Genomic DNA, 144179 nt, shown 5'->3' on the forward strand with positions numbered 1-144179 from the left:
CGGAGCCAGCATTGGCGCCCGGGACCGGCCGGAGCCGCAGCACCAGGACCAGTGCTGGCGCCACGGGGCCCGAGCCGGGCAGGAGCCGCAACCGCGGGGGCCGGGCTGGAGCCATGGGGCACGGGCCCAGCACCGGCACCCAGGACCGGCCGAGCCAGAGCCAGCACCGGCGCCTGGCTGGGCCAGAGCCGGCGCCCGGGACCGGCCGGGCCGGAGCCAGCACTAGCACCCGGGACTGTCCGGAGCCACAGCGCCAGGACCAGCACCAGCGCCGCGGGGCCTGAGCCGGGCTGGAAACGGAACCGGAACCGGCTCCGCGGGGGCCGGGCTGGAGCTGTGCAGCCGAAGCTGGGGGCGCTTGGCGGGGGCCGGGACCGGGCTGGGGCGCTCGGCCGGGGAGTGCCAGGCTGGAGGGAGCCGCGCTCCGGGACCAGGAGCTGTGCTTGAGGGAGCTGCTGAGCCAGCCGCACCTCCCCTCCCCTTCACGCCCCAGTTTACCTACCTGTCTGCCTGCTCCTTGTTCAGGCTTCCCGCAAACATCTGATTCATCGGAAGCGGGGGAGGAGAAGGGGGGTGGAGCAGGAGAGGAGGGGGAAAGTGAGCTTTGGCCGGAGCTTTTGTTAAATAAAGCAGTGGTGAGCTTGAACCGGTTTGCAGGGGTTCCCACGAACCGGTTGTTAACTTTAGCAGCTGGAACAACCTAAAAGGGCTGCTAAAGTTAACACCCGGTTCCTGCCAACCCCTGTGAACCGGCTCAAGCTCACCACTGCTTGGAAGGTACATTTGTAACAAAAGCATTATCAGCCCTCCAATGTCGCCCCCTCCCCCTTGCACCTCGTGTAGTCATTACACGTCTGCGGAGTAAAATGCTGCCATTGTGACACCCACCTGGAGAAAATGACAAAGACTGTAAGGGCCAGGGCAGTGGCGAATCAGACCCCCAGACCCCGAGCAGTCCGGGCGGAGGGGGAATGATGAGAGCGTGGCTGGCGCCGAAAGGGAAGCGCGAAAGGGAAGTTGAGGGAGGTCTGTTTCATTCAAGGCTCCTCAGTACACGCTGAGCTCTTATTAGCAGCTTTTAGTCTCCGTCGCCTTCTTTCACGCCCCTGGCCTCTCGGACACACACAAAGCCTCCCCTTGTTATTGGCACAGGAGTCTTGGCAGGCAGCGGCGGCTCTAGCTCTTTGGCCGCCCCACGCACAGCAGCCTTCGGCGGAGCGCCTGCGGGAGATCCGCGGTCCCGAAGCTTCGGTGCGCCGGAGCCTGGAGCCGCCGCTGCGGGCAGCCCTCCTCGCCCTTGTTTCCGCTATGCCGGGGGAGCGGATCCGCACTACGCTGCTGGCCTTGCCCTCCCAGCCCGCAGTGTTGCGGGGCAGGGGATGGGCGGGGGAGACGGAGCCCCGCGCACAGCACGGAGGCGGTAGGTCAGGGCTCAGGCTGCAGCTGGGCGGTGGACTTGCGGCGGGGCAGGCGGCGCTGGGCTCTGTGGCGAGGGGGTCGGAACGAGCAGCACACGCCGGCGGGCGCGCGGGCTCCCCTGCTCCGCCCGCGCCCGGCTCTCTAGGCGCGCTGCGTGCGGCGGCTCACACAAAGGCTGCAGAGCCCCGCGGCCCGTCTCTCCGGCTGGGGGGAAGTCGGCCGGGGCTCGGCGGCTGGCGGGGCGCTGGCTCCCCGGGGTCGTTGGGACTCGCTCTGATTTCGGCGGCCGGCCCACGGGGGGCGGGGAGGGACACACGTGGGGGCTCTGCCGCCGCCAGCCCCCTACTGGGGGCCGTCGTGCCCCTCCGCACGGGGAGGGGGAGCCGGAGCCGGGGCTGCAGGGAGGGCAGTGCCCGGGAGCGGCCGCGGAGCGGGCAAAGGTGGGGCACCTCTCCCCGCACCAGGTAGGCTCAGCGCCGCCGCCCCCCCCCCCCCGGGACTCGCGGGGCCGCTGTACAGCAACCTGGCCTCCGAGTTTCGTATAACATCCTCCTCCCCCTGGGCCGGGCTGTCGGCTTGGGTTTGATCTCGTCTCCTCTCCCGGGCCCCCCACCCCTCACTGGCAAACAACCGGCGAGGACTGTGGCTTGTGAATAGCTGCGAAGTAGCCGGGCGGTAACAAAGGGACCCCGGAGACCAGCGGCTGAGCTGCCCGGGCCGTGCTTAGCGCAGCAGCTGCAACCCCAAGTGAGTAGCACCAGCAACTTCTGGGTCTGCTGCAGGCGTGTGGTTGGCACACCCGAGGGAACCCGACCTGGACTCGGGGGTATTGGGGCTGGAAAGAGAGTGGGCACTTCTCTGGGCACAATGGCATGAGTCTGATTCTGGGCTGTTTCCTCTCTGCAGAGGTGGAGGGAGGGCACTGAAATTGCTAGGGGATTTATTATTTTTTTTAAGCAAAAATTTAATTGCGCTTCAAGTTCAACTCTGGATACTGCATTGTTCTCTCCCCCACCCCCAAAAGCTCACGCAGTTCCCTAGAGAGAAATCCTAGTTGTTATCAAGTACTTTTAAAATAAAATGTTGCTATAAATAAATTAAATAAGTCCATTCTATCAGGAGTTCACTGCAACAGAGTCTAAAAAAGGAATGATTAATCACCTGTTGCTTCTCCAAAAAACCAGCAGTTATTTTCGGTGTAGATTTTAGTGGCAGAAGTCTGCACTTTTAAAAAATAATGTAATTCTTTTATTTTTTAAAGACGAAGAATTAAAAGAAAACAAAAGAAACGGAAGATGCCCTTTGTTGTACAGTTGCAAGTTTCCACTTGGAAACTAATAAAGGGCTCACTGTAAATAATCTTCAAGAGTTGAGATAGACATTTCAACTTACACATCCAGAGAAAGTGGTTTCTTATGAATTTTTGCTGTGAAAGCCTGATCTTTCCGGATCTGTATGTTGTTTGATTTTGAATCTTTAAACTTTGCTCAAAACACTTCCTAAATAAAGGGGTTTGGTATTTATCTATGGGTCCTTTCTTGTATGCTAACACCTGTTCCTGTTGCAAAAACTCCTGTGAAATTTGATGTGCTGAATAAGTTGGCAAATGTTGACTATCAGTTCAATATGTAGAAAGAGCAACCCACTGAGATAATGTAACAATCAATACTGCATTTCTATAAGCTCCATGTAATTTTCCCCTTTTGAATATAAATGTGTTCTCTCTCTCTTTCTCTCTGAAGAACATTTTAATGGTTATGTACTGCTGTTAGTACTGGAGTAGTTTCCTTTAAAAAATACGCTCTGTGTGTGTGTTACTTTAAAGAAGACCAATAGAGATTCTTAATTTTTATATTGTATGCATTGCTAGCAGGTCTCAGCTACCAAGCTTGTACATACAGTTTTGGATTTTGTTTGCAGATTTCAGTTAGTAGAATGCTATATACAAATACTTCACTTCACAAGTATACTCCAGATATTTTGTTTTGAAACTGACAGATTGAACATTTGATGTTGCCAGACAGCAGGTGGACTGAATTTTTAAATTTGTTGAACTTGAGGGTTTAAATACGCTACTGCTTGTAGATCTTTGAAAGTATTCACCTCTGGACCAAATTCTGCCATCGTTGGTTAAGCAAGAGTCCCATGGGCTTTCTGCTCAAGTGAGGAGCACAGACTTTGGCCCTGGTTTAAATTGCTGCCATAACATTAATGAAAAGAACGGTTGGGTTAAACTGTACTCTATAATGTGAAGGTGATGATGTTGTTTTGATGGCAAAAATCACCAGAAGAACCGTGTGACTGTACTAGACAGAGATGTTAGTCTGATCTTGAAGTGTTTTATCTCAGTTTCAGAAAAGAATATTTTCAATTAATTTTATATATTAAATTTTCTCCATCCCCACCCCCCCCCCCCGGTAAAAGCATAAACATGAAGGGGCAGAATGTCAGCTTGTAAATGAAGCTATGCTTATGTATTCCTGTGGCTTTGCTACCTCTTTCTTGCCCTCCCCCCATCTTCTGTATATGCCCATTTGTAATGTTCCACCCTTTGCATCACTACCACAACCTCTAACACTACCTTTTTTATTCTTCTTTTTGTATTATTTTTGGGAGAGCAACAGCAGGGGAGGATTGGGGGCCTCTGGCAGTGCCATATGTTGAGTCCATTTTCCCCTGATGATGAATGGAGCCCAAACTGGTAATTGCCACAACCTGCCAAAACATCTTTGCACACAAGTCTCATCTATTGATGTCAATGCTACTCTGGGAATAGAGTTTTAGTTAGGTGCTGCAGAACCAGTAGAGGAAGGATTAACCTGTGTGGCTCTTTATTTTTGCATTTAGCAAAGGAGTAGATAATCTAGGATTTTTTCCACCCTCCAGAATTATAGTAGTATTAAAGAAGGTCAAATGAGGGGCCTGGAAGTGTGTTTGGTTCTTTGTTCTCTTCCACACCTTCCTAGAAGCATAATTTGTTTTCAGCTGAAGCCACTCGTTTGAGTTAATTATGTATTTTATTATTTAATTCCTAGTATAGTTCAATTTGCAGTAGCCTGTAGATACTTCATTGTTAGACAATTTTTTTATATGTTTATTTTAAAAATCAGACTAGAGTTAGGAGAAATGTCAGTTTACCCATTTAAAACATTTAAAAAAAATCTTCTCCGTTCTTTGTCACTTTTTGGGGGCGGGCCAAATCCAGTTCACATTACTCACATCCCTATTTTAAGGGAAGTCACAACAGAATACAAATTAGGAAAATGAAAGATGAATTACTGGAATTAGTGGTTTCATTAGAGGGAGTGTTTTTGATAATCTCACATAACTGTTTCCTGTAAACTGATATAATCACTGCTAGCATTAAAAACAAAACATCTGATAAGGACAAGTGTCAGAAAAATCCCATAGCTGTTGACCATAATAGAGTAAAGATTGTTTCTGAGCTCTGGGTGAAAAAGAGGATTTCAAAAGGTCTTATTGTTAAATGTTGTGAAAAGCCTTCCTGCCTGTTGAAATAAGATTTTCTAGCATAAGGTGCAAGCCCTCCATTTTATAAGTATCCTTGCATAAACTGTGTATTTTCATAATTTAAGACACATTTAAGCAGCAGCTTAAATCTTTGCTTGTTTAAATAATTCAGCACCATGTCATCTTGTCCAAAAATAGCAGTGGAGTTTCACGGGCATTACTCAAGGGTGGAAGATGCAGATTACAGAAAATGAGTTCGGATAGCTGAAAAATAGATATAACTTCTAGTGCACATATTCCTTTTCTGTCCTTCCATGTGTTACGCTCATGGCTAAAAGAGGGTTAAATAAGGTGAGTTACTCACTCTCTTATCTGTGCTGTAATGCGCATATCACAAGCCAGTTTACAAAAAGATTGCACCCAACTTTCCCATTTTGCTGGACCTGCACTAAATATTTGGGAGTATTATGCTCTACACCTGATATACTCTCTAGTTTCCCCTCAAACATTTCCCTTTTGCTTAGCACAGTAGAAGAGGACGTTAGTCAATGAAAGGAATCCCTCATAAATTGAGGAGGAAGCATGGATATTGATGATTTTATACAATTATTATATAATTATTATTTTTCCAAAAATATAGTTTTTTTTCTGTCCCTAACACTTTTTCCCGTCCCCTTCCACATTTTTCAGATTATTGTCTATCTTTGTGCAGGGTAGGCCAAAGGCTAAGTGAAAATTATTACAATGGAGCAAATGCAACGAGAAACTGGCTATTTCCAGTGCTCAAGCTTAACGAGGAAGGGGGACATCTAAGTATGGTGACCATATTTTCTCCAAGGGAAAATGGGACACCACCCGGGGTCAGCCCGAGGCCTCCGCATGCCCCCCAAATCCTCCATGCCTCTTGCCCGTGGGGCTGGCCCAAGGCCCCCTTGCTCCGCTAGCCCTCCCATGCACAGAGCTGGCCCAAGCTCCCCAACGCCTGCCTGCGTGGGGCTGGCCCGACCCCCTTTCTCTCCCCTTGCCCACAGGGCTGGCCCAGCCTGAGCTGCTCTCCTGAGCCCTCCCTCCAATGCAGAGCTGGTGTTGCTGCTTGAACCCCACTTTTTTTGGAAAACTGTGCATTTGTCCAGTTTGCTCTTTTTCAGCTGATCAGTTGGCAAGAACAAATGAGACAAATGCCCAGTGTGATGGTTTCCCCCTGGAGTGCCACCTGGAACTGGGGTAGTACTGAGCCCCCCTGACCCACCAGCCTGGGCTTCTTTTACACTGTACTGCTGTATAGCCTTCACTTTACCAGCATACATACAGGTAAGGACACATACAGATGCTGTGATCAGCTCAGTATAGGGAGGCACAGCTAGGGCACCTCCCAGTTCCTAAGGCATGCATCATTATAAGAGATGATTATAAGAGATAGCAAATGCATCAAAGCAGATTACCTAGCAAATAAAACATGCAAACTAAGCTTAATATACTACATAGATCAGATATGAATAGAAAATTCTCATTCAAAATATGATGCAAGCATGCAGCAGGCTCTTAAGGGGCAGGTTGCACTAACTTACAGCTTGGAATCCCCAGGTGTTTCATTCACAGGCTAAAAAAATCCCTTTAACCTGGGTCCAGCACTTCCCCCCAGTTCAGTCTTTGTTCCTCAGTTGTTTCCAGGAGTCTCTTTGGGTGGAGAATCAGTGAAGAACCCTGATGATGTCACTCCCCTGCCTTATATAGCTTTTGCATATGATGGGAACCCTTTGTTTCAAAGCTTGGTTCCCATGCCAGTCTGTGGAAAAACACTGGTATTCCAAGATGGAGACCTAGTCACATGTGCCTGTAATGTCATGGCAGCCATGAGTCAGAGGCTGTTTGTAGCATCCTCAGGATCCCTCGGCCCCCTGCGAGATAAACTTCTTCTAAGGCCTATTTTTTTCTCTAATGGCCCTTTAACCTGAAGTTTCCTTTCCCAGCCAGCCATCTAGACTGAGTGCATTCTATCTGGTAGGTGTTCCCCAGGTATAAACTGATTTATAATATGGATATATAGTCAATATTTTTAACTTCAGATACAAAAATGATACATGCATATAAGTAGGACAATCATATTCAGTAAATCATAACCTTTCCAATGATACCTCACATGACTTATCTTGCATTAGGTACATTATGATTATGTCATATTCATGTAATAATATCTCTGAAGAATAGGGGGTGCAGTGTCACTCCCAGTTTTGCCAAAAAAGTCAGAACAGCCAGGACAGGGCTTAAAGAAAGGACTGTCCTGGCCAAAATGGGATGTATGGTCACCCTACCTCTAAGGCTATGTCTACACTACAGCTTATGTCTGCAGCACTTATGTTGCTCAGGAATATGAATAAACCAAGCTCCCAAGTGACATAAGTTACACTGACATAAGTGCTGGTGTGGACAGCGCTATGTTGGTGGGAGAACTTCTCCTGCCGACATAGCTTCTGCTTCTCGCAGAGGGGGTTTATTATGCCCATGGGCGCCAACTTATATGGGCTCTTGGAGCTAAAGCCCCAGGAATATTCATAATCAGGGGCTCTGCTCCACCAATATTTGGAGCTAGATTTTTCCCCCTCCCCGGAGCTTCCCTGCCTGAATGTAAAGAGAGCGCACAGCGCGTCTCTCTCTCCTTTGCTGCTGCTGCCGTAGCCTAAGGGCTGCAGCATTAGCATAAGAGGAATGCTAACTGCTGCTGAAGCACTCAGGAGGGGGAGGGGAGGGGAGGGGGCCTCCCCTCCCCTCCCCTCTCCTCTCCTGCCCCTACCTGGAGGAGACACAAACCGGCCAGGAGACAGACATCACTCACCTTAGCAGCTGCTGGGGCTTCCGTGAGTGTTTGACCCTATGATTTTTTATTATGTTTGAGTGTTTGACCCTATGATTCCCCCCCTGCCCCAGCCCCAGTCCCAGCCCCTACTCCTACCCCCAGTGAGGCACAGCAGGCTGCACAGGGGAGGCAGGAAGCCACATGTGAAGGCAATGCCCCCTCCCCCAGCACCCACCAACCCACCCGCCACAGGAGGGATGGGAGAGGGAGGCTTCCTAGACCTGAGCAGCTGGGGCTTGGGTGAATTTTATGACACCCTGCTCCCCCGTCCCATAGCCAGCCACCACCCTGCCTACCCCACGTCTGCCCCATTCTGGGCAAGGGGCAGCCCCATCCACAGTGAAGTTATGGTGAGGGGCAGCAACATGGAAGGCCACCTGTGCCGCCCCCCCCCCCCAGTACCCATCATAGGGGAGGGGAGTGAGCTTTCTGGACCTGAGAGGGGCCCTAGGAGCATGTGCAGAGTGTGTGTGCCGTGGATGGCAGGAGGGGTCCCTCCCCTGGAGCTTGCTGCTGCCAGTGGTGGTGATGGGGAGTCCTCTCTGGCCCTAACCCTGGGGCAGCCTGTCTGCACCCCAAGTTCCTCATCCTCAGCCCTGCCTCACCCCAAAGCCTGCACCCCCAGCACCGAGCACACTCCTGCACTGTGAACCCCTCAGCCAGTCAGGACTCTGGGGGAGCCTTCTCTCTGAGCATACTGTCTCCAGGGCAAGAAGTTTACACCTTCCTGGGTCTGACGTCGGAGCATTCAGCATGCCCTTCCACACCATGCACTTTCCGCAGCGAGTCTGCCCAGGCAGGTCCTGGGGCAACCAGAGGTCCCTGCACCTCAACTCTGCAGTCAGATGTGACTCTCAGCCAGACAGTAAAACAGAAGGTTTATTAGAAGACAGTGCAATACTTATCAGTGCAATACTGAAGGCCTGTTTGTATCTGGCTTAGAGCGGGGGGGGGGGGGGGAGCAAAGTAATAAATTCAAAAGTAAACCAAGCTAACAGCCTTGAAAGAGGCATAGAGCCTGTTTACCACATACGCCTAGCACTGTATGTGTAGATGTTGCCAGCACAGAATGCTCGAGGACAGCAACAGTGGTTCGTTGCCCGGTGTGCTTCGCTTCACAATTTATCTCGTTAGTAACTTTTCAAGGCTGTTAGCTTGGTTTACTTTTGAATTTATTACTTTGCTCCCCCCCCCCTAAGCCAGATACAAACAGGCCTTCAGTATTGCACTGATAAGGAGCAATTACACATTCCATTCTTAATTCTGGCTAGTGAGGTCGATCAGAGTCCAACATGGAAGTGGTTTGGGCAAACATAGCACCAACCTGGGCTCATTCAGGCCTGGCACAGAAAGGCCTCATTAACACTGTGGTTTTCCACCCTCCTGAGTTACCTAGGGCTATGCCTAATGACAACAATTCCCCCCTTTGAGAATACTCAACAAACTTTTGGCTGAGTTTTCTCATACTTTGAAGACAAAAAAACAATTAAGCTCTAGGGAGCTGGGGTTAGTAATGAGGGGGTATTCAGTTCCACATTTATCCTCCCCATGGATCCGGTAGGATTTGGTATGTGGGAGCCCACACCCACCCTAACCGGTCCATATACTTGGAAGGAGCACTGTGAATGTTCACACTTCCATCCAGAAAGTGTCCAAGTATGTTATCATGACCACAGATTATATGGTTCCTGATGCATCTGTAAGGGCAGTGGACCAAGTCTGGTGCTCAAGACCAATCTAAACCTACCAGATTCCACTGCAATGCCTTCCCAGTCTCAGTGATTTTTAATACCATCTCTGTCAGCAACTTCTGGGTCATAGAACGAAGGATGGAAATGACATGTAACTCACCAACTCCAGCCTGTACTTGGGATAGCTGAGCTTTAAAAATAAGGCTAGTGGCCTTTTCTAGTTGGCCCAATTTCTTACCATGTTCTCAGCTTTTAAGAATATTTCAAATGGCTGCTGCATTATTGGCCCTAGTCCACAGCGATCTGGTCAATTCCCTCTTCTTGCAGAGGAAATAACCCAGGCTTTCTGTTGTGCTAATCTAATGGCAGCCCCTTGTGAGGAATATATGCTGAAGGATTCATCCAAAACCACAGGGCGCAGCCTGTAGAATAAACCCCAAAATCCAATCAATACCACATTCCCAAACAAGGGTCCCACAAATTTCTTCCTGCCAGTGTATAATTCTTTGTTTCTTCACCAGGGTCAGTTCTTAATGTCCTTTTTGGTCAGGAAATCCTGGATTCTGGCACTTCACAACGCTGTTGGTGGTCAGCAGGACTTAATAAGGGTCTTTCCAGCGTAGAGCCAAAGCAGTCTTTCGCTGGTGGACCTTTACATCGATCCAGTTTCCTGGTTCCAAGGAGTGGCAGGGCTTCTAGGGTCTTTGTGTAGTGCGTCTTTACCTGTGAAAAAAAGAAACCTAACACATTTCATTAGTGCCTGTCAGCAATTTGTAGACTTTACAGCTGTGTGGGCACATTCAAGCCCCCCTTGTCTTGGTTGTTAGCTAAGTCTTAGCTGAGAGCAGTGTCCTTGAATGGGGCCAATGCCCTATCCTTAAACTGAGCATGTTAGTTATTTTTCCTCAGTTAACTCGTTCTTCTTCCTTTTTCCTTTTTGGCTTCTTTTAACCTACAAAGGAAACTTAGTCTTCACTTATACACCTTTTTAAATAATGAACACATATACATTGCCTTTATACAGTACATTAGTCTTATTATTTAAAGTTTGTCACATATATCCTTTTACTGAAATAACTTTTTTCAGAGCTTTGGGACAACAAGCTAGGACAAGCACACCCACTTTGATGAGTTTATTTCATACAACCTCTAGTCCAATAGTTTCCCACCATCCCCAGCCCTTTGGCTAGAAATCTGAGGTAGCCAGAAGGATTCCATGTACAATATGGGGAGTGGGTTAACTTTCCATGTTCCTGCTTCCAAAGACTGTTGGTATGCAAGTTTTAATAACAAATTTCAATTAAAAGATTTGGCCAATAAAGTTTCTCTTTCTCTTACTTAAGGAAATGTATTAGACTTTAGTATATCATATTTTTCCTAATTTATCCAAACACTTTGTATTCCAAGTTGAACAAAACAAGTATCTGCATTCCAATCCAGACTATCCCATAAAAATATTAAACAAAACAATTCTGGCCACGAGACAAACACCATAAGACAGAACATAGAACACAAAACATAATTTTTACTGTGCCATCAAATGCATGGTATGTTAAATGCTGTTCAGCTAGCATCAGTTTTCTCTGATTATCTGAAAGACAAAAACAGAAGTCTACCCTTTCTGGGCAGTCAATCATCACTGAAAATATACAAGTACCTTCGTTAATTTCAGGCAAAACAGGGGAATTACCCCATATTTTCTTATATATGTTTTATAGGCAGCTTAAGTTTCAGTGACTTTTATCTTATTAGTTAGATAACTTGCATTAATACAGATGCTTTCTGGCTTGCTTTTTACTTTTAACTCCTGCTTTTAAACACCGAAAGAAAACATCACCACTTATAGTGCCTTTAGAACCTAATAAGATTTCAATTACGTAGCACTATATACATTCTTTAGATAATTCAACTAAATGGGTCATAGCCAAATGATTGCAATCTAATAATTCCTTTGCCTGAATTTATTTACAAACATTTCAAAGACACCAAGATTTTTTCTCTTTAGCATTTTTACAAAGTTCAACTGCTGTTCCCTCCAGCAACTACGGAGTTAACTTTTCACTCTGCCTTAAATCACTCGCTTGTTCTCCAACAACCACTTTTATCAACTTAAATCACCATTCCAAGTATCCTCCTGGGTATTTGAAATCCCCATGTTTATACCTATTTACTCCTTTCTTCCACTAGACCCTCAAAAGTTTCCAACCTGTTTTCTAATCTCTCAGTCTGTTGCCTGCTCGCCTGGGCCCGATCCTTCTTTTCTAGCTGAACCGTTCCTTCCATAGGCACCAATTTGCTCCATTACCAGTTTTAACTAGGAGGGTGGGCTTCTCAACTAGCCCCCACCCTTCTGGTCTTTTCCCTAAAACATTTTTACTCACAAGACTACCCGAGTCCTCCCTTGTGAGGCTTGCCACCTGGGCAAAACGCATGGCCCACTGGTGTTTAATTATTTAATTTCCTCTTGTAGCAAACACACTGCTGTTACGGCGTATGCTGAGCACAAATAGTTAAATTTTGGCAAGTCCCTGAAGGACTGGTACTTGCTTAGCCAGGGCTTCCTTTTCTAACTGGAAATCCTGTCTCAAGGCCTGCAACTTGCCCTGGGCGCAGGTTTGAGTTGCTGCCTAGGTCATGATCTATGCTCTTAATTGCTCAATTCTAGTTATCAAGTACATATTTATTCCTTTTCTCCAACTACTCTATTGCCCAGTCCTGCTACAACTGGGGGTAGATCCACTTGACACCCTTGCCGGTCAACCAGGGTGGAGAGAGGAATGCTAAACCCCTTTCCAGTTCTCAGACTTACTGCAGCTGAGAGTGGGCTTACCTTTAATCATGCAATCCTCAACATATAACACCAACAGTACCAAAAAAACCCATAAAGTAACAAGGGTAAAACAAATGGATGGTGTAAATTCTACAGGGTTCCCCCATTCTCAATTGCTCACCAAACTGTGACAAATCTGTTACCAATTTATCTACTGCAGGACGTTGGGGGAGGATAAAACACACCATATAACCAAATTTTAAAGCTTCATTAAAAACAATAAAACAACAATGGAGAGTATTGGGAACGCTCCCACATCTCTCAAAAAAATATAAATGCCCCAAGTCTTAAGCCACTTTTCACACATATCCAGACTGGCCACATCTGTATATAACATTCAGAGAAGGGGAATAGGTGGACGGGAGATTATCCTGTATACAGCTTGTCCAGAATTTCCAACATGCTTCCACTCTTGGGAGGGCTGTTTTTTTTTTTTTTGTTTTTTTTTTTACACCCTGGAATCTCCTGCAGTGTTTCTTTCAGAGATTCCAGTTCAGGTCACCAAGCCATACCAGCTCTGGGATTGCAAAGACTGTTAAATCTCACTGAACAGTTAAGCTTTGCAAGTGCAATCTCAGTTTTATAACTTATATTGCCTTCAGTTTACCTCTGTCTATATTTTCCCACGGCCAGCTGGGGCCAAAAGCAGTTTTTCTTTGTACTTAGCATAGTTTGCGTTGATTCTTGACCTTGTACTCAGAGCAGCTTTCTCTTTATCTCTGGGCTTAGCCGAGTTTCAAATTAACCCATTCCTAGACAAATTGCTCACACTGTGTCAGAGGCTTTTCTTTGGTGATTAAAAGCTCCTCTGAGATATATGATCTTATCTAGATTGAAGGTACCTTCTAATGGGCATTGTTTAGATGGATTTTCACGCGTGTAAAGATTCCAATTCTCTAAATACCTGCAGGTTTTAGGACCATAATGTATGTACATATAATATGCTGGGGTACCCTTATGGAGTGAGGTGGAATGTTTAGACTGTCCCTTACCCATTGTCCACTTACACACACACACACACACACACACACACACACACACACACACACACACACACACACAAAGGGTGCCCTGTCTGCGCTAGCAGCTCATAAACTAAGGATCTCTCCCTACAGGGGACTCACACAGGAGAGACTAACAAGAATGACCATGACTCTCCTACACCTCCCTTCAGCAAAGAGCGTCGGCTAGTCTCTGGGAGACAGCGCCGCTTACTCTGATTGCATCCAGTGAGATGATCAGACTGTCAGTAGCCCACACGGAAAGAAAGGGGGGAGGGAAGATGGGTTCACACACTCCTAGACCCAGGTAGCTTCCTCGCCGGACGATGCCAGGCAGAGTCAGCCCACCATGGGTCGGATCTCCTAAAGATCCACTAGTTACCGGGCTTGCGTTAGAGTAGTCCTGATCATGAGTTTTCACTTCACAGGGTATTCTGGGCGTCTTCCGGTAACAATCACTCACGCTGATATATACACACACACACACACACCCCAAGGCCATATTTCCTATTACCACGATGCATCTTATCTTGCTGCACAGTCAATAAATTCAGATGGCGTGAGCCCAACAGAGACAGACATCCCCACGGGCAGTTCTCCTCCCAGTGCAGCTCTGGGGCATATGATGGGGGATTTTTACAAGAGCTCTCCATACAAACAGCTTCAGAAGCTACCTGTTTGCTGACAAAACAGAAGTAATTGAAGGATCAAGTTATAATTAAGTGATCCATCCAGTGGCCACCTTTCCTGGCTCTCTAGCTGATATTGAGGCCAGTCAACTGTACAGAACCTCTTTCCAGTTTACTCTTAGTCATTGGATCCAAACCAAACACTTTCCAATTTGCTAGAATGCATTCTAGGGGCATACACCATGCCCTGCCTGTACTCTATCCCTGCCCCATACCTATGGGAAGACACTGGGCGTCCCCAGGTCTTAACAGGCAAACAAAAGGTTAACAGCACTGGACTGTTCCTACCTTATCCACAGGACTGGTTCCTCACCGTCACCCGCAGCTGCTTCTCCACTATCTGAGTGCGTTGCACCGTTGTGCCTTCCAAGGTCGGCCTGACACGTCTCTGCCGAGGCCCCCGGTAAAGGCACCGGTGCGCGCTGGGCGTCGGCTGTGACTGTCGTCCACCGGCCATTGGAGGAGTCCGGGCAAGGCACAATTTTGCCTCGAGCCCACCCAGGGACGCCAAAACTGTTGCCAGCACAGAATGCTCGAGGACAGCAACAGTGGTTCGTTGCCTGGTGTGCTTCGCTCCAATAAACACACCAAGGTGGAGAAGCAGTTAAAGTTTATTTGAGCCCAAATAAGGTGCAAGGGAGACATAGCAATCTCAAATTCTGCACACAGATGCAAGCTGTGTTTCTCCTCTTATACATGATTTTAGCTAGGCATTTTCATTACCACCCACTATTCTCCCCCCCTCCCTTTACTCCCCTCCTATATAGTAGACACATTGTATAGCTAGCAATTACACTAAGCAAATTAAATCATTCTTGCAAACAATTTATCTCATTAGTAACTTTTCAAGGCTGTTAGCTTGGTTTACTTTTGAATTTATTACTTTGCTCCCCCCCCCCCGCCCTAAGCCAGATACAAACAGGCCTTCAGTATTGCACTGATAAGGAGCAGTTACACATTCCATTCTTAATTCTGGCTAGTGAGGTCGATCAGAGTCCAACATGGAAGTGGTTTGGGCAAACATAGCACCAACCTGGGCTCATTCAGGCCTGGCACAGAAAGGCTTCATTAACACTGTGGTTTTCCACCCTCCTGAGTTACCTAGGGCTATGCCTAATGACACCAACATAGACATGCCTAAAATGTGGTGGGGGCTTAATTCCTTTAACTGCTACTGGGTCCCAATGGATTGGGATTCATCTGTTCTAGTCCAGGAAGAAATAAAACACCATTGTTACAGTGCTACAGCAGTTCTTAATACAGTAGCCTTTTGCAGAAACTATAGTATTTCCAAGGTCTTTGTCATAAGTAGTTAGTTAAGGGTTAAGTTCTACCTGTAAAGGGTTAACCCAGACCTGGTGAAACACCTGACCAAAGGACCAATCAGGGAAGAGAATTTGAAAATCCCAGAGAGCGGGAACTTGGGTCTCTGTGTTCTTTGTTCTGTGTTCTTAGCCGTCTGGAACTACACCAGCCCAGATGTTTAACCAAGTCTGCTCATCTTTCTGAACTAATTTCTTCTATTCAAGCTAGTGAGTATTAGAAGTACAGGGTAATTTCATATAAGAATCCTGTGTCTGCAATTCGGTGTGTTTGTATTGATTATTCGTAATTTTGCCTGTATTGTTTGTACTGAGGAAAAGGGAGAAATTTCTCCAGGGATTAATAAGATTAGACCCTATGAATGTCTATCTTGGATTCATAGAGATTGTGTATTTTTTCTCTTCTTTTTTTTATTCTTTTAATAAACTCTTTTAAGTTCAGGACTTGGTTAAGTTCCTTACCTGTGGATTCAGGGGAAGGAAGCTAGGCGCCACTCTGTGGAGACAAGGGTTGTCTCCAAGCAGAGAAAGCAGGGAAGGGAGAGGGAAGGAAAGGAATCTTCCTCCCTCTGTGCTTTGATCTGTGCTTCCCCGGGAAAGTCTCTGGAAGGAGGAGAGGGAGGGGGGAAGTGGGCTGCTTCCCTGTGTGTAGAGATTCAAGGAGTTGGAATCAAGGTATCTCTCTCTCCAGAGCAGGCTGGAGAGAGGGAAGAGAAGGGAGGGGGAAGGTTCCTCCTCTGTGAGTGGATCTGTGTTCCCAGGGAGTGTCTTTGAAGGGAGACAGGGGGGGACAGAGGGGTGTCTCGATTCACCGAAATAATCGAGTGGTGGCAGCGAGAAGGAACCCTACCCTAAGGGTTAGGGTGGTGGCAGAATACCTGCGGGTCCCCATCTTTGAACCCACAAGCTCAAAGTGGGGGTGAGATCCCAGGACAGTCTTAAATAACAGAGGTAAGGAATTCTTAAAGACATGGGGTCATTTTGTATCCTCCCAAGGAAATATTTGGGAGAATGGCCCATGAAATTCTTCGGAGGTGAACTTCCTTTTCCCTCAGAAGCGGGAGGGTTTATGGGACTGTGGAGTGGGTTTTTATCTCCTTACCCTGCAGACTTTGGGAATAAACAGAAAAGGGAAGCTCCAATCTTGGAGGAGCAGCCCTCTGCTATTCCCCTGGGTTCTCCTCCTCACTGGCAACACAGCTACTTGGCTCATCAGAAGCTGCTGCTTTGCGGGAGACACATATGCTGAGCCTAAGTTAAATAACCTATTTCCTTTTATTTATGTAGCACTCCTAAAGTGTTGGCAGGAACATATCCTTGGCCTGTGGAGGCCAGCATGTTGCAGAGAATGGCACTTTCCTGGCATCAGCCCCTCATAGCCCTGAAAATCTGGGGTGGACTAACCAAGAAGATCTCCAACAGAGAGGCTTCTTGGGGTGGGTCCCAGAGGGAGGGACAGTGTCACAGAAATGGTGCTCCCCCGTTTTGTGTCTCCCAAGCTAGATCTGTCCACTCTGACTCTTCTCCCCTTATGGAAGTGGAGGAGATAACCATAGCCATATTTTTGTTTATCTTCACGGTACCTCCTTTCTAATAGACAAAATACTCCCAATCTTACTGAGAAAAGAATTCAGTTTCAGGCAGTGGACGCAAGGGATTGAGGCTTTTATTTACAGGCCTTTATGACACATTGTTCCCACTAGGTACCTCTCTGGCTAAATAGGAAAGTGAGTTTAAAATTGTTCCTTTTACTAAGAAGAGCCATTCTCTCTTTGGACATGTACCAAATTCCCTGTAATGTCTGTTAGGAACTCTCAGACATCACCTAACATTTTCTTGAGTTGGCCTTATGTTCCTATAAGACAGAAAGTCCTGTGCAACCAAAGTTTGTGACAAGGCTGTAGCAACAAGGATGCTTTTTATAATAACGAGGTTACTGTTCCTTTGGAAACTTGTTTTAACTTGGTTAAGTCAAACCTTGGAACAGTGCATAGATTTAAACCTGGACTTGTTTACTGAGACTTGAAGTTGTATCGGGACAAATGATAGAAATGCCTGAATTTTAGCAAAGCGCTTGTAGCTGTAACTGACTAAATTGCATGATGTAATTTGGAAATGTGTGTGAGGAAAGTAGGGTTCCCAATTTGAGACAGAGATGGATTACGTCTAGTCATTGACAAAGTGCAGATTTATGAGATCTGGTTTACTTAGTCTCCAGCCATATATAAGTCATCATCACCAAGTGTATATTTAAAAGTTATGTCACTTGACTGGCATCATTTAGCTCCAATGCCAGTAGTAAAGGGTATGTGATTGTTTCTGAACTTGCCTTTTACGTAAATTCAGATGTGCCAGTTTAAAAACTAGAATGTGAAAGGGATGCTGTCAAGAACGGTAGGTCCAAAATTTTCATTGACTTCAAGGCCAAAAGGGATCATTGATCAAATAGTCTGATCTCCTGCATAACACAGACTATAGAATTCCCCAGTGATTCATATGTGTAGCCCATCAAATTTCAGGTGAACTAGAATGTCTTTTAGAAGAACATTGATTTAAAGACTCTAAGAAGTAATCGAGAGTCCACTACTTCCTTTGATAATCTGCTCCAGTGGTTTATTGCCCTCACTGTTAAAAATGCACATCTTATTTAGTTTGAAACTTGTTGACTTCAACTTCTAGTCTTTGGCTCTTGTAACATCTTTGTCTGCTAGATTAAAAAGCATCACATCTTCTCCCCCTGTAGGTAATTACAGATTGTGATCAAGGCATCTCTTAACTTTCTCGTTAGCACCTTTGGCTTTCATTGTACGAAGTGATTTCCAGACCTCTAGCCATTCTCATTGCCCTACTCTGATCCTACTTCTCTCAATATTTCACTTTAGAAACTCTGTGATTCTGTGTCTCTTTAAACCGGTTATTTAAAGCTGTTTTTCTTAAGACGAAACACTACACATTTCAACACTCAATAACAAACCATCAGTGTAAACAGCACCATCTTCCAGTGCCATGCAGAGGACAGCAGCTGGATGAAGAGAAGCAGGCCAAAGCTCAAGGGAGCAAGATAGAGGTGATACTGATAGGAAGCACATTGAGGAACTCTCCTCTGTTGCGGGCACCTGTTCATTGGTTATAATGTTGCTTACTTTTGGATTTTTCAATGCTATTCAGTATGCAAGTATCCAAGGTCCCTTGCCTGATATTCGTTGGATTGAGCACTCCATTGGGTTGGGTCAGCTGAGACATACAGGAATACGTGAGCACTGGAGATAGTCAGAACTTCAGTGGGAGCTGGACCTAGACTAAGGAATCCACTCCTACAAGAAATAAAAATGTCACTGACTTCAGTGGAATCTAATGCAATCCCCGTTTCTTCAGGTAGCTTTTCCTTGTTGGCCCATCTGTGAATCTCATGTGCACAAGCTTGCATGTGCATGCACAGTCACCCATCTGTGTATGTGTGTGTGTGTGTATATATATATATATAGTATGTGTAAATAATACTGAAAAAAGTCCACTACCTATCCAAATTTTCCCCTACAGCTGGCAAAGCAAGAGTTTATTTTTGTATTTGTTTTTCTTAGCTACTTAGGCAGGGCTTTAGGATACCATTGCAAAGAAAGCCATATAAGTACATAGATAGCTATACAGACAGCTGTCTCCACTTGTTTATAGCAGCAATAAATGTGTGGACACTCTCCTAATGTTACTAACCCCACAAGGTGTTAACTTCAGAGCTGAGTTGGGACCATTTAAAAGCTAACAGTATGAGGATCTAAATATCTTAATACCATCTCCTTATGCTTTTATTGTCCTCCCTCAGGATAGGCTGTTAGCCTAATTCAGAGCAGAATGGACTTTGTTATGCTGCCCCAGTGAAAGGAGATTAGGTGGTTTCTGCCCCTTCAATCTTAGATTTTTACCTTTTAATGTCTCACTCTCCTGTAGAAAGTGCAATGGAGAATGAGCTGTTGGCTACTAGGTACTGTACATATCACCTGGGAAAGTGGCTTCTATGCAGGAGTGACAGTAACATAGAAGACTTACCTGTGCGGTTTCCAGGTACCTCGGGTGGAAGGGACAGGGTGGGACTTGGGGGGTCAGCCTCCCTGAGCCAGCCCATCCATGCTGCCTGACCCGCACTGTCCAGGGCTCTGGCGGCGATTTAAAAGGGCCTGAGGCTCCAGCCACTGCTGCAGTAGGGGCATCGGCGGCTGGGAGCCCTGGGCCCTTTTAAATAACTGGCCCTCAGGGAAGCTGCCCCTTTTGCCCCGCAGTCAGCGTCCCTGCCGGTAGAGTCGCTGATGTGTGTGTGTGTGTGGAAAGGGACAGCGATGTTAAAGCGCTTAATGTCGGCTGCGTATGGGCCAGTACCGGCAGCCACTTCTTACTGGTACACCGTACCGGCCAACTTTCACCCCTGCTTCTGTGGATTCATGGCAAGGTCTGCATCTTACCCTGGGGAGCTCAGCAGATACTTGAATAATGTGCAGTCTGTTTTAGATCATGGGAGAGGAAGGCTGATTATCAAGTGGAATTCTCTGTCTGCTCTAGTTAGGCAGAATCCCCTGGTTTTTTGTCTGAACTCCTTGTGCTTACTTACAAGAACAGTGACTTAATTTTCAGGGGTTCTCACAGCAGATTTGTTGGTTGCCACTCTGACAGTTTTTCCTGAAATACTTGTCTAACTTTAGGGAAAACAAATATGCACATTTACACATGCAAATCATGGTAATTTATTTATGTGGTGGTTTGTTTTTTTGGAGACTCAATAATAAAAATAATGTACAGTTGCCTCTATTCTTTACTGCCTCTAAACACAATAGAAACACAAATAAGGTGCTTTGCATGTTCTTGCGTATTCACCCACGAAAGCTCATGCTCCAAAACGTCAGTTAGTCTATAAGGTGCCACAAGACTCTTAGCTGCTTTTACAGATCCAGACTAACACGGCTACCCCTCTGATACTTGCATGTTCTTGTCTTTTTTGTTGTTTTTTTTGCTTTTTTGGTAAAAGGTGGATGTCTGTACAACAATTCTGAACTAAATTTAAAAATGCTTTTACATAATAAAAGTCTAAATAATAATGAAAAACATATCTGCAAATGTGTCAAAATTTCTTTCTTGTTCACAGATTTAAAAAAAATCAGTCCAATCCAGTAATAACAATGATAATACTGTAGTAACTAAAAACATATCGCTGTTTTATTGTACTTTACTAATACAGTGTGATAATGAAATTAAGTTCTGGGTTTTAACACATCCATTGTGTGGATCAGACTACTTGCAAAAATTCAGGAGCTCTTTGAATGGAAAGTCTGCAGGATCTTGGGTCTCCTGTGAAACTAGAAGAGAAGCTTCCAGGTTAGCATCAGTGAGGCAGTTTTGGTATTTGTTCTTCAGAAAATGCAGTGCACATAGCACAGTAGAAGAAAAGAGGGACAAGAAAAGAAAAGCAACTTTAGGTAGGGGCTTGTAGGTGTCCTCAAACAGATACACATTACTACAGAACTCCTGTACCGTAATACTGGGCTAATTGAAATATATTTTCATTCTTCCATCACTGCACATTTACAGAATGAGGCATTTGAGACTGCTTAAATCTGAAGAGTCAAAGGAAGCTAATCTGTTTTGTAAGGCAGTTAGTTTGTTTGGTGCCAAAAAGCCTCACCCAGAATTGGTGAATGGGTCGGTCACGAACGAGTACTGACTGAAAAAGTTTCTCTCACTTAAATGATTTTCAAGATCCTTCAAGAGGATACTCAGGTATTCAGTTTCAGTGAAATAGACCTGTCGCTGCACATTCTTATCCTGACAGCTGAGAAACTGACTAAGCTCCTAAAAAACTGAAAAGTCTCTTTTCTCAAGTAGGGGTTGGACGATGTCAATGATTGTCTTCCTGAATGTATTAATTACTTCAATGCTGTCAGATATAGTTAGCTGAGGTTTCTGAAGCTCCAGGTTTACGGAAGCAAGTGTGGGTAAAGACTCTTTCAAAAAGAACAAACAGCCATGTACTTCTGGATCTTGTAGCTTTTGGGACAGTTCCAGCAAAACTGTGTTCAGAACCTCAACGAGCGCTTCCTGGAGCTCAAACAGCCTCTGTTCACTGTCGTTAAAACTAAGCCAGTGGACTGGGTTGTAATTCAGCAGCACCTTATGTGTCTCGCAGCCCGTTTCACACAACGTTGCCGATCTCCCTTCATTGACATCCCTGGCATTGAGAGCAGTGATGCACTTTTTTACTATGGAATCAACCTCATCCATGTTTTAAATTGAAGCTTCTTGATGGGGAAAACAGTGAAACAAAAAAAAGCTTCAGAGTGCAGCTTTCTTGGAAGCAGTTCAGCACCCGCCTTGTGCACTTACATAGCTGCTGTCCTGTCCACTATCAAGCTGCACAGATTGTCAAAGCTAACACGGCACTCCTCCATTCTTGCCTGAACCCATTGAAAAAATGTGTTTGCCTGTTTGCCAGTTGGCCTATCACTCAGGCTCACCTGACGTAAAATACCTTCAGAAGAACAATGGTGGTCACAGTCCAAAAAGTTAACACATATGATGACCTTGGGATTCCTCATGACATCAAGGCTCTCATCCAAGCACAGGCTGTAGAAAGGGCTCACTATGACTTTTTCAGCTGTTCTGATTTGTAGAAAATTTGCCAGATCTCATGTGTTCCTCTGTAACATGTCATTGCTCAGTGGTATATCTCTGAGAAGTGTATTTTCTGGTTGTACAGCCAGAACAGTTTTCTTCATGAATGCTGCTTTCCCGAATGGTTTTCTTGCTTTCCCCAAAAGTAGTTCAACTTTAAAAGTAGCCACCTGTATCTGATCCATTTTATTAAAAAAAAAAAAATCTCTGAACTGTCACTGTTTTTCAAGCTTGTTTTTTGCATTGTTTAACAGCATGTGCCTCTGAAATTCACTGTGGTAATTCTGTTCAACTTCCCCTGCACGAATGCTATAGTGACATTGCATTGCAGACATTTTAATTTGATGCATTTCTTTTGTACAAACAGCGCACACTGCAACTTGCTCAGAAATGGAATCAGATGTCTTCAGAAACACAAAATTGCATTTCCCACTGGCCCTGAAATGTTCGTTTTTCTTCCTTCTGTGTTCTCCTTTTCTTAGCAGCAGGTGGCTCTCTGGGGACCATCTCTGTATCACATTTAAGGTCATTTTCTCAAACTGATTTTTAAAAAAACTTTCTGATATCCATTGGCATTTTTAACTCTTCCACCTTCTGTCAAGAATGCTCTCAACCTACCCAAACACCACACAGTGATCTTCCCAACAGTGATGTTGGCCAATAGCCGTTTACAGAGCTACGGTAGCGCGAGATGTAAACATAGTGATTAGCCAATGAATATGCTTTGTGACTTGAAAAAAACCCCATGTCTTTGTAGTTCAGCTCTGTCTGTACTGAACTGTAATATTTAGAAGGGAATCAGTGCGCATTATGATTTATTTTGTTTACAAAGTGACATTAATAAGTAACAGCTCAGTGATTGTTGCTGCACTTTGGAGGCTGTCATAAAAATCTGCAGGTGACTGGAAGCAGCCACAGTGCATTTAAGGAAACACCGATATAGGTTATAGAGCTAATGAGCAAGACCAACACAACATGCCTCAAACCCTTCATCACAGCTTTCTGGTCAGCTTTCTCTCTGCTGCAGTTTGTGAAAGCTGTGAACTGTTACAAGTGCTGCAGCTGTTAGCCTACAGATTTGAGAAGACAGCACTGCTTTGATCTACACTCCTTTATATTCTGAAGTTTAGCATTGCAACAAAAAGGCTAGGACCGTAGCTTTTCAAAAGGCCCAGATTCTGCAGAAGCTGATAGGATTGGCTTCCCCACTCACTAGGGAAATGTTCGACAGTAGGCAACTAGTTTTCTTTCAAGTCCCGCTGGATACATCTTTCAGTGCCCGTCAATATATTTTTTTGTGTCTGTAAAGTGCCATGCAAACCTATGGGTCTATATCAGTGTATTGTTTTCAGACAGCAGATGAGTCCGTTACTGTTTTTTATTATTATTAACAGTGCTTTCAGACACCTTCAGGATCCATCTGAAGGCTCTGCTCCATATACTTGATAAAGGGACACCTCCCACCTCTTGTTTAAAGGTCAGATTAAAAAAAAAAAGATGTTTGTGCTCACAGACAGATGTGTGAATTTGCACACTCACCACAGTTGCATCCATGACTTGTACATTTATGTGTGCAAATAGGTACTTGGATACCTGCATGCTGGATATATGTGTGCAGTTGTGGTAGGTAGTTGCCCTTGCAAATGTAGGTGTGCAAACGTGCATTTTTGTCTGCAGATCTCAGACATTAAATATAATTTGGCTCTGTGAGCTCTAGGAAGCCCATTCTCAAAAGAAACAATTGAGTTTGCAGATTCATTTTCTTCATATAATTCAGTGACTTGTGGTTTGATTCTTTGTAGCTTCTAAATGGCTTGTTTTCTTTAATCAGGTTTGCCATCACCTCTCCAGTATCTGCCTCTTGCATGATAAGCCGCTGCAGAGGCCTGGATGTCTCCCAAGTTTATAACTCTGTCAGCAAGTTTATCAAGTTTTGAATTTAATTCTCTGCTGCAATTTATTCTTTTCTGTTTCATTAGTAAAGTCTGCACAGAAACCAGTGAGGGTTCCAGGCAAGATGGTACCTTGTTTACTCATATTGCCCACTGGCTTTTCAAACATTCCTTTAGTGTCTCCAGGGCCGGCTCCAGACCCCAGCGCGCCAAGCGCGTGCTTGGGGCGGCGTGCCGCGGGAGGACGGCAGGCGGCTCCGGTGGACCTCCCGCAGGCACGCCTGCGGATGCTCCACCGGAGCCGCAGGACCAGTGGACCCTCCGCAGGCATGTCTGCAGGAGGTCCACCGGAGCCGCAGGACCGGCGACCGCCAGAGCGCCCCCCGTGGCGTGCCGCACTGCTTGGGGCGGCGCAATTCCTAGAGCTGCCCCTGAGTGTCTCTCAGCTTTTTATCTAATAGAAGCTGGCAGTGCAGGATGGCACCACTGCTCCCCCACTGAGGCAGCGCGGGGAAAGGAGATAACCTTTCTGTTTCTCTCCTCCACAGGCAGTGAGCACTTGTCTCGGTACAGTGGAAATATGCAAATACAGAAATACATTGCTCTATGTTGTGCTCTGCCAAAATTATGCTGGCAACATTTATTTCTTTTAGGAACCTGCAGCTGCCAAATAGCTAGTAACTAAAATATGCCTGTAAGCTACTGCGACAACCGCAGGACATAAATCTAACTATAGAGCTGGTGTTACCTCTGCAGGGCTTTTAAAAACCATCCTCTCTATAACCCCCATAGAGATAACTGTTCTTGTTATTTGAATGCAGTTATCCTGGTGAAAGTGTACTCTGGATCATGGGTATAAAAAGACATCGTAGGTGCTGATTCAGTGCTAGATTGTGGCTGGCATTGTGCTGGTGAACAAGAGGTCAGATGGCCTTGTCCACCTGCGTAGGTGCCAACCAGAGTCTTATTCTTTGCGCTCTTTGAGCACCGGAGTCTGATCCAATGGAAGGACTTCTCATTGACTTCAGTGGGCTTTGGTGCAGACCCAGGAAAGTGAATCCGTAACAGTAGTGGTGCTGGACTTCCCAGAGTGGGTAGGGGTGAGCACCTCTTTCTGCATCAACCAGTGGTGTCAGGCCAGTGCTGTGTGAGGTACACTCAGTTATAGGGTTGTGTGGGTGCTGCTCTGTCATACTCCCTTTCCCCAAGGTACAGAGTTATTCTGAGGTCTACCCATAACCCCCCACAGTATAGCCCTTAAGTCTGCAGTGCCAAGAATACCTAGACAATGGGAAACTCTGCTTTTCTTTTATAATTTGACTTTTCCCATTTTTTCTCCTTAGGAACAGAGAGAGGGAGTCTGATCTACAGATTTCATAACTGGGTGGATGCTTTGGTGACATCAGTCTTGTCTGTAATCTTTTGTCACTTAACAGAAAGGGTCTCCAGTCAGGAGGGAACAAGTGAGTCTATATTCCACCATACTCTGCCACACACAATGGGGCAGTGAAGATGGGAGGAAGGGTAAACAGTTTATTGGCTGAGGTACTGAGTTTGAGGTGAGCACTAGGTCTACATATACAATCCTTAGTTGGCAGTTTTCCTAATATTAACCCAAGTTAACACTTATGTTGTAAATCATTCATCAGTAGGGCTGAAATTCCCTCCCCCCAAATTAGTGAAGGAGCTATTATTTCCCAACTATACTCTAATATGTTACAGAAGAATAAAAGTAGCAGGCAGCCGTCAATAACATTTTATATGCAGTACTATATTTTAATGTTTGCCTTTTGTAACTATTACAGTGTATTACTATACACTGAATGGAATGCGGAGGTAATTCCCAGCAGTCTGATTGGACAGTGTACAAGACATTAATTCTCTAGAAATGCACTGCACCTTTCAGATTTGCTTTACATCTCTGAGTTTTGGAATATATTATCCAGAAGGAGTAAATGTTTAGCCCCTTACTGATTGGGTTTCTGTTCTGAACATAGAGCTGTCCTGTTTTATGCTTTCTGTTGTCAGTAGATGAAGGTTTTGTGGTTGTTCCTTTTTATGGTTTTACAGAAGTGATCAGTCTCGTGTTATCGAACTTGGGACCTTATCCTCTTTCAGGAGGAAGTAAGTGTAGTTCCATATAATTTGAATGAAAAGAGATGTTGTTTTGTTCCTGACATGAGTAGTTGATGGGTTAATGTTTGACTCTCTTTTATACCCAGTGGTGCAAGTAGAAATCATTTCTTGCCGGTATTGTACTCATGGGAGGGCCACAAGGGGAGCACGTGACCTCCCCACATGACCCTCCATGTGACCCTGCCCCCAGCTTGGGGCCCCCATGCTCTACCCGTCCCCTCTGATACCTCCCTTTGTATATACAAACATCAACATGCTTAACTACTCACTTTCTCCCCACATATGTAGTATTCAATCTGTTTATATGGAATATGGGAGTTGGGTGAGGAGCCATTTAAGAATAAGTATGACTTATTAAAAGACAAATTTTAAGTAGAACTGTATCCTAAACTGCTTTATGGTGTTGTACCCAAACATTGCATTTCAATGGAGGATTCAACTTCCTTTATAGGAACAGACTCCTGAAACTCTTACCAGTTCACAAAAGTGGTCCATAGTCATACAAATAATCCCATGGTCTTCAATGGGATTGATCAAATGATTAAGGGTTTATACAATTAGGTTCCAAGTTTGTAAATTGTTCTGGATGAAACTGACAATGCCTGAGCTATCAGATCAGAAGGAGCGTCATTCGAATAAAGGTGGGCAGATGTGTGATAAGTCTTAGCTCCGTTGCTAAGATGAGGAACATATTTTCAGCAAACTTCTTGGCAGATTCCTGAGGTGGCTGGTTTAAGGCCGTCAGCGTCTGGCATTATAATCTTCACTTATAGTACTCTCACCCACAAAGCATGGGGCATTTGTTTTCTTTGTTTTGATGCTCCAGTTCCAGTTAACAAAATGCATGTTAGACTAGTTTGGCTGCAAAGAAGAATTCTATGTTTACACTGGGGACAACACCTGATTCCCGTCAGGCTGCAGAACTGGGCTGATATCAGAATCCAAACATCCTCTGGTCAGTGCAAGCAGAGGCATTCCTCTAATGATTTGGACTTGATGTGATGCAGTATGGATATCAAATATAATTCAGACCAATGGGGAGAAACAGAATAAAAAACACTGTTTAAACACCTTTAATCCCCCTCCCTCCCCTCTTGAGGACTCCTGACCAACATAACAGCACAATACGTATGCTAACAAACTTAAAAACAAAGCCATTTAAAGAATGAATGCCCTCCCTAGCCATGTTCTGCTCTTTTAAGGAGCAGAGCACAGCCCCATTCCCCCCACTCTCTGTAGCGGGGAGCTAGCCCCAAGTCTTTCCGATATCCCATACTTGTTAAAAATCTCTTGCCGGTACTGTGTATTGGCGGGTACCCCCTACTTGCACTCCTGTTTATATGTGATCCTGTAACCAAAAAATGTGGACCTACTCCTGGTGCCTGCAAGGACTCTTATTGCAATCAGTGGGGCTGTTTGTGTGGGGGTTTGCCGCAGGGATAGGATTGTCAGGCTCAGGGGTCTATTTTGTATTTGTTAGTCTGCAACTTTTTTTTCCCCAGTAGAGACTCAGGATGACATAGACATCAAGGGGTTCTGCAAGTCAGAACTGAGGTGCATTGCCAGAGGCTGAGCTGTCTGGAGAAACTTATATAATGCCTACACTGTGCCTGGCTCCTTATGATGTTAGTTTTCCCAGCAGGATATCTGGTTGGTGTTTGATGGGTCTTGCATACTTATGTTGGATTCATTTTGGGGAGTCCTGCTTTAAACCTTGAAATCCATGCCTGGGTTTAATAGTGCAGGATTGTTCGAAATGTTCGGCAACCTTTGCATCTTTTTTTAATTTTAAAGAATCAATTCTTCATCCCTGATCATTAAGCTTTAATATATCTGAGGAAGTGTTAATGAAGAGCAGCCTGAATACCACAAACCACATATTATTATTATTATTGGTTGGATCTGGTGCAAGACTTCCTAACTGAATGGCAAAACTAGTGGTCAAGGTACTGGACTAGGATGGGACTTGGGAGATCTGGTATTCTTTCCTGGCTGTTCCAGAGACTTGCTTTGTGACCTTGGCAAGTTGCTTAAAGAGACACTGTCAACTTGTACAGTCACTTTTGAGACTTTGATAATCAAAGTATTCATATAAAAATAACCTAACATTCTCTAGAATGACTTCCCACTAACTTACAGCTTATTGGCAGAATTTTCCCTTGAAATTTCTTTTTCAGTTGGCACAATGCAGTATTATCTCTCTTCTTGGCACCCTCACCACTGTGGGGAAAAAGAAAGGTGTTTCATATTATGTTATATGCATTTTTTTGCCCCAGTTGCTTGGATGCAGGAGGAGAGAAGGAAGCCAAATCTATTTTACTAGAGCCAAGCAAATTATTTACAGAGAATAATTTTAATGAACTTAGCCTCCTCATTTTTGCCTGTGGAATGTGCATAAGGCAGGGGCCGTAGTGAGAAATGAGGGAATGGCAACTCAGAGGAGGAGAAAGAGCTGTGTTTGAAGAACACCACTTTTAAGAGTGATGCATGGGTGAGTGGGGGCTGACTACATAGACTGCTCAGAACAATATGTCACTGAAGATGAGCTGATTACTGTGAGAACCTTCACTCTGGAATTTCCTGACTCTTAGGGTTTAAATTCCTAAACTTCATGTGTTAAAGTTTTTGTTTTGCTTTGTGTTTTGTTTGGTTTTTGTTTTGCTTTTTGTCTCTTCCCCCTCTCCCCAGAGAATAAGTAGCTTGGACTCTGGCAGGCTGAGTAGTGCATCTATTGCTCAGGTAGCCTGAAAGATGTAGATTGATATTTGGCTTCCAGTAATGAAATGAAAAGTGTTTTACTTATGAACCTCAGCAGTATGCCTCATACAGCCAAGTATCAATTGAGTCAGTTTATATGAATTTATGCTTTATCATGGACTTCATTCACAGGAGCCAGGAGCTCAAAAATCAGGGTGAGTCTTAGTGGAAGGTCAGTCATTTTAGGATGCTTCTAATCTTTCCAACCCTAGACAGGATCAGAAGGGGAAATACTGAAATACTGTGACTTGCAGTGACTCTGGTCTTTCTGTCACTTGTCCTAGTGAAATGTACAGGCCAGTTTTTAGTTCAGAGTCCTTGAGTATCCGGTGCTTTTGAGGGTCACATTTCTCTAATTTACATTGAGTCCAGTTGTTAGCACACTAGCCTGGGACTTGGGAGACCTGGGTGCAGTTCCTACCTCACCACAGACTTCCTGTATGACTGTGCTTAGCCTCTGTGTGCCTCAGCTCTCCATCTGTACAATGGGGATAATAGCACTGACCTCCCTCACAGGGTGTTGTAAGAATAAATACATTAAAGATGGTGAGGTGCTCCGATAACGATGGTAATGGGGGCCCGATGTGCATCTTAGATAGATAATTAGAGAAAATATCATATGCTTAATGCTTAGAACTCATGAAATTTGTTCAGATAGAAAATAAATGGCAAGCTTCACTATTTCTTTTCCTTCACAGCATCTTGGATTTTACATTTTATGATAGTGAGTAATGATAACTTTTATCAAAGGCCCTGACTGGTCCTGCAAAGACTCATGTGTGTAATTTGCTTTACACATGGGAGTATCCCATTGTCTTTAGTGGGACTTACCCATATGCATAAAGGTAAGCATGTGCATAATTCTTTGCAGGATGCCTTAAGCTGGTAGTTCTGGCCAAACTCTGTTGTCATATATGAAATGGGCAGCTTCTGTTAAAGTTAGTACAAGTCATGGATGTGATTCTGAGAGTAGAAGTTGGCATAAGGGTAAAAGTGCAACTGCATGCAGAACATCTTTGATTACTCTTGGAGAACCTGCCTCCACAATCCCTTCAGTAAATTAAATTGACTGGATTTCAGTAACCACAGGCTTTTTAATCTAACCTTGTTTGTGCATCTTTCATTGCAATCGTCCTCAGCATCTGGTTGCATAACTAAGATTTGTTAGTTTTCAGTTTGTGCATACAGGCGTACTGGGGCAGTTTTTTGACTGCCCTCAATTTAAGAATAATCCACTGACTACAAAGCATTGAAATAGTATGCATCGCAATCTTGAAGCGTTGCTTAGATCATCCACCTTAGGGGCATCCTGCATTGGCTTGGTACTCTGGCTACATCTTTCAACCCCTACAGCCTTTTTTCTTGGCCCAATGGCAGTGTGTCCCCTTGTTCAAAGAATATCCCTCCGTTTGTACTGTCCTTCTTAGCTTTATGGGCCCACTTGCCCCACATGTCTCCCTATGGATTCCACACTCTTGGGCTCCTCTCAGCTCAAGTAGTGGTCCTTTCCCATGCAGAGGCTAAGCATCAAACTTGGAGAATACTGGGCTCTGTGCACTTCGGACCCCCATTCCTACATGTTTGTATTAATGTGATACAACAATATATAAACAGACTGAAGGGAGTTGTACTCCTCTCCTCCTCTCTGAACATGGGAGTCTGAGCTGAAGCCTGTCTTGTATCCCTGCAGTGGTTGATCATCAGGGGAAGTGCATGGTCATCATCAACAATCCCCAGAGAATGGAATCTCAACCCCTGTATTTTACAGCAATGTAGACTGGGATGAGGTCCCTAGCAGTAGCCCAATTCACCTCCTTTGCATCCACACTAGGTTCTTGGCGCCCAAAGCACTAGACACAGACACCTTTGGATGGCTTGGAACTGGGCTACCTCCCCTTACCTAATACCTAGAATGCTAAAAAGTCAGAGTTGATATTGCTAGATCCCTGACATCCATTACTCTGATGGGCTGTTTATTTGGAAGCGATGAGTCTAATACTGGGGTTCCCCCTTTGAACTTCTCTTCCATTTGGCTCTACTGGCCCAGGGAACAATTCTGGTCTCCTGCAACGTACTGTTTAGGTAAGCAGCGTAAAGACTGACTGGGGCTGCTTCACAGGAGATTTTTCTGATGTTGTGAAATTCTTCCTACCTTTGTTCATTGGGGTACTGTAGTGCTGGAGTGGTTGTCCCTCCCCCTCTGTGTTGGAGAGAGGCCACACTGCCTCACTTCGCCGTCGGGGCCTCTGCCTAATAGCAGGGGAATTAGCATAGGTGTTAGCTTCCTGACCGGTCTAATGGGCTGGGCAGCCAACCATCAAGGGCCCTGGGACTCTTCAAGCAGGGGCTGCACCCACCTTAGTCTATGGCCTCAGGGCCCTTGTGGCAGGGGTCTGGGCCAACACAGACATAAGTAGCTCCAAGCTCTTCAGCCCAAGGCAGAGCACCCTGAGTAGCCAATTGGCTCCGGCCTCTGGAGACAGAAGCGGCGCAAATCCTGTAGTCAGTTAGCCCCCGATTCTTGCTTCAGAGGCTGGGCACGTCCAATATTCAATGAGCTCTGTGCTCTTGTTGCAGAGCCGGAGCAAACCCAGCAGTCAATTAGTCCTGGGCTCTTGTAGCAGAGCCAGAGAAAACCCAGCAGGTAATGAGCTCTGGTTTCTAGTGGCAGAGATGGAACGAACCCCAGGGGTGAGCATCCTAGCTCCAGCGGACAACCGACAAGCACAGGCACTGGGCCTGATGAGGAGAGGCTTCCACCCCAGGGGTGGAGTGGCAGGTGGGGTCTAGGCCCACCCGACTCCACTAGACACTGACCCAGAGCCCTAACAGTGACAGAGTAGTCCGCCACTGGTCAGTGGGGATCTCAACCGCAACATGCTGGCCGTGCTTCAGGCAAAGCTGCAGCCAGACTAAGGTCAGCTGCCCCTCTGGGTAGGTGGCCTGTGGCAGTCCCAGCAGGTCTGTGGCAGAAGCAGGCTCCACAGCAGGCAGGGCGTCACTGGGTTCAGCAGCAGGGTCAGTGGCAGGGAGTGAGCAGAGTCCGTCTGCCTCCTTCGGGGTCGCCGTTCCAACTGAGCGGGAGGCTCTGCCCATTATACTTCCTGTCCTGGTGACATCCTTCCGGCAGGAGGAGTGAGGCAGGCCTCGCTCCGCCCACTTGGGCATGGAGGGTGGTTCCTCCCCCTCTGACTCAGAGGGAGGCCACACTGCCTCACTACAGGTCAGGGCCGCCCATGGGGGGAAGAGGGGGACAAGTGGGGCAATTTGCCCCGGGCCCCGCAGGGGCCCCCACGAGTTTTTTGGGGCCTTCTTCCGCTCCAGGTCTTAGGTGGCAATTCAGCAGCGGGGGGGTCCTTCCGCTCTGGGACCTGCCGCCGAAGTGCCGGGTCTTCAGCAGCAATTCGGCAGCGGGGGCCCCCAGCCGCCGGAGACCCCAGGCCCTCTGAATCCTGTGGACGACCCTGCTTCAGATACCAAGGGTATGTCTACACTACAAGACTATTTCGAATCAACTTAATTCGAATTTGTGGAATCGACCTTATGAAGTCGAAGTTGTGTATCCACACTAAATACACTAATTCGACTGTGTGAGTCCACAGTAACGGGGCCAGCATCGACTTTTGAAGCGGTGCACTGTGGGAAGCTATCCCACAGTTCCCGCACTCCCCGCTGCCCATTGTAATTCTGGAATTTCCCCCCAATGCATGCTGGGGGAAAAAATGTGTCGAGGGTGGTTTTGGGTAACTGTCATCATTGAACCGTCAATCATGCCCTCTCTCCCTCCCCGAAAGCACCTGCGGGCAATCTGTTCGTGCACTTTTCTGCTCAGTGACAGCGCGGGCGCCACAGCACTGCGAGCACGGAGCCCACTGCAGTTATGGCCGTTGTCAACTCCTCACACCTATCGTCCACCTCTTCCACAGTCAGCTGCTGAGAAATAGGGCTACTTTTCAATGGTGCTGCGAGCACTGGTGGACCATGGGGGACGTTTTACCAACATCAACGTCCAGTGGCCAGGCAAAGTTCATGACGCGCGTGTTTTCAGGAACTCTGCTCTGTTTAGACGCCTGCAGGAAGTTAGTTTCTTCCCGGACCACAAAATAACTCTTGGGGATGTGCAGATGCCTATAGTGATCGTCGGGGACCCAGCCTACCCGCTAATGCCCTGGCTCGTGAAGCCCTATGCAGGCGCCTTGCACAGCGACAAGGAACTCTTTAAGTACCAGCGAGCAGCGGGCAGCGTGACCTGTGACTGTTCAGTTTCTTTACAGAGAAGCTGAACCTGCCCCTGTTTCTTTACCAAGTTACAGTTGACTAGCATCTGCAGTTACATATCCCGTCCACCCCGCTTCCCCCACTTCCAACACACGTTTAAAAATAAAATACATGTTCCACTGTAACTTTACAAAGGTTTCTTTATTGATGACTTTGCGTTACAGGGTTGAAACTGGGACGCGGACTGTGCTGGGTAGGGTGTGCGGTGATGTAAAGACCGCCTCTAAACTCGAGGAATGACAGGCTCCTGCTCCCTGAGCGGTCTGCAGTGCCGGACTGGTTGTTTCAACGGAGCCTGCCATCCCTCCTTTTTGGGACTCTGTGTGCGGGGGCTATGTGGCCTTTTGGCGAGGGAGGACGGATACAGATTCCTCTGCTGCATGGCTCTGTGGTCCAGGACAGGGACCGTTGCATGAGATCTGTAACCCCCCTCCCCCGCTACAAAGTCACGTACCCTCCCACCCACACAGAACCTGCAAACCACCTCCCATACCGACCAGGGTGCCTACTGACTGCACTGTGTGTGTGACCTGCTGATCCTGCCCCCGTGTCTGTACCCTGGTAAAGGTGATTGTCCTGTCCAATTACCAACCCCCTTCCCCCCCTTCAAACACAGTCTCCTCTAAAAGAACATGACGGAAACAGTAATTAACAGAAAAGTATTTTTTATTATCAACTAGACAGTTAGGAGATGAAACTGGGACGGGGGCTTGGGTGAGGCGGGAAGGAAAGGACTTCTCAAAATTTAGGGTATGAGAGTTTTTGGGTACTTGAGCACTCTGCTGGGGTGCAGTGACAGTTTTCACGGCCCCTGGTGCCCCTCCTTCTGGTTATTTTGGGTGAGGGGGGTATGGGACTTTGTGGCGGGGGAGGGCGGTTGCAGATACACTGCAGGGGGGCTCTGTCCTCCTGCCTGCGGTCCTGCAGAACATTTACAAGGCGCCGGAGTGTGTCCGTTTGCTCCCTCATTAGTCCAAGCAGCGTTTGAGTCGCCTGTTTGTCTTCCTCATGCCACCTCTCCTCCCATTCGCTGTGTGAGCGCTGGTACAGAGAGAGGGTCTCCCTCCACTGGCTCTGCTGGTCCGCCTCGTCTCGGGAGCAGCCCATAAGTTCAGCGAACATCTCGTCCCGTGTCTTTTTCTTTCACCGCCTAATCTTTGCCAGCCTCTGTGAGGGGGATGCTGTGGCAGGTCTGGAGACAGTCGAAGCTGTGTGATGGGAAAAAGGGAGTGAATTCCTTGCAAAGATACATTTTTGCGAACAATGAACACAGTCTAGTCTGTGTCTGTGAACAAGAGCATGCACAGCACCTATCTCGTGCGCACTCCTGCTGCAGGCAATCCGGAAAGCATAAACTCTGCCCCTGTTCCACCCCATCGCAGTGTCCCCCGACCCTTGGAATTCCGGGTTGAGATCCCAGTGCCTGATGGTGCAAATTTCATTGTCGCGGGTGGTTCTGGGTACATGTAGTCACTCATTCCTTCCTCCGGGAAAGCAACGCCAGACAATCATTTCGAGCCCGTTTGGCGTCTGCCAGGGCAATCCAGGGAATAGCGTGGCAACCATGGAGCCTGTTTTGCCTCTTGTCACTGTCACCGTATGTGTACTAGATGCCGCAGACTGAGGCGATTCAGCAGCGCTACACAGCAGCATTCATTTGCTTTTGCATGACAGCACAGATGGTTATCAGCCATATTGTAGCATCTACCATGCCATTGTAAATTGGCAAGGTGATGATGTTTACCAGCCGTATTGTATTATACCTTCTGCTGCTGTCATAGGTGCCCCTGGCCGAGATCAGCCGGGGGCGCAAAAGACAAAACTGGGAATTTCAGAGTAGCAGCCGTGTTAGTCTGTATCCGCAAAAAAAACAGGAGTACTTGTGGCACCTTAAAGACTAACAAATTTATTGTAGCATGAGCTTTCGTGAGCTAAAGCTCACTTCTTCGGATGCATAGAATGGAACACACAGACAGGAGATATTTATACATACAGAGAACATGAAAAGGTGGAAGTATGCATACCAACAGGCAGAGTCTAATCAATTGAGATGAGCTATCGTTAGCAGGAGGAAAAAAAACTTTTTGAAGTGATAATTAAGATGGCCCATAGAAGGTGTGAGGAGAACTTAACATAGGGAAATAGATTCAATTGGTGTAATGACCCAACCATTCCCAGTCTTTATTAAGACCACAGTTAATGGTATCTAGTTTGCATATTAATTCAAGTTCAGCAGTCTCTCTTTGGAGTCTGTTTTTGAAGTTTTTTTGTTGCAAAATTGCCACCTTCAAGTCTGTCACTGAGTGGTTAGGAAGGTTGAAGTGTTCTCCCACTGGTTTTTGAATGTTATGATTCCTGATGTCAGGAGTCAATCCCCGAGTCAATCCCCGAGTCAATCCCTCCTTTATGGTATCTAAAAATAGAATAATTCCTGCATAGAAGATGGGGCTAGTGTAGTAGAGATCCAGTGTGTCAGAGAACCAGAGAGCACAGCCGCTTCGTGTCAGATTATGCAGGAATGATGAGCTGCATGGCATTCACAGGGGGTGCTCCTGCAACAACCCCACCTGTTGCTTCCCTCCTCCCCCAGCCTTCCCGGGCTACCGTTGCAGTGTCCCCTGATTTGTGTGCTAAAGTAATAAAGAATGCAGGAATAAGAAACAGTGACTTGTTACTGAAATGAAATGAGGGGAAGGCAGCCTCCAGCTGCTATGATTGTCCAGACAGGACATTAAGCAGTGTGGTGGGAGAGGAAAACAGCATCCTGCTGCTATGACAGTCCAGGCAGTACAGAATCTTTTCTTTACACATGAAGGGCGAGGGCTGATGGAGCTCAGCCCCCTGTTGCTATGATGAAGACGGTTAGCAGGCCGTCTACTTATGGGCTGATGATGAGGACGGGTACCAGTCGTATTGCACTACACCATCTACAGCAAGGCTGATGATGATGATGACGACGGATATCAGTCTTATTGCACCATCAGCCACCCATGAGGCGGGGGGGGCGGAAAGGATGCTACAGTACAGTGCCGCAGCATCGCATCTACCAGCAGCATTCAGTACACATAGGGTGACATTTAAAAGAGTCAAGAGACGATTTTTTTCCTTTTCCTTCTGGGGGTGGGGGAGGGGGGTACATTGACGAGCTATGCCCTGAACCGCCACGGACAATGTGTTTGACCGTACAGGTATTGGGAGATCAGCCAAGAATGCAAATGCTTTTCGGAGACTGCAGGAACTGTGGGATACCTTGCATCCTCAGTCCCCCCTCCCTCCATGAGCGTCCATTTGATTCTTTGGCTTTCCGTTACGCTTGTCACGCAGCAGCGTGCTGAGTCTCTGCTATGCCGTCTGTCCGGAGATTTTTTAAAAATACTTTGGACCAGGCGTAACATTACAGTAATTCCCCTAATTAGATGCAGGAGTCGCCGAGCGAGATCGCCCTGAGGAGGGTCACTGAAGGAGATAGAGAGCGCATGCTGCATGAAAGCCAGCACAAACCAGGGCCCTATGCAGCCGTGCTCGGGGAGGCAATGCTCCCTGAGTACCTCATGAAAGCCTGGCGCGGAAAAGTGTGCTACCATGGAGCACCCAATAAGGCAGCTCTCCCCAGGAACCTCCTGCGGAGGCTTTTCGATTACCTGCAGGAGAGCTTCGTGGAGATCTCCCAGGAGGATTTCTGTTCTATCCCCATATATAGAGAGACCTCCTTTTCACATACTTCAGCTTCCTGTTATATTAAGAATAAAAGTTTACATGTTTAAAGCACTTACCGACTGCTCCTTCCCCTGATTCAGGGTCCGTGGTAACGGCTGCGGAGGGTTGGTAGGGGATCTCCGTGACGGTGATGAAGAGATCCTGGCTGTTGGGGAAACCAGCGTTGTAAGCGCTGTCGCCTGCCTCGTCCTCCACAAACCCTTCCTCATCTTCCCCGTCCGTGAACATCGCCGAGGAACTGTCTGTCGACACTGTCCCATCGTCAGAGTCCATGGTCACTGGTGGGGCAGTGGTGGCAGGCTCCGTAGCGTCCGTTTGCCGCTTTGATTTTTTGGTAGCCTTGTCTGGGGTCTTTGATTTTCATGTGGCACTGCGTTGCATCCCGCCTGTATCATCTGTCTCTCATGGCTTTGGAGACCTTCTCGTAGGTCTTTGCATTCCGTTTTTTGGAGCGCAGCTCCGAAAGCACAGACTCCTCGCCCCGCACACCGATCAGATCCAAGACTTCCCGGTCAGTCTATGCTGGGTCCCTCTTTCTATTCAGAGATTACATGAACTCCTCTGCTGGAGAGCTCTGCATTGCTGCCGGTGCTGCTGAGCTCGCCCCGATGTCCAACCACAAAATGAGATTCAAACTGTCCAGACAGGAAAAGGAATTTAAATTTTCCCGGGGCTTTTCCTGTGTGGCTGGTCAGAACATCGAAGCTCGGACTGCTGTCCAGAGCGTCAACAGAGTGGTGCACTGTGGGATAGCTCCCGGAGCTACTAAGTTCGATTTGCATCCACACCTAGCCTAATTCGACATAGCCATGTCGAATTTAGCGCTACTCCCCTCGTCGGGGAGGAGTACAGAATTCGAACTAAAGAGCCCTCTATGTCGAATTAAATGGCTTCCTGGTGTGGACGGGTGCGCGGTTAATTCGATTTAACGCTGCTAAATTCGAATTAAAGTCCTAGTGTAGACCAGGCCCAAGAGAAACATCTTCACCCATGCTGGTTCCCTTCACGATGGCTTTCACTTCCCCCTTGCAGGCTTCATGTATGATTTTAGTCATTGCCCTCAGAGCTAATTTTAATCCGCTGTTTGTGGGTTTGTTGCTGGCAGAGATAGATCATAGGTTTGTTTCAGGAGACTCTCTCACTTCTTACTGCAGTGATACTGATCCAGTTCAGTTGTTCGTCAGTGGAATCTCTCTTGATATTGCTGGGCTTGTGGCTCCTGCATATGAGCCACTGGAAGGAACCCCTCTTAAACTCATGAGTTGGCCTCTTTGGTCATGATAACTTTTGCTATATAGGTGGGTGAGTGGAATTTTCTTGTCATAACCCCTGTATGGTCAGTTTTCTCCTAAGGAGATGGCCTTTTGGCTGTCACCTGACTTATTCCTTCAGTGAACATCACGGGCCTGATTCTAATTTTCCTAACACAGGTGTAACTCCATTGAGTTCAATGTAGGCCTACTTGAATTAAACATCATGTAAAATAATTGCTGCTACCTCCTTTGTTGTTTCAGCTCCACTAGTGATAAAGTGGTAGTGACAGTGGGAAACTTTAGCCAACACAGCCTAGTATATTTACAGCTAAGGTGTTTATTTTATGGGCTGATGACCAAGATGATGGTCAGCAAACAGCTCCAGCTCCATAACCACTTGTCCTGGGCTCTTTCCATGTCATGGACAATGAGGACAGAAGCCTCCACATCTCATGTGTGCAGGCTTGGTCATCTCCCAGGACTTGCATATGAGACCATCAGCTGGATGTGTTTTGCCTCCTTTGGTTGTAAAGTCCTACAGGCTACATGCTAAGGTAAGACCTCCCTTTGCTACACCCTTTGTCAGTTATCAAATGTTTTTGTTCATATGATGGAAGAGGGATGTATGACAAGGGAAAATTACTCACCTGTAATTCCTTTTGTCATCTCTCTCTCATTCTTTCCTGACATCATACATTCTGCTCTCTTTCCATCTGCATTCTTCTCTCCTGTATTTTCTCTATACTCCTTTCTTCCTATCACTCTGGATGTTTTCTAACTGCTAGGAAGACAGTGGGCTGGGGCCTTGTACACAGTGCTTGACTGGCAGATATTCTGCCTGCTTGATGCTGGTAGGTGGAGCCATGATACTTGAATGTCTCTGTTCAGAGGATGGGGAGACAAAGGGTACAGAGCAAGGAATTAGCAGTAAGTAAGATTGTCTTGCTTGTCACAGCAGATTGAACACTTATCTATAGTGTACTGTGGAGCATGCTGGTTGTATTTTAATCTAATTTTAAGCCTCTTTTCCACTTGAAGGGGAGCAGGGAACCCTTCAGTTTCTCCTAAGCTTGTTAGGTTTATTAGTCTTATCTGCATATACTGCCATCCAGCACTGTTGCATATGCTGTTCTCCATAAGGGTAGAATGCTATAGGGCTCGCTGCTGTTTCACTAAAAACTAGTGCTCTTGAAGAATGCGTCCTTTTAGTCCTTTCATATTCATAGAATGGCATTCAGATTTCTAAGGTTTTTGCATCATATTCCGCTGAAATGGTTTTATTTCCGCAAAATTACTTATTTTGGATGTTGATAGCATCTTTTGTGCAAGGATAAGCTACATGAGAGAGATTCCACTGGAATGAATTACAGCAGTCTGAAACATTTCTTATTCTGTCCTAGCAGTTGTCTTAATGAAGGGGGAAGAGTTTCCTTGATGGTCTTTATTATTTGCTACAGTGCCTGGTGTCTGCAGACCCCTTTCCCTGCAGTCTTTTTTTTTTTTTTTTTGAGACAATCAGAAGTAATGAAGGTGTACATCTGAACCGTGTGGAGGATTTAAAAAAAATACATAAAATGTGAACACAGTCCATGGAGTATGCTTGCTTAAAGACAGGCCCAGTCTACTCTACATATACCACAATATCAGGAGATCTGATTATAACAAGGTTCCATTTTGTAGCACAGGCAGCACCGTAACAATGTTAACTGTATTAGTGTCTGGTTAAAACTAAGAATTTAAATACCTGCATGCACACACAAAAGGAAATGCAAAGGTTAATCTTCTCCTAGTGATGGTATCATATCCACAGTACATAGCTGTGTGTTATTAGTTGAGCTATTTAAATTTATACTTTAATTATTCACAAATGCTTCCTGCGGTAAAAGAACATAAGGGTTGCAAAATCAAACACTCAAAAGTTAATAAATGCCAGAATTCAGATTGCCTGCGCAGCCTTAGTTTTGGTCCCCTTGTGCATAGGCACTATAACATTCTTTAATTACATGATCACTTGCTATTTCTTTTCACAAAACTCCTCCCTGACTCAGGGCACATAACGGATGGTGCTCTCTTAAGGAGAAGCTTTTAAATAATATTTTATCCTCACTGTTCAATATGTGGCCGTAGGTCTTATTTACCGGTCTCTATTCAAACCTTGCTCTGAAGGCAGAAATATTAATTTCTTCCGGGGCTTTTCTATGGCACTCATCATTATACTATCTGACAGCTTCACAAACACTGGTGAATTTATTTTCCCAAAACCCCTGTAAGTGTAGGGGGTGGGGTGTTATCCCTTTTTGTGGATGGGAGCCAAGGCACAGAGAAATGGAGGTAAAAAATATCCACCAATTTTGGGTGCCCAGTTTGAGGTGCCTAAGACCTGATTTTTCAGGGTACTTTGCATTATATAGCAATTTATATGTTCAAAGCACAGCTTCCTTTGTCTTCAGTTGCAGCTGTGAGTGCTCGGCACTTCTGCAGATCAGATCCCAGGGGCTGAAGTCGGGCATGTAGAAAATGAGGAACACAGTTAAAAATTTGGTTTAAGTAGCTTGCCCGGCATCACATAGGAATTCTACGGCGAGGCAGGGGTAGAATCCAGTTTCCCAGGGCAGCATTCAACTGCCTTAAACATGAAACCATCCTTCCCCTTTCTGCAATCCCTTGCCTCATTCATGACACATTTTCCAACTTCTGCCAAAAATGAAGCAGGGATTCTACAGACAACTGTTGTCTTCACTACACAGCTTTGAGTCATCTCCAGTGTGGGCCCATTCAGCATATTAATCTGGCAGGGGTCCTGTGGAAAAAATTGTATATGCCCACGTAATTATAGATGGTATGATAATACATACAAAAGGGGGCCATTGTAAGGTTGCGCAGATAAACTTAATTAAATGTGCTAGGCACTTTACGAACAGAGAACTAAAAGTCGGTCCCTGCCCCAGAGAGTTTACAATCCAAGTGACTAATGTTATTCTTCAGTTTTCAAATTTATAAATCTTAGAGTGTCAAAAAATTTGTGAAAAAAAACAAAAACAAAAAACGAGTAGCATGGCTACCACTAAAAAAATTGTGCATTCGCTGCTGGTGTGAAGGATGGCTTGAAACCATCTCCAGTTTTCTTAACAAGTAGGAGTTTATATCCAGAAGGCTCCATTCAGAACAAGTTGTGCAAATAGGCACTCACTGCAGTTGGTTACAAATCAAGACGTGTGTGTGTGGAGGAAGTAGGGGAAGGGTCAAGGAACTCTTCCCACTAGCTCTTTATTGATCCAGGCTCCTCTCCTCTCTGCACAAGAGCCTTTTCTGGCGGCCTACAGCGCTGGGGCAGCAGGAATCCTTGCAGACCTGTGTGATGGTTCCCAATGGCAGCTTCACCTTCCAAACACTAGTGCTTTTGGGTGGGGCTGCAGGGGCTTGGCAGCTGTCTTCCCACCTCAGTGGCCTGATGAGGGGTGGAAGGCTCTTCGGGCTGATGGGCCCTATTCATAGCGGATTGCTCTGGAGCCTGGTGGTAGGGAGAAGGACTATTATGCTGCCTTCCCTGCTGTCCTTTATGCTAGGAGACCCCACATACCAAATGAGACTTTGAGGCAGGCCCCACTTCCCTCAGCTGTTGTTCCATGAGGACCCCACTGATACATATGGCTGTGTGTGTATGGAGTCTGGGGCCTGGTCTACACTGGGGGGGGGGGTCGAACTAAGGTACGCAAGTTCAGCTACGTGAATAGCGTAGCTGAACTCGAACTACCTTAGTTCGAACTACTAACCCATCCAGACACCGCGGGATCGAAGTCCGCGGCTCCCCCGTTGACTCCACCACCGCCATTCAGCCATTCTTGAATGTGAGGAGATGAAAAAACCCACACTTTTCTATTGTGGAAACATTCTTGCAACCTGGACCTGTGAGCAAAGTAGAAGGTAGCTGAACATTGGAACATTGGAACAAAACTCACAAAATGGCTCTTTGTTCCAGAGGAAATTGGGTTTGAGTGAGTTTTATGAGTCTTTGAAAATCATATATTGAGCATGGGCAGTGGATTTATTTATTTATTAAAATTACTGTTACTGAAGGAGTTTCAAGAAGAAGATAATCTCTATTATTATAATTGTTTACTGTGTATGGTCTGTTTTTCAGCATAGCTAGTCAGTTTCACATTTTTTAGCTTGTTAACTATGTTGAAAGAGGTAGAGAAAACAAACTCCCAGATAGGAAATACGTTTTTTAAAAACTACCCAGTTTTGACACACTCTTTAACTTTGACCCCATCCCCATGCCAAATACTGTATATTAAAAAATAATATTTTGGAGATCCACTTTCTTTTAATAAGGAACTGATACAAGTGTTCTTGAATGTATCAATAATGTTTAAAAACGCAATTTCTGCTGCTTGCACTTCAGAAAGCTCAGCAGCCTGCTCAATTTGCCAAAAAAAGTAATTTTTTTAATCAGAAAAAAGTTTTAGTTTTGGGATGTTATCCCTGTGTTGTTTTAAATCAGGGGTTCTCAACTTGAGAGTCTTGACCACTTTGTGCATATGTTGCTAAATGGGAGGGAAGCAGATCTGGTCAAAAATTTGTTTTTGTTTTGTTTTTTTGTTTTGTTTTTCCCAAGATAAAACTTCAAATTTTTTTTCTAGTGGAATTTCGAATATTGAAAAATTCAATCTAAAAATGGAAATGCCACCTTGGTGCATCATGGGAGTTGCCATTTGGGTGCTTTATGTTCCAGTTCTCCTCTGTGGGCTGGGGTTCCTGGTTGTACGACATCTCTGATCATGGTTTCCCTTCTTGGAGAGGGGAGGTGGTTTAGCATTGAAGTCCCTGGCCATGGTACATCATGAGAGATGTAGTCCATCAGGGGAGCCTGGCTTGGAGAGAAGAACTGGAACATAAAGCACCCAAACTACAACTCTTATGAGATACTATGATGGGGTTGACTAGGCTCAGAGGCTACCTGTTAGAGGCCTCAGGGTCCTGCCACACCCCGTCACAGAGAGGAGCAGAAGAGAGGTTCTTCAAGTGGCCTAGAATGGCTGAGGGGGAAGCAGCCAATCAGGGTCCAGTATGGCCATATAAAAAGGAGATGCAGAGCCAAAGACAGTCAGTTGTTGTTTGGAGCTGGAGGAGAGAGGACTGTGTTCCTGGCTGGCTGAAAGAGCAGCAGGACCATGGACAGCTCAGTGCGAGCAGGGACCGGGGGAGCAAGATAGTGCTACTGGCTGGCTGCTGGGACTGAGCCCAAGACAGTTGCTGGCAGGGACTGGAGGAGTGAGAGAGAGCTCTTGGCTGACTGTTGGAACTGAGTAAGGACTGAGCCATGGGATGACTGAAAGAAAATAGTGTCTCCAAGGAGAAAGCCCTGGAGGTATGGGGACTAATTAAAGACTGGGCCCATGGAGGGCTACAGAGATACGAACAGAGGGTACGGGATAGGCCCCTATTGGATTGTATACCCTGAAAGGGGTCTGTTTTGTCTCACATACAGACTGTGTTTGGGGCTGAGCTGGAGGGCTGAGTCACTGAAAACCTGCCTGAGAAACCACTGACAGGGGTCACCATAAACTGAAAGACTGCAGGCGCATGCATTCAGCCAGAAGGTGCTCGTGAGAGGTGGTTGCCAGCCCATTACACCTACCCTGACAGCATTTGCACATTGAAATATTTTGTGGGTTGTTCCCCACCCCTGACTCCAGAATAAAGCATTTTTCCATGAAAAATAGACATGTCTCACAAAAAACTTAGTCTAGTCAAAAAATGGTTGAAAAAGAAAAACTTCTGACCAGCCCTACAGGGGAGTTCCAGTTCGGTCCTGGCTAGATGGGAGGGCAGAGTATCAGGGAGCTCCCAGTAGGAAAACGGGGCTAATGTTGGAGAAAGATTGAGAGCCACCGTCAGATCTGAGTCACTGATTAAGATTCCATGGATTGGTCTGTATGCCATGCAGAAAAATCCACAGATCACCAGACCTACCTTCATATATCCAGTAACCATCCCAGACTCACAAAGAAGTTTATCTACAGCCAGACACTCAGATACCATAGAATATGCTCTGCAGAGAAAGTTCAGGATATGCACCTTAACAGACTCAAAACGGCCCTTACCAAACAAGGACGCTCCACCAGAGAAGTAGATCACATCATGGATTGGGCCACCCTGAGAGAACTTTCTTTAAAGCAGAAATAACCTCCCTTCTACTGCACACCCCTAATTGTCACCTACCACCCCACACTGGAACCCATGTAGGGTATCATCAAACAACTATAACCCACTTTAGGCCTTCAAACAACCCCCCAGTCTCTCCAGTGGCACCTGACCAGAACAATCAATGCAAAATATGCAGACATATCTCCACTGCTACAATGATCAACACCTCCCACAACATAGCTGTCAAGATCCATGAGTCTTACACGTGCCTATCACAACGTGATATACATCATCCAGTGCACTAAATGCACCACTAACTAAGTGAGTGAAACCAGACAATCACTGCACTTTTGAATGAACTCACAAAGGAAAAATATACAAGACAAAAACACACTATCACCTGTGGTGAACACCTTTCACAGAGTGATCACTGTATCAGACCTATCAGTCCTCACCCCGAAAGGAAACCTGACCACTTTCAAAAGATGAGCCTGGGAGCTTAAATTCATAACTCTGCTAGACAGTAAAAATAATCGACTGAACAGAAACACTGTATTTATGACTTATTTTCAACAATCTGTAACCCACTAACCCCTCCGCTCCTTATGTCCTATAACTGCAGAGGGTTAACAGGCCATTTCACCTTGAATGGTCCCTTAGAATATGTACTAACTACTTATGCTAAACAATCTGTTCCATCTTGCATTTAACTATGGTGCTCCAGTAACTTTCCCAGACCTGAAGAAGGGCTCTGTATGGCTGGATAGTTTGTCTCTCTCACCAACAGAAGTTGGTCCAATAAAAGATATTACCACAGCCGTCTCATCTCTGTCATGCAGCAATACAAACAGTTGTTTGTTAATCCTAAAAAAGTAGCTGAGTTAAAAAACAAATAAAAAAACCACAGCTGTCCGTACTTGGGCAACAAAGAGGCCCTAATTTCACATCTCAGCTAAGTGATAGTGGAATCATGCTTTCCTTTTAACTATGCTGGGTCAACAAAGCAATGGGCAAATCCATTTGAATTAAATAAAATGACCTTCACCCAAAACTTGAACCGTACCAAAATTCAGCTTTGTTTAAAGTAGACTGATGTTTAAATGCATAGTAGCTAGCATGGCACTTTGCACTCACTGGTATTGTCTAGAAGCTGTGATTTACAAGAGAAGCTTTTAGTAGTGAAACCTGCAAGTGTTGGAAATGGCCTGTGATATATACAGCCCTGTTTATGAGATACATTTTATTCCGTATTTTTTAGGCTAGAAAAGAAAAACATCCAGCCCAAGCCATCAAACTTTTTTTGGTCACGCATCTGTAGTCTGCTGTGCCACAGTAAGCTATCACTGGCAATTTAGGTTTCGATTCAGCAATGCTCTTTTGCATGTGACTTAGAATCATAGACTATCAGGGTTGGAAGGGACCTCAGGAGATCATGTAGTCCAATCCCCTGCTCAAAGCAGGGCAAATTCCTAGACAGTTTTTGTTTTGTTTTTTAACCCCAGTTCCCTAAATGGCCCCCTCAAGGGTTGACTTCAGTGGGACTTAGGCACATGCTTAAATGCTTTTCGAAATCTGGACCTCAGTTTCTTTTGAATGTATGTTTATAGCCACAGCAGAAATGTTCAGACATAGGTGTGTCATTGTAATAACTAGAAATGTTAAGAAGCATCATGCACAGGTCCAAAGAATGATATCAAAGGGGACTGTAAATATTTACATTACTCCTTGCTTGAAACTTCTTTTAGCTTTTGTCTCCCTATCAAGTCCCCCCCCCCCCCCAGTGCTCTCACACATTGATTTGTGAATGCAGGGGCTCATTGAAAGCTGAGCTGTTGGCATGCAGACTCTCTCTCCTCTTCTCCCCCCACCCCCATGAAAAAGATAATTGAAGTATTTGTTCTTGTTTGGGGAGATGCTTATTAGGAATTACTTGGACTTTGCACATAGGTGTTTGAATAGACTCAGATTGCAAGGACAGAAGGGACCATTGTCATAGTCTGACTTCCTGTATAACACAGGCCATAGAACTTCCCCAAAATGGTTCCTTTTCCTTTAATTTATGTCTTATTCAGTTTGACTTTGTCTAACTTCAACTTCCAGCCATTGGAAAGTGTTATACCTTTCTCTGATAGATCGAAGAGCTCATCATTATATATTTATTCCCCATGTGGACACTTACAGACTGTGATCATCACCTGTTAACCTTCTCTTTGTCTGTTAAATATTTAAGATCAAATTTGGAATCTACCATTATGTAATTGTGGCGTATGCATTTGACATTTGTGCAAAAAAAGGTGATGCTGCTACTTTATGGTGATTCCAGACTAATATAACTGGAAAATAAAGCAGACCTTATGTGTTAGAGGAAAGAATAACTGCCTAATTGTTTCAGTGACTTTTGGACACTTGAGTCACTGGGGCCTGGTCTACACTACGCGTTTAAACCAAATTTAGCAATGTTAAACCGATTTAACCCTGCACCCGTCCACACAACAAGGCCCTTTATATCGATATAAAGGGCTCTTTAAACCAATTTTTGTACTCCTCCCTGATGAGAGGAGTAGCGCTGAAATAGGTATTGCCATGTCGGATTAGGGTTAGTGTGGCCACAAATCGACAGTATTGGCCTCCAGGCTGTATCCCACAGTGCACCATTGTGACTGCTCTGGAAAGCAATCTGAACTCAGATGCACTGGCCAGGTAGACAGGAAAAGCCCCGCGAACTTTTGAATTTCATTTCCTGTTTGCCCAGCGTGGAGCTCTGATCAGCACGGGTGGCGATGCAGTCCCAAATCCAAAAAGAGCTCCAGCATGGACCGTACGGGAGATACTGGATCTGATTGCTGTATGGGGAGACAAATCTGTTCTATCAGAGCTCCGTTACAGAAGATGAAATGACAAAGCATTTGACAAAATCTCCAGGCTATGATAGACAGAGGCCACAGCACAGTGCTGTGTGACAAGCGTAACGGAAAGCCAATGAATCAAATGGACGCTCATGGAGGGAGGGAGGGAGGGGGTACTGAGGACTCCGGCTATCCCACAGTCCCCGCAGTCTCCGAAAAGCATTTACATTCTTGGCTGAGCTCCCAATGCCTGAAGGGTCAAAAACATTTTCCCGGGTGTTTCAGGGTATATGTCGTCAATTTACACCCTTCCCCCTGCCCCCGAAAGAAAAGGGAAAAAAAACGTTTCTCGCCTTTTTTCAATGTCACCCTGTGTCTACTGCATGCTGCTGGTAGACGAGGTGCTGCAGCGCTGAACACCAGCATCCCCTTCCCGGTGGCAGATGGTACAGTATGACTGCTATCCATCGTCATCATCAGCCCGTGAGTGCTCCTGGCTGGCCTCAGTGAGGTCGGCCGGGGGCGCCTGGTGAAAATGGGAATAACTCCTGGTCATTCCCGGCAGATGGTACAGAACGGCTGGTAACCGTCTTCATCATAGCAACTGGAGGCTGAGCTCCATCAGTCTCCCCCCTTTCATGTCTAAAGAAAAGATTCTGTACTGCCTGGACTATCATAGCAGCGGGAGGCTGGGCTCCTCGCCCCCCCACCCTTTAATGTCCTGCCTGGACTATTATAGCAGCTGGAGGCTTCCTCCTCCTCATTTTATCTCACTAAAAAGTCTGTGTTTCTTATTCCTGCATTCTTTATTACTTCATCACACAAATGGGGGGATAACTGCCATGGTAGCCCAGGAGGGTTGGGGAGGAGGGAAGCAACAGGTGGGGTTGTTGCAGGGGCACCTCCTAGAATGGCATGCAGCTCATCATTTCTGCGGGATCTCTGGGGCTCTGACACAGAGCGGCTGTGCTCTCTGGTTCTCTAGTACACTTGCCCCATATTCTAGGCAGGACTGACTCTATTTTTAGACAAAACATAAAGAAGGGAATGACCCGGGGAGTCATTCCCATTTTTGTCCATGCGCCCCCGGCCGACCTCAGCGAGGCCAGCCAGGAGCACCCATGACAGCAGCAGATGGTACAGAATGACTGATAACTGTCATCTCATCGCCAATTTACAATGGCATGGCAGACGGTGCAATAGGGATGGTAACCGACTCTGCTACCTTGCAAAGGCAAATGAATGCTGCTGTGTAGCACTGCAGTACCGCGTCTGTCAGCAGCATCCAGTACACATACGGTGACAGTGACAAAAGGCAAAACGGGCTCCATGGTTGCCATGCTATGGCTTCTGCCAGGGCAATCCAGGGAAAAAGGGCGCGAAATGATTGTCTGCCGTTGCTTTCACGGAGGAAGGATTGAGTGACGACATTTACCCAGAATCACCCGCGACACTGTTTTTGGATTGGGATCTCAACCCAGAATTCCAATGGGCGGGGGAAACTGCAAGAGCTATGGGATAGCTACGGGATAGCTACCCACAGTGCAACACTCCGGAAATCAATGCTAGTCTCAGTACATGGACGCACACCGCTGAATTAATGTGCTTAGTGTGGCTGCGTGCACTCGACTTTATACAATCTGTTTTACAAAACCGGTTTATGTAAAATTGGAATAATCCCATAGTGTAGACATACCCCATGTGATTTCATGCCTCTAAGCTCTGTAAACATGTAAAATGTTCATGTCAAGGTTTATTAGACTAATAGTTTCTGAACGTCATAGCTAGTGAATGTGAGAGAAGGAAATGAATTGGCCTGTATTTAGTTTGATGTTGCCTCTGTTAAGAGTTTCTAATGACTGATGTTAATTTGGCTGGTAACTAGGCAGCATAGAATCTGGCTCACATCAGGGCTCGATGTACTTTATTACAGCAAAGGAGGCAGGCTCTCATGACCTAGGAAATCTTTCTTACTTTCTGTTTTGCAATTTGATGGTGCAACATGTTTTGTTGAACTTCCATTTACACTGTACCCCTGGGAAGAGAGTGGAGTCTGCCTTGGCAAGTGCTTGAAATTAAAGGGTATATGCTTTCTGTTTCCTTGCCCAAAACTGATGAAAAATTGAAAAACAGTAATGTGCTCACCATTCTCACTTCACTGTCAGGTCTGGCAACTAGAGCTGATTCAAAAACAATTTTAAGGAAAATCTCAAATTATCAAAAAATGTCCCCTTGCTCTGCTGGCTGCTGCCTTCCTTGGAACTATCCCTGTCTTTGGAGCTTAGTCTTGGCAGCAGCCCTAGCTCTCTGGGGTCCCCCTTCCCTTGCCTCTAGTCCTTCCACCTAGATCTGCTCAAATCTTTGCAGACCTTGAGATAATGTTTCATAAATTTTGAGAAGAAAAAAAAACTTGCAAAGTTTTTCTTGTCCACCAGCTTTACTCCCCCAGAGCAAGGGGGAGGCTGGGAGGAAGTGGCTGGGAGGAAGTGGCGAGCAGCTGACTGCTTCCCCTTCTCTCCCTGACTCACTCGTATCTCTCAGCTGCACTTGGCAAGAAGCTCACATCCTTTTTGGTTGGTGTTAGGCCTTGTCTGTGACTTCCTACCTGGAGGCTGGATTATTACAACACAGTCCCCTTGTGGGCCATGCTTTCAATCCGTCAAGAAACTGCAGCTAGTACAGAAAGTAGCAGCCCATGTATTTATTATCAGAGGGGTAGCCGTGTTAGTCTGGTTCTGTAGAAGCAGCAAAGAATCCTGTGGCACCTTATAGACTAACAGACGTTTTGCAGCATGAGCTTTCGTGGGTGAATACCCACTTCTTCGGATGCAAGCAGTGGAAATTTCCAGGGGCAGGTGTGTATATATAAGCAAGCTAGAGATAACGAGGTTAGATCAATCAGGGAGGATGAGGCCCTGTTCCAGCAGCTGAGGTGTGAAAACCAAGGGAGGAGAAACTGGTTCTGTAATTGGCAAGCCATTCACAGTCTTTGTTTAGTCCTAAGCTGATGGTGTTAAATTTGCAGATGAACTGGAGCTGAAGCTGAAGCTCCAGTTCATCTGCAAATTTAACACCATCAGTTTAGGACTAAACAAAGACTGTGAATGGCTTGCCAATTACAGAACCAGTTTCTCCTCCCTTGGTTTTCACACCTCAGCTGCTGGAACAGGGCCTCATCCTCCCTGATTGATCTAACCTCATTATCTCTAGCTTGCTTATATATACACACCTCCCCCTGGAAATTTCCACTGCTTGCATCTGAAGAAGTGGGTATTCACCCACGAAAGCTCATGCTGCAAAACGTCTGTTAGTCTATAAGGTGCCACAGGATTCTTTGCTGTATTTATTAAGCAGTATTTCACAGAGGTCCCATCACACTGGTGCTCTGTGCTGGCTACCAGTCAATTTCAGGATGCAGTTGAATGTTAACTTTGACATATAAAACCCTAATGATTTTGGTCCCACATACCAGAGAGATCTCAGTCCTCCCTGCGCAGTACTGTTGCTGGTCCAAGGCACTGGCATTCAGGTACTGAGCAATTCAAAACTCCGAGTTCTAGTGCCCACTAAAGTCAGTCTCCTTTGACTCCAGTGGGTGGCAGACAGGGATTTACTGAGGATGGAGCTGCTGGTAAGGAGTTCCCCAGTCCCACTCTCTTGAACGTGCTACCTTTTTTGATTCATTAGGGCCCAGACTTGGGTTTTGGAGACACTGTTCATTAGACCTGTTCTCCCAGGAAGTGAGTGGTGATGGCAAAGGGGTTATGTTGGGGATTTGCTGATGCTTAAGAAGTTTTCACTGACAGATTTTAAAATGTAAGACTTTTCAGAACTGTTTTGTATGTTTCAAGCTGTTTTTGTGGTGCTTAATGTGCTGAGGGTTTTAGGTAGGTGGATAAAATAGAAATTAAATAAATAAGTAAATAGCTTAGTCCAGTCTTTTATGCCTCTTTCTGGGTTTCTTGGGACTCATGTTGAGTCAAAACATGACTCAGTGGGTAAGATCTTCAGCTGGTGTAAACTAGTGTAGTGCCATTGGTTGGAGCTAACCCAGTTTACAGCAGCTGAGAAACTGGCCCAGCAGGGATTTGTGATCATTCTCTGTTAACTGTTCAGATGCCTGTTGATGTCTGTCTGCCTTTGCAGTGCCAGGCAAGGTCATTTTCCAGCAACTCCCTTAGGGGCTTATTGACCAGAGATAGATTTGGAATGGATTTACAAAATAGTTTGGCATGACCTTAAATCTTTGTGGATCTGATTTAAGAGTGGGCATTTAAACTGTTCCATTAATGTATCTGGGTCAGCAAGTAAGCCATATCTGTTCAATTTATGTCTAATATGGATAGCTTCTGTAAGGCCAATTTTAGCCTTTTTAAGTTCAGTGCTAGGGTTTCTCTTTCTGCAAAATCTTGCTTAAATCTTTCACTGTGTTTTTTAAGGTTTCTAAATGCAAATTAAAGCATCATTTGTTATAACTTCAGCATCCTGTAATGTCTTTGAAAGGCCTGGGAGTAGAAGTAATGTGGAACAATATTTGCTTAAATCTATTGTCATGTCCAATTGTGTGAAGACACTGCATTAGAGTTTGACTCAACTAACATTACTTGCCAAAATGCACGTACAGTGTCTGCTACTGAAATTATTTTGGTTTCCAAGAGCCTGGCTGCCAGTTCAAGTGTTCATTGCTGAGTGGATCGATTTCAGTCAAGGTGATCTTTAAATCAAGACGATTTAAATCATGGTTTAAATTACCAAGTGGAAAGCCTCAATTCAAATAATCAATTTTAATCAACTTTTCTATTTGTTCTTCAGTTATTTTCTAAAGAAAAGGGCATTTTCATTGGTTGATATAACCATTAAAATATATTGATTTAAAGCTAAATAGAGCTTTTAGACTAGATTTGGTACATCTTTTTGTTAGCCAAGAGGGTACACTATAACAATATACATTTATTTAAGAAACTGTAGAGGTTAATATTTTCAGATTCTTATTAATTATGCATTTTAGTATGTTAGAAAATTGTGAATAATATATTGCTTATTAACTGCATATTTAACTTTTTGCTTATGATTTGTGTCAAGCTGCATTAGGATAGCAACAGAAATGTAATTACCGGTAAACACAACATAACACACAAAATATATTTTTATTAAAGAAAACAAACTTAAAAGTTTTGGATAATGTTTGTAAAAATATGTTTCACATTTGCAACTAAACAATTTATTAAACAGGGATCAACTGGAGTCAGTGTATTAAACTGATTATTTCAGGTCGCCTGTGAAAATGACTGGAGCTTTAAGTTTCTACTTGAAAATGAGACAGCGGTTTCCTAAGTTGACTGTCCTTCAGACTTTTTCAACAAAGTCTGGTTCCAGGTGCTTAGCTAGTGACTTCCATCAGTTCAGTGGTGCTACTTTCTTTAAAATATCATCAACAAACATGTACAGCTCTGAAATTTATTATGGTTGGAAGGACTGAATTAGATGCCCATGTCATAACAGTATCTTCTTCTTCAACAGTTAGGCAACTAATCTTATACTTTGGATTGAGAATGTGGCAAGAAAATGAGGTGGAGTAAGCAATTGGTTCATCCACTTCTTTACTGTCTGCCATTTAACTTTGTTATTGGGTATTTCTTCCTTCAATGTCTCTTGAAGTTCTTTTCAGATTTCAACAGCAGCAGCAATACAGTGGCAATCTGTCTGCAGTTTGTCTCAGGCTATTGAAATAGGTTTCAGTGTATTCAGCATATCTTATACATTTCTCTTTAGTCTGCTGTTGATTTGTTCCATGTATTTTGTCACAATTTTCTTCCAAAATTATCATCAGAAATGTCCAGTTCTTAATAAATAGATCACAACGGTCAACTACTGAGTTCCATCTTACATTGTGGGGGAGAAGTAATTTGGATTCTCCTCTCTTTGGTGAAACTAAAGCAAAGTGGTAGTCACAGAAATATTTTGCAATTTAGTAATATGTTCCTTATTTCCTGGAGTTGTACTTAAGTCGTTGGCTAAAAGATATATCAAATGAGCACTGAATCCATGTGTTATAAGCGTCAGGTTCCCTCCATTGTTTTCCGCTAGATTTCTTCTCATCTTGTCAGCATTGTCTGTGACAAAGCTACTTACTTGACACTGACATTTTTTATTCACAGTTTTTTAATAACTTTTACGGCTGCTTCTTTTAAGTATTCTGCTGTAGGGGCATTTCCTGAGGTATCAGTTGTTTCTGTGAGATAATCTCATTTTCTGTTGTCACACAAGCACATATCACTGGATCACTGTGTGCATTGCTTTACCATCAAATCTCAGATTAGCAAATTTCCTATAAATGTTTTTTGCACAGTCAATTTTCTTCTCATATACTGCATCCAGGAACCTTCCAACAGTGTCTGCTCTGTTGCATGGAGTGCAGTCTGGTCATAATGATTGAACCATGTCAATGAAATGTTCATTCTGAACAAGATGAAAGGGAGAATTTGTTGCATAAATGAACCAAGTAATCTTTTAATCTGTGAAGTCTTGCTGGCATTTGCTAATCCTGATTATGAACTCATCCATGGGTTTATTGGAAAAAGAAAAAAGCTCCTTTTTTTTTTTTGGATATAGGTAATTTACTGTCTGACGTATGTTTAGTTGCAAACTGCTGGTGGTACCAACAGATGACTGAAGTTGTAGACATTGCAGATGACGGATGTTCATAACCCCTTATGACTAGACTGGACCCTGAAACAAAATGATATAAAAAGTCACTCTCACTGAATATTACTGAGTGCACTGCTTTAGAAAAAATGAGATTGTAAATGGAAGATTATTCCTACAGCTGTTTGTACCATTGTCTAAATCATATAATTTATTTTAAACCCAGTTTATAGGGGAAAAAATTAATAAATCATAAGGATTATCTAAATCTGTGTAAATCCTTATTTCTGACAATATACCAAACAGCTTGAAAAAATTACATGTTAAAATTCACAAATGCCTATTAAAACTAGACTTTTAAACAGGAAATCTTCACCTAGGATGTTTGCATCTTGGCAGGGGGTTATACTAGATGACCCTTGCAGTCCCTCCTAACCCTGTGGTTCTATGATTCCATGCTTCCATGGTTATATTGAGCAATAAAAACAAATCATTTTGGAAATCCAACAGTAACTCTAAAAAAGTAATTGATAAATACTCCCACAACAAACTAATATGTCAATTATATTTTGAACACAAACATTTTGAAATTCCAAAGAAAGTACCCACCCAAAACATAAATGTATGGCAATAATCTAAATAATCATTTACTAGCATAATAAGACATGGTAGGCAGTCTATAAAAATGTTGCAAAAGTAAGTTTAATCACCAGTTCATCCATGTTTACACTTGGCACATGTTCATGTTTTTACCCAGAGTACAGGAATTTCTTGAAAAAGTTCCCAAATAGGGTCTTTTTTATTACTTGTTTTCTCTAGTTCCTAGATGTTGAGATCAACACTAGAAGGCTGCTCTCTAAAGAGTGTTGCTCCTTCTTCCTACAGTGTCCTCTTGCTTTGACACCAGTGTTGCTTCTTTTTGGTTGCACACCGTGGGCGGCACGTGAACCACCAGCTGGGGGAGGCCAGCCCCCAGACCTTCCCCTTCTGTGACGCCCCCACCCCGCTGGAGCCTGAAGGCCCCCACCACCATGTCGATCAGCCCCCACCCCAGGCTAGCCTCCCCCAGAGCACCGGGAGGGTGGGCAGGCAGCGTGGCCCCAGCCCCGGAGCGCTGCAAGGACGAGTAGCACAACCCCAGCCTTGGAGCACCAAGAGGGCAGGTTGAAACCCCAGAACATCAGGAGGTGGGCGGAGCACAGCTGCAGTCTCCCCAGACCTGTATCAATGGGAGAATGGGTGGTGCACGGCAGGCAGAGTGGGAAGCAGGAGGTGGGGCTCTGGGAGCGGAGCATGAGCAGGACCACGCCTGGCTGTTTGGGGAGGCACAGCTTCCCACAGCCTATGGTACCTGCTGCCCATGTTGCACACTGCTCCTTCTCCCTTGTTACTTAACTCCCCCATTCCTCCACACACAAAAACTCCAACGTTTCTGCTGTAACCCACATGCATTTTGCACTGTAGTATTTTATTTGTTTAGCGACAGAGAGGGAAGCGGTTGAGAAAGTGATGGATTTTTGTTTTTATCTGTGCGCACATGGAAGAACACAGGCCATTTATTTGAAGTTCCCAGAACCATCCAGAAGCATGGGCTGGTAGTTATTGGGCAGATCAGTATTTTTCCATGAGCCAAAAAGTTATTTTCCATGGTGAGTGAAGTCATAAATATTCATAATTTGAGAACTGAGCCAATCAGTGCTCAGGCAGAGAGATGCTATAGAATAGGAATGAGATCACCCAGGTGGGCTGAGTGGATGATCCTGATGAGATACACCCTATTCATTGACTAATGTTCCCATGTATGGCTTTATTTAATATGGATCCATGCATATCTACTTCATTTGGTTTTTCAGTTACAATCCTATATGTAATTCACCTTGTTGTTGCTCAGGAATTTTTTGTACAGTAACTCCCAACTTTCACATATTATTCACTTCAATTTTTATTTTACCAGTTAGGGCAAATGGTGTATGGCCCATAGGAGGTACTGATTTGTCTGCCCTACTATATATTATGTTCAGACATACTGGGGTTTGGAAGACATCTCAACATATTTCATATTATTATACTTCATTTTTTCTCCTTTTTTGTATTGAAAAGGATAAGATATAACTAATTATTAAATATGTTATCTTCTGTTCTCTTTTTTCTTCTCTTCAGTGACTGACTTCTTGTCCAGATAAGATGTAGTAGCGTATGTATGGTTAAGCTATTGATATTTTAGGCTGAAAATTGTTTAACACTAGCTGTAATGTGTTTTCAACAAGTCCTTCTCATGACTATCTAGCACAGTGTTTCTCAGACTGGGGTTGCCGCTTGTGTAGGGAAAGCCCCTGGCGGGCCAGGCCAGTTTGTTTACCTGCCCCGTCCTCAGGTCCGGCCAATCACAGCTCCCACTGGCCGCGGTTCGCCGCTGCAGGCCAATGGGAGCTGCTGGAAGCGGTGGCCAGTATGTTCCTAGCTCCGCGCCACTTCCAGCAGCTCATATTGGCCCAGAGCGGCGAACTGCGGCCAGTGGGAGCCACGATCGGCCGGACCTGTGGACAGGGCAGGTAAACAAACTGACCTGGCCCACAAGGGGGTTTCCCTACACAAGCAGTGACCCCAGTTTGAGAAACACTGATCTAGCACATATCCATACCAACCCTTCTTTAATATAAAAACACCTTCACAATGATATTATTTGCTTGGTTCATTTTTTCCTGTTTGCTTAGTCTGGGTGTGCTGAACATCTCATGATGTAATGATTCCCCTTATTTTCTAAACCAGTGGATTAGAGAGAAGAAGATTGCTTCTTCCCCTACTTTTTAACAAATAGAAGTGAAAGTTATATTAAGGCTTTTTAGGGAATAAACACTTGAAAAGACATGCCTAAATGAAGACACAGTCCTTTATTTACAGGAGTGTTTTAATAAAAAAGAGCAGGCAGAAGCACCCCAGGTTTAAAACCCCAGGTTTTTAGTAACAGACAGTTTATATACCCCTTATTTTGTAAACCAGTGGATCAGAGAGAAGAAGTTTTTTCTTCCCCCACTTTTTAACAAATAGAGGTGAAAGGCTTGTAAAGGAATAAACACTTCCGTGCTCAGCCGCTCGCACAATTGTCTCTGTGCAGGCTTGATCCAAAAGGCTCTAGCCAACCGAGCATCGGTCCCTGCCAAACCACCCCTTTGAACTTTCTTATTACATACAACGTACCTGTGCCTCGTCTCTGTACAGACCGGAGTCTCAAACAAATCATGGCCCAGCGCTCTGGCCTCGTGTTTCTCCACTGTGTTGTTCCTGCGGGTACAGGCATCGTTAGCTATTCCTGTCTCCCCGCACCCATGACCCATCTCAAACACTGTTTGCCACAACAGCATGTTTGTTTCTTCAGGGCCCATAGCAGCAACTGTATAACATCTCTTCATGAGAAGCTTGACTGCTGGTGTTGGCCAGGGCCTTCGAGGTGCAGCCATCTTTAATCATCAGACCCGTTTAAATAGATGCTCCTCCTTACTTAAGGAGGGAGGGTGCATGATACTCTTAGCCAATAGTTTAGGGCTGTCATTGTAAGGAGTTTCTAATCATAAAACCATGATGCGTGCAATTGTGCGTGCGACTGTGCATGGAATCATCAAGCACTGCCTGAGAGAGAAACAAAATGAGAATTGTCCTGGGTGCACCATAGATGCCCCTGGTCAGAGGCATCATGCCTGCGTGTACTGGTCTTTAGATGATGTGAATTGTAAAATTAAAGAAATTAGTGGTAGTTTGTGTATGGAGAGTGTGTTAAATATCATCATCTCACTGGGATACGTGCTGCAGTGCCTCTGTTTAACCCAGGAACATTTAGCTCTAGGGGCAGAATTGGTGGACAAAGTGACAGAGGCCGAGAACGCAAATAGCATTTTAGATGAAATCATCAAACCGACAGATAAATGTTTAATGCAAAATGTTAAACATCTTCGTTCAGCAAATTACAAAATCTTGCTAAGAAAAAACACTATCAGTTAGAGCGTGTTTTGAAAACAAAACAGGCCGTGTTGTAAAATAAAATATCGTTTGAAAATAACTGTGTAAAGCATGTTTTTATGGAGTTCAAAGGGTGTGGGGTTTGTCAAAAGGGCGGTAGGTTGCCCCCGTAGTATACGTGCAGTTAGGTTACAGTTTTTCAACAACAACGAAAGGTATATGAACGGCCTGTTCCTCTAACAAAGGCCCAACCACCTCACCCAGCCCTGGTGTTTGTACATGAGGGTTATAGGCTCCCTATGGACCATTGCAAAGCAGCCCCAGAACCCCTCTTAAATCATACCATCTTTCGCTTCGGCTGTACGTTTTCATTTTCCACCCCAAGGCCCTCTGCATTAGGACTTAATCATAGCCCCTCTGATTTCAACAATGTCTCAGGTCTCTCATCTACTGTTTCATATTATTTAATGCTGTACATCAGTTAGGGTTACAGTTTGCATAAAAGTGTTTTATAAAACCAAACAAAATATATTCTCTAGGGGCTTAGACAAGGTAATAATCAACAATATTGTAACTATTGCTGTGCAGTCCTTGCTACAATGCATCTTTTAGCTTGTTTTTGTTAATATTTCTGATAGACCGTAAGATGGGGGAGATAATACCTCATAAAGAAGTGCTTTCAAATAATAAATGCTTGCCCATGCTAAAGCATAACAACTTACACAGACAGGCTGCCTAAAAAAACGTTTCACTAAAAGAGTTATCAACATGACCCCTAAAATTCAGGACAGTTTTCTTACCCCCATGGCCTGATCTCTGTGGCTCTGGCTTTTTTTTAAAAAAAATTGTCCCTGGTTTAGATTATAAAAAACATTAAAAAAAGAAGAAGAAAAAAGGGGAAGGGTGGGAGGAGAAAAGTGTGTGTGTGTGGAGAGTGGGGGTGAGGAAGGCTCCATATCTCTGGTAAAAAAACAGCTAACTTTTTTTACATAAGCTATTTTTTCTTGTGTTTTTTGTATGAATCCAAACTTTAAAAAGCAATCTTGTTTTTTTTTTTATTAAAACACATATGTAAACTCCCCTCAGTTGCCAGTTTTCTTATTCTTACCCAGTTGTTGTTTTGGTACTTTAAAAACACAATTTTTACAAGAACAGACTAGTATCTTAAGCCTTTTTAATTCACTAAACTTCTACAAAATATCCTTAAGAGGGGCCTTGCTTTGTTACAGCTCAGGCAATACTGCTTTTTCATAATAAACTTTAAAAAAAACATAATACTTCAGATATATGGGGAGGAAAATAAACTTCTCTCTAATCCCCTGGATTACAAAATAAGGGGGGTATAAACTAGTTGTTACTAAGGTTCTGTGGTTTTCACTCTGGTGTGTTTTCTGCATGCTCTCTTTTTTAATTGAAACACGCATGTTTGCTGCAAAAGCCTGCTGTCCTTACTAAAATATGACCAGTGCTAGCCTAAACCTAGGGAAAAACTTTTATAAACAGGCTTTCTGTGTTTTTAAGCCTGGGTTGCTTCTGCGGACTTGCATGTTATTGAAACACCTATGCCTAAAGGGCTAAATGAAGGTGCTTGTCTTTTCAAGTGTTTATTCCTTTCCAAGCCTTTCACCTCTCTTTGTTAAAAAGTGGGAAAAGACACAAACTTCTTCTCTCTAATCCAATGGTTAACTTTAACATGTGTTTGTTAAAAAGCAGGTAAAGAAGCAAACTCCTTCTCTGTGATCCACTGACTCACAGAGGCTGCTTTGCTAACAGGAGTTTTGCTGCAGCTTCACATTGTGCTTACTAAAAAATAACCCATGTTAGTCTAAAACCTACGGGGAAAACTTTTAAAAATTGTATGTTACTAAAAGCTTATGGTTTTAACTTTTATAAAAACTCCTCTGTAAAAGGGCTACATGCGGCCAGTGGGAGCCGCGATATCTTTTTCCTTTTATGAATAAACCTTTAGATTTTAGATTCTAAAGGATTGGCAACAGCGTGATTTGTGGGTAAGATCTGGTTTGTATATTGACCTGGGTCTGGGGCTTGATTCTTTGGGATCGAGATAACCTTTTTCTTTTATTGGGGTGTTGGTTTTCATAACCATTCATCCCCAGGATGAGTGGCACTGGTGGTGAGACTGGGAAACTGGAGTGTCTAAGGGAATTGTTTGTGTGACTTGTGATTAGCCAGTGAGGTGAGACCAAAGTCCTCTTTGTCTGGCAGGTTTGGTTTGCCTTAGAGGTGGAAGAACCCCAGCATTGGGCTGTAACTGCCCTGTTTAAGCAATTTATCCTGAATTGGCACTCTCAGTTGGGTCCCGCCAGAACCGCATCATCACACCTACACTGGTATTGAGTACTATTATACACATGTATTTAATGCATAAGCAAAGTAATATAGAAAACGGTTATACAAACTTTTTTTTTTATTTTACAATACATCTTAATCAATATTTTTTTTGAGCCTTTAGGATCAGGAGCTGGCATGTAAAAAGTTTTATAATCCATTTTACGAACCTTGCTACACAGCGATTGGCCAATATTGGCTGCCACCTCGTTTGACAGGCCTACCAGCAAGGCCACCGGGTCAAATGTCTCTGCAACCTCCCTAATCATTTTAACAACTTCGGTTATAGTTTCAGTGGTTATGTTAAGCTTTTTCAGTTTGTAGCTTTCGGCTATAATTATATTTAGAAGCTGGACCACATTCAAGAAATACATGTTTGCTGATGATGTTTTAAAGAAAGTCACACCAGTGAACTGGTGGAAGTCACTTAAGCACTTGGATTCAGAGACTGTTGAAGTGATAATCTCACTTTTAACAGCAGTAGCTTCTTCTGCCGGTGTAGAAAGAATATTTTCTTCCTTTGGACTAACTCAATCCAAATTGAGAAATCGTTTGGGACCTGAAAAAGCAGGAAAGCTTGTTTTTCTTTTCTGGATTATGAATAAACAGGAAAATGAAGGTGAAGATACTGACTTGCAGAAGCCAATATTTTAAGTTTCTCGTGTTGACCTGGCTGTCAATTTATTTTTATTTTTTTTAAATATTTCATTTAACTATTTTAGTTAAAAGCAATTTTAACAAAAACAAACCTGATTTGAAAAAACTTGAATGTTTAACTAAATTCAAAAATTCATATGCTTGTTTTGTTAAAATATTATATGTTTGCTATTGAAGAAAAAAATCCAGAATACATAACGTTGTTGTTTTAGCTAAATAAAACTACTTAAATATCTGTCTAGTGATGTTCTCCTCCTAATACAGCATGGCAAGACAGTCCTCCAAATATTAATGATTAACCTGTTGAACTGGAGATAATTCACCTCCCAGTGACTTCATAAATATCTGCTTCAATTACCTTTGGTAAATGAAATAACCAAACAATCATTCATTTTCTGATATAGCTGTAAAACTAATCTGAAAAGTTTTCAAAATAAATCACTTAAAAATGTATAGTGTGTACTGTCTAAAAATGAAAGCTATATCTATCTCTGAGTTGTGAAGAATATGTATTAAGGTTATAACAGTCAATGACAATGGGGAGAGATAGCTTAGTGGTTTAAGCATTGGCCTTTTAAACCCAGGGTTGTGAGCTCAATCCTTGAGGAGGCAATTTAGGGATCTGGGGCAAAAATCAGTACTTGGTCACTGCTAGTGAAGGCAGGGAGCTGGACTCAATGATATTTCAAGGTCCCTTCCAGTTCTAGGAGATAGGTATATCTGTTGTTATTGTTATTACTTTTATGTAGAAATCCATGATAAAATCAATTCTTCCTGACTAGCAATTTAAATCAATTTGATTTAAATCAAATCCACTCTGCATGTGTGCATGCATCGAAAGACATAATCTGGCTCAAGTTTTCTGAACAGATCCATACCTAGCATCAAAGTAGTGTTCATCAAGTTGACTTTTGTGTCAATTTCTATTGTTCCATTTCATTATTTTAGCTGAAACAGAGGGAATTAGATTTTTCTCCCAGTTCGTATAAGGCAAGAATAACAACTCTTAAATCAACCCTGAAAGCTTCCACACGAATGATCTGTAAAAGTCTGGATACTGAAATATGGAAATATTGTTGTCGTGTGCAGATTAATGACAATTGGCACAAGATTTATTGATAACACCTCATAATTGGACAGGCGCTGAGGGGCGATAGAATATTATTTAATGTTTGTGTACTGCCTTCCATTACAAAGTGGCTTTTAAACAAGGCAGAAAAAAAAATCTCCTATGGGAGTACAAGCAGCATGCGGAATTTGAGGTGGATTGAATTTGAGTTTGGCAAAGAGATGGTGGTATTAAAACAAAAGCAAAGCATGACTACCCAAGTGGGTAGTTTGCCAGTGTGCTGAGGCTAACAAACACCAGTTTTGTGAAAAATGCCATGGGATCACTAATGATCACAACCAGTTAGGACCTCTGTTTTATGCCTCATCTGTAAGACAGAAGTGTGAGTAGCACAATGTCCCTCACAAAATCTATGGGCATTGGTTCAGAGCTGATTGGGAGGAAAGAACATCCCTTATTGAATTACCAATGCCCAGTCCTGCTGTATCTGAGAGTTTTTGTTTTGTTTTGTTGTACAAGTACTTAGTAGGCCTGAATCTGATTAGTTTTTGAGATCTGATAAAATCACAGCCTGGGATGGTGTAACTGTAGGCTATTTGCACACTTTGCATCAAACTTGCATTAGTCTTTCCTAATTTTATTTTCAGTCTCTCTGGGGACATCAGTTTGTATGTGCAAGTGGAGGTTTTTGCTTACACAAATAGATGTATCTACAAATAGAGTTTGTACAGTTAGAGAGGCCAAATGAAAACACAGCTCACTTTGGGCCAAATCTTCAGCTAGTGTATATCAACTTAGCTCCATTGACTTCATGTGTTCCTTTGAACCTGAAGTGGTTGTAAAGAAGGAACTAGCTATCCTTTGGAAACCATGGACCTGATTCTCTTCTCAACTAGTCTCCAATCCTGAAAAAGACTTGAGCATGTGTTTAACTTCAAGCACCTAAGTAGTTGGGCAAGAAGTAGCACAGCTTATTAGTCTGGATAAAACCTGACCATTACCACCAAGCAGACTTGAGCTCCTGGTTACAGCCATGTTTAACCTGTCCAGGTGGGATATTGTGCAGGTGGCTGATGTCAAATGCTTAGAAAGATTTATAGACTGTTCTGGAGGATCCTCAAAATATATGGCCGCTTGTATAGCAGTAGCTGCTGCCATGTTTTGGGTCTTTCAGTGGCATTTCTGGAAATGTTGTCACATCAAGTTTGCTACAAAGCTGTGGATCTATAGAACCACACTTATGCCTACTCAATTGTATGGCAGTGAAACATGGTCACCGAGGAAGGCTGAAGAACACCAGTTCGTTGTTTCTGATAAGGGCTGCCCAGAGGATTCAGGAGGCCTGGGGTCATAGAATCATAGAATCTCAGGGTTGGAAGGGACCTCAGGAGGTCATCTAGTCCAACCCCCTGCTCAAAGCAGGACCAAACCCAACTAAATCATCCCAGCCAGGGCTTTGTCAAGCCTGACCTTAAAAACCTCTAAGGAAGGAGATTCCACTACCTCCCAAGGTAACCCATTCCAGTTCTTCACCACCCTACTAGTGAAAAAGTTTTTCCTAATATCCAACCTAAACCTCCCCCTCTGCAACTTGAGACCATTACTCCTTGTTCTGTCATCTTCTACCACTGAGAACAGTCTAGATCCATCGTCTTTGGAACCCCCTTTCAGGTAGTTGAAAGCAGCTATCAAATCTCCCCTCATTCTTCTCTTCTGCAGACTAAACAATCCCAGTTCCCTCAGCCTCTCCTCATAAGTCATGTGCTCCAGCCCCCTAATCATTTTTGTTGCCCTCCGCTGGACTCTCTCCAATTTATCCACATCCTTCTTGTAGTGTGGGGCCCAAAACTGGACACAGTACTCCAAATGAGGCCTCGCCAGTGCTGAGTAGAGGGGAATGATCACATCCCTTGATCTGCTGGAAATGCCCCTACTTATACAACTCAAAATGCCATTAGCCTTCTTGGCAACAAGGGCCCACTGTTGACTCATATTCAGCTTTTCGTCCACCGTAACCCCTAGGTCCTTTTCTGCAGAACTGCTGCCCAGCCATTCGGTCCCTAGTCTGTAGCAGTGCATGGGATTCTTCCGTCCTAAGTGCAGGACTCTGCACTTGTCCTTGTTGAACCTCATCATATTTCTTTTGGCCCAATCCTCTAATTTGTCTAGGTCCCTCTGTATCCTATCCCTACCCTCCAGCATATCAACCACTCCTCCCAGTTTAGTGTCATCTGCAAACTTGCTAAGGGTGCAGTCCACACCATCCTCCAGATCGTTAATGAAGATATTGAACAAAACCGGCCCCAGCACCGACCCTTGGGGCACTCCACTTGATACCGGCTGCCAACTAGACATGGAACCATTGATCACTACCCGTTGAGCCCGACCATCTAGCCAGTTTTCTATCCACCTTACCGTCCATTCATCCAACCCAGACTTCTTTAACTTGCTGGCAAGAATACTGTGGGAGACTGTATCAAAAGCTTTGCTAAAGTCCAGAAATAGTACATCCACTGCTTTCCCCTCATCCACAGCGCCGGTTATCTCGTCATAGAAGGCAATTAGGTTAGTCAGGCATGACTTGCCCTTGGTGAATCCATGCTGACTGTTCCTGATCACTTTCCCCTCCTTTAAGTGGTTCAGGATTGATTCCTTGAGGACCTGTTCCATGATTTTTCCAGGGACTGAGGTGAGACTGACTGGCCTGTAGTTCCCTGGATCTTCCTTCTTCCCTTTTTTAAAGATGGGCACTACATTAGCTTTTTTCCAGTCATCCGGGACCTCCCCCGATCACCATGAGTTTTCAAAGATAATGGCCAATGGCTCTGCAATCTCATCGGCCAACTCCTTTAGCACCCTCGGATGCAGCGCATCCGGCCCCATGGACTTGTGCTCGTCCAGCTTTCCTAAATAGCCCCGAACTACTTCTTTCTCCACAGAGAGCTGGTCACCTCCTCCCCATACCGTGTTGCAGAGTGCAGGGTCTTCGGCGGTGGGGGGCCCCTGCCACCGAATTGCCGTCAAAGACCTGGCACTTCAGCGGCGGGTCCCAGGGCGGAAGGACCCCCCGCTGCCGAATTGCCGCCAAAGACCCGGAGCGGAAGAAGCTCCGGGGGCCCGGGCCCTGCAAGAGTTTTCCGGGGCCCCTGGAGCGAGTGAAGGACCCCGCTCCAGGGGCCCTGGAAAACTCTCGTGGGGGCCCTTGCAGGGCCCAAGGTCTGGGGCAAATTGCCCCACTTGCTTTCCCCCCCACCCCCGCCCCGGGCGGCCCTGTTTCTGATTCCCATAGTCTGTCAGCTGCTCCATATTAAGTGGCAGGCCAAGGTCAACAATGAAGATATTTGAAGTAGAAACCAGTAATTGCCTCCACCAGCACTGGTTCAGTTTCCAACTTTCTTGACATGGGCATATTATAAGAATGGATGACCAATGAATTCCGAAGAATGTTTACCAAGGAATGTCACTACATGGCTGGCAATCATGTGGTTACCAAAAGCTGCAGTGGTATGATAAGATCACCAGTGATAGTCTGGCTGAATATTCGATTTAAGGAACAATGTAAGGCCCCTAGCTAAGGTATACTTTGTGTAAAACTGTTGTGAGAAGAGAACTGGGTTCCTCCTTTCAGTGTAGTAGTTCTGAAGGGACATGCCTGTGACTGTTTACCAGGGACATATTGATGCAGCTACTGTTCCATCTTTTCTTTACATTAATGCATTGTGTTAAGAGTGTGTGACATGGCAGTTACTTTGGCTGTTGCCATGACACTTGTTGGTAAATCGTATAGTCAATTGCTTGACCCCAGTTTGTTTCATTTTTTGCAAAGTAATAACCAATGTCAGTCAGACTGCCTGCTAAAAGGCAATAATAGTACAGTACAGGAAAAAATGGGTTCAGTAGAATACCAATTTCCAGAGAGCAATCTCATGCAGTGTTGTTGAATTCACCTTAGGAAGAAGGCTTGTTTCAAAGTTATACCCTTAAAGCTATCCTTTTTATACCCAACCAGTTTAAAAGTAATAAAGTACTGTATGGACCATCTGAAGCTAGATTTATCCAATAATCTTTCTGGCTTGTTTTTCTGGTACCATGATGTGCCCCTTATCTCTTTGTTTTGAACACATACATTCCAGATACTGTGGTCATGAAGGCACTTCCTAGGCTTGTAAATAAGAACATAAGAATGGCCATGCGGGTTCAGACCAATAGTCCATCTAGCCCAGTATCCTGTTTTCCAACAATGACCAATGCCAGGTGCTTCAGAGGGAATGAATAGAACAGGTAATCATCAATTGATCCATCCCCTGTCACTCATTCCCAAACAGAAGGTAGGGACACTTCAGAGCATGGTTCTTTTTTGAACCATGTTATAGTCTTGGCCTTCACAACATCCTTTGGCAAAGAGTTCCACAAGTTGACTGTGTGTTGTGTAAAGAAATAATTCCTTTAGTTTGTTTTAAAGCTGCTGCTTATTAATTTCATTTGGTGACCCTTAGTTCTTGTGTTATGAGAAGGAGACATAGCATGGCCTATTAGACTGAGCACATGACTGAAAGTCAGGTATTCTTGAGCCTCGATTATTTAGGTGATGCTTGGCAAGTCTCTCCACTTTTCTTTCTCAATTTCCTGTATGTATGTATGTTTGAAAGCAGGTTTCTGGCTGGATAAGAATAGAGACAGGAATCTCAAGTTCCTCTTTTGGAAAACTGTGTCTAGTCTGCAGACATAGACTAGTACTATTGGACAAATGATCTTTTATTTTCTTCCACTAGTTGCTATTAGCATGTACTGTAGCTATTAATTGAACTCATTTCCCAATCCTGCATCTTGGAATTGATTCTGCATTAAACACACATTTCTTTATTTCAGTAACGCTAATGCAAACCAATTAAATTCAGAATGTTTAAAATTAATGCCTATGCTTAATTGTAAATGAAAATGCAGGATTTATACATTTGGGACTAGATCTTCAGATGGTGTATGCTGTTCATTGTCTTTACACAGCTATCCTGATTTACAGCGGCTGAGGATCTGGGCCATAAGTAGGAAATTGGGTGCACTTTGTGGTCACTTTTTGAAATTAAGACTCCTCACAGATATCTGACACAGCTTGTTACAGATGTTAGTTGAATGTTTACAAAGAGCAAAAGCAAAACTCTTGCTTTTAAAGTTTGGCAAATAAAAAAGGGGTGGGAGGTGAGGGGTAAAGCTGATATATTGAATGCAAAGTTCCCTTCCAGAGCACCCATGTACTGTTGATGTAAACTTCTGAGAATAGCGCGGAGGAAGTGCTGACACAACTTCCATTAACTCTTTCAAGCAACTAATTTATAAAAAAAACCCTAGTTTAATGTACAACTGTCAATAAAGGCAAATCCAATTATGTCCTATTGAAGCACATTATAACAAACACTTGTGATTAAAATTTCCTTAATTAAAGTGGGGACATGTTTGAATTTTAACAACTGATTCTGTGGAATGCATGTGTGTTATAAATCTGCCTATTTGCCCTCTCTTTTGATGTTATCTGACTGTTGACACTAAAAGAAGTTTTAATAATTTAGACTCCTATCCTGCAAACAATTACAAGTGTACCTCATTCATGTGCATAGTTTTGCTGACTTCAGTGTTAACGTAAAGTTAAGCATGTGTGTAACTTTTTGCAGGGTCATAATGGTTGGTAAAGTCTCCCCCTCTCTCTCACTGCATCTCCTTCCATCACTTGACTTATAATGGTTTCCTTCCTCCAAATCCTTTTTGAAAACAGGAAATAATCTATTTTAGGCTAGTGTTTGCGTAGCACTCAGTGCCATGGGCCCCTCGTCTAATGGGGCCTCTGGATGATACTTGAATGCAAAATACTGTAGTGCTATTGTGAAAAGCAATACTAAGCCTGTCCAGCAGATAAAACTCTTCATGTGTGTTTGGTGGTGTGGCTTTTGTGCTGAAGGAATAAGACAAGAAGAACACTTTATTTTGCAGAACCTATGGTAAGATATTTGCAGAGCAAAAAGTGACTAGTCAGAAGACAGAGCATCTAAGACTCAGGAGAAACTCACAAAGACGCTGTTTAACTAGATGATTCTAAAAATAACATCAGGTATTCACTTTAAATTTGCCAAAAACATACTGCTCTCTAAGGGATTAAAATAACACCAGGGGGCACTGTAATATTGTTGCTAGCCAGGCTGCAGACAGAACATGCAAACTGCTAGGTGGCTCTAAATTTTGGTGTGAGACTCTCTAGGTTTTTTTTAAGCCGAGAAAGATGTTTTGCTTTGTCACAGGCAAAGTTTGAACAATTCCTGCTCATTTCAATAGACGTTTGAGCTCTTGGAAGGGTTTTACTTGATTAACATTTTTTTGCTGCTGGCGGTAGCCAGGTCTGGCTATCAGAATTCTCTCTGCAAGACTCCAACACATACCTAAGAAAATCCTTGTTGGTGCCCTGTGCCATTTGGTATTTCTCTAATAAAGTTCTCTTTTTTTGCAGGTGGCTTGTGACCTTTATTAGAAATCTGCTCATCACTGACATGTTGGAATTGTAAGAGAACACAGCTTCTCACCCTCTGATAACCTGCAGATACTTAAAAATGAGCAGCGGTTGCTCTAACTCAAGTATTAGACAACAACAGGTAACAAATACATTAGCAGTTCAAATGCTACAGAGGAGACTTTGTGTTGAAGTCTAATAATAGATTTCATTGTCTTTATTGGGATAACAATCCTTTAGTCGGTCAACATTTGGACAGTGCTTTGAGGATGTAGAGTGCTAGACAGTGGTTAAGTGTTAAGTTCCTGTTGATTTTAGTGGATCCCAGGATCAGCTCTATATGAACTTGAGTAGTCTTCACTCACATGAGGCCTGCTGACTTCAATGGGACTGCTCCTGTTGCTGGGGCTATGTCTACACTAGAAATGCTATAGCAGCAGAGCTGCAGCAGTGTAGTGTAGACACTTACTAGAGTAACAGAAGGGATTCTTCTGTCACTGTCAGGGCCGGCTCTAGACCCCAGCGTGCCAGGCGCGCGCTTGGGGCGGCATGCCGCCGGGAGGGCGGCAGGCGGCTCTGGTGGACCTTCCGCAGGCGTGCCTGCGAAGGGTCCGGTCATCTGGCGGCTCCGGTGAACCTGCTGCAGGCATGCCTGCGGAGGGTCCGCTGGTCCCGCGGCTCGGGTGGACCTCCCGCAGGCACGCCTGCAGATGCTCCACCGGAGCCGCGGGAGCAGCGGACCCTCCACAGGCACGTCTGCAGGAGGTCCACTTGAGCCGCGGGACTGGCGACCACGAGAGTGCCCCCCGCGGCGCGCCACCCTGCTTGGGGCGGCGCAATTGCTAGAGCCGCCCCTGGTCACTGTAGTAAACTCCACCTCTCCAAGAGGCGGTAGCTAGGCCTGCAGAAGAATTCTTCCATTGACCTAGTGATGTCTACACCAGCGCTTAAGTCATCTTAATTACATTGCACAGGGTGTGAAAACCCTAAAGGATGTAGTTAAGCCACCTAACTCTGAAAGGTAGACCAGCCCTAAAACAAACACAAGGAAATGTTTGCATATTTGGGCCCTAGTTTTTCATGGCTCAGTCTGTACCATCACCTGCCTTTTAAGTGGCTCTATTTCTTTCTCTGAGAGTTCATGGATGGGGATGATAGAAATAGAAGACAAAGGGTACTTTATATGGTCAGACATCTGTGCTTATGAATGAATGGCTGGAACTTGAGGATACTGGGTTTGTTCAGTCAGAAGTATAAGACTGGCTCCAAGAGGTCAAAATTCGATTGCCTGTATTTCAGGTGCTGAACCTATTCACACTAGCGTAGATGGAGCCTGTACCCTATACCCTGTACCTTGCTGGTGTGCACTAAAGGTTCTCTAGTGTGCTTTATTGTAGTACTGTTTCAAACAATACTATGTTAAAGTGCATTAAGAAGAGAGTATTCATTATAATATATACTACTGTAATAAGTAATATAGCTCATTATGATGTATACAAAACTAATTACAGTAAACCCTGAACTCCACCTGATTTTGGACATTTACATAGAACTCAAAAATTGCTAAAAATAAACCCTGAACAATTAAATTAACACATCCCAAAGAACAGAAGCTCTGCCTATGGCTCTGGGCCAGAAAAATTACTTCCAGCACCGATCCCAAATAACAGGTACTGTGCCTATGATTGCTAGTTCCCCACCAACTCCTGTGCACTTCTGGAGTGGGAAACCATTCCCCTGTGTTGGATTGCAAGGTGGCCAAACTACTCTCCTCACCCTGGGAGACAGATAGTCAGATACAAACATGTAGGGTGCGGGGAGCCAGTGTCCAGCTCCTCTGCACAGCAGTTCCAATTCCCTGTTCTTGGCCCCATCATACTACTCGAGCATCTGCCCTCTCTTTGCCGCTCTCATATCCTGAGGGCAGGTGTACACTAAAAAGTTAATTTGACCTGCCTATGTCGCTCAGAGGTGTGAAAAACCTACACCCCTGAGTGACATACTTAAGCTGACCTAACCCTAGTGTAGACAGCATTAGGTCGATGGACAAATTCTTCCATCAACTTTGCTATCACCTCTTGGGGAGGTGGATAGATTAATGTGATAGGAGAAGCCCTCCTGTCCAGACACGATGCACTGCTGTAAATGCCACAGCTACTTTTAGACTGCCAGCATATCTTCGTTTACACCTGTCCCATTGTGTTCCCCTGGGCTTTGAACAGAGATTGAATAATGAACTGACCTCTGTGCTTTCCTGCTCTTGATTTTCTGCCTCTGCATCACAACACTCTAGCAGTCTTTCCCCTAAACAACAAACTCTCCATCTCCTCCATGCAGCTGCTGAAATTATTTTCTGCTGTAGGTGCGGTGTTCTGCATTTGTTGGAGCGTTGTGCTGCAGAAAGCTTCTTCGCTTCCCCCAGATATTCTGTATTGTACCCTAAATTAATATCAAACCAAGAGCATTTTGAGAATAAAACAATTAAAAAAACAAAACACTAATGTAGACTCATTGGCTCCAGACAGCTGTTTAATGACATTACACGTTGGGAGTGCAGTCAGTCACTTACAGATTTGCAGAAGTTTCCTATGAGCTCACTAAGGTTTCAGTGTAGCTATTTTGAAACTCACATGATGTTTATAAAATTTGCATTTTCCACAGTGTCCTTTAAACAAGCTTTGTTACTGAAACAGTAGTTTCAGACCACAGGCAAGAACCAGGGACAGATTCAGGCAGGGAGCCTTGACCTGGTGATGTTGTTTCAGACATTAAATATCTATTAAAAAAATAGCAAAGTGGGGATTTTCACCCAAACTGGCATGAAAGTTCTGCACCCATACACTCTGGAGAAGGAAAAATATAGAATTGGGGCTGAGGGAGGTCGCCCATATAACCAAATAAGGAGCATGGGCCTGGGTTGATATTGAATTTAGGACCTCATCCAAGCCCAGTAAAGTCTTTCCATTGATGCTAGTGGCTTTAGATCAGGCCTTTTAGATGGATGAGAAGTCTGGAAAAAATTTCTAGTTCCCCCACTGCTTCTTTTGATTAGTTGTTTCTTGCCCTCTTTTTCAGGCCCAGTATCGTTAATCACCTCATCCTGATGCACCATACATTATGGTTCACATCAATCTATTTAAAAAATTGATGTGTGGAATCTTGTTATTGTTTGTGGTTCTGACTGTTTGTTTGTGGAGGGAAACAAGAAAAGGCTACTACATTCCCTTCAAAACAGAAAGCAAAAGTTTTCAGAATCCCAGAGCTCTGGGAAAAGGAGATGTACTTACATCCCGTCTTCTTTCAAGCAAAGCTGTCAATGAGAAGGGCCAGTTATCTGCTGCTTTGCTGGTCAAACTGGATAAAGTAAATGGCATCATCTCTTCAACCCCTCCAGGAAACAATGCAGTGGCAAAGTCCAAGAAATCATTGCTCTCTGTGAATGTCTGGAATGAGGACAGTTCATCAAAGAATCTCATACCCAGGCTGCAAAAGGTCAAAAACAATTACCTGTCCATGAACAAGTACAATGTGACTTACAAAGGGCAAAGGAATACGGCCAAACTCAGTCCAGAGAAACTGCTGTGCCAGCTCCGGGACAGAGTGAATGTGACAATGATCCATGGGTCAGACGGTCCATTCAATACCTCTGAATGGCAGCTGTATCTACCAAGAAAAAACCTCAGCCAAGAAGTCGGCCACTTCCGTCAATGCGCTGTCGTGTCCTCAGCAGGATCTCTGAAGTCCTCGCATCTGGGACCAGAGATAGGTTAGTGTTACTCTGTTAGGATAAAATGATATCATCTGGTTTTGTAACTCTGAGGTTGGAACAATCCACCATCGCACTTGATTTATCCATAGGACTTTCTCCATTTAAAATTAATCTGAGAATTCACAAAGACACTTGCACCAACGTGAAATATTCAGTTAAGATTCTTATTGATTGCAGGTGTGTGTGGTGGAGAGCAGAGAGAATAAGTTGGTACCCTTAGTGTGTACCCTTAGTACACATTTCAAATGTGTACATTAATCTTTAACACTTGAAAACACAATTGGTTTAATTGAACTAAGTGTGGGCCAGGATTAGTGCAAGATCCATGCTGATTTCTGCACCCATACAATATGATGGAGATCCCCTGTGGTAGAATTCCCACTGCAAGGGAAGGGTTACAGTGGTACGAAGCAGCTGCAGTCTCCACTCTGGGGACCTCTAGGGAGCCGGAGTCCCCTAAAGAGAGAGGGTAGGGCAGGCTAGGAACAGGAGATGGCCATGGCAGCTGCAGGAAGCACTATAGTGATACTGATATAACTCCCCAGGTGAACACTCAGATTTCCATTTGAGTGCCTTTGTTTGGTTTAACTTATGTCACTTTGGAAGGAGTTTAAGCTAAACTGGTGGTGTGGGGTGGAAAGCCACTCTTAAATGGGAATGTTTATCCATATGGGGTAGTTACGCTGGTATCACTGTATCAGTTTAACTGTACTGATAGGATTATACCAGTATAACTGATAAAACTTTCCCATATAGACAAGCACTTTGGCTCTGGAGAAGGAAGGAGGAGAGGAGGAGGCAGTGTTTCCTAGTGGGTAGATCACTGGCCTATCACTCAGGAGCCCTGATTTCTATTCCTGGCTCTAATATTGGCCTGCCAGGTTACTTTGGGCATGTCACTTTGCTGCTCTGTGCCTCAGTTTCCCATCTGTAAAATAGGAGTAATGACACAGTTTTCCTTTTTAAAGTGCTTTTAGATCTACTGATGAAAAAATCTATAGAAGAGTTTAGGTGGTATTATTATTTATTTTATTATTCATTATTTAACGTATCCATTCTCTGTAACAGCAGAACCTCTGGCCTAGCTCAGCCTTGCTGGAGTTGGGGCTCTTAAGCACTACTGCAATCCAAATACATAATAATAGTGATCATAGAATCATAGAATATTAGAGTTGGAAGAGACCTCAGGAGGTCATCTAGTCCAATCTCCTGCTCAAAGCAGGACCAGTCTCCAACTAAATCATCCCAGCCAAGGCTTTGTCAAGCTGGGCCTTAAAAACCTCTAAGGATGGAGATTCCACCACTTCTCTAGGTAACCCATTCCAGTGCTTCACCACCCTCCTAGTGAAATAATGTTTCCTAATATCCAACCTAGACCTCCCCCACTGCAACTTGAGACCATTGCTCCTTGTTCTGTCATCTGCCACCACTGAGAACAGCCTAGCTCCATCCTCTTTGGAACCCCACTTCAGGTAGTTGAAGGCTGCTATCAAATCCCCCCTCACTTTTCTCTTCTGCAGACTAAATAATCCCAGTTCCCTCAGCCTCTCCTGTAAATCATGTGCCCCAACCCCCTAATAATTTTTATTGCCCTCCACTGGACTCTCTCCAATTTGTCCACAGCCCTTCTGTAGTGGAGAGACAAAACTGGACGCAATACTCCAGATGTGGCATCACCAGTGCCAAATAGAGGGGAATAATCACTTCCCTTGATCTGCTGGCAATGCTCCTACTAATACAGCCCAATATGCCATTGGCTTTCTTGGTAATGAAAGCATGCTGCTGACTCATATCCAGCTTCTCATCCACTGTAATCCCCAGGTCCTTTTCTGCAGAACTGCTGCTTAGCCAATAATAGGGAGGAGAGAATATGAAGGAAGACACAGAAACAAAACTCAGGAAAAGCTATGCTGTCATCTGTTATAGGAAAGAAAAGAGAGTGAAGCCATGAAGGGAAAGTATAACACTACTAAGAGTACAGTAAGTTACATTTGGCAAAGTACCTATAAACATTACACAGCTGTTGTATTCCTTTAAAGTGCAGGAGGTGTCATGTTGAGCAGTGAGGTAGCATAGTTATTTTTCACCCTAGCCACTAGGCTCAGTCCACAGGCTATTGAGCATCAGGTTTTTCAGGCCCTGAGAAATAAAGGACATTCCTCTTCATTATTTCCCAGTCACTGGTTTGTAACAAATCACAAGGAGAATTATTTACCCAAGCATGTTTTGGGGACCTGTACTGAGCAGGTTTCTTGGATGTCAATTGTGCTCTCTACATGTGTGCTGAGTGTTTACAATAAAATACATACAGCTGGAAATGGTTAGTTTCATTTAAACCAAATTAGGAGACAGAGAAAACAGCACACACAGTAATCATTTAAATGCCAGCATGAAAAGAATCAACCTTTTTAATACTTCTGATGAATCCAGCTCTGTATCGCTAACAAACAGCTATTATGAGGAAAATTCTGCATTGATTATATACCTGACATATTTTTAACATACCCGAGTTACATGGTTTTCCCCAACTCACACATAATAGCCATTGGTTAACTTTTAATAACTCTTCCCTCTTTACTGCTTTCAGACGCCCACGATGCAGTTTTGAGATTTAATGGGGCTCCTACCATAGGGTTTCAGAATGATGTAGGAGAAAAGACAACAGTTCGCCTTGTTAATTCCCAGGTAAGTCTGCCTGGCATGTGTGCTACACAACAGAGAGTGAAAATGTATTGAGTACATGACTGAGGGCCCAATTCAGCTCTCTTATTGTGCAGTCTCTCCTTCACTGCAAGGATTGAGGTAGGAATAGCACCAACAGCAGAGTGATTAATGGTGAGTGGCAGCTTTTCTTACGGTATTTATGGAAGAATAGAGCCACATCTTTGGCTATGAACATGAAAACTCTACCTCACGGTCTTGGGACCTTTATGTAGCAGCATCTTGAGGTGTCATTTCTAGAGCAGGGGTGGGCAAACTTTTTGGCCCGAGGGCCTTATATGGGTATGGAAATTGTATGATGGGCCATGAATGCTCACGAAATTGGGAGCTGGGGTGTGGGAGGGGGTGAGGGCTCTGGGGTGGGGCCAGAAATGAGGAGTTCAGTGTGCAGGAGGTTGGACTGAGGCAGGGAGTTGGGGTGCAGGGCGGGTGAGAGCTGAGGTTGCAGGCTCTGGGGTGGGGGCTGAGGATGAGGGGTTTGGAGTGCAGGAGGTTGCTCCAAGCTGGGACAGATGGGTTCGAAGTGGGGGAGGGGGATCGGGGCTGGGGCAGGGGTTGGGGCACAGGGGGCGTCAGGGGTGAAGGCTCCTGGCAGCGGGTACCTAAAACAGCTCCCAGAAGCAGCAACATGTCCCCTCTCTGGCTCCTATGCAGAGGTGCGGCTAAGCGCCCCCCCCCCAATAGGATTTTAATAGTTGTGCTGTATTATTTCATGCTGTATTTCAAATACAGCTTTTTATTTATGGTGTATTCATCTGCACAGAACACCCATCACAGAATATATCCTGCTCATTATCTCATCAGAGACAGCTTTGCACATCCGCATTGTGACACAGATGTGACTTCAGCTCCCTGCCTCACGCTCCTTTGAGAACTAAGCCACTGAGACTTTCTGCTTTCTACATCTTATTTCTCAGGCCTTTCTCCTGCAGCCTTTCTTCCCACTTGGCCTGTGGAGCTCTTGTCAGATGGAGAATGCAAAGCAGGGCTGTAGCATCATGTGTTTTGAAGCACTTGCCCTTTCTAAACTTTCCAAGCCCAGAAAATCCTGCAAAAAAGCTAAAAACTCCAAAAAGTTCAAGACAGATGTTTCTTCCTTTTAGTGTGTCCATGTCTTGTCTCCTCTCCTCTGCCTCAGTTGGATGACAGGCAGATTTCATGGGAAACTGACCGCATTTGTTGACAAAGTTACGCAAGCCCTTGATAAACAGGAGGAGGAAAAGGTCACTCTATCAAGGATTCCCTTCAAATTAAGAAGTCAGAGGGGATTATGGTTTCCTATCATAGAAGCTGGGGTGGGGAGAAATGAGAGTGAATTATTCCACCCTAAAAAGAAAAGGACTGTTGGCAGAGTTTCCCGTAAGCCATATTAAGTTCAAAAAGAAAGAGAAGTCCCCTCCGTCCCAAGGATGGATGTGTTTGTTTATATGCTGACTTTTTAAAAATCATTGTCTTTGCTGAGCATGCTGTGGACAGCACATCGATCAGAGCTATATAAACAATTGTCAAAACCTTGGCCTGTCCCAGGGGATGTAAGTAAGATGGGTATGAGCTCCACAGCATCTAAATGGGAGACTTCTTGAGCCATTGTGGAGATGAGTGATGAACAAGGAGTGAGGTACCCAGTGTTTTCTTTTGTGTAACTAAGGTTTTTACCCAGGGGAACATCCTCTGTGTTTTGAATCTGTTGTCTGTGAGAGTAGCTTGCATGCTAATCTCTCAGCGGTATTTCTTTTACCCCTTTTCCTTCATTAAAAATCATCTTTTTAAGAACCTGATTGATTTTTTCCTTGTTTTAAGTCCAAGGGGTTTGGATCGGTGTTCACAAGGAAATTGGCGGAGAAGTCTCTCAAGGTTACACAGGGAAGGGTTACAGTACTTGGGAGGGAGAGATTTGGGCGGGGGGGGAGAAGACAGAGTTTCCCAAATGACTCATAAACAGCTGTTTTAAACGATTTGGGTGGTGGCAGCAGCCAGATCTAAGCTGGTAATTAAGATTAGGGGTTCTCATGCAGGTCCCCACATCTGTACCCTAAAGTTCAGAGTGAGGGTGAAACCTATGATAGCTCGTCTATACATGGAGTTATTCCAGAATAGCTACTCAGGAACAGCTGTTCCTGAATAACTTGGCACTTGGATAATTTACTCAGAATAAGAGTCTTTTTCCAGATTAGCTTAATCCACTTTGGCTAGAATAAGTGTGTTCACAAATTTAGTTATTCTGAACTAGCTGTTGCGCTTTACATTCACACCCTGTCTCATTCTGGAATAACTTTCATGTGTAGACAAGCGCTAAGAGACACAAGAGACAACCTGTAATTTTGGTATAATGTCATGAAATACATGAAGGGATAGACTTGCATCACTAAGATCTAAAAACTGTTTTGGGAGGGTTTTTAGCCCTAGCAGATAACTAGAGGTAATATTTTCTTTACTTTTAGATTTAAGCAATGGATTCAACTTAATTCGCCTTACATTTAAGACTTCAAAATTAAAAGTGAAACACTGCCCAACAGGGAACGACTGATGAGTTGGGGCCAGGAGCCAGACATTAACCTGTAGGGGTTGATGGTCACTATTGGATACAAGAGCAACTGAAAAATTGGAAAAACAAGGCCAGTTTAAAATTGGGACTGGAATATAGTCAATCACCTTCTTCCCTTGTAGGGCATGTCTACACTGCACTTTTAACACCCACAGCTGGCCTGTGTCAGCTGACTCGCCCTTGCAGGGCTTGGATTATAGGGCTGTTTAATTGTGGTGTAGATGTTCAGGCTCAAGCCCAAGCCCAAATGCCTACACCATAGTTAAGCAGCCCCATAGCCCAAGCCCCGCAAGCTCGAGTCAGCTGACATGGACGAGCCGCAGGTGTTTAATTGCAGGGTAGACATACCCTCTGAGCGGTGTAGGTAAAGTGACCCAGCATGTCATCACCACCTCTACTATTAATAACTCTGAGCATGAGTCTGTCCAAAATCACTAAGACTTTCCAGCCCATTGAATTCATTATCTTTCGTATTTCTTGAGGGGAGAGCAAGCAGCCTGTCACTGAATGTACTATGACAGGTTTCAGAGTAGCAGCCGTGTTAGTCTGTATCCACAAAAAGAACAGGAATGTGGCACCTTAGAGACTAACAAATTTATTTGAGCGTTAATAAATGTGTTATTCTCTAAGGTGCCACAATTACTCCTGTTCTTTTTTTGAATGTACTATGTGATCAATTTTTATCTTCAGCACCCAATGGCACATTAAACTCACTAAAAGAATAAAATTTGCTACTGGATAATTATCAGTCTCTGAGTAAGAGATTCTAGCTCTGCCAATAAATTTGCATTGTAATAACAGGATCCTGAGGAAGGCAAATAAGCATTCAAAGAAACTAAAATATTATCTGGGGAAATGATACTGTAAGACTGAAAAAAGGATTACCTGGAAGTAATACATTAACTAGAGCATTTAATTTGATTGGAATAAAATGGACCAGTTCACTGACTGGTCTGCCCTTCTTGAGAACCTTCAAAACAAAATTCTTAGCCTGGGAGATGAAAAGATTCATCTTTGGTAAGCCAGGTTTCTTGTAAAAGAATAAATCAAATTGTGCTAAATAATTCTTAAATTCCAAATCATGGACTTTACTTCTGAGGCCATTGATGGTCTATGATACTGTTTTAATAAAAACTGCATAAGGGATGCGGAAAGCATCCTTTAGTCAAGTCAGTTCCTTATCAGTTCACTCAATTAGTAAGTTGTCAGAACAAATCATGCAATTAGGTTTATGTTTATGTTTAGATCTTCTGAGTCTTTCCTCTTCAGTCCTTTGACTACCTGTTAACTCCTGTGTATTAAAATCTAGGACCAACCCAACTGGATGTACCCATACCACAGGGTAAAGGCCAACAGAATTTTTGGGTCCTTACTAGGGCTGTCAAGCAATTAAAAAAATTAACACCAGGGGAGGATTTTATCCCTGTGGGATGATTTAAGAAGAATATTGATTGGTGGGCCCCTGTTTTGGCTAAACTTTTCTCCAATATAAATAATACAGGGATTTTTCCCTCAGGGTGGGCTACCAATATTATTATTTCTCTCTATAAAAAAGGGAATAGGAAAGACCCAGGGAATTAGCACCCAATCCTCTTATTGAATGCTCTCTTAAAATTTATATGAGATATCTTCTGGGGAGACTAGAGGATCTGGCAGAAAATAGAAAATAAAAGAATTTGCTGGTTTTCAGAATGGCTTCTCCACTACAGATTATGGTTTTATTCTTTCTTATTTGATCTACAAATGTTTGCATCTCTGAAAGGGGAAAAATTGTATTCAGCCTTTGCTGATCTAAATGGGCATTTGATTCTATTGATAGACAGCTTCTGTGGGACAAATTTGAGATAGATCCCCTGTTAATTTATTCTGTTAAGAGCTCTTCCCAGGCAAAAAGAGGCCAAGATTAGGATAGGCCTGGATAGGCAACTAACTGATTCCATCCTGATAACAAAGGGGGATTGACAGGGCTGTCAGCTTTTTTAACTTTTATATTACTGATGTTATTTTGGCATTAAAAGGGAATCAGTATTTTCCCCCATCAAATCATGGATTACCTTTGTCTATCTTATTCTATACAGGTGATAGGATTCTATTGTCACAAATATCAGTGGGACTGAAGCATTCATTAAATGTGTTTGGTTTATACTATCAACAGGAGAGCCTTTTGATAAATTATTCCAAAACTAAAGTAATAGTTTTTAGTCAAAGGCGGAGGTTGCATAAATGGAGGATTGATGGGCAATATATTGAACAAGTTAATTCTTTCCCTTCTCTGGGTGTCTGGTTCTCATAAAATGGGTTGTGGGATAAACATGTTCAGGTGACCAAAGAGAAGGCCTCAAATTCAATGCAAGCTGTGTTATGTTTCACCTGGATTCATGGGAGCAATTTAATTGCGCTAGCCCTAAGAGTGTGTGAGGCTAAGGTATGCACTCAGATTTTGTATGGTGTGGAAACATGGAGGTGGAATGATCAAACGGGAGTAGAAATGTTTCAAAATTAATTCCTTAGGGTGATTTTTGATGTCCCAAATGGAACTGCAGCTGCTCTTCTTTCCCAAAGTGCAATACTAACATTAACTTTTTGAAAAAGAACGAGGAGTACTTGTGGCACCTTAGAGACTAACAAATGTATTTGGGCATAAGCCTTTGTGGGCTAAAACCCACTTCATCAGATGCATGCAGTGGAAAATACAGTAGGAAGATGTATACCGAGAACATGAAAAAATGTGGGTTGCCAGACCAATTCTAACGAGACTACTCAATTAAGGTGGGCTATTATCAGCAGGAGAAAAAAAAAATTGTAGTGATAATCAGGATGGCCCATTTCAAACAGTTGACAAGAAGGTGTGAGTAACAATAGAGGGAAAATTAGCATGGGGAAATAGTTTTTAGTTTGTGTAAAGACCCATCCACTCCCAGTCTTTATTCAAGCCTAATTTAATGGTGTCTTGTTTGCAAATTAATGGCTGAACTTTGTGACTTGGTCCTCACCCACAACTATTTCACATGTGGGGACAATTTATACCTTCAAGTCAGTGGCACTGCTATGGGTACCCGCATGGCCCCACAGTATACTAACATTTTTATGGCAGACTAGAACAATGCTTCCTCAGCTCTCGTCCCCTAACGCCCCTACTCTACTTGTGCTACATTGATGACATCTTCATCATCTGGACCCATGGAAAAGAAGCCCTTGAGGAATTCCACCATGATTTCAACAATTTCCATCCCACCATCAACCTCAGTCTGGACCAGTCCACACAAGAGATCCACTTCCTGGATACTACACTGCTAGTAAGTGATTGTCACATAAACACCACCCTATACCAGAAACCTACTGACCGCTATTCTTACTACATGCCTCCAGCTTTCATCCAGACCACATCACATGATCCATTCTCTACAGCCAAGCTCTAAGATACAACCGCATTTGCTCCAATCCCTCAGATGGAGACAAACACCTACAACATCTCTATCAAGTGTTCCTAAAACTACAATACCCACCTGGTGAAGTGAAGAAACAGATTGACAGAGCCAGAAGAGTACTCAGAAGTCATCTACTACAGGACAGGCCCAACAAAGAACGTAACAGAACGCCACTAGCCATCACCTTCAACCCTCAACTAAAACTTCTTCAGTGCATCATCAAGGATCTACAACCTATCCTGAAGGACGATCCCTCACTCTCACAGATCTTGGGAGACAAGCCAGTCCTCGCCTACAGACAGCCCCCCAACCTGAAGCAAATCCTCACCAGCAACCAAGCACAACACAACAAAAACACTAATCGAGGAATTTATCCTTGCAACAAAGCCCATTGCCAACTCTGTCCACATATCTATTCAAGGGACACCATCATAGGACCTAATCACATCAGCCACACCATCAAGGGCTCATTCATCTGCAACCAGACAGTCTCTATGCAAAAGAATAAATGGACACAAATCAGATGTCAAGAATTGTAACATTCAAAAACCAGTCGGAGAACACTTCAACCTCCCTGGACACTCAGTTACAGACCTAAAAGTCACAATTCTTCAACAAAAACAACTTCAAAAACAGACTCCAACAAGAAACTGTAGAACTGAAATAAATTTGCAAACTGGACACTATTAAATTAGGCTTGAATAAAGACTGGGAGTGGATGGATCATTACACAAACTATGCTATTTTCCCCCTACTGTTACTCACACCTTCTTGTCAACTGTTTGAAATGGACCATCCTGATTATCACTTCAAAAGTTTTTTTTTCTCCTGCTGATAGTAGCCCACCTTAATTGATTAGTCTCGTTAGGGTTGGTATGGCAACCCCCATTTTTTCATGTTTTCGGTATGTATCTTCCTACTGTATTTTCCACTACATGCATCTGATGAAGTGGGTTTTAGCCCATGAAAGCATATGCCCAAATACATTTGTTAGTCTCTAAGGTGCCACAAAAACTACTTGTTCTTTTTGCTGATACAGAGTAACGCGGCTACCACTTTGAAACATATTAACTTTTGGCTTTGCATTCGTTGTATGTACACACAATGTTTGCCAAGGCTGTGCTTAGAGTAACAGCTCAGTTGGGCTTTGTCATGTACATTTCCTTGATGAGAGTACAGTATATTCAAAATTCTTTGCATTCTCTAGGCTTCCTAGAATTCAAAAGGATTAGATTTGTTTAAATATGTGAAATCCCTAATCAAGTTGAGATTAGAGGATATTAATAAGCAACTAAACAAGGCTCTTGTTTCCATTACAACTATGTCACCTTGGTTCTCCCTTATTAAAAAGACTCATGGATATCTAGAAAGTTTGTCTAATAACAAGTTAAGGAGGGCCTTAACAGCTCTCAGTTTTCAGTCTATGCAGACATCTTAAATCAGAAGGCTGATATACTGGCACTGAGAAACGTAACCACCTCTGTCCATGCAACACTGGGCAGGCGGAAGGCCTACCCTATTATTTATTATACTGTAATTTGTATTGCCCCTGAAGGTCAGAATGGCTTTCCATGCTTTTTTTGTCCTGGATGCCTTTTTCTACAATCTGTCAGAGAACAGAATATTTATTAGGGACTAACAGTATATCTGTGATCCGAGTGGTTGCCCTATTTGCATGGCCAGCAGCTAAAATCAGGAAAAGACAAATGGCATGGTGATTATATGTTTTAATTGATTTATGTTCTTTTAAATTTGTACTTATATGTATTGTAATATTTTAAAATCCTGGATTTACTTTTAAGTTTTATTGTAATATGTTTTGGTTTTGGTGCATTGGCTTACGGCTAAGTTGCTATTAATAAATTTGACTTGACAACAGACAACAAGAAATTACAATGGGCAGACAAGGGGAGTACAATTAAATAGTGAGAGAGTGGTGAAATAAGCAATGGTCACAGCACCCCAGCTATCCATCCAGTAAATGTTTTGAAGCCATCACTACTTAGCTGGGTTAATCAGGAAGAGCTTATTACAATCTAGTGAAAGGGGTACGGGTTGAAACCACCCAAATAGGACAAAAAACACAGTTTCATACTCCAGAACAGGCCAGTTCACTACCTGCTCACCTCTTCATTCTGTCTCCTTGCTCTATGGGATTGAAGTTCAGTTATCTGCTCTCAGAGAATGAAGGCTTGTCTACACTGGTACCTTACAGCCCTGCAACTTTCTCGCTCAGGGGTGTGAAAAAACACCCCCCTGAGTGCAGCAAGTTTCAGCACTGTAAAGCGCCAGTGTAGACAGTGTTCCAGCGCTGAGAGCTACGCACCTCATAGAGGTTGTTTCTTTAGGGCTCCTAGCGCTCTGCCGGGACCACACAAGCCATGTTAAAGCACTGCTGCAGCAGCACTTTAGCGTTGCCAGTGTAGACTAGCCCTGAGTCTTCCGGGTTGCTGCTTTGGAATAAGAGTTGACTTTTTTCAAAGAAGTACAGAGGGTTTAGCTACATGTATTCTATTAAAATTCATGGGTAAATCCTCTGTACTGCCTTGGAAATTGCAACCAAATTCTCTAATCCATGTTTGTTCCTCTTCCTTTACATTAATTTTTGTTGCTCATAAATCTTATCTATCTTCCTCATCAGAATTCTCCTCTCCCATGATTTGTGTTATCTTGCTGCCTGCTGCGTCCCAGTGGTCTCTGCTTCCTGACTAGTGGATGCAACATAAATTAAGAATTGGACTTTGTCCCTTTGTAAACTGATCTTCCCATAGCAGACATGTTTAGCAATCTAGAGGCAATCTATGTCCTTACTCGTCTGTGTGTAATTGTGTTACTGGGTCAATAGTATGTTCTCCACTTTGGAAGCTATCTCCTGGGGCCACGTATCCAGTGCCAGCCTAGCTATGATATGCAAACAGTGCCAGTGAAAACATTTGTCCTGCTACTGCGACTATATATATATAATTATGCAGCTGTAGTTATGTCAATACAACTCCCCATGTGGGCACGTGTTCTGGGATAATAAGTGTTAAAAGGAAGGGAAGATGGATGATGGAGAAGTAGAGAGGAAGACAATGACACAACAAAGTAGGAGGTAGGAGGCTGGGGTAGGTAAAGGGATACCATTCTTAGGGTACACATCCGCAAATGTGGTCTAAAAGGCTGTAATCAAACGAGTTAATTAATCCAAAAGAGATTACATAGAATCTATACCTTGCTAATTCACCTTGCTAATTCACCATATAACTTGCTAGTACATTTATCATCTATGTCATAGATGATAAATGTACTAGCAAGTTATATGGTGAATTAGCAAGGTAATCAGGAAACAATGAAATCAGCTAGGTAAGAACAGAACAAATAGGCAATAATCAATGCCTTAGGCAATTAATTAGGAGCAAAACAGCTGGGCAAGACAAGTAAGTGTGGTAGCAATTAAATGACAGTTGAGTGGAAAGAATCAATCAATTGATTAAGCAGAACAGATAGGCACTAAAGGCACTAAGTGGTGAGATCAGTTAGCTCCATTGATTAAATGTGGAACCTAGAACTGTCAGTCAACAAATTAACGTCATGCAGAGCAAACAATAGCAGGGTGTGAATGAGGTTGCAGGAAGTTATCAGATTGGTTTCAGAAGTAGGGGGCAGTGACCACTGCAGTAGAAGTTTGGTGCCTATGTCTTTGCATCCAGTTGTTCCTGGTACCTGTCCTGCTTAAAAACAGGGGCAGGAAAGATGGCAACAGCCTTACAGTTCTGATCTTGAAAAGGGCCTCTCACATTTGCTACATCTCTGTGAGTTCATGCTGCTGGGTGAGTCTAGAGAGAGGCCTGTGACTGCTCGATTCAAACTCTTCCCTTCCTTTCTGAAGAACTCTGCTTCCCTCTCTGAACCCGGGTCTACACTCCAAAATTACTTTGGTATAACTACGTGTTTCAGGGGTGTGAATAATCCACCCCCCTGACCAACGTAGTTATATCGACCTATGTGCCAGCGTAGATAGTGCTATGTTGGTGGGAGAGCTTTTCCCGCTGACATAGTCACTGCCTTTCGGGGAGGTGGAGTTATTAAGCCAATGGGAGAACTCTCTCCCTTCAGTTTAGACCCTTAGACACTTCATGACCCTGCGTCAAGGACCATGAGTCTTGCACCTCCTTCCTACACCTACCGACACTTGGAAGCTTTCCTGAAATGCTCTTCTCAGCCCACCTTCTCCTCTGCCCAGGATTGAGCTAAAAAGGACCCATTTTGTTTTGTAAAATATCTGGCAAGAATCCCCTCTCCCTCAGTTCTGCTGTGTCCCTCCTCCTCTTCCTGCCTTCACCCCACTCTGACACCACAGTCACTGCCACTCTCGGCCACTCTTCCTCGCTCTCTCCCTGCAATCCTGTCCTCTCCAAATGCTTTTAGCTCCCACAACCCTGGGAGTTAAAAACTTAAATCCTGTCATTTGCACTTGCAAAGGATTGTGTGCACCAAGCTTCACTTTCAAACTCGGCGGCCACATTTTTAAAAGTGACTAAAATGTTTTAAATGTCATCGGCTGAAGAAGCTATGCAGTACACATGGCAAGACTCGGGGCCTCAAACCTAATTTCCTCTCTCTCTTTTTAAATTAAGAACATAGCCCAGCAAACTCTTTTTCAGTTATAGAATAATAAGCATCTGGAATGGCCAGGCAGACATGGTTGTGATGTACTGGTAATGGGGACAGCCAGAATAGCGATGGGATGCTAGCGATGGCTGGGTGGTGGGGGGGAAATAGCATATTTAAAAAGATGAATCAACTCATTCTGAAATAGCTCCTGTTTGGCTTGGATTTCTGAGGGGCTGTCTGGCATAATCAGGGTTTTATGACTGCCCTCTTCCTAACCAGATGTTAACAAGCAGCGTCTGTTTGAATTGTGCTCATGAATAAAAGGACAAGCCCCTGTTTGTCTCATTCAACTCTGTTTCTCCTGTAAACAGTGCTCCAAAGTGGACTTCCCCAAGTTCAACTCTCACCTGCCCTGTGGCAGTTGTTGGATCACTAAAAGGATAAAGCTGCCCCCAGCTGATTTTTGTCACTGTAACTTAGCACCAGTAGCTGTTCGGGGAAATTGACACTTGGAACATTATTCTGAGTGTAACTCTGTGGGTTTGTATTTAGCGTGATTGTGAAGTGTGGATTGTTAAAACTTGGCCTATGCATGCTTTTTTTTTTTTTTTTAAAGAAATGTGATCTGAGCAGCCTGTTGCCCTATCCATATGTTTTTCCTTTTTGGCACTGTCTCTATAATTGCTACAGAGTTGGAGAAATGCATGTAGAATTGGATGTCTCAGTTATCACTACTACTCTTCTCCCGACTAATTTGAGTGACTGTAATTATAGTGGCTGAAGTCTACATGCACTCCAAGCCGCTGTGTGTTGCCTATATCCTCTCCTTTCTGCATAAAGTCAAGTAGAAAGGGAGATTTGATATGCATAGAAATGCAGCCACTGCTCCTTTGACACTCCACTACATCCTGACCTGCTGGAGGCAGGAGTAGCAGCAAAATTAAAAGGCCAGGGCATGGTTGCTAGCTCACACAAGGAAATAAATTTTCTATAGCATGTATAATCCAAGGATAATGAAGCACTTTTTGACCTTCAACCAATCCTACCACTTTGTCCTTAGTAGTCGATGGGTATAACCATGCTTAGTAATACTTTACTGCCTGACCTTCCACAGATTGATACATATTCTGCTGTGTTAGAAATCATCTTTCCTTTTCTCATTCAAGCTTGTAACTGTCGAAGAACAGAAGTTCCTTACAGATACATTGTACAATACTGGAATCTTAATTGTCTGGGATCCAGCACCTTATCATGCCGAAATTCATGAGGTAAGTGAAGAATAGTGTAGTAAATGAGATTTACAGGGTAGCTATGACCTCATTTCTTGCCATACATACATGAATGTTGAGGGTCATTCCTTTTAAAGTTGTTGTTCATTCCTCTGGCGTGCAGGATGTAGCAGTGTATGTGTTCGCAAGTGCCTTTTGCCATCCCTGCATGAGATCAGCTCCTGTGATTTTTGTCACAGCAAAGTTCATGACATGTCCCCATGTGATGTTGTGACCCTGTGTGCTAGGTTGTAATGCCCAGAGTGGGGAGCCGGGCCCAGCCCCACAGGTCAAGAGCAGCTGCTGCATGGAAAGCGCAGAGTGGGCTCACTGTCCATTTCTCTCCTCTCCGCCCCTGCCCCCGAGATCCCTGGCTTGCCCCCTTTCCATGACACAACATTTCCATGGCAAAATCATAGCCCTGCTGATAGGAAATGTGTGTCTTTTCCAGACAAAGGTGAAGGGCCCTGAGTTGTCTATCTTTTATTGCCACAGTAAGTTTCCCATTGGCTGATCTCACATCAGGGTGACCACTACTGTATATAACATTCTCAAACTTGCCGTAGAGTGATAGTCTGCATTGTCTCAAGAATCCAAAAGTTAGGCTGAACAGTCTGACCACAGTGGCCATTTTGGTTTTGAGAGCACCAGTCTGTCATAAGGTATATTTCAATGGTTTATAATTGATAAAAAAGCTCTATTAAAAGGCCAGCAAATTCCTTTTCTCATGTCAGCTAGATTTCTGTAGGTATTGGATTCATAAACTGGAGTTAATTGTGTAGTAACTGCAGAGTAGCTGTACAATAGCTCCATTAATAGTCATCACATCTCCCTCTCTTAGTAATTGGGTAGATCACTCATGTTGGCAGTATATTCAGAACTTTATTGCGGAACGGTATCCTGTGGTGACCCCCTCATCCAATCAGAAGTCAGAAGCTTTGAACCATCTCCTCCCTTTAAATTATAAGAAAATAAAATCAAGGGATGTTCTTCTCACTTTGCGATGTGTTTATTGATCATGCAGTCTGTATAGTCGGAAATGAGAGAGCTTGTTCCATTTTAAAAATAATTAAAAATACCTCTCAGCATTTGCACTGAAGAAGAATTTCAATATCTGAGGTATTGCAGTATCCTCTGATTTGGCCTCATTGTTCTCCCTTTTCTGTCATGTCTCCTTATTCTGGATTTGCACTGGGATATCTCAGTTGAAGTCAATAGTTACATCATTGTACAAAACAATAACTTACCTTGACAGTTTCAATAATAAGTTAATATTCTGTCAATATGCTATTTTATGGAGCTTCAGCATAATATCCCAGGGCCAGAAAGCACAGGATCATCACTCAAGCGGCACAATAACAAAGCTAAGGATTATACTACATCAAACAATCTCAGCAAGCAAAGCATGCAAAATGATAAACAGTAACAGCTTCAAAAGGCAGTCCAGTGTAATTAGCATACAGAAGACATGTGACTCTGAAACAACTGTCCCCCCTCTACAGGAGCAGGGCCTACAACCCTGGATTGAAAGTCATCTTTCAGAAAGAGAGGCCTGCTGCTCCAGTGGTAGGGTGCTAGCCTGGGAGGCCCAGGTTCAATTCCCTGCTCTGCCATAGACTACCTGGAACACATCTCTTAGGTCCTGATCGTAAATCCCATTTTTAGGCTCCACTACCATCCACAAAACTCCTGCCAAATCCTGTAGGTACCTAAACTTGATGCCTTCGCTTTCAGTATAAAAGTTCCCTCCAGAATAAGTTTCTGCCTCCAAGTATGCCCACTTCCACCCAACTCTAGGTGTCTGGACACCTATCCCCATCCTAAGCCCCAGAGCGGTCCACGAACCAGAAGGAGATAGGTGAGTAAATGCCTATCTCGTGTGCGGAGCCCGATGCAGGAAGTGTGACCAGAGGTAAGCTACCAGATTGATTCCCATTCACAATTGTTTTTAACTTTTAGAAAGCCAAGGATTATAAAAACACTTCCATGCATTCCTCACTTTGAATGGGTACAGATACGACTGAATAAGGAGTCCCTGAAGTGTTCCTAAACCCCATTTTGCAGCATTGTGCTAGTGCATCAGAATCTAAGTGAAGTCATTTGGAAATTAGCTATAAACAAATGTTTATAAACTGGTTTATTGTTAAAGCCGAGAGCAATGTAGAAGGGAAACAAACCTCAAACAGTGAAAAGTTAAATCAATTATTAAAATTTGTGCAGCATCAGTAACCCATGGTGCTATTTGTAACACACAAGAGTTATATCTCTAAAGGGTTGCTGATCCTTTGGAGTGCACGTCTGCTACAGTCCTCAGCTCTACTGTCTCTCCTTAGTTTTTAGGTCACACCCTGACTTCCTAGATCAGAGACATTGCTTATAAAATGTCATCTGAATGTCCAAGCCTTTGTCTAGTCCTACGCCCCCAACGAAGCAAGGGTATGTATGTAGCATGCTTAAGAGCCTCTACAGAGCTAGGCTGGTACTTATTGACTAGTAAAACCTCCTCTCTTCTAAATGGTCCGAGAGTTTAAGGAACATGAGCCCTCCTTCAGTATTTTTACTGAAGTAAGGTAGTGAGAGGAAAGCTTATAAATTTGTAAGCTCACAAATACACACAATTACAGTTCACTGCACATACTGTACATTATCATCTTCTGGTGCAATGTTGTGACAAAGATGCTTGTGTGCCAGCCTTGGAATATGACCTTTTGTTCTCTGAGATGAATATAACAATTGAGAATAGTATAAAAATGACTCACTGCACATAAGGTTGTCCTTTCAATGTCTTTCTAGGCCACGTGAACAGACCTGCCAGCTGGGTATTCTAGAAGGAGACAGGGTGATATCTCCTAAAATGTTTGGGAATGGAAAGGAGAAGAAATTGGATCTTTTACAGATTTTATTGCTAGTGGGCTGCTCACTTTCATGTAGCAAAATCTTCTCCCTGAATCTCCCAATTTAAATATCAAGCAGACATTAAAAACCTGATCCAGAGTCCATTGAAGTCCTTGGGGTTCTTTCCACTGACGTCAGTGAATTTTGGATCAGACCCTAAATGCAAATAAAAATGGAGTAGTTGGTAAGACACTTTTGTGAACTGGATCACTGACACACCCGCCACTGACATGTGGAAGATCTTAATGCATTAGAGATGAGAAACTTAGAAGGATAGAACTGCATAATAGTCTACTGAAAAGTGAGATGGTTCCTTGTCAGTCTTCAGTATAAGGGTGTCTTATAATAGAGACTGCAAGAAGGTGTGGGAGGGGAGGGAATATGCCATTTCCCTGCATTGCTTTGTGAATTGCAATACAGCCTGGTGTGATACGCATGTCAAATTACATTCCACTTGTAAAGAAATTTCTTTCACAGCATCTTTAAAGTTACATAGTGGATATTTTTGTAGACCTTTGTGTTCTGTTGTGGGTGCCATGGGCTCACCCGTCTGGTGCATGATAGCTCTTCGATCAGCACCTTGCCCTCTGAATTAGAATGCAGGTGGAATTTCAAAGGGCAACCTGTTACATGAAAGATAAGTTACTGCATCCCACAGCAGTGCAGAACAATAATAGATTCCTTAGGTGTTTTGTGAGAGATCTTGTCCTTGAGGCGAGGGAAAAAGGATCTGACTTGCTAATTCTGTTTTAGTGGTACAGAAAACCAGACTACAGTTTCTTTGTAAACTACAAGGCGTATCGGAGTAGACATCGGGAACAGCCCTTTTATATCCTGAACCCAAAAATGCAGTGGCAGCTCTGGGATATTCTGCAGGAGAACTCGCTGGAGGAAATTCAGCCCAATCCACCTTCTTCTGGAATGCTTGGTAATGTACCCGCCCAGTAAATATTTGGCTTTATTAGTTTTGGATGGGGCTCTTCGGTTTATTGAAGAGCTGATAATGGTCGTGCTTTCTGTTTATCAGATTCAGAGCAGCCCTTTGGAGATTCCTAATAATGTTCAACTTCTGTAAAATGCAATGTTTCCCATCTCAAAACAGCAGCTTAATTATGTTAGAAAACAGCATTTCCCAGCAGCAGCTCTCAAACTGTTCTGTGTAGCACTGTGTAGCACTGACTCCAGAAATAGCTATACTCAGATTAAACACAGATGCAGGCTGGAACATTAGGTTCAACAATGTCAATTGTCAATAAAAGCTGCAATCACCTTTTACTGGTCACCAGCATTTCTAGCCAATAGAAAAAGAGCAACTCATATCTGGTCTGATCTGAAGCACAGTGAAGGCTTCCACTGCTATTCCTTTTCATTGCTTTTTTATTTTAATAAGCGAATAAATTTATCAGCTCTCTATTGCAGTCAACAAATAGTTTTATTTTCAAATTGATGAGCCATTACCTATTATGGGAAAAGCACAGTTCAAAAAGAAAGATTTGATAAGGGGAAAAAGTGGTCAGAACTCAGTTATAACTGTAAAAATGGTAAATAATTCCCCCTCAGCCAGCCTTATCCCTCATTCTAAAGCCCTTTTGTTTCATCACCTTGTGCTGATCTCAAAACATTAGTGAAGAGGCCCATTTCCCTCCCAGACAGAAATTCAATTGTGGCCAGGTTTTCTCTTCTTCACAACCTTATTTAATCAGCAACAAAATGAAAAGGAACCAACTGCTAAGGAGCGATTTATAAGAAAACCACTTACAGTGGAGTTGTCGTCTTGTTTGCTTTGTTGGTGGCAAAATTGTTCTGCGTTGGTTACCATCCTGCTGCTTGCAAGAGGGCACTCATACTGTAAGATATCTTCCCCCCCACACCGCCTTCCAAGCTATTAAATCATTGCTGGCTCATGTTCAGCACTAATGTGTAATGGGGGAGACAGCTGATTTTAGAAGGAAATCACAATGCAAATGATTATTAATTAGAGCAAGGGATTGAGAAGGCAGGACTCCTGCACAGCTCAGTCTCTTGACCTTTTTTATGCCTCCGTTTCCCCATTTGTAATATGAGTATAATTTGTCTCCCAGTGATGACAGAGAGTGAGACACAAGCTTTTGAGCTTACACAGAGCTCTTCTTCAGGTGACCTCTACAGAAGAGCTCTGTGTAGCTTGAAAACTCGTCTCTTTCACCAATTGAAGTTGGTTCAATAAAAGATATTCTTCCCATGTGTGGAATAGACCTAGGGACCAGCATAGCCGCTATGGCCCTCCTGGCCAAGCCCTATGCACAGTGATCCTCATAACCATTCTGGCTGTGATCTGACCTACTAAGGCCACGCCATGGGTACGCATGCATGCCGCGTGCCTGAGTCTGGAGTTTCTTCAAAGCAGTGTCCGTTGACCCACACATACGCAGTAACACTCCTCATGCACCTGACTGAGGGTATAAGAGGCAGTGCAGCTTGACACCTCTCCAGTTTCTTCTTACTGTCCCATGGTCTGAGTCAGAATCATGTCCTCTTTAAAATTTATTTGTAAATAGTTTATATCTTAGCTTAGGAACTCTAGTTAGTATAAAATAGAATACACACCCTCTCCAGTCAGGGGAAATCGTCCTCGATCCCCGGACTATGCCCAGGGTCCCGGGTTTCAAGAAGCAAGGAAAAAGAAGGAGCCGCTGGTTCCAACAGTATTCATCATAGGTACCATCTCATCTATCCAAAGACTGGCTACATCAGATGAACTGGGCGCTTTAGGAGTTTCTATGGGAACTGCTCGGACCCCAGGCTGTGTGGAGACCTTTGTAACGTCAGAAGATGTATTCCTCCCCTACCTGCAGACTCCACTCCTTTTGGGCCCTGCCCTCCTGAAAGATGTCCTTATCCTGGAGGAGGAATCATTATCATTGTCTCAAGAGAAGTCCCATCTCTATCCATCACACAGGAGTGCCCCGGTACTGATGGAATCAGAGGAGTCGGAGGAGATAGCTGCACCAAATCTCTGCGAAGGCACAGGGGCCCTAACAGACAGCCGAGACACTATTATCTGTCAGGTTTTGACCCTCCAAGGGACACTTAATATTGATTCCTCGGGGGTCCACCGTGAGCAGTGGATCTTTCCTTATTGCAGGTGCCCGGACCCCTCTCAGGAGTCATACCACTCCTCCTCCTCTTGTCAGCTGGTTCCATACGTGTATGAGGAGGAAGAACCAGCACCGGTTCCAATGGGGGCCTCATCATCCTCTCCGGACACCACTGTCACTCCTTCATTGCCGTCTCCACTGGATGACCACCAGCAATACCAGGAGTTGTTGCACAGGGTCACTAATGATCTACAAATTCCTCTAGAGGAGGTCCAGGACCCTCAGAATCAACTACTGGACATTTTACAACCACAGAGACCGACGAGGGTGGCTCTTCCAAACTAATCAGGACATATTAGAACCAGCCAGAGAGGTTTAGCACACACAGCATCTTGTGCCCCTATTGCCAAAAAGAAAGATACTATTTTGTGCTGGCCAAGGATGCTGACTTCTTGTTTTCTCATCCTGCCCATAACTTGTTGGTGGTACAGGTGACTACAGAGAGAGCTCAGCCACGCTACCAAAAATCTACCTTGGCCCATAAAGGCTCAAAGAGAGTGGACCTCCTGGGTAGGAAGGTTTTCTCCTCTGCAGTCCTCCAGTTTTGTATAGTTGATTACCAAGCTTTATTAGCAAAATACAATTTTAATACCTACACCAGACCTACAGAATGTAAAGACAAACTCCTCATGGAAGACTGAGCCCAGTTCCAGTCCTTTCTGGATGAGGGGAGGCTGGTAGCAAAGGTGGCTCTCTCGGCTGCGGTAGATCTTTGGCCTCAGGACCGGTCCTGCAAAAGGGACTCATAGCTCCAGTCATCAGGCTTCCCTAGAGAGGTCCAAAATGCTATCCAAGACCTTTGACAAGTCCAACCTTTTTAATGAAAAGACAGATGAGTCTCTACACTCTCTAAAGGACTTGAGATCCACCCTGTGATTTACACACCAGCCCCCAGGAGGAAATGCCAGGAATAGCCCTTTTTACCACGACTATCCCCTTTACATACCCCATACTACCAGCATCCACCTGAATCTTTCTCATAAGTGACAAAGGATTCAGAGGTCTCATTTCTCAGCTCCCTTCACTGCTGCACCCTCCATGTATTCCCAACCACAGGCCGAAGGCCATTTTTGATGTGCATGTCAACACTCGCACATAGGATACTCCATAGAGTTTCTTTCCCTCACAAAACACATGCCTGACCCCCCGTTTGGGGACCCGTCTCATCAATCCTTGTTACACCAGGGACTGATAGAGAGATCCCAAGGGAGTACCAAGGGAGAAGGTTCTACTCCTCATATTTTCTAACCCTCAGAAAAGACATGGACCTTTGGCAATGCTACATCTTTATCCAAAAGCTGAAATTCAGGATGATTACACTGGCATCTATAAACCTCTCTTCAGGAGTGAGTGTGGTTTGCGGCTCTCAATGTAAAGGAAGCACGGTTCCACATGGACATTCAGCCATCACACAGGAGATTTCTGCATTTCATGATTGACCAAGAGTACTACCAGTTCTGCGTCCTTCTTTGTGGACTCACAGCAGCTCCAAATATGTTCACAAAAGTTTTCACCATGGTAGCAGCCCACATGAGTCATCAGGCATATATGGTATTTCCATACCTGGATGATTGGTTTTTGGTAGGCCAATATCACCAAGAAGTTATATCAGCAACAGAGTTTCGTCTGTGCCTTCTTGCCACCATAGGTGTTTGCATAAACAAAGATAAGTTCTTTTTGTCACCCACCAGGACAATACATTTTATAGGAGCAGGGCTGGATTCAATCTCTGCGAGAGCTTTCCTGCCTGCAGATAGATTTTACGCGATGAGTAACCTGATATCTTGCATCACTTGCAAACCTCGAACTATGGTTATTCCTTTGCTTATTCCTCCTTTCCCAAGATGATACAGAACACTGTTGAAGATCTCCCCATCGATGGGGACAAGCTCCTCGCCTCTATGACCAATGAGGTCCTCCATTCCATGAAGGACTCATCTGCCACACTCTGATCTCTAGGCACCGAAACACCTGTCACAAAAAAGAGACAATATAGGTATCAGCCATATCAGTGACCACGCTATCATACCTTTGTGCATCATCAACCTTTAAGACAATATTATACGCAGCAACAACAATGCCATAGACCCAGAACCCAATGATGTCGCCCTCACAAACAATGGTGACCCACCCTCCTAACTCAAATAACAAATTTGAAGTCTTGGTCGAGGGTATAGAAAGCCTCGCACCCTCTCCAGCGCCAACTCCAACCATCCATTTCTTTGGACATCATCTACATCCGTTCCTTGCCAATTGGGAAGCCATCACTATGGACATATGGGTCCTGGAAATCATCAGATCGGGTTATGCCATCCCCTTCCTCTCTTACCTCCCACGCACCCTCCCGCCCCATCCCTCTTCAGGGACCCCTCTCACGAACATTTGCTCCATCAGGAGGTACAACACATCATGCAACTAGGAGCGATAGAGGAAGTACCGCCTCAACACAAAGGGAAAGGGTTTTATTTCCACTACTTCTTGACAGAAAAGAAAAACAGCAGATGTCACCCTATCCTCGATCTCTGACGTTTAAACAAGTTTGTCAAGAAACAGAAATTCTAGATGGTTACTCTCCCAATGATAATTCCGACACTGGAGCATGGATATTAGTTTAAACCCTTGACCTTGAAGATGCATATTTCCATTTCACTATCCACCTTGCCTATCGACATTTCCTCAGATTTGCCGTGGGAGTGCAACACTATCAATACAGAGTCCTCCCATTTGGCCTCTCCACTGTACATGGTCTTCTCAGAAAAAAAAGGGGTCCAAATTTTTCCTTACCTGGATGATTGTCTCCTCAAGTCTCCCATTCACTTGGAAGCGATCTGCACAACTTTTATAACCCTCCACTGTTTCCGCACTCTGGAAATAAACAAAAACAAATCTACTTTACAACCTACCCAACAAATTGACTTCATCGGCCCCCACCTTGATTCCACCAGTGGTCTTTCCTCTCTTCCCCAGGACAGATTCCACACAATGGGCACCCTTATTACCCAGATACGTGCCAGCCCACAGACTACAGTCCGAGATTCCCTGCAGCTCTTAGGACACAGGGCCACTTGCACATTTGTGGTCACAAATGCTCACCTATACATGCGATGCCTTCAGGTATACAAACCGAATACACACAGGCTAAACAAATGACTAACTGTGCCCCCAGAAGCCAAGGACTCGCTTCTGTGGTGGACCTCTCCCATCAACCTCTGAACTGGGGTTCCCTTCCAACAAGAGCCCCCTTCAATGATCATCATTACAGATGCATCCCTCACAGGATGAGGAGCACACATGGGCCCTCTCACCACTCAGGGCCTCCAGTCCTCTATGGAAACCAAGCTTCACATAAATTTGCTAGAGCTCAGGGCCGTATGCAATGCCTGCCTCCATTTCCTTCCCATTATCCAAAACTGCCGAATTCGGATCATGACCGACAACATCGCATGCATATTTTATGTCAACAGACAGGGGGAGCCCGATCCCACTCCCTCTGCACAGAGGCAGTAAAACTATGGAACTGGTGCCTTCAACACAATATCCATATCTCCACCTAATACCTGCCAGGTTCTCAGAACACCATGACCGACAACATCGTGTGCATATTTTATGTCAACAGACGGGGGGAGCCCAATCCCACTCCCTCTGCACAGAGGCAGTAAAACTATGGAACTGGTGCCTTCAACACAATATCCATATCTCCACCTCATACCTGCCAGGTTCTCAGAACACCACCGCAAACGAGCTCAGTCGATCCTTCCCCATACAGCATGAATGGGAACTCAACAACACCATTCTATCCAACATTTTCCAGAAGTGGGGTTATCTCCAACTGGATCTATTTGTCACAGCAATAAACAAAAAATGCCCGACATTCTGCTCCAGAGCAGACCTGGGGAAACACTCCTGAGGAGATGCCTTCATGCTCCCATGGATGGAACTCTCATGTATGTGTTCCCACCAATACCTTTCTTGAACAGAGTAACACAGAAGATAAGAACAGACAGATCCAACATCATTCTAATAGCCCCAGCGTGGCCCAGACAACCGTGGTATCCCTGTCTCAATCGGATGTCGGTCAAGCCACCGATTCCCCTTCCCCTGCTCAGCAACCTCCTATCAAAACGCCAGGGACAGCTATTTCACCCCAACGCACAATGTCTCCACCTGAGGGCTTGGCTAAACAATGGTTCTCTAATGAGGAGTTAACCTGTTCGGACCAAGTGCGGACAGTCTTACTACAGAGCAGAACACATACCACGCCACACTACTTACCTGCATAAATGGAAACGGGTCACATCTTGGTGCACAAACAAACAGACCTCTCCAGTTTCTGTCTCTCTCCCAGTGATACTAGATTACCTGCTACACTTTAAAACATCTGGTCTCTCCATGAGCTCACTCAAGGTCCACCACATTTCACCATAAGATTGACAATGCTACAGTCTTTGCCCATGCAATCACCAAAAGGTTCCTGAATGGTATCTAGACTTTATATCCAGACGTAAAACCGCCCACTACACCCTGAGACCTATACCTAGTCCTCAAAGCCCTGATGGACAAACCCTGTGAGCCAGTGGCTACCTGCTCCCTCCCTCCACCTATCCATGAAGACCACCTTCCTGATTGCAATCACATCTGCCAGACGAGTAGGAGAAATGGGAGCGCTTATGGCAGACCCTCCGTATACCACGTTCTTCTACAATAAGGTCACACTCCGCACACATCCAAAGTTGCTACCTAAGATAAACTCTTCCTTTCACCTCAACGAGCCTATACACCTACCAACATTTTTCCCAAAACCTCACGCTAATGCTTTTGAAGCACCAATGCACACTCTTGATGTATGCAAGGCACTGTCCTTTTGCCCGGATAGAACAAAACCATTTAGAAAAAACCCCAAACTTTTTGTGTCTGCTACTCAGCGATCACAGGGAAAGGCTATCTCTACACAGAGACTCTCCAAATGGATTGCTGACTGCATACATCTTTGTTACCAACTGAGGCAAATACACCCTCCTACATCAATTAGGACACACTCTACTAGAGCTGTCTCCACCTCCACTGCCTTGCTTCGTAATGTCCCACTTTCTGATATATGCAAGGCAGCTACCTGGGCATCGAACCTTACCTTCGCCAGTCATTATGCTCTCATGCACACTGCAACATCCGACATCAAGATGGGTAGAGCTGTTGTGTCAACAGCCCTCTTACCTGATCTGAAGTCCCAACCATCCTAAGGGATACTGCTTTTCAGTCACCTGGAGTGGAGCACCCACAGGGACATCTCTCGAACAAGAAGAGGACGTTACTCACCAAGTGCAGTAACTGATGTTCTTCGATATGAGTGTCCCTGTGGGTGCGTCACTATCTGCCCTCCTCCCCTCTACTTTGGAATCTGGAACACATTCCATTGTAGAGAAGGAACTGAGGAGTCCTGGCCGTGCACATGCTATTCAAACACTGATAGCTCGTGAGGCATGCACAGCACATGCATGGCCTGTAGAGGTACTGCTGTAGAAATCTCTGATCGAAGGCACTGGGATGCCCCTTGACCTGGAGTGGAGCACCCACAGGGACACTCATCTCGAAGAATGTCTGTTACTGCACAGGGTGAGTAACCTCCTCTTCTTCCCAAAACCCCACGCTTCTTCTGAGAAAAGAGACCTCACTCCCTTAACGTCAGGCTCATCCTGGCATTCTACCTGCAGATAACCAAACCCATTAGATAATCTCCTAGATTCTTTGTTCTTGTAGCAGAAAGGTCACAGGGACAAGCTATATCATTACAGAGGATTTCTAAGTGAGTTTCAAGATGCATCTCAGAACACTCCAAAACATCGAAGCTCCCCCATCCTGAGCATATCACCGCTCACTTCATGTGGACACAAGCTGACTCCCCGACATCCTTATTGGACATTCCACTACAGGACATCTACAGGGTGCCAACTTGGAGTTCCGTTCATACTTTGACATTAAACTATTCTCTAACTCAAGCAGCAATGGTGGATGCAGGAACGGCAGTACTACAAAACCCTCTGCTGCCAGTTTCCTAGTACCATCTTCTGGTCTGAATGCTGCTAGACAGTCACCCAGATATGGAATACACATAGGGACCAGCACTCGAAGAAGAAATGAAGATTACTTGCTGTAATTGGAGGTTCTTTGAAATGTGTGGTCCCTATCTGTATTTCACTACCCGCCTTCCATCCTCTCTGCTTTGGATCTCGTTGGATTGCAGTAAGAAGAGGAACTGGAATGGCGTTGATCCACACTGCCTCTTATATGCTTGGTCAGGAGCATGAAGAGAGCTACTGCACATGTGCGGGTCAATGGAGACTGCTTTGAACAATTCCTGGACTCAGGCACATGTGTGCCTGCGTACCCATGTGTGGAATACAGATAGGGACCACACATCTCAAAGGACCTCCAGTTGCAGTAAGTAACCTCTACTTACCTCTCCCACCTTGTTTCTCTAATATCCTGTGACCAACACAGCTACAACTACGTTGTATACCCCAGTGATGATATAAGCTTAAATTCTTCAGTATGCTCTGGGAACCTTTGGAAGGCCCCATGTAACTGGAAATAGTTACTTATGGTAAAGTCTGATCAAAATATTTTTTTTAAAAAACGGGGAATACAATTTGACAAAGTAGTCACAAAATTAGAAAGAATTAGTTGTGTAGCATTAATAGATTCCCTAGTCATCCTTCCAGATGTCACAAATATATTCAGATCTGAAACTCAGCATAATTCAGTGGGATGCTAGAAAATAAATATTGATCCAGATTCCCTGGTATGCCCTGGGTGCTTTGCAATGCTTTAGCAATGTAGAGCAGCCTGTAAACCTGGATTAATTGTTACTTCTCTAACAGTTGCTTTGCACAGAACATACCATGGAATCTGGCTGATCATCATTATTAACTGCATTCTAGAATTGCTTGTATACTTCACATAAGACACATGAGGGCAACACTGTTCCATCTAGGGAAATTGCTTTGCACTTGAACAGTAGCATACTGTGCAGCCATGTTGAACTGCAAAACAGGCCCTCTCTAGACTTGTGATTTTTACTGGCTGTGCATTCATTAGGTGAGGTGTTGCACTCCTCCCACACAACACAAAACCCTCCCCTAGACTTGAGACTGGCAAGTTTGGCCAAGTTAAATAGGAGGGAGGACCAAAGCCTGAGCCTGCCCCAGTCCGACTTCCCCAGGTGAGGGGGGCAAAGCCCCAGCCTCGCTGTAACCTGAGCCCCACCACCGATGGCCGAAGCTGAAGCCCTCAGGCTTTAGCTTCAACCATGGGTGGTTGGGCTCTGGTTTTGGCTTCAGCCCCAGGCCCCAGCAAGTCTAAACCAGCCCTAGTGACTCCATTAAAACAGGGTTGTGACCCACTTTGGGGTCCTGACCCACAGTTTGAGAACCGCTGATATAGTGCATGCTTGGCTACTCAGCAAGTTTTCACCCACTATCAAGAAGTAGTAGCATTTTTAATGCTGATCTTACAGCTCATGGCATATTGCTGTCACACAGTATCTTCATGAGGCTTTAATGGGGCATATTGTGCTGTGTTTAACAGGATGCAGATGCCAGTCACAGCATCTGTGATTTTGGAGGTGTAACCAATTTGTATGTGAATGAGCGAGTGGCTCAGCAATTGTGCAGACTTCAAGGAGCTTCAGAAAATAGCCTCCTCCAGTCATAGCCTTTTCTCCCTCTCCATATGGTCTGAACGTTACAAAGACCACTTCTTGCAGGGAAACCCCACCACCTCCCATCTTGGGAGACAGAAGGAGATATTTTGCTTAAACCTCCTGCCTCACATTTAAGCAAGAAGATGTTTTGTTTCATAACCTGTTTGCCCCCAGGTTGACTAACTGGTTCTCACTCTCCCCCTGCCAGGCATTGTGATCATGATGACCCTCTGTGATGAAGTGAATGTTTATGAATTCCTCCCTTCCAAACGACGGACAGACATCTGCCACTATTACCAGAGATACCACGACCGCGCCTGCACCATGGGTGCTTACCACCCACTGCTGTTTGAGAAAAACTTGGTGAAGCACATTAACCAAGGCCAAAATGAGTTAATTTACACCCATGGGAAAGTGACTTTGCCTGGTTTCAGAAACATGCACTGTTAGCAACTCAACTTCTACTGTGCATAGATACTTCTGTTGATTTTCAAGGCACTTTTAGAAGGATATTGTTGAGATTCTTAGGCCTAAACATTGATGTGCCCTGACAGTTCTTCCATAATGCACCCCTTACATTAAGGATTCCTGTGATGCAACTTCTCTGATCTGTACAATAGCAGAAAGCATTACACATCCTCCACAATTATCCAATATCTACTGTGTGAACTTCCAGTCAAATTAGTGGGTCTGAGGGGCTGAGTACCTTCAGCTGCAGTTGGCCACCTGAGTTGTTTTCTATGCAGTGTAAACCAACATATTGCTGGCGTCACTCCGCTGAACTCAGTGGAATTATGCCAGCAGAAAATATAGCCCATTTTAAAAAAGAATGGCTAAAAATAATCCCATAGTTCTGGAATCTTTACAGGCAGGCCTACGATTATGGACCCACTGTGAAGGTTGTAGTTCTACAAGTTAAAATCTATTATTTGAATTATAGTCCTAACGACCTCAAGAAACAGTCCTTTATATTCTGGAATTGTGATGGCGATTCTGCCAAATCAAGGAGGAATTGTTCAGTGTCGATTTGTTTTGGAATTTTTACCTTTGTAAAAATTATGATGTTTCAGTGAATTGCTAAATTGAATTTAAATGTCTGGTGATCACTCAGTCCTGTTTGTTCAATGTAGCATCCTGTTAGGGACATAGGATATTTTAATTCCAAATCATTTTAGGGAAGACTTTTGAAAGGCATAAATGGCAGTTTGCAATGGTAATGGGGGTTGGTGCCTAGTTGCCATTTGGACCCTGTGGAAGTCTCCCCATTAGTAATTTAGGACAATAATGCTACATAGTCACAGGCAACTAAATAAGCCATGGGGCTACTAGCCAGCCACAGACCAGATCTAGGTTTCATCAGCTATCTAAGTTGACCTCTGTTAGCTATTCCTGACATTTAGATAGTCTCTCACACACACATACACCCTTTCCAAGTGCACAGAGAATGAGCACATTACGCTATCTCTTGAAATAGCAGCTGAGAAGGGGGAGTTGCACTCTGCTCTTCAAGCCAGTGCAAAAGGGAGGTGGGCAGAGCTTTGACTCCTTCCTGCCGCCTTGATGTGATTTTGTCCCCAGAGTTCATGAAAGGAGTAGTCTTTTTGACTTCCCCCAATCATAGTTTTTCTTTGGTCTGCGCAGAGGGACACCTTGGTTTGTCTCCGTTCCCTCAGTTCACCTATTCCAGATCCACTATCCCTTTTCTCATGGTTCAGATTCATAGGATCTTTGCTTCCAAGCTGAAGCCACTGGGTCACACTCTTCTGTTTTGTACACTGGTGTAACCCTACTCAGGTCTGTGGCATTGTGCCAGTGTAACCATGGCTGGAACACCTGATAGGATGTACAAATGCTCAACAATTAATGTGCTGTTTCGTGATCCTACCTATATATATGACAAAGTTGATATTATTTAACTTTCCGTCAGTAATGTCATATATCTGGTTTTGAGTGATATGGGTTTTAATGATTTTAGGTGCAGGAAGTAGATGCTAATTTTGCTGTCCATAATATGCATCCCTGTGGTAGGAAAACAGTTGCACAGCAACAGACTTTGTCCCCATTGTGAAGAATTCTGCCTTCTGTTAAACTTGTATGTCCCACTGGATTCATGGGAGAGCTTGGCCACCATTGATCTGAATCTACAGAGGAACCCTTTCATCCCATATGAAGACCAGTTGACTTTAGTAGGGCTCTGTGCAGATCCAGTTGTGAGATCAGGGCTTAACCAAATAAAGTACTAGTGAGAAAATTCGCATCATGGTACTTGTAAAATGAGAATTCCTACTGCTTTTAATCAAACCTTGTGCACATCATAGAATATCAGGGTTGGAAGGGACCTCAGGAGATTATCTAGTCCAACCCCCTGCTCAAAGCAGGACCAATCCCTAGATAGATTTTTGCCCCAGATCCCTAAATGGCCCCCTCGAGGATTAAACTCACCGCCCTGGGTTTAGTAGGCTAATGCTCAAACCACTGAGCTTGTGAAGACATTGGCTCAGATTCTGATCTCCTCAAACCAGTGTAAATCTACAGAGGCTACAGTGGCTTTACACCAATGTACATGAGATCAGAATCTGGTCCACCATTTAAATAATGTTTTTTTTAATTTCCATACAGTTCTGCGAAGGCTGTGTCTGGGTAGTAGTGAGATCCAATCTGTAACTTATTACCAATTTCCATTGTTGTACAGAATGAAACCATCAAGCTATTTTCATTAATTATGTATCAGTATTTTAAATTTTAAGTGGAAGTACCAAACTCAGCATTTTTTTTAAATTTTCTGAACACTGATCTTTTAAAATAGTTTGAAATAATGCTCACGAATCCAAAGAAGATATACAATTTGTAATAAAGTTTGTCTTTTTTTTAAAGAGGTAGTCTCTGTATCATTCTTAAATTAAACTAACATCAGGATATTAAATGTAGTTTAATTTCTCTCCCCTCCTTTTCCTCCCTTCCATTTATGGGCTTGCAAAAGCTTGAGAGAAAGAATAATTCAGGAGAGACACAGCAATATCCTCTCACCACTCTACTGTATTACTCACTTATAGAAATCAAAAGATGTATTGGGATGCTGCAAATAATGTGACAGTTCAGCCCACCAAGTGGCATCTTCAGTGAACTGGAGAAGGAATTTGAATCATGGTTATTACACGATATTTGCACGACAAGGATTTTTTGGGACACTACATAAAAACTTCAGCACACACAGGACTCAGTTTTATCCTTGCGCCAGCTCCACCCCAACCAAGATGTCAACATAATATCAAAACAAGACAACACCACTAAGGTAAAGACACAGCACAACCTGTTGGTGGAGGTGCTGCCTGCACTGATCATTACAATGCCTTTGCACTCCATTCTTATACTGGAACTTGTATGGAAGGGATTACCTGTAACATGGTGGCTTTTAAAAAAATAAATATGGGCAAATGTTTACCAATTCCATGGCCACTGAAGTCCTTATTTCAGAATCTGGTTGAATTAATCTTTCAGATCAGATAACTCCATTCCACTCCCATCTTTCTTGCTGACATCCCTGTCTGTCTATTAGAAAGTCTGCTGGAACTATGAGAGGTGCACAAGTAGTGTCCACAAAACTACACTCCATTAATAGATGCAGCTCACTTTCTTACATGTGACTGGCTGGCTCTGTGGATGTTGGGTGAGCAAGGTAGAGCCCCAGCCCAACTTCCTTCTTGCTGATTTTGAGTGAGAGCAGGGATGCAGCTCCCTGAGCACAGACTGCAATTCTGTCGTATTTATACAGGCCAAACAAATGGGGAAAGCTCCTTACACCTCCTTCTCCCCAGGTTTGAGTAGAACCACAGGCCAGTTCCTGGGGATTCCCATCCCATCCTCTGTGCTGCTTGTGGGGCAATAGAACATCTAGTGGGGACCAGATGCAATCTAGCCTACTCATGCTATTTCAGAGCCCAATTCTGCCTTTGTTACTCATGTTTAAGGGTATGTCACTCTGCAAGCAGCCCCATTGAAGTTGGTGGGACTAGCTGTGTGCTAAAATACTCCTCCACAAATGAAGGAGGCAGAATTAGACCCTTATTTGTCATATATAACCATTTGAAACAGGGTGTGCTGTCCCTGTAAACCTAGGCCTGGAACCAGGCCAGCCCAGCATAGCAAAGGAATTCTGGGAAATGTGATTCCCAGTTCTTATGGGAATTGTAGATGAAAAGCAAGGCCTGCTGGGAAAGGGGAAGCCGGATATAAGAAGCAAACTGTTCCCCAGTAAGGGGGAGAACACGACAGAGGCTAGATGTGTTGTGGGCCTCTAGAGAGAAAGCAACATCCTGACAGGAATAGGACCTGTCTTGATTCTTGGGGAAGTGGCTGCTAGTGAATGTCTCCAGTGAGGTAGCAAGTGGGTTCTGGATGGGACCTTCCTAATGCAGACTGGGAGGGGACCGTATGGTAAGCAAGGTAGTACTCAGCATGACGGAGGCAGAATTAGTCCCTTCATCTATGAAAATCCATACACTGCCCTTAGTTCCTGCAAACTTGCCTTCATCCCACAAAGTCAATCATTTTGCCATTGATTGGGGATTGGGCTTGCTTTGAGCAGGAGGTTGGACTAGGTGACCTCCTGAGGTCCCTTCCAACCCTGATATTCTATGATTCAGTGAAAGCAGGAGCCAGACCCATAAGGCTACCTCACCTGAGTGAAAGTTTGCAGAATCAGACCTATAAGCAGCTGCACCTGAATTTTGAAAATACAGACTTTGCGTGAATTAAACAAAGTGGTTGAGTAGCACAGTGTTAGGATCCCTCACAATCAGCTCCAGGTACCTACATTCAAATCTAGTATAAATTACAAGTGCCTTTTATGTTTGGTATCAGGAAGAGCCAAATCTGCCTTACTGACAGGTTCTTTGCAGGATCCATAAACCTTCGTTGCTCAGCAATTATCATCGTCTCAGTCAAAACCAGAATGTAAACAACTCATCCCTTGGCGAAACAAGAAGAGAGCAGTGTCAAAGGTAATAGCTATCTGAACCATCCAGTACTATGAAAGAGACTTCACATTCTTCCAGAGGAAACCCAGAAAAGCTTAGTGGAGATGGAAGCCAAGCAGTTTTTTCCACTTGCTCCACCACTGTACCTCTGTCCAAGTAGAAACCTGGGAGGGGCTGCCTAGTAAGTAGATCTAATCTGCTTTTATCTAGCCCTCTTCTGAGCCTTTCTACCGAAAAGCATCTCAGATACCAGCTCCTTTATTTCCTCTGCCTCTCCCTGAAGATGCAACTGTTCCATGGACGTAGCAGATATTACGTTTCATGGATTACTTGCAAGTGAAAACTTTCCCAGGGAAACTCTTCCACTGCACTGTTCAGCACCTAAATGACACTTAGCTGTCATATCAGATGCTCCACCTTGTACTACAGACTTTAATAAAGCAATGCTTGCACATGACAGGCACTTCAGCCCACTGGCAAATAGTGTTATTAGATACTATTATTTCTGTGGGCGCACAATCCCCTGGAGAGCAACTGGATGGATATATAATTGTATTATGTGAATTAGTCCCTACTAGCAATTTTGAGAGCCTATCTCTCTATGCATTAAAAAAATAGTTGAAATGACCTATAATTCTAAAACTAGAAAAAGCCTGCAATTGGCGAGAGATTAACCCTTCATAAGACTGAATTCGTTAAAATAACTGATGCATCCATTAAAGTTGTGAGATCGCTATTTCCTGTACAAGCTAGTGCTGCCAATCCAGTGTTAATGCTAGTACACAGAAATAAGAGATAATCCCCATATTTTGTAAGTAAGCAAAAATACAAACTCTATTACAAAAAACAACCCCTTGTTCTACATGTGTATATGTCCTGAGTGTGGGATGACTTTCCATTAGGATGTCATACAAATGTTTGTTTAGATGCATTGAATCGTTAAACTAAAACAGTACTGACTACAAAGGTCAGCAAAGATGTAGTGAGTGCTACAGTTGCCTAGATAGGGTAGATAATGTGGTAAAGAAACTACAGTTGTGTTTCCTTCATGAACCATAAGTAATTTAGAAAGAACTGGTATTGGGAGAAAAAAGCAGCATTAGCATGCTACTGAGCAGAGAAACATTGAATTTCCTTACTGTGGACCATTAATTTTCAGGACCGATCACCACCCACTAATTACAATGTTCACTCTGAAAGTTCAGCAAGGAATTGGTCGGTGGTTAACAAAGTTAACTGATTTGAGTTTACAGTGTGTATGGGTCTAAACAAAACCTCACTGGCCTTAGTGAGAATTGCAGTCTGTGAACTCAGTGAACTGCAGCTGATGAGGTGCCTGAACTTTCAGTATATAGATTATTATAATAATCCACTCTGAAAGCTTTTTCCATTCAGCTGAAAGCCATATTGGTTTGTTTCTGAGCTGTGGTTAGGATAGGACTTTTGATCATCAGCTGTGGCCCCGGTCAAAGGACCTGTGTCAGTTTACAGAGAATTTGATGTTTTAGGCTAACTATTGTGAACTTGTATTCTCTGTCACAACATGGTTTCATTCTCTCAGAACTTGGAAACTTGACACATTCATTCCCACTTGAAATCAGCAATGCGTGACCTCAAGTCTGAAGTCGTGCCATATGACTGATAAATGATATCCCAACACAGATATCCCAAGACGGTTATTTCACTGGCCTTGCCCTAAAAGTGGGAGTATGTTTGTTTCAGATTACAAACAGTGTTGATTTAAAGAGGCTTGTGATGCAGCTCAGTGCAGAGAGACAAAGCAAGCTATTTGAGTAGCAAATAAAGGGAAGCCCTACATGTTTACTCAGTTATTTGTAGTACAAAAACAAACTCACTAGCCAGTAGGGGTCATTTCCCCTGCCATTTGCTTTGGGCCTGATTCTCCCCTGCTCTGCACCTTGTAAAGTCATTTACACCTGTGTGAAGTGGGTATAACACTATCATCTGATTTGGAAGCCTTTTCAGCTACTTTACACTGGTATGAGTGACTACACAAGGTGCAGAGCAAAAGAATTAGGCCCCAATGGAGTCATTTATACCTGTGCGGAGGCTGTAAAATGCTAAAATTATTCTGATTTGGAGAGTCAGGCACAGTAAGTCTTGATTTACTATATCTTCACTGTATAGAAACCCACCTGTTTGGAAATTAGTGATACAATTTTGCAACTAATCATCAAATGCTACAGAAGTGTTCATCATTTCTGCTATTGTCTCTTTTCTTGCATTCCTTGTCACATTACACTCTACAGCACTGCAGACCAGCATTTGAAGCACTCCTGGTTGGATCTTTTTGTCATTTTAAGATGCCCTCCCAAGAGGCTTTTAGAACTCTAGGCCAGAACCTCACCAGGTATAAATCTGCATGTTTTCATTGAAGTGAAGGTTTCAGTGGTGTGCTATGCTGTCTTAGACCAATTGAGGATCTGGTGCTCCACCGTGGCTACAGCACTCAACTTGAAAAAGAAAAAACTCAACATCTCAGAATTACTGTGCATTATACTGCAAGTAACTTGGTAGATGTTTAGTATCTCCTAGTACAAGCCAAATTCTGCCCTTGGCTTATATTGCTTAAACCAGCAGTAGGCAACCTATGGCACATGTGCCGAAGGCGGCACGCTAGCTGATTTTCAGTGGCACTCACACTGCCCAGGTCCTGGCCACCGGTCCGGGGGGCTATGCATTTTAATTTAATTTTAAATGAAGTTTCTTAAACATTTTAAAAATCATATTTACTTTACATACAACAATAGTATACTTATATATTATAGACTTACAGAAAGAGACCTTCTTAAAACATTAAAATGTATTACTGGCACGCGAAACCTTAAATCAGAGTGAATAAATGAAGACTCGGCACACCGCTTCTGAAAGGTTGCCGACCTCTGGCTTAAACAGTAGCAACGTGCTACTACAAAAATATCAAGACAGACCTTGGCCCAGAAAGCTAGTGATCTGAAAATCAGCAAGGGTTGAAAGTAAGAAAATTATTCTTTAAGAGCAGAATGTGTAAAGACATAGGGCCCATAGCCTCAGCTGGTGTAAGCTGGTGTAGCTCTACTGATGCAGAAAATTCTGGTTAAGGATCTGGCCCATTTTAAATATCATCATCTGTAAAAAATGGATACTACTCATCTCCCTGGGAACAACCAGCATCAAGCATTGCTCTGTATACCGTATAAAGAGCTATTTTTGTTACATCGTAGAGATGCCCAATGCCTCCCAATGAAGACGAAACAAGATCCCTGTTCTGAGGAGCTTACAGATACATTAGATGAGCCAAGAGTTCAAGGGTCTGGGACTAGATTTGCAAGGGAATAAATATAAGAAGATGTCCCAGACGAAGTGGGTTTTGAAGTCAAGGTGTTTGGTGCACAGAGTGGAAAACTGGTCCATGAATAAGTGGTGGCAGGAAGAAGAGATGATGTTGAGAATGGACAATAGAGTAAAGCAGCTAACCTATTTCCAGGTGCAGGATTGAGAAGGTAGAGGACATGAAGGTACAGAAATGTATTATACAATGTTATTGTTCCTGTGGTAACTTGATCAATACAGCATTTCAAGTTCAAGTGTTTAAGATTTACCATCTTTTTGATCTTCTGCCCCTTTATGATAGTGTCATACATTAGCAATAAGGTAGGATGCAGAAAACCAGGCTCTGGCTCAGTTAAAAAAGTTCTGTCTAGTTCAGATAAATAGTATCAAGCAAAAAATTTGCTATTTCCTGCTTTCTGACCCTGTGGGGGTTATTATAGATGTTGTTAAATCTGATTGTGATGCTGGCAGACCAGGTGCCAGCTCACGCTAAGGCCCCAGGCCTCACTGAACCCTGACTAATGCATAGCTGGAAAACAGTCTGGCTCATCTGTGTATTGGGTGTTAAGATAAATATTAGAGTTGTAAGGATCTGTTTGGTGTGTAGGCCTTAGGATGCTGCAGGTATTAGTCTTGCTTATCTGTACCTCGTGTTATAAGGTAATAGCAAATGTTTGCATTGTAAACATCCATAAATGTGTAACTCCTCATACAGGAGAGAAGCTTTCTCTAATGCAAATGCTGGCTTCCTACAGAAGAGGTTCAGTCCTGCCCAACATGAAGGTCTTTGAAACCAAATAGGCCATAATAAATCAAAGAACAAAGACTTTATTAATTGCATTACTCATCCCATCAGCTTGGACTCTGGGGAGACGGGGATAAAAATCTCTGACAAGGAGAAACTTGGTTCTTTTTGCTGCTTGGACTCAAAAGCAGAAGTCTCCAAACTTTTTTGATCGCGCACCCCTATCAGTAAAAAATTTTTGAGCACGCACCCCCTGCCGTACCGGCTCTACCATTTTTGCCAAATTAAAAAAAAAAAGCCACTCAGACTCCCGCCCAAACTGCCAAAGCAAAATAAAAAAGCACTCCTCCTGCCGCGCACCCCCAAGGATCCTCTTGCACACACACCCTGGGGTGCATGCACCTCACTTTGGAGACTACTGATCTAAAGGGGCAAGAAACACTAAGCAAAAGACCCCCAGCTGTTTAGCGTGGGTTAGCCCTAAACTACATATAAAGTTTCCTTATTATAAAAGTTTCTATCATCTTTTGGAACCTAAGACTGCAATTCATTTGCCTGTGTAAATTACCTGCTTTAACCTTGTAAATAACTCTCATTTCTTTTTTCTAGTTAATAAATCTTTACTTAGTTTACTACAGGAATGGCTACAGGCAGTGTCTTTGATTGAGATCTGGAATACAATTGACCTGCAGTAAGTGACTGGTCCTTTGGGACTGGGAGTAATCTGAATATTTTTGTGATCTTTGGTGTAAAGCATCCATCTATCTCAAAGTCAAGCTTGCCTGGGTGGCAAGACAAATCAGAGTACCCAAGGGAGGTTGTCTGTGGCTCCATGTTAACACTGTTATAGTGCTTGAGGATTTCACACTTGTTACTTTGTTGGTGAAATCTAATTATAGAATGTACAACCAATTTGGGGTTTGTGCCCTTTCTTTAACAGTCTTCCCTGAGGTTGACACTTGTGCTCTTGACCCACTCCAGACAGCATGCCACTGATTAGAAGGGAGGGTTCTTCTGACAGAGAATTAATAATTTTTCAGAGACTTTAAAAGACATAAGAATGTAAAAACCATACTGGGTCAGACCAGTGGTCCATCTTGCTCAGTATCCTGTCTCTGACAGTGACCAGTGCCAGCTGTTCAGAGGTTCTGAACAGAACAGGGCAATATCAAGTGATCCATCCACTGTTGTCCACTCCCAGTTCTGGCAATTGGGGATTTAGGGACAATTGGAGTATGGGGTTGCGTCCCTGTCCATCTTGGCTAATAGCCATTGATGGATCTATCCTCCTTGAACTTATCTAATTCTTTTTTGAACCCAGTTATACTTTTGGCCTTCACAACAGCCCCTGGCAAGGAGTTCTACAGATTGACTGTGCATTGCGTGAAGAAATACTTCATTTTGTTTGTTTTAAACCTGCTGCCTATTAATTTTAAAAAGTGACTCCTAGTTCTTGTATTATATGAAAGGGTAAATAACACTCCACTATTCACTTTTTCCACACCATTCATGGTTTTATAGACCTCTATCATATGCCCTTAGTCACCTCTTTTCAAAACTGAACAGTTCCAGTCTTTTTAATCTCTTCTTGCATGAAAGCTGTGCCATACCTCTCATAATTTTTGTTGTCCTTCTCTGTACCTTTCCCAAATCAAATATATCTTTTTTTTGAGATGGGATGACCAGAACAAGTATTCAAGATGTAAGTAATCCATGCATGGATTATTATAGTGGCATCATGATATTTTCTGTTTTATTATCTGCCCCTTTCCCAATGATACCTAACATTCTGTTAGCTCTTTTGACTGCTGCTGCACATTGAGCATATGTTTTCAAAGAACTATCCATGGTGTCTCCATGAATTCTTTCTTGAGTGGTGACAGCTAATTTAGACCCCATCAGTTTGTATGTATAGGTGGGATGATGTTTTCCAATGTGCATTACTTCACACTTATCAATGTTGAATTTCATCTGCTATTTATTGCTCTGTCACCCAGTTTAAGTGAAATCTCTTTTTGTAACTTTTCACAGTCAGCTTTGGACTTAACTATCTTGAATAATTTAGTATAATCTGCAAATTTTTCCACCTCAATGTTCACCCTCTTTTCCAGATAATTTATGAACATGTTGAACAGCACCGGTCCTAGTACAGATCTTTGGGGGACCCCGCAATTTACCTCTTTTCATTGTGAAAATTGGCCATTTATTCCTACCCTTTGTATCCTATCTTTTAACCAGTTACAGATCCAGGTGAGGATCTTCCCTCTGATCTCATGATTGCTTACTTTTGCTTAAGAGCCTTTTGTGAGGGAACTTGTCAAGGGTTTTCTGAAAGTCCAAATACACAATACTGCCTGGATCACCATTTTCCACATGTTTGTTGACACTCTCAGAGAATTCTAATAGATTAGTGAGGACTGATTTCCCTTTACAAAAGTTGTGTTGACTCTTTCTCAGCATATTGTATTCATCTATGTGTCTGATCATTCTGTTCTTAACAATAATTTCAACTAGTTTTTGTGGTACTGAAGTTAGGTTTACTGGCCTATAATTGCCAGGATCACCTCTGGAGCCTGTTTTTAAAAATCTGCATTACATCCTCCAGTCATCTGGTACAGAGGTAGATTTATTTTAAGTGATATGTTGCATACCACAGTTAGTAGTTCTACAATTTCATATTTGAGTTCCTTCAGAATTCTTATGTGAATACCATCTGGTCCTGGTGACTTACTACTGTTTAATTTATCAGTTTGTTCCAAAACTTCTTCTATTGACATTGCCATCTGGCACAGTTCCTCAGATTTGTCACCAAAAAAAGAATGGCACAGATGTAGGGATCTCCCTGACATCCTCTGCAGTGAAGACTGATGCCTTGTCTGTTTGGTAGGCTTCCTGGTGCTGAGGTATGTACAAAAAAATTGCTGTCATTTTTTGTGTCTTTAGCTAGTTGCTCTTCAGATTTTTTCTTGGCCTTTCTTATTATACTTTTGCACTTGAATTGCTGGAGTTTATGCTCCTTTCTATTTTCCTCAATATGATTTGACTTCCAGTTTTGAAAGGATGCCTTTTTACCTGTAACCACCTCTTTTTACTCTGGTGTGTCACCATGGTGGCATTCTTTTTGGTCCTCTTACTGTTTGTTTTTATTATTTTTTATTATTTGGGGGGTCTACATTTAGTTTAACCTCTATTATGGAGTTTTCTCTATGCAGTTTGCAAGTATTTCACCCTTGTGACTTCCTTTTAATTTCCATTGAACTACCTTTCTCATTTTTGTGTATTCCCCTTTTTGAAGTTAAATGCTACTATGGTGGGTTGCTTTGGCATTTTTTCCCACCTACGAGGATGTTCAATTTAATTAAGTTATGGTTGCTATTATCAAGTGGTTCAGCTATATTCATCTATTGGACCATTTAGGACAGTGATGGGCAACCTGCGACTTACTACTTCCCATTGGGAACAGCGAACCGCAGCCACTGGGAGCTGCAGGGGGGCCATGCCTGCAGACGGCCAATGTCAGCAAAATGTCTCACGGCTTCTTAATTCCTGCCTTCTTCCTAAGCACCTAATTTTGATAAGTCTCTCTGTTGCTGGATACTGAGACAATTCTAAAGGATAGAGAATGCAGTGCTGTATGTTCAAACAACATCTTATCCTCATTAACATGTTTAGGACACCTGAGGAGTTGTATTGTGCTTTTAGGCTAGGAACCAAGTCTAGGGGTCCTCCTTTGTTAGAAACCACAAGTGAGAAAATCCTCTATAAACCAGGTATAGGTCAAATATAGGTAAAGATTATGAATCAGCTGCAGAGGCACAGGAGCCAGCAAACAGAGCTGTAAACAGGGGAGTTTGAGTGGGACTTCTGTTGGAGGAGAAGGGTTTAAGTGGAAAGCCTATGACAGATACAGAGGCAGCAGTAGTAGTGACCCAAGCAGTGGAAGACACAATGAAGATGACTGGATGTGGAAGCTGCGGCGTGTACATGATCCTGGAGGTGGTACCTGAAAAGAGTTTAATCTGCATTAAGTGCAGCCTGATAGAGCTGATGGAAGAAAAGATCTGAGGATTGGAGATGCAGCTTCTCTGCACCTTGAAGTCTTTAAACCACAATTTAAGGACTTCAATAGCTCAGACATAGGTTAGGGGTTTGATACAGGAGTGGGTGGGTGAGATTCAGTGGCCTGCGTTGTGTAGGAGGTCAGACTAGATGATCATAACGGTCCCTTCTGACCTTAAAGTCTATGATTCTATGAATCAGCTGTTGTTGGCTGAAAAATCTTTCGTCAAGCCAGCTAAGCTGAATTATTTATTTCTTCAGTTACTGGACAGTTTCACTATTTAGTTCAATTGATGGATTAGGTAAATACTGAACTTTAGAAACCTTGAATTAATTTCCAGTTAAGAGAAAAAGTTAGGGCCTGATTCTCCTTTCACTTAACCTGGTGTAAGAGTTGTAAGAGAGGTGCATGTGAGAGGCAAATAAGACCTTTTATTCAGACCTGGCTGAAACTGTATGGCGTTTGAAAATGAGGATCTTGGTGATCTTTTTATTGGTAGTTTTAGACTTCTCAAGCACCCTGGTTACACCGTTGAGATGGAACATATTGTTTAGACGTCACCAGAGATCAAAGGAAAAATTCGGGATCATTGCAAATGGGTACAACTCAACTGATTTTCATGGAACTTAATTGTACTTACCCCAGCATTGACTTTGTCTGGCTCAAGGACGTCAGTTTTGTTTGGGGTGGGATTTTAGGATAGAATGTGGCAATCTTTCCAGTGGGAGGTATCAGAGCTTTCTTGTGCATATTCATTTGTTGCTCAAATACTTGGGTTTTGAATAGATCAATTGTAATAGTAGACCTCTGCCTGTGCCCCATCAGTATTCCTGAGAAGAGAGAATAGCATAGAGAACAATCCTACAGAAGCAGGAAGATGGGCGTGATGACCCTGTAGAAGAATTTTATCTCTAACTTCCATACTGAGGTGGTTGTCATTTATTACCCCTTTTCAGTTTATTCCTTTGTTTTTCATTTGGATCAAAAGATCAATTCATTCCTGTGAATCATTTGTTGTTCTCAAAATAAATCAATAATTGGTATAGTTCCTGTGCTCCTTCTCCTCCACTTAACACATTACCAGTGAGCCAATCAGTCAGCAGTGGATCAAAACTAACGTTTCTGGGAATCCAAGCAGTGTGTGTTAAATAAATCCTTAGCTAAAATACATTTTGGAAAAATTCCAGCAGTAGTAGCTTGCAGAGGGAACAGTGAAAAATGAGTGTTGAAGTGTCTAGAGAAAGCTGACTTTATAGTATATTAGCTGGAAATAGTTTTGAAAAGTCACAGTAGTACAAAAGTGCATACCCACATTTGTCTGTTTCCAGTATTGTATGAATTTCTGAAATGAGCAAGAGAAAATTCTGTCCACAAGGTATAATACAGAGGTAATTATGTTTACATTCTGTGCAGCATAAACCAATCCAAAGAACAAATTTAACAAGAAATGTTAGTGATTCTAAAAGGACAAACACCCAAGTTACCAGCCTAGTTTCTGCTTTAAATGTTAGTGTGTACTGAGAGTTATATCTCTGGGCTTTTTGGTTGGTTGATTGATGTGGGATTTGTTTGTTTTCTTGTTTTTGTTTTGGTCTGCAAACACCTCTAATTTTATTTCCCCCAAAGAAGTTCTAAAACTGGTAATTTAAAATGCAGAGAGTCATGTACGGCCCCAGGGGCCCTTTTAAGCAGATGACAGAATCCTCTTCAGTATATGTGAGTTGTCAGTGTATGATATGGCCAGACCTAGCTGTCAGATTCAAGACCCTATTGTCCTGTTTTCACACTAATGGATGTGGCTGCAAGCAAACAACCTTTTTTTAATTGAAGCTCACTTTGGGGCATTTGTGATTTCATTTCCCCACACATGCACATTGAAAGAAATTTGGTATTTTACTTAAAATCAAGAGGAATTTAGTTAGCAGTGTTCCCATCCAGACAGGGCTGGCTTGTGTAATTGACACATGTCTCTGCACTGAGGTACGGCTATAAACATCGATATTATGTGTCAAAATTAGAAAAAAAAAGAACTGAATTCTGCCTAAACATAATGATGAACCAGGATCTGCAGCCTTTATTGAAATGGGGCTAGATGTTGGTCCTTTTATCCTCGATTCGATTAGCACCTTATTCTGAATAATCGCTGCAGTCACTGGGACTGCTTGTGGAGTAAGGGGCTACTCATGATGAGTAAGGGGGCTGAATCTGGCAATGAATCATTCCGTTTACTTCCACATGACTATGCATATGAATAAAGGAAGCAGGAGGGCACCTCACAATTCAGGTAATTACTGACCCACCATGACACTTCCAGAAATTCCCCCTCCTAGAGAAAGCATTGCTGAAAATGGTTATAAAGGTGCTGTGAATTGGTATTAATTGTGAGTATTCGCTATATTGTCACTAAGTACAACCATCTCCAATATACATTTCTTAACAAAAACAGGTTCTCATTTACTTGGAGGTGGTTATATCAAAATACAGTCCATCCCTGTCTTTACAAACCCATATCCTGTTGGAAGACTCAGCAAATTCAAAAGTATTTGAATTTGTAAGATTACTAAGTATCCATAAATTAAAGACTAAATGGCTGTGTTTCCTTGTATGGAGCACTTACATATCCTCCCCCGCCCCCCCTCCCAAAAAACACTATGTCAAAGTTGCTGAAAGACTGTTCTCCTGTTCCTCTCCTTCCATTAATCCTTCTTGGTACATGGTGTCTGGCACATCTTTTCCTCCTCTTTACTGAAAAGGCAGCCTTTTGATGGCCCTTCAATCAGCCAGGTCGGGTAGATCAATATTGCCCAGTGTGGCCAAAATTCCTAAAAGCAAAGAACTTGAGGCTTCTGTATTTTTAGCTTCCTTCTGAGATTACAGACAATTTTTATATCCAAGTTGCAATATATATTTTGCTGCTTTGAATTGACATGAAGTCTATTGTGGGAAGGTGGAGACAAACATTTAAGTCAAAGGGCTAAAAAAATGGCCTTTGCCATTTAGGTAAGGTATTTCTGAGAGCTATAACATTGTTGAGCCTGCATGGAAGGGAAAGGGTTAAATAAGGTGAATTTGCCCATGACAGCTCTTAGATGCTCACGGAGACGGTAATGGATGCTGCTATGAACAAAATTAATAACAGGACAGGTTTTTTTTGCTCACTGCCAAACGTGCAACCTGCACAGAGGCATTTTTTTCTTCTTTTTTATGAGCTGAGATCCTCTTCTCACTTTGTTCTGGGAGAAAGACAGTCTCTGCGGAACTAATTAATTCTGTAGTTTTACAAAAACAATGTTCTATTTGTTGAGGGAGGCCTGGCATATTGTTTCACATGAGACATCAGTTAATAGCTATTATTAGGCTGCCTTTAGTCCCTTTGTTTGGCTTTCAAAGACGGAGTGCAGGGTTTGATTCTCTCTATACTGAACCACCTTTGTTGCTGCCTAATGAACAAAGGATCTGGGGAAAATACACGTTCTGTTCTGCTGCTATTCCTAGTACATCCCTACAAAAGAATTCAATTTCAAAGGCTATGGTGAACTGCGGCCATTAGACACAGAACACTTGAGTGGATCTAGGAAAAATGAGAGACAAGTCAACTTTGGCCCCTGAACTAGACTAGAGTTTCCTTATCAGGCTCCCTTTCTCATCCTCCGATTCCCAACACAGATAAGGCTTGTTCCTTTCCTGTAAAATTGCCTGTAAACAGACTGAGCTCCATTGTGGCTTTACACCACTGGATCTGACCCTACCCATATTATGGCTTTTCCACAAATGCACTTGTGTGCAGCTAGTACAAGTGAACTATGTTCATGAAACTAGAACACCACCACCAAATAATAATCATTAACAGAAACATCATAAAGAGGTAATGAATTCCAAGATCTGCGAGCATTGGAGAAAATCTCTACACCAAGGCCAACCACATGAGGTTAAAAAGGAAGAGACTGAAACAGACTACATGTTCTCTAGATTCAGGGCTCTTCATTATTGCAGAACTGATTCAAGAAGATAAACCAATTAACTACTGATCTGAGAAATCCATTATAGTAAAGGCAAAAGGGCCTCTCTACTGCTTACAGATCATGGATCAATGTATTCTTATTAGTACTAAGAATTCATAATGGATAAAAATAGAGGGCATCCCATGAATTATAAAATACTGTAATAATAAGGTATCCCACTGGTGTTTTTATTTTAATTAAAAAGACAAGTATAAAAAATAGCTGCATGAGCTCAAGAGTTGGGAAGAAAAGTCGCTAAGAGGAAGCAAGGGTGTGATAGGAAGTGATCTGCAGAAGAGGTAGAATCAGGGTTGTGAGATTAATACTAAAAGAATAGGTAAGGAAGTCACTGCATGTTACCAGCTGCCATTCCTTACACTAGCCAGCAAACACCTGAAACAGGCTGGTCCAGTGGCAGGAGTGGCACTACTGAGAATTTTGCAGTTGTGCCAGTTTTGACAGGGTTAGCCCATGTCCTGCAATTGTGTGTTGCTACTAGAAAAGATAACAGGTCCCAAAGGAACTGCCAGGGCCTAGGAAATGTCATTCCATTGCAACTTTGCACTACACAGATTGAACCGTGATGTAGAGGTGGGAAGAAACAAACCTGGTGTGAGGAGCTGGCTACTGTGGATTAGCAACTATTAGGACTGGGTGAATAACTGATTTTTTTTTTTGTTTGGTGGGTGAATGGAAAAAAATAGACAAAAAATCATTTGGGACTGACCTAAAACATTTTTTTTTTTTAGTTTTTCATTTTTAGGGGGGCTGGGCATTATAAACATGTACTGGGTTTCAAAATTAATGTTAGCTACATTCCAAAATACCTTTCCAAAATATAACATCAACATGTTTTATTTCAGAAATGCCAAACCAAAACAATGACATTTCTGAAAAAAAGTCATTTTGGGGGGGCCAAAACTATTTGCTGAATGTTACCAACATTTCATGAATGGTTTCAGTCAACCTGAATCTGTGTTTTTGGCAAAAAAGCTAGTTGCACAAAACAAGTGTTCCAATAACATAGTGATGACAGTAATACAAAACCCCTAAGACTGACGTGTAGGCATAAATAAAACAGGAAACATTAAGACTTTAATAGCTCTTACTGACACTGAAAAATCTTGAGAGGACCTATGTATAGACTCTGCTGTGTGTCACATAAACAGCACTGTTCCAACCTTGCTGGTTTCTGTTCTTATGGTTATGAAACATCATTTCCTGTTTCCACTCTAACTCCCTTTTGGGTTATAAACCTCAAAACTCAAAGTGAAAGTCCACCCATACCAATGAGTATTTTGAAACTCAAATTACTCCCAGGAGCCCACAAAAGGAAAACTGGAAGGCTCTCAAGACCCTGTCCAGATTTGCTTTAAAGTATTAAAAATATCTGAACCTGGGCAAGATTTGGGTTTGAAATAACATCTGAAACCAGAACAAGTTTTCTTGGTTCTAGGTTTCATTATGAACATTTCATACAGCTCTGCGCAGGATGCATTTGTCTTTTCACAGATGATTAGGCACCAGCTGTTGTGCTGGGATATGATATGAGAATCAGATCCTTTTACTATACTGTAAACTTTGGGTGGAAAAGTGTAAATGCAACATCACAGGTCAACACAGGTGCAGGATGCGTCATATGATGGCATATGGTCTAGACAGGTCCATGCAACAAAAAACCTGCTTAATTATCTTCACCCCTATTGGCCACAAAAATGTTGCAGAGCAGGAGATAAGTTTGACTTGAGGTCAGAGGTCAGGTGTGTGTTTATTAGTGGCAAAGCAAAGCTTGTGTTGTCTTCCCTTTAATACCAACTCTTAGAATAACTGGTCATGCACTTTAGAGTTAGTGGAAAGACCCTTCTGGACTGCAGTGGGGTTTGAAGTCCTGTTTTCTACAGACAGGCCACATCTTGAGTCTTCGTATTTTTTTTCTTTTTACTAAGTTCTGGGTCAGGCCAATCTCCATTGCCTTCACTGGGAGTTCTGCCAGGAATCTTCAAGATTTGGACCCATGTCAATAAGATACTTATGGGGCAAATTTTGGCTTGTAAAGAGTTAGAATGTTAACTGCTGCTGACAGAAGATTTTCATTTTACTGTATAACATTGTATTGCTGTGGCATGTCTTTGATCTTTACTCAGTATTAAGTCTAACCTTGTTATCTCCGTGGATTTCTTTCTTGTGTTATATATGGTTTAGAACTGGATGTCCAACAACTGATGTTTCCCCTCCCACCCCAAAGCAAGATCATTCCAAATGTATCCAGTCCAGCGCGGCTAAAAAAGTGGAAATCAGATAGATACCCCCCAAACACAGACAGCAGGACAGAGAATCTATTAAAACATAAGCAGAGTTCTCAGCTGAGCTCATCTTGAACTGAGCTAGTTTACACCAGTAAAGAATTTGGCTGATACTGTAGAAATGGATTAAAGTCTACCCTTGATTGAAGGTTGCTAGATGATTTCATTCCTTTAAAGTGGCAATTTTATGCATGTGTCCTGGAATCAAAATCTGTCTCATTACTTATCAGGAGACATTTTGTGCCTTTATTCAGCTTTTAAAGATAAATACTGATGTATGGTCTTTAAAAAATTCTCTGATCTTTCAGTAAAATGTTTCACAGGGTAGAGTAAGATAGATATGTTTCTTGTACAAACAACATTGGTAAAAGCTAGAAATTGCTAGAATTTAGATGGTTTTCTTGTGAGCAAAGAATGTAGCCAAGCAAAAGCAGTCTTTCACACTTCTGCTATAATTCTGCAAACATCATTGCATGCAAATATATTTCACCTGCTAATGTAATATGCATCTTCCTTATTGATTACAATAGATTGTTTTGTGAAAGACAAGCCAGGGTAAAGGTAGGGTTTTTTAAATGATTTCCTTATGTGACGTAATTTGGTATTTCCCATATTTCATAAAATCTCTCAGTTCCCATTTGTTGGAGATTCTAACTATCTAAAGTGATCTATTAAAGTCACCCAACCACTGAAATCGACAAAGGGTGAGATCTTCAACTGGTGTAAATCAGATCTGGGAAGTCCAAATGAGTTGCAGAACCTACTGAACTGCACACTGTGCTATCCTTCTCACTTTGCATCAGCATTAACTAAAACCCTCTGCTCAGAGCTATGCTGACAATGAAATAAAGTTATTGTGCTAGGATGCATTTGGCATGATATAGCTGCTTATCCAAGTTGAGGGCTGTGGACGATTTATTTGTGCAGCAGCCAGCACACATCTTCGGCATATCTTACCATTGCACTTACAACTGACTCAGCTCAGTCCTATCCCCAGACTCCTCCAAGCATTGCTAGTTTGTTGCCCCTGGAGCCTGATCCATGTAACACAGTTAAATTATTCATGGATAGAAGTATTTGCAGGATCAGGCCTTTGTATTCTTTGATATTAATGCTACCAATTGTTCTGTCTGTTCTCCCTTGCTATGTCTCTTTCATTCAGCAAGAGGCAGAAGAATTAATTAATTAAATAGAAATAGGCAGAAGTATTTAAATAAAGAAAATAGAGAGGTATTATAACAAACAGAAAGAGGTACTATATTTTTTCAACTGAGATTGGCAGTATTAAAAACTTGCAAGACTAACATATGTAAAGCAAGACAAAGCCTGTGTAACAGTGTGATTAGTTTTTATTACTGTTCAATTCACTTGTGTTTTGTCTTAAAAGTACGTTCTGAACATTTCAAGTTAGGAACCTGTAGTTGCGTAGTCCTCAGAACAATGTCAGCCCAATCTTGCATGGGACCTTTGAGAGCTAGTGATATTGTACAGGTATAATTGGGAACGTAAGTTTACTTGCAGGACTTACTACTGGTGATGCATGAGAAGCAGAGGACCCAGGTTGAATTTGTGAGGCTGGTAGACAGAAAAATTATTTTTTCAAAACTGAGCACATTTTGATCTGGAGTCAGTGGAAAAAACAAACATGAAACCACACTTGAGGTTTCATTCTCACAGGGGGGCAGCAGGAAATAAACAGGATTAAGCAATCTTAAATCTTTCCTTCTCTAGGCCATAGCTCTTAATTGCAGCATCTAGCCCATTTAAAATCCAGGCTGCTGTAGAATTCATTGGCAGGAAGTACAGCTTAACTTCAGTCTTTTCATCATGTTTACCCAAAGCAATTGCATGTGCATGTGCAGTGCCTGTTTAAAGGCTGTGTCTGGCTCACTTAGTTTTGAAGCCCTGTTACAAGAAGCAAGGTCCAGCCCTGCTGAATTATGCTACTTACTTGGTCATTGTTGGTTTAAAACTCACCTTCCTCACACACTCACGCAAATAAAGCTAGATCGCAAATGTTAGCAGCAAGTGAACACAAAAGGGCACAAGAACAGCCTTGCACCAAAAGCCTGTAAACATTTATTCATGTGTTTATTTTAGACCTGAATCTTTTATTCCATTGAGGGCTATGGCATTATGCTCATATGAATAAGCCTAAACAAGTGAAAAAGTGTTTGCAGGATCAGGGCCTGCATGGATTCACTTTTAAATTGGAGTGAATGCTCATGGGAAATGTAACGCTCGCCTCGCTGCGGCTATTGGTGTAACTGACCTGGATGGTGGGTCAGGGACAATGATTTGCCCTGGAAAGCAGTGAACTAAGCTCTTTGGGAACATAAGAAAAGCTTCTGTTAAATCTAAGAAAGTAATTGTTGGGTGCAGCAATAAATAATTATCCATGACAGCGAATGGGCATGTTCACTTCCATGAGTATTTATTTATTACAGAGTTCAGTGGAACCTAACCTCAAGGGACACTTGTAGCACTTCATTGTTCAGTGCAGACAGAGGTAGCCAGCAGTAAGAGTACTTCCCAAGCCATGTGCTGTATTGTCATAACCATGGATTTTACATGGTTCCTATACACAGCCATGAGTCAGGGCTTGGTAATGAAAGCTTTTTGTACATCTCTTATTCATTTACAGTATCCCTTCAGCTTATTTTACTTTAGGTACTCATTGAGGAGAGAGTAAGTGATGGGCTAAGATGGTATGAATAGTCCAGTGTTTTCCCCATTCTACAGACGCATAACATGTTAGCTTCAGACCCCAGAGTATCTCACATCTGCTGACAGCAGGTCTGCATTTAGCCTGCAGCGTAACTCAAGTCTCTGTTCTCAGCAGAACCAAGCTTGTCCTTGGTGCACTAAGGAGTGATGGGGTGAAAGTGGCTCTCCTCCTCCTGCACTAACTTACACCAGCCCCACAGAGATCACTGTGCTGGCTGACAGTCAGTGCCTGGCACCTGTCTGTGGAAGCTGGGAGCAGGTGGTGGGGTGTGTGACGGGACTGCTCTGTAAATTAGACGTCTAGCTAGGGAAGTAGTTGTACAAACTGCCAGTCTGTGCTGCTCAAGAATACATATCTCACTATATGGAGCTCTTAACAGAAGACCTAAGAATTCCCATAAGAGAAACTTTCTACTACCTCAGCAGATGGGGGAGAGGATCTGCTCCACTGGGCCAAATTCTGCCCTATTTATGATGGTGTAAAACCAGAGAGTAATTCCCTTGGAGGTACAGTGAGTTATTCCTGCTTTTCATTGGTTGTAATGAAGGCAAAGCTTGGCCTGGTGTGTGACATTCACTTGTACCAGGTCTGAATTTGGCTCAGTTTAGAGGAACAACACTTACACGTGACGGTGAGGATTTTATATCATGTGGGTAGCCTCATGTATTTTGTAATGTGCAGTAAATCAGCAATTTTCCAGAGGCTGGGCATGGAACTGTAATCCCATCACAATTCATTATCCATCCTCCATTGCAAGCAGATGGTTTCTGCAGATCTGATTTTGATATTTCTATACTTTACAGAATAAGTAGCTTACACAATGTTAATCTTACCAGCTAAGCAATAAAAGTAGCTTTGGAAAATATCATATTGAAATCTGTAACAATTGAATGGGTGCTATAACTGGAACATATCAAGCCTCACTGTCTTCAATCAAATGTCATTCTCTGGTGCTCCCTATCTTTGTGGAATCATAGATAGGGAGAGGTCATCTAGTCCAGTCCCCTGCACTCATAGCAGCACTAAGTATTATCTGACAGGTGTTTGCCTAACCTGCTATTAAAAATCTCCAATGATGGAGATGCCACAACCTCCCTAGGTAATTTGTTCCAATGCTTAACCACCCTGACAGTTAGGAAGTGTTTCCTAATGTCCAACCTTAACCTCCCTTGCAACAATTTAAGCCCCTTACAATTTAAGCCACTTACATCTTGTCTTGTCCTATGTGAATAAGGAGAACAATTTATCATCCTCCTCTTTATGACAACCTTTTACGTAGTTGAAGACTATTCTATTTGCCAGACAAAAGAAACCCATTTTTTTTCAATTTTCCCACATCATGTTTTTTAGACCTTAAAACATTTTTGTGGCTCTCCTCTCGACTTTTTCCAATTTGTCCACATCTTTCCCAAAGTGTGGCACCCAGAGCCAGACAAATACTCTAGTTGAGGCCCTATCAGTGCTGAGCAGAGCAGAAGAATTACTTCTCATGTCTTGCTTACAACACTCCTGCTAATACATCCCAGAATGATGTTTGCTTTTATAGCAGCAGCATTGCACCGTTGACTCAATTTTAGTTTGTGATCCACTATAACCCCCAGATCCTTTTCTGCAGTACTCCTTCCGAGGCAGTCATTTCCCATTTTGTATGTGTGCAGTGTATCATTCCTTCCTAAGTGGAGTACTTTGCATTAGTTCGTATTGATTTTCATCCTATATATTTCAGACCATTTTTCCAGTTTGTCAAGATCATTTTTAATTCTAATTGGTTCTCCAAAGTGCTTGCAACCCACCCAGCTCAGTGTCACCTGCAAACTTTATAAGTGTACTCTGTGCATTATCCAAATAATTTATGAAGATATTGACTAGAACCAGACCCAGCACAGATCCCTGTAGGACCCACTTGACTGTGAACCCATGATAACTACTCTTTGAGAACGGTTTTTCAACCAGTTGTGCACTCACCTTATAGAAGTTTCATCTAGGCTATATTTCCTTACCTTGCTTGTGAGAAGGTCATGTGAGATAATATCAAAAGCCTTATATATACTACTAAAGTCAAGATATATCACACCTACTGCTTCCCACCCATCCACAAGGCTTTTTACCCTGTCAAGGAAGGATATAAGATTGGTTTAACATGATTTTTTCTTGTTTAGCAGAATTTTTAAATCCCCAACAGTCTGTGGTTTTAATAATGAGCCAGTGGTCAGAAAATGGTTGCATAGAAGGAAAATAATAACTCACGTATAAGTTCAGCCTCTAAAATCAGGGCTGCTGCAGTCAGTTTCACCATGATACATTTTATGGAATCACAGTATTGAAACACAGCCAGTAATGGCTGAAAGTAAATGAGTTTAACTTCATCTCTCTGTGATTCCTCATGACAGTCATTTAGCAGCACCACAGTCCAATATTCGAACAGGCACTGGATGGATACAATATTTTAAAAGTTTGGACAGATATGCCTTTGTGAGTCTGACGATCAGCCTAAATAAGCAGCTGTAATTAATTGATGGTAAAATTGATTAAAGGTGACAACTAACTGCTTATAGCCCCACTCCTAAAACTGGCTTAGTGCAGTCACAGCCCTACTGACTTCAAAATGGGTACTAGGGCCCGCCTACACAGAGCCCTTCACTGGGTCAGGGCCTACATTATTTGTGTTACAGCAGCAGCTAGGGACCCTAAACAGGGTAGGTGCTGTTCAATCAGAGCAAGACAGCCCCTGCCCCAAATAGACAAGGCAGACAAAGAGGAGAGGAAACAGTGGCAGAGGAAGGGATATGACTTGCACAAGGTCACAGCAGGGTCAATGGCAGAACCCAGATCTTCTGGCTCCCAACCCAGTGCCATATCCACTAACCCATACTGCCTCCCAAAGCTTCCACTGGTGTAAACCTGTGTCACTCCATGGACTTTAATGGAACTATGTCAGCATGCACCAGCAGGGGGTCAGGTGAACTGATCATAGCTGGAAAATCAGATGCCAACTTGAGGTCCCTCTGACATTTCGGACTCAACGGTACATTTAAAAAAATTCAGTGGCAATCATAGAGTTATTGATTGCATCAGTCACCCAATGTTACATGGTTTAACAAATGCTATGTGACTTATCTAGACTGATTCAGCACGGCTGAGTAAGGTGTAGTATACAAAAATTAAATTACATTGTAGAGAATAAAAAAGCCATCTTCAGGACTGGAAAGCTAGTCTAGGGGCCAGATTCTGACATATAATACTAGTATGCACTGGTTGAACAGTCTTGTGAACTCCAAGTGTTCAAAAATCACAGGTCAGAACTCAGTTATGACAGACTTATAACATGCCTAAACAATAGTTGAGTTCTTTTTGCCTTTTCGTTTGAGGTCTTAGGGTGCAAGGTCATGTTCTCAAGTTTTTTGCTGCAATAAGGGCTAGACATTTACCTTGTTTTAAAATCAGAGATGAAATTCCCATGTAATCCCAAGATCCCAGGAACTGGGCTTCAAGTATAACAACAAATATCATGACTCATGATAAAATCATGTGTTGCCAGTATCTGGGCTTGTCTCTCTTTTAATAAAAGTAAGCAAGCAGGGGTCACTTCATGTTAATGTGCTAGTGAGGCATTTTCCGGTGAGCTCCCCGTAAACCTGCTTTACTCAACTAACATCCTTTTCAAATTAAAATTTGTTCCACATTTATTTGCTAACACTGCTCATAGGAAATCCTCTTAACATCAACAGAGGATGCAAGTCTCTTAAAACAAATAGAAAAGCCCCCACAAACACAGCAGCCCTTAAACAAATCTACCTTTGAAGTCAATGGGAGTTTTACTCAATTAACTATAGAATTAGGCCCACATTCTCTTGTCAACCAAGTAATAATGGAAAATGCAGACAGGAGAAGAGACTAACTAGGGAATGGAATACTCTGTCAGCCTTAAAAGGGCTAGTGTACAAACTGTTCCAGAAAAAAAGCCTGCAGCCCTCATATCTAAGGGCAAAAATATCTGACCCTGCAGTGTGCAACCTGCCATTGATTATTATTGCTGGCATTACTACCAAAAGATGAAGATCCAATGGAAAATAGAGAGTGCCTAAAAGGTAAAATGATTGGTTTAAAGCCCTTGTATTGAAGTGAGTATATCTAGAGTAGCAAAGATTCCTGACACATCTAGTAGCACATAAATTTTACAAAAATACAAAAATAATCCTGCAAACACTTAAACATGAATAATTATATGCAAGTATGCAGACTCTTTTGCTTGATGAGATATTGCAATGTAATTGATATCTATATCTAGCACTTGGGAATACACTGAGGCCTGGTCTACACTAGGACTTTAATTCGAATTTAGCAGCGTTAATTCGAACTAACCGCTCAACCGTCCACACCAGGAAGCCATTTAATTCGAACTAGAGGGCTCTTTAGTTCGAATTTGGTACTCCACCCCGGCAGGTGGAGTAACGCTAAATTCGACATGGCTAGTTCGAATTAGGCTAGGTGTGGATGGAAATCGAACTTAGTAGCTCCGGGAGCTATCCCACACTGCACCACTCTGTTGACGCTCTGGACAGCAGCCCGAGCTTGGATTCTCTGCCCAGCCACACAGGAAATGACCCGCGAAAATTTGAATTCATTTTCCTGTCTGGGCGGTTTGAATCTGACGTTCTGGTTGCACATCGGGGCGAGCTCCGCAGCACCGGCAGCAATGCAGAGCTCTCCAGCAGAGGAGTTCATGTAATCTCTGAATAGAAAGAGGGACCCGGCATAGACAGACCGGGAACTCTTGGATCTGATCGGTGTGTGGGGCGAGGAGTCTGTGCTTTCGGAGCTGCGCTCCAACGAACGGAATGCAAAGACCTACGAGAAGGTCTCCAAAGCCATGATACAGACTGAGGATACAGCCGTCATGCAACGCAGCGCCGCGTGAAAATCAAGGACCCCAGACAAGGCTACCAAAAAATCAAAGCGGCCAACGGACGCTACGGAGCCTGCCACCACTGCCCCACCAGTGACCATGGACTCTGATGATGGGACAGTGTCGACGGACAGTTCCTCGACGATGTTCACGGACGGGGAAGATGAGGAAGGGTTTGTGGAGGACGAGGCAGGCGACAGCGCTTACAACGCTGGTTTCCCCGACAGCCAGGATCTATTCATCACCCTCACGGAGATCCCCTACCAACCCTCCCCGGCCAGGAACCCGGATCCTGAATCAGGAGTAGGAGCAGTCGGTAAGTGCTTTAACCATGTTAACTTTTATTCTTAATATAACAGGAATCTGAAGTGTGTGAAAAGGAGGTCTCTGTATATATGGTGATAGAACAGAAATCCTCCTGGGAGAACGCCACGAAGCTCTCCTGCCGTTAATCGATAAGCATCAGCAGGAGGTTCCTGGGGAGAGCTGCCTTATTGGGTGCTCCGTGATAGCACACTTTTCCGCGCGAGGCTTTCATGCGGTATTCAGGGAGCACTGCCTCCCAGAGCACGGCTGCATAGGTCCGTGGTTCGTGCTAGATTTCACGCAGCATGCGCTCTCTATCTCCTTCAGTGCCTGTCCTCACGGTGATCTCGCTCTTAGACTCCTGCATCTAAGTAGGGGAAGAAATGTTACGTTACGCCTGGTCCAAAGTATTTTTAATAAATAAACGGACAGACGGCATAGCACAGACTCAGCACGCAGCTGCGTGACAAGCGTAACGGAAAGCCAAAGAATCAAATGGACGCTCATGGAGGGAGGGGGGAACGAGGACGCAAGGTATCCCACAGTTCCTGCTGTCTCCGAAAAGCATTTGCATTCTTGGCTGATCTCCAAATGCTTCTAGGGTCAAACACAGTGTCCGCGGTGGGACGGGGCATAGCTCGGCAATTTACGCACCCCCCGACCCCCAGAAGTAAAAGGGAAAACAATCCTCTGTTGACTCTTTTACATGTCACCGTATCTGTACTGAATGCTGCAGATAGACGCGATGGTGCAGCACTCAACACCAACATCCTTGCTCCCCCCACGCTATGGATGGCTGATGGTACAAAACGATGGAAATCCATCCTCATCATCAGCCTATTGGCACATGGGGCAGTGCAAAAGGGCTGGTAACCATGACAACCGTACCAACTTGCTTGGGACCGGTCGGTCAAGGCCGCCTGTTGCTAATTTTTCATGGTAGATGGTGCAGTATGGCTGGTAACCGTCCTCATCATTGCAACAGGGGGCTGAGATCCATCAGCCCCCACCCTTCATTGTAAAGAAAAGATTCAATTGCCCCTGGACTAGCAGAGGGATGAGTGGCTCCCTCCTCCACACCCCTTAATGTCATCTCTGGACTATCATTGCAGCTGGAGGCTTCCTTCCACTCATTTCTCACAAACGACTACCTGTGTCTTATTCATGCATTCTATATTACTTCATCACACAAGTGGGGGGACAATGGTATTGGAACCCAGGAAGGCTGGGGGAAGAACGGAATGAACAGCTGGGGTTGTTTCAGGAGCACACCCTGTGAATAGCGTTCAGCTCAAAATTTATGCAGGATTGGACAGAGAGCAGCTGTGGTCTCTGATTGTATGATACAGTGGTTCTCTAGTACACTTGCACATAATCTAGGCAGGACTGATTCTATTTTTAGATACCCAAAAAGGAGGGATTGACTCGGGGAGTCATTCCCAAATTTTGCTTTTGCGCCCCTGGCTGATCGACCAGGGGCACTTATGACAGCACCAAATGGCGCAGTGCAAAAGGACAGGTAACCATGACCATCTTATTACCGTCTTCTTACCAGTTCATGGTATGGTAGACGGTGCAGTATGCCTGGTAACCATCGCTGCTGTCATGCAAAAGCATAAGCATGCTGCTGTGTAGCGCTGCTGGTCCGCCTCTATCAGCGGCATACAGTACACATACGGTGACATACACAAAAGGCAAAATAGGGTCCATTGTTGCCACGCTATGGCGTGTGCCAGGGCATTTCATGGAAAACGTGATCGAAATGATTGTCTGCCCTTGCTTTCCCGGAGGAAGGAATGACTGGCGACATTTACCCAGAATCCACCGCGCAAATGATTTGTGCAACAGCAGGCACAGGGGTCTCAACAAAAAATTCACAGAGACAGCCTAGATTCAGTTAATTGTTCGCAAAAAAGTATCATTGCAAGGAATTAACTAACTGTTTCCCATCTCACAGCTTCCACTGTCTCCAGACCTTCCACAGCATCCACCTCGCAGAGGCTGGCGAAGATTAGGCGGCGAAAGAAAAAGACAAGGGACACGATTTTCGATGAATGTGTGGGCTGCTACCTAGCCGAGGCGGACCAGCAGAGGCAGTGGAGGGAGAAAGTCTCTCTGTACCAGTGCTCACACAGCGAATGGGAGGAGAGGTGGCGTGAGGAACACAAGCAGGCGACTCAAGCAATGCTTGTACTACTGAGGGAGCAAACGGACATGCTCCGGCGACTTGTGTATGTTCTGCAGGTCCGCTGCAGGACAGAGCCCCCGGCAGTATCTCTGCAACCGCCCTCCCCCGCCACAAAGTCACATACCCCCCTCACCCTAAATAACCAGGAGGATGCCCGCCCTGGGCCGTGAATACTGTCACTGCACCCCAGCAGAGTGCTCAAGTAACCAAAAGCTCTCATACCCTACGTTTGCATAAGTCCTTCCCTTCCGGACTCAAACAAGTCCCAATCCCAGTCCCATCCCATAACTGTGTACTTAAGTAATAAAAATACTTTGCTGTTAAGTACTGTTTCCGTCATGTTTCCTCACTGAAGACTGTGTTTGAATGGGGTGCGTGGGGAAGTGCGTTGCTAATTGCATAGGACAGGCACCTTTCGCAGGGTACAGACACGGGGGCCGGATCAGCAGCGGGTAACACACACAGTGCAGTCAGCAGGCACCGTGGTCGGTATGGGAGGTGGTTTCCAGGTTCTGTGTGGGCGGTGGGGATGTGACTTTTTAGCGGGGGAGGTCGGGTACAGATCTTATACAGCGGTCCTTGTTGTGGACCGCTGAGTCACGCAGCAGAGGAATCTGTATCCGTCCTCCTCCGCCACAAGGCCACATAGCCGCCCGCACACAGAATCCCAAAAAGGAGGGATGGCAGGCTCCGTTGAAACAAGCAGTCCGGCAATGCGGACCGCTGTACGATCAGGAGCCTGTCATTCCTTAAGTTTAGAGGCGGTCTTTACATCAGCGCACACCCTACCCACCGCAGTCTGCGTTCCAATTTCGACCCTTTAACGAAAAGTCATGAATAAAGAAACCTCTCCTCAGTAACAGTGTGACATGTATTTTATTTTTACACGTGTCTTGGAAGTGGAGGAAACGGGGAGAACGGGGTATTTAACCGAAGAGGAGAGTCAACAGTAACTGGGTAAAGAAACAGGGGCAGGTTCAGCTTCTCTGTAAAGAAACTGAACAGTCACAGGTCACGCTGCTCGCTGCTCGCTGGTATTTGAAGAGTTCCTTGTCGCTGTCCCAGGCGCCTGTATAGGGCTTCATGAGCAAGTGCATTAGCGGGCAGGCTGGGTCACCGAGGATCACTATAGGCAAATGCACATCCACAACAGTTATTTCGTGGTACGGGAAGAAACTACCTTCCAGCAGGCGTCTGAGCAGCCCACAGTTCCTGAGAACACATGCATCAGGAACCTTGCCCGGCCATCCGACGTTCATGTTGGTAAAACGTCCCCTATGGTCCCCCAGTGCTTGCAGAACCATTGAAAAGTAGCCCAATTTCTCAGCAGCTGAATGTGGAAGAGGTGGACGATAAAGTGCGAGGAGGAGAAAACGGCGAGGATCGCAGCGGGCTCCATGCTTGCAGTGCTGTGGCGTCCACGCTGTCACTGACCAGAAAAGTGCACGAACAGATTGCCCGCAGGCGCTTTCAGGGAGGGAGGGAGGGCGTGATTGACGGTTCAATGACGACAGTTACCCAAAACCACCCTCGACACATTTTTTCCCCCAGCATGCATTGGGGGGAAATCCCAGAATTCAAATGGGCAGCGGGGACTGCGGGAACTGTGGGATAGCTTCCCACAGTGCACCGCTTCGAAAGTCGACGCCGGCCCCGTGAATGTGGACTCAGAAGTTCGAATTAGTGTATTTAGTATGGATACACAAATTCGACTTCATAAGGTCGAATCCACAAATTCGAATTAAGTAGATTCGAAATAGTCCTGTAGTGTAGACAAGGCCTGAAAGAAATGAGAAATTTCTACAAAATTTTTTTTGTTTCCAGTCTAAACTAGATCTTCATTAATTTCAGAAGTTCGTGTACCATTGGGGCCTCCTCTGGTTTTCATTAGCCTATGATGCACAACTCTGCACAAGGGGAAAACAAAAACTGCAAAAATTTGAGCAGCAGCAGCAGTGTTTTCAGCAGGAATAATAAAGTAAATTCTCACAGGATCCAAGGATTTTCTGTTTCAGCAGTTTCCCCATTTGTATATACCTTGAGTTTAGTTTGAGCTTTATACAGTAACATAGCATATGTATTAAGTTGTGTATTCTGTATTACACTTTCAATATGTGTTAGTCTGATTTATATTTTATCTTTACTGGAGTCCAAAATAAAAATTAAATCAGGACATTGTTGTACTATATACTTTTAGGCTGATCCTCAGCTGGTGTAAATCAATGTAGTTCCATTGGAGCTTTGCCAAATTACACCTGCTGAAGATCTGTTCCTTTGTATTTATTGCAATATATTTAATTAAGCCACATGGATTCTCTCATTTTTTTCCGATGGTATTGGAGTCTCCAGCTCTCTTTCCAATCCAATTTATGTGGTTCTAATTTTTTTATCCAGTACAATAATTGCATTATAAGCAGGAGAAACAAATTTAGGCCCAGATTTAGCAAATACTTAGGCATGTGCTTACTTTAAAAAAAATGAATGGGACTATTCATGCTTAACATAAAGCATGCGTGCGTGTGTGTGTGTGTGTGTGTGTGTGCGTGAAGTGCATGCAAAATCAGGGTCTTACTTGCCACAGGTGTATTTCACAAAGTATTCCCTCCAATTAGTGATGAGTGATATATTCAGATCTCTTTAAACAGACATGACTCAATGCATATTTGTGAGAGAGATGGACAAACAGATCTTTATTTACATATAGGATTTAATAGCTGAGTTTAAAGAGTTCATTTATAAAATAACCACCCACCTTTCCATTTTTTTAAAGTCTGAATTACAGTAAGAAAGTAGCATCACAATATTCCTCAAAGGGGTTTCTGGAGGCCTTCTAGCATGTCCATTGTATTTCCAACGTTTTCATGTTTATTAGAAAATACCTCAGCATGGCTTATTATGGGACTCTTTAAATCTAGATATCTAATTAATGTTCATTCTTCCAGGGTTTTTATCCTACTGGGTCTTGTAGGTTATAAATTAGGCTCCATGTATAGCAGACCCTGCTGGCTCTGCAATAGCTACAAAGTCTAGTATCTTAATATCTCACTCTGGTCATTATTTGCTATTTGAGTACATAGAAAAATACATGTCGATTTTAATAGAATCCAGAAATACCTGGGATAACTTGAAACAGAAATAGGAAATATGACACTAAATACATATTTAATATATTGGGCCCAATTCATTTCTTACTCCAGAGATATTCTCAGCCATCAATGATGTTAGTCTAGTGTAAGACTAGAGTAACAGTATTGGATCAGACTCAGTGTTTGTAATCACAAAAGGATAAAGGGAAATTGTGCAACTAAGTTACAAATTTTGTCCAGCAAAAGTACATAATTCACTCCAACTCCATTTTAGGAAAAATATTCACATCTAAGAGGTGACCATTTTCATTTGTATTCACTTTAGTGGTGTTGTCATCCCAATTACACTTTGTTTCTTCCAATTTTGTTTTATATCCCAATGACCTTTTTATGTTTTCTGAAATAGCAACAGGTAGGGTAGAGTAGGACCTGCTCAAATTAGGGTGTCATCTGTATGCAGTGACATTTTGTGTTACATTAATTAATATTCCTGGTGCTGGATGATATCTATTAGTTGGGCAAAGAGTTCTAAGATCACAAGTAATTCAAGAAAAAAGTAGATAAATGCTCCGTTAAGCCTGGTCCCTCTTCCTATCTGTAAACAGAGTGATACATTCCTTTTGGTTCCAATTTAGCCCTAGGTTTGATATAATAATTTAATCTATTGCTGTTGAAAGCAAAACTCAGCTCTTTCAAAGGCCTTCTTGGCATCACCTTGTTTGATGTTTCCAAAGCTTCAGTTATTCATTTAATGTTATCTAATAAATTTTCCTTGCTACACAGCCTCTCTGATCCACATGTACAAATTGAAGCCAAAGCAAAAATCTTTCACGGTGGAGGTTAAATTTTGTAAAGATTTTTTGGACGGGTTGGGGGAGGCAGTGCACTAAAAGGCCATTTCCCAAACAGTTTTCCCACAAAGCTTAATGTTTTTATTATTGATCAATAACAAGTTTTGGTAAATGAAAAAATTCAATCACTTTTTTGATAATGTTTTGAATAAAAAAAAGTTAATCACAAACTTTGAATTGTTTCACAGAATAGGTTTTAATAGATTAAACCTAACATGGGTACATCTAGGTGAGTTGAAAATTACACCCCCGGTTGCAGTGTGGACATAGCCTAAGAAAGACAGCTAAGGCCTGGTCTACACTATGAGGTTAGGTTGAATTTAGCCATGTTAGGTCAATTTTATAATGAATGCGTCTACACAACCATCCCCATTCCGCCGACCTAAAGGGCTCTTAAAATCAACTGCTGTACTCCTCCCTGACAAGGGGAGTAGCACTACAATTGACCTTCCTGGGTTGAATTTGGGGTAGTGTAGATGCAGCACTGTGCAATTCGATGGTATTGGCCTCTGGGAGCTATCCCAGAGTGCTGCAATGTGACTGCTCTGGACAGCACTTTCAACTCTGACACACTAGCCAGGTACACAGGAAAAGCAACGGGAACTTTGGAATTTAATTTCCTGTTTGGTCAGCGTGGCGAACTCAGCAGAACAGGGTGTGTATGGGAGAAGAATCTGTGCAGGCAGAACTCCGATCCAGCAGAAGAAAAGCTTATATATATATATATATATATATGCCAAAATCGCAAAGGCATGGTGGAGACAGACTACACCAGGGACACAGAGCAGTGCTGCGTGAAAATTAAGGAGCTCAGGCAAGCCTACCAAAAGACAAAGGAGGCAAATGGTCGCTCCGGGTCACAGCCCCAGATAAGCTGCTTCTATGATCAGCTGCATGTCATTCAACAGGGGAACCCTACCAGTAACCCAACACTCTCCATGGACACCTGCAAGGTGGCAGCCTCATGCAACATGGATGAGGATTTTGTGGATGAGGAAGAGGAGGAGGAGAATACACAGCAGGCAAGCGGAGAATCCATTCCCCCCAGCAGCCAGGATCTTTTCCTCACTCTGGATCCAATACCCTCCCAGGAACTATTGTTTCCAGACCCTGAAGGTGGAGAATGCACCTCTGGTGAGTGCACATTTGTTATGAGACTATAGGGGTTAAAAACAATTGTGTTTAATGTTTGATTTTCCCTGCACAATTGGGATGCATTCGTGGCCAGTGCAGCTAATGGAAAAGTCTGTTTATGTGTCTGGGGATGGCGCGGGAATCCTCCAGGTACATCTCCATGAAGCTCTCCTGGATGTACTCTGAAAGCCTTTGCAGAAGGTTTCTGGAGAGGGCTGCCTTATTTCATCCTCCATGGTAGGACACCTTACCATGTCAAGCTGGTAGCAAGTGGTCTGGAATCATTGCAGCACAAAGCATGGCAGTGGAAGGTCCTGGGTTTTGGTTGCATTCATGCAACATTCAGTCTTTATCTTTCTGGGTCAGCCTCAGGAGAGTGATATCATTCATGGTCACCTGGTTGAAATAGGGAAGTTTTGTAAGGGAACAGTAATCCCCTCTGTTTGGTGATCCCTGACACATTAGACCCTGGGCATTCTGAGCTGTTTCTGCTTGGCTAAAAAGGATCATCCCAGAGAATAGCCACGTTTAGCGGGAGGGGTGTGCTGCACATCCATCATAAACCATAGTCCCTCCTTTAAATGGCAACTGCAGCCCCTCCTTTTAAATGGCAAACACAACAAGTATTGGTTGCTATGGGAAAGGAGGGTGCTGCAGTTTGAAACCATTCCCACACCCAGCCTCGGTGTGCTCTTCTAATTGCCCTGGTGTCTGGCTGTTCAAAATTGGCCACCAGATGATCTGCCTAAACCTCCCACCCCACCAAAAACATCTCCCCCTTGCTCTCAAAGATAGTATGGAGCACACAGCAAGCAGCAACAACAATGGGAATATTGGTTGTGCTGAGCAAACATCACCAGAGAGCTTTTAAACGGCCAAAGGCACATTCTACCACCATTCTGCACTTGCTCAGTGTATCCACACCAAGGCTGCTCTACCTGCCATTGAGCCCGAGCCCGGTGTCACTGGGGACCCCCTCCCTGCCCCTCAAACCCCCATGCCTGGCCGCGAGGAGCCACCCACTGATAGTCCAGCTTTTGGGGCCCAGGGTCCCATCTCTGTCACTCCCCCCACCCCTGACCCCAGCCCTGCCCTTACTCCTGACCCTGTCCCTGCCCCCTCCACCTCCCATGATGTTATTGCCGCCCCTGGAGCTGTCTCCTTCCCTTTCCCACAGGATGACTCCCAGGGAGCGGCCTTTGAATTTCACAGTCCCGACCCACTCGGGGCTGCACTCTTCCCTCTGCCGCCCCCCACTGAGCCAGGGTCCGCCCCTTGCTTGCCCGTCCCAGTAGGCCACGGGGCTGCGCCAGAGGCCCCACCGGTGGGTTGCCGGAGGCCAGTGACCCCACCCCCCCATGTGCTGAGAGAGGAGTTGCAGGAGTTCCTGGAGGACGTCCGGGGCTCCCGCAACAAGGTCCCGCTTGCTCTCCAGCACTGGGGGGACTTCCACCAGATCCTCCGGGCCGTGAGAGCCCTCCTGGGGGAGGGCAAGAGGACCGGGAAGCAGGGTGCCGTGGCTTACCATCGGGTACGCAAATTCCGTGACTCCTTGCTCACCTTCGGGGAGGGCCATGGCTTGCTGCGCGGCCCACCAGGGGCCGTGAGCGCCCCTGCCGGCAAGGATCCCCCCCAGCCCTCCTCATGGCACTCGTCACCTTTGCCACACTGAACACCCGGAGCTGTAGGGTGGGCTTCCGCAGGAGCCAGGTGCTCTCCTTCCTTCGGGAGGGGGAGTACTCTGTGGTTTTCCTGCAGGAGACCCACACGGATCCGGCCACCGAAGCTAGCTGGAGTGGGGGGACGGGGTCTACTTCAGCCATCTCACGACCCGTAGGGCTGGAGTGGCTACCCGGTTCTCCCCCGACATACGGCCTGAGGTGCTGGGGGTCGCCGAGGCTGTGCCGGGCCGCCTGCTGCACCTCCGGGTCCGCATGGAGGGGCTCGTGGTCAACCTTGTCAACATCTATGCCCCGACATCGGCCCCGGAGTGGCTGCGGTTCTATCAGCAGGCGTCCGCCTTCCTCGGCTCCTTGGATCCTCGTGAGTGCCTGGTCCTGGGCGGGGACTTCAACACCGTCCTAGAAAAGCAGGACCGCTCGGGGACCGAGCAGAGCCCGGCCGCCGCAGACGTCCTCCGGGAGATTGTCACCCATCACTCCCTGGTGGACGTCTGGCGCGACCACCACCCGGACGATGTCTCCACGTTCACCAATGTCCGGGTGGAAGCCTATTGGTCGTGCCGATCCCTTTTGGACCACATCTATTTGTCACGTTTCCATCTCTCACGGGCCCAGTCCTCCAGCGTCCGGCCGGCCCCTTTTTCGGACCACCACCTCGTCACCGTGACGGCCTCTCTCAGTGCGGAGAGGCCGGGGCTGGCCTATTGGCACTTTAACAACAGCTTGCTGGAGGATGGGGGCTTCGTGGCGTCCTTCCGGGAGTTCTGGCTGGCCTGGCGAGGGCAGCGGCGTGCCTTTCCCTCGGCGCGGCGTGCCTTTCCCTCTTCTGCCGTGACTACACCCGGGGCGCCAGCCGACGGAGGGATGCGGCGATAGGGCAGTTGGAGCAGGAGGTCTTAGAGCTGGAGAGGCGTCTGGCCGCCAGCCCCGAGGATCCATCCCTTTGCGGAGCGTGCCGGGAGAAGCGGGAGCAGCTCCGGGTCCTTGAAGACCATTGGGCCCGGGCGCCTTTGTTCGATCCCGCATCCGCCTCCTTCGGGAGATGGATCGCGGCACCCGCTTCTTCTACGCCCTGGAGAAACGGAGGGGGGCCAAGAAGCACGTCACCTGCCTTCTGGTGGAGGACGGCTCCCCCCCCACAGATCCGGCGGAGATGTGCGAGTGGGCCCGGACCTTCTACGCGTGCCTTTTCTCCCCGGATCCGACCGATCCTGCCGCTTGCAGAGTGCTCTGGGACGGACTCCTGACGGTCAGCGCGGGCGACCAGGACTGGCTAAAGCTGCCTCTCTCTCTGGCCGAGTTCTCAGAAGCCCTCCGCCGCATGCCCACCAACAAGTCTCCGGGCATGGACGGGCTGACCGTGGAGTTCTACCGCGTGTTCTGGGACGTCCTCGGCCCGGACCTGGTCAGCGTCTGGGCCGAGTCCTTGCGGAGCGGGGTCCTCCCTCTCTCGTGCAGGCGAGCTGTGCTCGCCTTACTGCCGAAAAAGGGGGACCTCCGCGACTTACGGAATTGGCGTCCCGTCTCCCTCCTCAGCACGGACTACAAGATCGTAGCCAAGGCCATCTCGCTGCGGCTGGGGGCCGTGCTGGAGGACGTGATCCACCCAGACCAGACCTACACCGTCCCGGGCCGTAGCATCTTCAATAACCTGTATCTGGTCCGGGATCTCTTGGAGCTTGGGCGCAGGGATGGTCTGTCGTTCGCACTCCTGTCCCTGGATCAGGAGAAGGCGTTCGACAGGGTGGACCACGGGTATCTCCTGAGCACTCTGCAAGCATTAGGCTTCAGGTCCCATTTTGAGGGGTTTCTCCAGGTGCTGTACGCTTCCGCAGAGTGTCTGGTCAGGCTCAACTGGACCCTGACCGAGCCGGTCAGCTTCGGGCGGGGAGTGCGGCAGGGGTGCCCTCTCTCGGGCCAGCTGTACGCCCTGGCGATCGAGCCCTTCCTCTGTCTCCTTCGCTGGAGGTTGACGGGGTTGGTGCTTCGGGAGCCGGAGCTGCGGCTGGTCCTGTCGGCGTACGCCGACGATGTGCTCCTCGTGGTCCAGAACCCGGGCGACTTGGCGCGGGTGGAGGCCTGCCAGGCCGTGTACTCGGCGGCCTCCTCCGCCCGGGTCAGCTGGGTCAAGAGCTCTGGCCTGGTGGTCGGGGACGGGTGGCAGGCGAGCTCCCTCCCACCCGCGCTTCAGGCCATCCGGTGATGGACTCGGCATTTACCTTTCTGCCACGCATCCCTCTCCGCCGGAGAACTGGCAAGGTTTGCAAGGCAGGGTGGCGGAGTGGCTCCGGAAATGGACAGGACTCCTCTGGAGTTCTTTTGGCCAGGACTGCACTGCCCCCCCCCCGCCTGCCCGCCGCTACGTCATCTCCCCCGACCGCCGCCTCCGCTACCATCTACAGCGGCCGGAGCCCCTTCCCCACCTTGACCCGGAAGCACAGCGTCCGTTGCCTCCTGGTGCCCGCCTCGCCCCACGTGGAGACCTACGTGCAGGCGTTGGTGAGGGTGGTGGGGCCCACGGCCATCGTGGCGGGCTCCAAAATGTACGGCAAGGTGGTCTTCTTCCTTGCCTCGGAGGCCGCCGCCAAGGAGGCAGTGGAGAAGGGCCTGGCGGTGGGGGGCTTCTTCGTCCCCCTGAAGTCGCTGGAGGACCTGGGGGTCCGTGTCATCCTGACCTCTGTCCCTCCCTTCCTGCCCAATGCTGCCCTGTTACCCGCCCTCTCCAGGGGCAGGTGGAGCACCCCTGCAGGGACCCAGTGCAGTCCTGGCCAAAAGAACTCCAGAACCACCCTCCGGAGGTCGGTCAGGAACACCGGGGCCGGGACCAGGGTGTTGAGCCGGTACCAGAGCATGGACAGGACCAGCTAACTTCGGCGGCCGGATCCGTGTGGGTCTCCTGCAGGAACACCGCAGAGTACTCCCCCTCCAGAAGGACGGAGAGCACCTGGTTCCTGCGGAAGCCCACCCTACAGCTCCGGGTGTTCAGTGTGGCAAAGGTGACGAGTGCCATGAGGAGGGCTGGGGGGGATCCTCGCTGACAGGGGCGCTCACAGCTCCCGTTGGGCCGCGCAGCAAACCGTGGCCCACCCCGAAGGTGAGCAAGGAGTCACGGAATTTGCGCACCCGATGGTAAGCCGCAGCACCCTGCTTCCCGGTCCTCTTGCCCTCCCCCATGAGGGCCCTCGTGGCTAGGACGATCTTGTGGAAGTCCACCCAGCACTGGAGAGCAAGCGGAATTTTGTTGCGGGAGCCCCGGACGTCCTCCAGGAACTCCCGCAACTCCTCTCTCAGCGTATGGTGGTGTGGGGCCTCTGGCGCAGCCCCGTGGCCTATTGGGACGGGCAAGCAAGGGGCGGACCCTGGCTCAGTGGGGGGCGGCAGAGGGAAGAGTGCAGCCCCGAGTGGGTCGGGACTGTGAAATTCAAAGGCCGCTCCCTGGGAGTCATCCTCCGGGAAAGGGAAGGAGACAGCTCCAGGGGCGGCAATAACATCATGGGAGGTGGAGGGGGCAGGGACGGGGTCAGGAGTAAGGGCAGGGCTGGGGTCAGGATCAGGGACGGGGGGAGTGACAGAGATGGGACCCTGGGCCGCAAGAGCTGGACTCTCGGTGGGTGGCTCCTCGTGGCCAGGCACGGGGGTTTGAGGGGTAGGGAGGGGGTCCCCAGTGACACCGGGCTCGGGCTCAACGGCAGGTAGAGCAGCCTTGGCGTGGAGAAACGCAGAATCATCAGGGGGGCCCCCGCCCGGGAAGGAGCTCGGTTGCCCCACACTACCGAGGGACAACCCCGGTAGTCCATCTCCCGGCCACGAGGCACTGGCCGTCGCCACAGCAGGCTCGGCAGCCAGCAGCAGGGTGCCGTCTGCAGCCGGGCAGGCTGAGGAGTCCAGGGGACCCTCGGAGACGGGAGCGGACACAGCAGGAGGGTCGGTGGAGCATGGGGAAGGGGAAACTGGGGTGAGGTCGGCTAGGTCGAGGCCCGCTGACAAGAGGTTGTCGTCCCCCGGGGTGACTGGGGTCAGACCCAGGGCCTCGATCTCTGCGAAGATGGAGGGGAGCTCACCTCCCCCCACCCCGGGGTCCTCCCCACTTGCGCCCGAGGCGACGCTCACCTCGGGTGTTGCAGGGGGTACAGGCGGCAAGGGAACAGGAGGGGCCTCAGCGGAGGCCTCCGCAGGGGCGGACTGCTGAGGAGGGATGGTGGTACCTTCCGGTGCTGCCACATCTTCCCTAGCTGTCATTGGCCGATGGGTCGACACCATGGGCATGGTGGAAGGCTCGGTGTCCGCAGCCCCCTTTCTGGTCTTACGGGGGGCTTCCGTGTCAGATGGCACGAGCGGAGCCTGAGCCTTCCGCTTGCCCCACTTACCCTGTACCCGGGTCCAGCCCTCCATGGCATCATCTGCGGGCTGGTTAACAGAGGTTTGGCCAGGGGGAAAGGATGCCAGTTCGGGGGCTTGGAGAGGCACAGGTGGGACAGCAGGAGGGAGGGACGAGTCCCTCTGGGGAGAGCCCTCTCCCACGCTCGGCAGTACCCCTGCCGCACCCTCCTCCACAGGCCCCGCCAGAGTGCAGGCAGCAGAGGCAGGTCTCTCCCGCTTGTCTGGGTGCCCTGGAGGACGGACCCCTGAGGCCCGAGCGGGAGCAGTGATGGGCTGAGGAGGAGGAGGGGAGACTCTGGGCACCGGGCGGCCAGGGGCGCCGGCGATGACGGGGCCGGCACCCTGCCAGGGCTCGGGTGTCCCGGGCGCTCCCCCGTGCCGGGCCAAAGGGCAGTCCCTCTGAACATGCCCCGTCGCCTGGCAGAGGTAACACCGGGCTTCCCCCATCGAGTAGTGCATCCGGTAATGGGCCTCCTGATAGGGGACCAGGAAAGACCCCTTGAGCGCCTCTCCGCCACGCGCCGCTGGCGGCAGTTGAAGCTGCACCTGCCGGCGGAACGAGAGGACGTGACGGAGGGCGGGGTCTTTGCAGCCCAAGGGGAGAGGGCTCACCACGGAAATGGGCTTCCCCAGAGTAGAGAGGGCGTGTAACAGGGCGGCATTGGGCAGGAAAGGAGGGACAGAGGTCAGAGCGACACGGACCCCCAGGTCCTCCAGCGGCTCCAGGGGGACGAACACGCCCCCCACCCCCAGGCCCTTCTCCACCGCCTCCTAGGCAGCGGCCTCCGAGGCAAGGAAGAAGACCACCTTGCCGTACATTTTGGAGCCCGCCACGATGGCCGTGGGCCCCACCACCCTTGCCAACGCCCGCACGTAGGTCTCCACGTGGGGCGAGGCGGGCACCAGGAGGCAACGGACGCCGTGCTTCCGGGTCAAGGTGGGGAAGGGGCCCCGGCCGCTGTAGATGGTAGCGGAGGCGGCGGTCGGGGGAGATGACGTAGCGGTGGGCGGGGGGGCCACCGCCACCTGGGCGTAAGATCTGGGGGCCGAGGGAGGGGCAGCCCCAGAGCTGGTGGAGAAGACAGTGGGGAGGGGCGCCGCGGCCGGTGGCGGGGCCACGGCAGCGGTGGCAGGCTCTGCCATGGAGGGCTTTGTCTTCCTAGCGGGGCCCTTTCCCTTCTTTTTGCCCCGACCCTTTCCGCCAGCTGGGGGGGGCTCCCCCAGAGTCGGAGGGGGCGAGGGACGTGGCAGCAGCAGAGGGCACCCCGTCGGTCGCCGCTGCCGGCGCCTCAGCGGGAGCGGTGGCAGGTGGTCCGGCAGCAGCGGTTGAGGTCGAGACTGGGGGGGTTTTGGGGGGAGCAGGCGGGGGAGGGGGGACAGGCGTTGTCCCAGGGGTCCCACCCGCCGCGTCTCCCGCCATGCTGAGTAGGGAGGGAGGGAGGAAAAACACCGGAGAAAGGGAGGGGGGGGGAAATAGGTCACCACTCCTCCCTGCTAGGCTGTGGGCAGGGGAGGAGGGTGCCAAAATGGGGGAGGGAGGGCAGATACGGGGACTATCGAGGACTTGGGGGGGGGTGTCAGTCACCGACACGAGATTGAAATCCGGCTCCTCTAGCTGCACTAGGGGAGGGGGGCGGGGAAACAAGAGCAATGGGGGGTGCAGTGCAATAGGGGCAACTTAAACAGGGGAGAAGCACAAGCGCACGAAAGGGGGCTATGGGCGCACGAGGGGAGGGGCTAATCAGGGCGAGGGGCTGCGGAGGGAGGGGAGCAACCAGGCTGGGAGTGAGGCAGAGGGACCAAGGGGCTGGCTTCAGGGACGGGGCAGGACAAACAAAGCTGCAAAGGGAGATGGGCGGGGCTGGCAAACAAACTGAAGCTGGGCGGGGCGGGGGGGCAGGTAACAAGGGGCGAAGCCAGGGGGCCTGTTGCGGAGGGGAAGGGGTCAGTCCGGGGAAGGAGGGGGGTGCGTGCCCCCACAAGCACTTGTGCAAAGTCAATGGCTGGCTGGCTGCTGCTGCAGGCCCAAACGGTGGCAACAGGGCGTGGCAAGCCAGGCGAGCAGCTGAGTCCCAGAGGCAGGAACTGAGGCAGATGGTAAGTGGCCTGCGGGGGTGGTGGAGGGGGCAGCGGTGGTGGTGGGGGTTGGGGGGGGGACACAGATGGACCAGGGGGCAGGCTCCACACCACACCCCCTGTGTCCCCACAAACACAGTCTAAACCCCCACCACTAGAGCACAGTTAGAGAGTTACTCAGTCTTTGAAGGCCCCCTCCACAGTGGTCTTCAGAGTCCTGTGCGCTCCCCAGCAGCCGGTGGTCTTCTCAGTCCTTTTCCTCCTCCAGGCTCCAGCAGCTCCCCAGGACAAACACAGCTCCAGCAGCAGCAGCAACTCCTCCTCCAGCAGCCCTGGTGGCTAGGCAGGAAGGACCCCCCCCACAGGTGGTAGCTGAAGTGGTGGTGGTGGGGGGGTCCTGGCTTCTCCCTCTAGAGGTGGGGGAGTGGGGGTTGGCCAGCAGGCCCCCCCCACCCCTCACTCACTTGCTCAGCAGCAGCAGTCCAGGGAAGGAGCACTCCAGCCAGCAGCAACAGCAGCCCAGGAAGGGAGAAGGGGGAGTACTCCAGCCAGCAGGGCAGCCCAAGCAGGCAGAGCGGTATCTGTTGGGTTATCCGGGAGAGGGGGCGGGCGGAAGCCCGCCCCATGCTAACGGATCCCCGCCCCAGCCTAAGGGGAGGATCCACAGGGCCACGGAAACCCACTAAGTACGGGGGACAACTAATAAAAGAACAGGGACAGGAGTGAGGTCAAAGGGTCATAAGGAGGGAGCCTGACGGGGACACCGAGCAGAGAACCCCGGACAGCGCCCACTGCTCCTCGAAGGCGTCAAGGGAGCCAGCGGACGCCGCCCAGAGGAACTCCGCCCGGAGACGTGAGCGGACGATGGACCGGAAACAAGCCCCACAGTCGCAGGAGTCTCCGTCGGCCAACCTCCTCTCCCTGGTCGCGTGGATGGCCTTTTTAGCCAGGGCGAGGAGGAGGTTGACCAGGAGGTCCCGCGACTTTGTGGGGCCATGGATAGGGAGTGCATGGATAAGGAGGTGAGGGGAAAAGTGCAGCCAGAAACGTAACAGAATGTCGGTGAGGAGCTGGTATAGGGGCTGCAACCTGGCACACTCTAGGTAAACATGCGCCAGGGTCTCCCTCACGCCGCAGAAGGGGCAGGTGTCCGGGACAGGGGTGAACCGTGCCAAGTACACACCCGTGCTCACGGCCCCGTGAAGGAGCCGCCAGCTGATATCCCCGGCGGGCCTCGGGACC

General features: G+C 44.9%; 1 protein-coding gene and 1 pseudogene across 7 annotated transcripts; one reads left to right on the top strand and one right to left on the bottom strand.

Moving 5' to 3' along the window:
• Positions 1–966: 966 nt before the first annotated feature.
• Positions 967–103055, top strand: ST6GAL1 (ST6 beta-galactoside alpha-2,6-sialyltransferase 1). 7 transcript variants are annotated; one of them, XM_045031285.1, is made up of 8 exons: positions 25208–25286; positions 25894–25947; positions 68128–68269; positions 71203–71893; positions 74484–74581; positions 86353–86454; positions 90103–90277; positions 100391–103055. In XM_045031285.1, exons 4-8 carry the CDS (start codon positions 71245–71247, stop codon positions 100630–100632), a joined length of 1266 nt encoding a protein of 421 aa, XP_044887220.1. In that variant the 5' UTR covers positions 25208–25286; positions 25894–25947; positions 68128–68269; positions 71203–71244; the 3' UTR covers positions 100633–103055. The 7 variants fall into 7 exon arrangements, with proteins under 7 accessions (XP_044887221.1, XP_044887219.1, XP_044887218.1 ...); XM_045031286.1 differs by lacking the exons at positions 25208–25286; positions 25894–25947 and adding an exon at positions 967–1026; XM_045031284.1 differs by lacking the exons at positions 25208–25286; positions 25894–25947 and adding an exon at positions 1187–1420.
• LOC123376830 lies at positions 20555–23485 on the bottom strand (annotated as a pseudogene).
• Positions 103056–144179: the final 41124 nt, after the last annotated feature.

The sequence above is a fragment of the Mauremys mutica genome, chromosome 9, assembly GCF_020497125.1.
Source record: "Mauremys mutica isolate MM-2020 ecotype Southern chromosome 9, ASM2049712v1, whole genome shotgun sequence".
Classification (NCBI taxonomy): Eukaryota; Metazoa; Chordata; order Testudines; family Geoemydidae; genus Mauremys; species Mauremys mutica.

What these genes read in the sequence shown, in the direction of transcription:
- ST6GAL1 (XM_045031286.1), top strand. Translation starts at nt 71,245, where the DNA reads ATGGTTCACATCAATCTATTTAAAAAATTGATGTGTGGAATCTTGTTA. An exon ending in TTCGCCTTGTTAATTCCCAG is followed by an intron (nt 74,582 to 86,352) that starts GTAAGTCTGCCT and finishes TTCTCATTCAAG; the next exon opens with CTTGTAACTGTCGAAGAACA. An exon ending in ACCTTCTTCTGGAATGCTTG is followed by an intron (nt 90,278 to 100,390) that starts GTAATGTACCCG and finishes TCCCCCTGCCAG; the next exon opens with GCATTGTGATCATGATGACC.